At 37.9% G+C, this 144,179-nt stretch overlaps 9 protein-coding genes and 1 non-coding gene across 10 annotated transcripts in view; 6 read left to right on the plus strand and 4 right to left on the minus strand.

Annotated features, from left to right (window-relative positions):
* Positions 1–2,115: 2,115 nt before the first annotated feature.
* LOC139734972 (G2/mitotic-specific cyclin-B3-like) lies at positions 2,116–12,082 on the minus strand. The gene is made up of 10 exons (XM_071645748.1): positions 12,032–12,082; positions 11,260–11,373; positions 10,132–10,325; positions 9,180–9,261; positions 8,533–8,685; positions 7,537–7,767; positions 6,972–7,127; positions 5,975–6,124; positions 4,895–5,025; positions 2,116–2,275 (listed from the first exon to the last, which is right to left on the minus strand). The coding sequence occupies exons 1-10, from the start codon at positions 12,071–12,073 to the stop codon at positions 2,224–2,226; spliced, it is 1,305 nt and encodes a 434-aa protein (XP_071501849.1). The 5' UTR covers positions 12,074–12,082; the 3' UTR covers positions 2,116–2,223.
* Positions 12,083–17,758: 5,676 nt separating this feature from the next.
* On the plus strand, positions 17,759–22,393 carry LOC139734973 (transmembrane protein 254-like). The gene is made up of 4 exons (XM_071645749.1): positions 17,759–17,890; positions 19,894–19,997; positions 20,721–20,780; positions 21,828–22,393. The coding sequence occupies exons 1-4, from the start codon at positions 17,804–17,806 to the stop codon at positions 21,946–21,948; spliced, it is 372 nt and encodes a 123-aa protein (XP_071501850.1). The 5' UTR covers positions 17,759–17,803; the 3' UTR covers positions 21,949–22,393.
* A 163-nt stretch (positions 22,394–22,556) lies between these two features.
* LOC139734987 (tigger transposable element-derived protein 4-like) lies at positions 22,557–24,095 on the plus strand. Its single transcript, XM_071645763.1, has one exon. It carries the CDS (start codon positions 22,557–22,559, stop codon positions 24,093–24,095), a length of 1,539 nt encoding a protein of 512 aa, XP_071501864.1.
* An 8,990-nt stretch (positions 24,096–33,085) lies between these two features.
* Positions 33,086–38,673, minus strand: LOC139734974 (transmembrane protein 256 homolog). Its single transcript, XM_071645750.1, has 4 exons — positions 38,545–38,673; positions 36,895–36,926; positions 35,380–35,460; positions 33,086–33,530 (listed from the first exon to the last, which is right to left on the minus strand). The coding sequence occupies exons 1-4, from the start codon at positions 38,636–38,638 to the stop codon at positions 33,387–33,389; spliced, it is 351 nt and encodes a 116-aa protein (XP_071501851.1). The 5' UTR covers positions 38,639–38,673; the 3' UTR covers positions 33,086–33,386.
* Positions 38,674–39,819: 1,146 nt separating this feature from the next.
* Positions 39,820–45,517, plus strand: LOC139734975 (cilia- and flagella-associated protein 300-like). The gene is made up of 7 exons (XM_071645751.1): positions 39,820–39,932; positions 41,132–41,213; positions 41,935–42,007; positions 42,555–42,721; positions 43,883–44,055; positions 44,662–44,728; positions 45,386–45,517. Exons 1-7 carry the CDS (start codon positions 39,820–39,822, stop codon positions 45,515–45,517), a joined length of 807 nt encoding a protein of 268 aa, XP_071501852.1.
* Positions 45,518–49,704: 4,187 nt separating this feature from the next.
* On the minus strand, positions 49,705–68,686 carry LOC139734976 (integrator complex subunit 4-like). The gene is made up of 19 exons (XM_071645753.1): positions 68,541–68,686; positions 67,734–67,890; positions 67,121–67,276; positions 66,306–66,412; positions 65,143–65,340; positions 63,792–64,007; positions 62,973–63,092; positions 62,000–62,174; positions 60,602–60,807; positions 59,436–59,578; positions 58,249–58,364; positions 57,215–57,348; positions 55,914–56,077; positions 55,075–55,168; positions 54,758–54,841; positions 53,513–53,715; positions 51,992–52,289; positions 50,514–50,634; positions 49,705–49,853 (listed from the first exon to the last, which is right to left on the minus strand). Exons 1-19 carry the CDS (start codon positions 68,592–68,594, stop codon positions 49,705–49,707), a joined length of 2,895 nt encoding a protein of 964 aa, XP_071501854.1. The 5' UTR covers positions 68,595–68,686.
* Positions 68,687–73,279: 4,593 nt separating this feature from the next.
* Positions 73,280–103,019, plus strand: LOC139734977 (norrin-like). Its single transcript, XM_071645754.1, has 3 exons — positions 73,280–73,917; positions 101,715–101,952; positions 102,458–103,019. Exons 1-2 carry the CDS (start codon positions 73,681–73,683, stop codon positions 101,949–101,951), a joined length of 474 nt encoding a protein of 157 aa, XP_071501855.1. The 5' UTR covers positions 73,280–73,680; the 3' UTR covers position 101,952; positions 102,458–103,019.
* An 8,792-nt stretch (positions 103,020–111,811) lies between these two features.
* On the plus strand, positions 111,812–113,854 carry LOC139734978 (parkin coregulated gene protein-like). Its single transcript, XM_071645755.1, has 3 exons — positions 111,812–112,149; positions 112,889–113,086; positions 113,570–113,854. The coding sequence occupies exons 1-3, from the start codon at positions 111,934–111,936 to the stop codon at positions 113,852–113,854; spliced, it is 699 nt and encodes a 232-aa protein (XP_071501856.1). The 5' UTR covers positions 111,812–111,933.
* Positions 113,855–114,325: 471 nt separating this feature from the next.
* Positions 114,326–114,449, plus strand: LOC139735011 (U4 spliceosomal RNA). Its single transcript, XR_011711192.1, has one exon. It is a non-coding gene; the product is annotated as a U4 spliceosomal RNA (small nuclear RNA).
* Positions 114,450–141,703: 27,254 nt separating this feature from the next.
* The window catches only part of LOC139734988 (rhodanese domain-containing protein CG4456-like), a gene marked incomplete at its 5' end in the record, with an annotated part of 2,492 nt that continues 16 nt past the window's right edge, over positions 141,704–144,179 (minus strand). Inside the window, 3 exons of the mRNA XM_071645764.1 lie at positions 141,704–141,854; positions 142,983–143,145; positions 144,060–144,179. The exon at positions 144,060–144,179 is cut by the window's right edge and continues 16 nt beyond it. Coding sequence (XP_071501865.1) covers positions 141,800–141,854; positions 142,983–143,145; positions 144,060–144,179 — 338 coding nt within the window. The remainder of the gene's footprint in view (positions 141,855–142,982; positions 143,146–144,059) is intronic.

A 144,179-nucleotide genomic window follows, 5' to 3' on the forward strand; every position in this document is an offset into this window, starting at 1 on the left:
GGTTTGAGATTCCACAATGAATTTTCATTGAAAATGTGAATACCAATGTATCTGACACATAGCGTCGCTGCCACAGTTACATTTACACCCAACCTGTAGATACGTAGGTCTTTAATATCATACATATGTACATGTTTTACATTTGAGAAAGTCTCGAGTATTTTATGATGCTGTACATGAGGACCTATACCGGAGTAGGTTGCACCAAGGTGTAGCACACGGAGCACTGATAGAGTCAGGTGCACAGTGAAGAACATAGTGTGTTTGTAGCACCTGCATTGAAAATGTAGCATGCCATGCAAAGTAGGCCAAGGTGGAACTGTTCCCTGTGAAAAAGGGTCTATGCAACCTATATTTCCACATTTCAGTTGGATTTGTCTGTATGGAACACACTGTTAAGTGTGTTTGCAATAATCTGAGTTTTAATAGTTGTACGCAATCCTGTATAAAGTGAAAACCCTTTTGGACATTGTGCAGTTCAGTCCTTTTTCCAGGCAGACCATTCAATCATGACATAGTTGTACACAATCAAAGAATATACATTGTATATACAAAAACTTGTTGACACATGAGACTATCCCATAAAATACTATCTTGTGTTTGAGGATATACAGTGTTTTACGAAACTTCAGTATTTTTCCATGACATCTACAAGTGTATAGCCACTTAATTTCTAAAACAGCTTTGCACACCACAAAATTACATATATACACGTACACACAAGTTTTTGCCACACTAGGTGACAAGATAAAATAATTTCTCAACATTGGACGAATGCAATTGTTATTCGAGTATCTCCATGTTCTCCACCAGCACTGGGCCAGTGTTAGAAGTGAACATTCCGGTTCTAACACTGGTCCATCTCTGTTTCAACCAGGAAAGTTTTGTCAGGAGACATAATTAATTTGAAGAGGAAGGTGGACAATGGAACCAACACTAGTTACTATGATTAACAATTTTTCTTGTCTAATGTCACCAATTCATTCACAAGTGACAGGATGACATAATTCATTCAGAAGTGCACGTAGACCACAATGTTGGTCAGCGATTAAAAGGACAAAGTTTGATGAATGTGATGCACATGACCACTTTTTATTACAATCATCTGCACTGTGCTGAAACCTCAGTAACAGCTGGCTGACAAAATATGCCATTGCCGTAAAGAATGATTTTGTAGAGGCAATCTTGTAGTTTATTAATGAAAGTTACAAAGTATGTGGTATTTGGAATAGATGTGCCCATGAAACCATGATAGCAAAGGATTGATGTCTTCTTTGCACTGCATTAAAAAAACAAAACAAAAAAAAAACCTAACAATAATAATCCACCTGTAAATGCAAAACAGAATAAAACCCCCAAACTATTAGGCTATGATTGATTTCGCCGATAAAACAAATCACAGCACATGATAAATTACATCAATATCATTTGGACATGATGTCCTAACTCAATTTCTTATGGTCTTTAAAAAACAAATGGCATATGGCATAATACTTGGCTTAGAAGTTTTAAAGTTCATGATGAAGTAATTTTCCAATCTGCACACAGGATTTCTTCATATATAAAAAAATAATAATTACATTGAATAGAAAATATAACTAAAAGTGGTAAAATGGGGGAGGGGAGGGAAACATTCAACCATTCATTCCATAAAATCATTTTTTTTTTCACAGACTTGACTAAAAAAGAAAGATTTTTACAGAGACACATGCATAGTGTAATTGCAATCTCAATGGCAACAGTCCTTCAAAAGCTACCAAAGCTCTGAACTTTCTCAACATCCAAAAGGTCATGGGTCACATTTTGGTGAAGTAGAGTGGTGTATTCTTGGGGAGGGGAAGAAAAAGCAACTGCTTCCGAGTCTCTGATGATACAACACCAGACAAGAAAAGTTTATCCAGGCAATCATGCATTATGCAATTGACTGTGAACCACCCATGCCTTGGAAGATTCCTTTCCAGCATGAAAAAGACAATCGACCGCGAACTGCTTACATGGAGAATTGTGACTTAGCTGATCAACTTGTCAAACTTGCACAAGTTCTGAATGCCTCGGGGCCCTATCATGGTCTCTCCTTGTACAAGCACAATCGTCAAAATTTTTTTTTGGCTTTAGATCAATGCGGGCAGTCGCTGACCTAATCCCACGCGTTATCTGACAGAGACGGTGACCCTAGTGGTGTCAGGTTTGGGGAAGACCTCTTGCATCTCACAGCGGCTGGGATCATAGCTCCAGTGTGTCGACGGCAGGGATCTTTGCCACCTCGTAGAACAGCCTGCAATGGAGGAGAGAAAAGAGTACACCATTTGTCAATACTACAAAGCAAGAACTCTCACTGATTGGAGCTGATGGCTTTTCTTGCGGTGTGAAATTTTTGCAAATTGCCACTGGCATTCAATGCATATGGTGTGAACAAGAACTTTCATGTGCATTTTCATTTTGCGAATCTTGGCTCTTGAGAAATTAAGATGTAAGCAAACATTTCTGATTTTACAGTACGCTGTCAGAGACCATTGTAGTTAGGAGAATTCTGACATCAGCAGGGCTGCCAATATTCAAACATTAAAGGTCCTGTTTACCATTGGGAGCAGTGATTTAAAGAATGTTCAAGATACATTTTGATACATATGTTTAGGTCAGTTGTATCACAAAACATCCCACCATATATATATATATATATATATATATATATATATATATATATATATATATATATATACATATATACATATATATATATATATATACATATATATATATATATATATATATATATATACATTTTTTATTTATTTTTTTTTTTTTTGCAATAAAGCCTAAAATATAAGGAGATATCACTATTTTTCTCATTAAACCATGACTGTAGGCGGTTTAGTCTGGAAACATTTTTATACATCCTCGACTCGTCACTGACGTATGTTAACCCTATATAGACTGGGCTATTTTGGTAGCTCGAAAGACTGGGGGGGCCTAAAGGGCCCCCCTTAAGATCTCGGCTGTGGATCGCGTGATCGCCGCGGAAATTTGCACAATGGTAGTGTGCGATGTAATCTACAAGATTGTATATTTATATTTTCCAAAGTAGTCTTTTTTTATGTTATTTTGATTAATTATGCTAATTTATGCGAGAAATCAGACTCTTAAACCTAAATCAGTAAATAAAGCTCCAAAAGTGCTCATTTTTGGTCTAATTATTCTTTGTGGTATTCTTAGCAAATGTACTTGAAAAAAAATTTGGTATCAAAATTAATTTCTTATTTATTTTATTGTTTTATGAATTTCTTGTGTATTTCTCTGTTTTTTTGACCTTTTGTTTTTGTTAGTTTTTTTAACAAAATTTGTGGCAGACACTTTTTGAAGCATAATACTCCTAAAACAAATTAATTTTAGCCATTGAGAGTAAAAATAAGCATATTTATATGAACCATGTGAAAAAACTCAATTTGAATTGACTTTGTACACAAAATCACATTTTTTGAGCCATTTTCGGCCTCACGTGCATGTACATAAAGTTATGTAACTTCAGAACCGTACCCCCGGGGCGTCACAAATTTGGTGTCAAAATGTGCGGGAAACTCGAAAGAAAAAAGTCATAGAGCATCGCGGTGAGAGCATTGCATGTTGCAGAGTAATCGCACGAAATGTTGAGGGGGGGCCTTTTAGCCCCCCCCCCCCAGTCTTTTTAGGGTTAAGGGTAATATTATTCCTCCTGCCTGCCGAAAGAGGCAAGTCAAGTGTTTGTTCATTATGCGAGAAACAGGGAAAATTTGTTTGATTTTTCTTTATATGTTCTTAATATCATTGTACACATGACATCACAAGCTGTAGTAGTCTTCACTTCCAGTGATCATGGAACTGAAACTTCAAAAATTAATAACTTTTGAACGGATTGTCCAATTTTACTCAAGCTTTCACTGATGTGTTCTACAATATGCACTGCATTCACTCAATCCACATTTATATGAAGGTGGGTGGTCTTGTCCTTTAATGGCTCTCAATCTACTATGCCCAAGGTTGGTAGATAGCCACATACTTGAGACAAGTATAAAGAAAACAAATCTGGTGCTGAAGGAGGAAGAAGATAACAGGATGTGACAGATTAGGAGATAAAAGTAAAGAAGGAAAAAAAAAGAAGAGAAGACGGCTGACTGACAGACAAAGGAAAAGTCCATATCCTCATAGACAGGAAACATTTCACAGACATGGAACGAAAGAGACAGAAACTATGGTAGAAAACAAAACCTCTCATACATTATATCAAAGAACTGACCTCCTGTCACCTACTTTATATCATTCTTAAATCATATTCATACCAGACAGTTCTGTTGTCAAATTTTTTTTTTTCTTTTTCTTTTTGGATTTTCTTGTTCATATGATTCCTAGTACAGGTGATTGTCCTAAAAAATACCCCCCCCCAAAAAAAAAAGCAAAAAAAAAAAAAAAAAAACACAAAAACCACAAAAAACTAACAAACAAAAATGAATCAAACAAATAATTGGTGTTTGGTACTATATTCAGCATGACAGTGCTAGTATTTATTTTTTAGTCCATCTCTATTTTTGTATTCTTGATTTTAACAATATGGCAAATGAGCTTTTTACTTCATACGATTCCACTGCTCAAGTTTTGTTCAACTCAACTATGCATGTAACAGATCCAGCTTCATTCATTCATCGTGAACAGCAGGGTGCATAACCTAGTGAAGTGGTCTCGCCTCACATCCAACTGGCCCCCAGGGGAGACCAGTGAGTGCAGCTGAATATGGGCTATCCCGCCATCTTGTCAGATGGAAAATTAAAACAAACACATGAACAAACAAGCAAACAAAGAAACACAGAGGATTTTGCTTGTTAATCATGTGGGGCAAAGGAGAGAGGGACTGAGGAATACTTACGGGTGTGAGTATTTGTTGCGAATGGTGGCAAGTTGTTTGTTGGCTGGTCGGTGGAGCATCGAGTTGAGCTGGAAAATGGTCTGTTTGAGGTCTTCCTCCTGGTAGCCAGAGTAGTGGATCAGGGTGGAGTCCTGTCAGACGGGCAGATGGCAAGACATGAGATATGGTCTCAGGATATACCATAATCAAATTCTTAAAAGGATGGTATAGTTTTGGTTGAGATAGGGATTCAAGTTATTAAGTTCTTGTAAGATAATTACAAACCACATACTAGTATATGAAATACATGTATGAAAGAGTATAAAATTCTAAGAGGAATTAAAGGAAATGCAAATCCAAAAGAGCAATGTGGGTTGAGTGAAAGCAGCAACATTAGTAGAGCATATCAGTGAAAGTTTGAGGAAAATCGGCCAATCGATGCAAAAGTTATGAATTTTTAAAGTTTTGGTGTTGGAACCGCTGGATGAGGAGACTACTAGAGGTTATGATGTATGAGTGGACAACAATATAAAGAAAATATAAAGAAAATTCCACAAAAATTCATTTTTCATGAAAATTACAAATTCCATCAACTTGATACTGACATATGTTAAGGGTAGCAATTATTCCCATTGCTTTCTTAAAGTGGTTAGTCAAGTGCTCTTTCATAATGCTAGAAAAGTATACTTTTGTTAAATTTTCTTTATATTTTCTTTGTATTGTTGTCCACTCGAAAATTCTTGCTTGCTTTATGTATTCATAGTTCATATCTTGATTCCACATAATTAAAAACATGTGAAATTCACCTTAACCTGCCAAGTGCAAAAAGTTATTCACACAAAAATTTCCACCTTTAACAGTATTTTATCTTATCATGTAATTCTGTTTCTAGAGAAACTGAAGGAATATTTTCCTTAGAAGTTGATCATGCAAATTTCCATAACTCCATGATTGTATGTACTTTACAACAACAAAAATAATAACCAAATTACAAAAATTTAATTGTAGTGTACTGAAGCTGTTTCAAAACTAGCAAGGCAACCAAAAAACCTGAACACCTGCACACCTCTCTACAGCCAAAAGAGCATCTGCCATACATACCCACTCTCCACTGCCCTTCATGCGGAATGCGAGTCTCAGGGCCGAGGCGGCCAGAAGGGAGTCGGCTACCGTGATGAAGGTGCTGTCCATGAGGGAGGTCTCCAGGATGAAACGGGCCAGGGTCAGGGTCTCGAGGGTAGTGTGAGCACACTGGGGGAGAAGGGCGGGGCAGGGCGGAACCAAACAATGAAACACCAGTACTTCAGTCATTAAAGTCACTGCTGCAAACATTCATTTTTCAAAATGAGGGACATTCCAAAATGCGCATACATATGTATGAGCACTAAATTGTACAGTCACTGTGAATGTTCATCTCCAGTTGAGATTCTTATATGTGCACTACTTGTAAAGCTGTACATATCTGACTCCCAAATATCTCCCAAGTAAGGCCAACCTTTAAAACACATAGTCTACCTACGCTCCAGTCCCTCTACACCAATGGAGGCAGTGTCAAGAAACAATACCCTTTTGCGATCTTAACAAATTTTCATTTGTAGAGGGAGACAAACTGAAGAAACCCAAACCTGAGCCTTCACCCCTCTGAATAATATCTTTCTTTCATTTACCCTTTTTTTTTCTACATCTGTATTAAAGAGGAAACTGATAGAGGGTACAATCCTCAGGAGATAACTGTATGTTTGAATCAACATACAAACAGTCACTTCATTTACTTCTTTCACCCTGATTTGTCCATATTCTGGAAGAATATACAAAGACACAAAATATTCAACAGGGATGTCAATCCAACTTGTAAGTAAAGTTAAAACTGTTTTCATCTAGGGATTGCAAGATTCTTTGAAATGAAGCTATCATTAGATTTTTAGAAGGAATTACACCATCGTAGAAATTGAATCGTGATCTGAGAACACTGTACTCTGCTGATTTTTCATCAGGCCAAATTATGCATTCCATGAAAATGCTTTTTTTTTTTTTCACTGGTCAGACAAAATCTTAACAACATAAAAACGCATTGCTCAGTAGCCTCTCTGGTGGGTACCTTTGCGTATCTCCTGAGGAAGCGGTATGAGAGGGGTACGCCAAGGTTGAAGTTGACAGTCTTGAGGATTTTTCTCTCCATGCTGGTGAACTGGTCCCTGGAGTAGGCATCATCACAGATGTAGAGGAAGTCGTCGAGGGCTGGAGGAATTCGCTCCTGCAAGACAAATCAATGAAGAAAAAGTCCAAAAATATGGCAATAAGCATGTACAGGTACTGTAACAGGATACATTGTGTACATTTTCCATGCACTTTGATGCAGGATGGTCATTACATTATTAGCAGTGTCTTCTCTTTTTTTTTGGGGGGGGGATGGGGCAAATATGAGACATATATTGAAATTGCAGCTGAAGATACCTCATTCAAAATAAGTCTGACTTCTGTGGAAGGCTGAGTTTTGTCTAGAAAGGCTTCTTCCTTCTTCAGAGTTATTTGAAGTTGGCTTTGCTACACAAAGTGATAAAAAAGGCACAGCAAACTGCGATGCAACACCAGGAAATTTATTCCCTGGCAACACACAAAGAATCATTCAATCATCGAACGCAACAATCGCCCCGACGACTTACGTCGTATTTGCAGGCGATGAAGAGTGAGGTAGCACCAAGAAGCTGCAGAAGGTCCTTCGATATCGTGGCCCTGGCCAGGTACATGTCCGTCAGCTTGACCGCCAGGTACAGCGTCTCGTGATTCAGCTCAAAGTTCTCCTGCACCTCGACCAGCCAGTCCACGAGCACCGCCCTCATGTGGCGGGATATGTCTGTTTGCCGGTCAAAGTAGTCTTCGATCTTGTTTGATTCCTTGAGGTGAAAGAGACAAGAGGTGGTAAGGCTATTGAATACTTTTTTTTTGTGCATTTATTTCTGGAATAGTACTGTAAAAGTGGATATTTTTGTGTTCGAGTAATTTGTGAAGTTGGAAAATCATGGAGATAGGAGAGAGACGTGAAGATTCATGAAAGCAAGAGAGGAACAAAGTCGGCAAACAATGTGGACTATGGAATGCGGAATCAATGGAGAAAGGATGAATAATCCCGCGAAGGAAAGGTAAGTCGAGGAGAGATGAGACCATGTTGAGAGAAGGGAGGGGGGGGGGGGGGGGAGAAAAACAAAACAAAGAGACGAAAGAGAAGAAGAAAAAAAAAGGATGAAATTCAAGAGTAAAGGAGAGGGGGCTTGGGTGGATCCTAGAAATGAATGCTGCAGAGGCTCTTCTTCTGCCAAACAACGATCCGGTAAAGGACTACATACACATGGTGTCACCGCAAATCTTTCTCCCTCATTTACTTCACTATGCAACCTTCAAGCAACATATTGGGCATTTTGTTCATAGTTTCCTGGTCAATAAACAAAATGCAGTTATTTGGATACTGTTGATACAAACTCAACTGTTACAACATTTGATGCAAACAAATAACCATTTTGTTTTACCGATACTGCACTGGCATTTAAATGTCTCATTTGATCTTCAGGAAGTAAAATGGATAAAATATTTTTAACAATCGGGAAATGCTGCCGTGCCTGAACAAGCGTTGAGAGTCACTATGGTAGGTGATAGAGACCAACCTCTTTTTCTTTGAGGTACTTGAAGATGTGTGCTGCGTACGTCGGGGCGAGATGTGGGTCCCCTTCGTTTTCTGCATCGATGTCGACGTAGTCCTTCTCCTCGTCATCTTCGTCCGCATCGGTCTCGATGGAGTCCAGGGAGATGGCTGCCACCTGGAGAGTGAAGGATCAGCAGGAATAGACACTTTATTAGGTTATCTCATCTAGGTTGAAGGCACTGGTGTAGTTACCAAAGACAACAGTCCTTGTGAACTTTGTGACTCAGGAAAGAAGTACCTTGTTTCAGTTCTTTCTGTAGAAAAAATTATGTTTATGTCCAATAAACATTGAACTGTGCTTTGAAAAAGAAAGAGAAAATAATCTTTCTCAGTAGTATCCATTCATCATGTGGATTATATCCCTAAACTGGATCACTTGTACAGATACATTGTATGAAGTGTGGAGGTACTTAGTTCTGTTACAACTCAGTGGTAAAGACATGGCATGGAAACATTGATCATTATCAAATGGTCATGCGGTGAAGATATTGTGACCTTTATTTAATAAGAGCTCTGAAAAACATGTATAGTACTGCAATAGGAGATCAGCCTTTCAGCTGTCATCTATATCCAGCAGTCAAGAGTGACATGGCAGACCAGAATACTTACCGCATCTTTGATTTCTGTAGCTGGAGACTCCTGAGCTAGATTCTTCTTATTTAGTTCCTCCACGGAGAGAGAACTTCCGGAGCTGAAAGTCAGTTGGGAGAAGGAAACTGATGGAGGGTATGCCGAGGAGTTTATCCACTAAAGGCTAGTCTCAAAAGAAGCAAGAACATTGTAGACATAGGGTTTGCTCAAAGGGTGAAAAACCAGCCACACTTGTACACAGTCAATATTAGTACACAATGAACACTTCAACACACATGCAGCAAAAGTACAAGAAATGCTCCAATTATGCCACACATCTGTATGGTCTAATTCCCAATTTTGCACCCATGAAGTATAAAATCAACTTGTCACCTTGGACTGGAACAATCAAAAATGTGACTCTGAATTTCAGGGAAGACTCTTTCATCACGATGGTCCACAACTTAAATATTTAGCATATTGCAGGGTCTGAAAGTGAGAATATATAGCGGAAATTGTGTGCACGGGCATACATCACGAGTACATAGCTCGCAATATTCCAAGACATGTTTCCCGTTGTGCTGCTTACGTTTGATGTTCTGCCTCATGTTTTGGACACACATTTTCTAAGTAGCAATGGTAGCTTGATGTTTCTCAAGTTTGGCGCGTGTTATTTCCACATGTCTGATTGCATCTTATTTTGAGCATGTCCCCAATTCTCCCGGATGTTGCATGGCATGTTGCTGCCTCTTTGAGGATGTTGTTCAAGAATTTGAATATATGTTGCAGCAACATGCTCGAAACCCCTCGTGGACCACCCTGCTTTCACAGTTGTGCACTGACAGTTTCAAAGCAAAAGCACGCAAGCACGTTAATTCTTGTGATTTCACACAAGATCTTGAGTTGCTTCATGCAGGCTTTTGGTATTTGACCTGAGAGTTTTCTGCATGCTTCCTCCTCACAGATGCCCATACGGTCATCCCTATCTCACCTTGTTTCTGGCTTGTCACTTTCGGGCAGAATCTCCTTGACCGCTCGCTGTGTCTCTTCCTGGATGCGCTGCTCCCTCGAGGTAGCATTCTCCTTCAGCTTGGACGATGCCTTCACAGGGATCGAGGACTTGATCGGAGGTTTCTTGGTCAATGCCTTCTTGGCCGGCCCGAGCACATTCTTGCTTGTTAATGCCTGTGCACAGATAGATGGACAGACAGTCATACACATAAATGCATGCCATATTAACCCTAACTAGGCCAGGGGGGGCCTCCGAGGCCCCCCCTCGACGTTCCGCGCGATGTATCGCAATCGCAAAAAGCTATCGCCGCGACGTTTCATGACTTTTTTCTTTCGAGTCTCCCGCATCTTTTGACACCAAATTTGCGACGCCCGGGCGCGCGGTTCCGAAGTTACGCATAAATATGTACATGCATGTCAGACCAAAAATTGCTCAAAAACGTTAATTGGTGTACAATTTCAATGCAAACTGTGCTTACTGGCAAATTTCATAAAAGCATGATTATTTCGGTGTTTTATCGATCAAAATCAATGAATAACATATTTTCTTGTTCGGAGCGATGTCGCGGACAAATTTCATCGAAAAAACAATGAAAAACATAAAGTCGAAAAAACAAAGAAATACATAAGAAATTCAAAAAAACAATAAAATACTTAAGAATTTTTTCTGATATCACAATTTCTTTAAATTACATTTGCTAAGGACACTAAAAAGAATATTTACAAAAAAAATGTGCCTGTTTTGAGCTTTATTTTGTGATTTATACCAAATAGTCTGATTTTATGCATTGTCATGCATAAATTAGCATAATTTAGCATAAATGATGATTTTTTGAAAAATTAACTTCATAGTATATTAGATTACATCATAGGCAATGTGTGTGCCAAGGCCCCCCACTTCTGGTTCATTCATAATTTAGAATTCCCCAATACATACCAAATGTGAGCAGATGGTCTATGTCCCTCATACAAGCACAATTATAGTATAGATTATGGACATTTTTTCAAAATGTCACAGAATGCGGACAGGTTATCATAACTTTAACATCAACAGAAATCCCTTCTAACACTACACCACCATGCTGGATTCCCTGAAATCATAACTTACATTAGTGATGTCACCGAAGGCTGCTCTCTTCTTATTCGGTGCCTGGACGTTATGGCCCAATTCGCTTGATTTCCTCTTGGCTCGAGTGACAATCTGTGTCTTGTCTTCTCGGATCTGAAGGGTCAAATATACAGATTTCAATACTAGATGCAAGGACACCATGACAGAAATAATCACATACTTATAAGCAAATACCGGTGACACATTTGCTCCTCTGACAATTGCTCTGGTCTTATTTTAAATTCCAAGCACTTACGGTTAGGGTTGTGATAGGGCTTTAAGTTTAGTTTGATATGAGGATTAGGAAAAGGACTTGGAGTGTTGGTAGGATTTACTATGTATGTTTGGCTTAGCGTGCAGATATATCATGGAGCAACTGTCACAGAAGCAAATGTCATGGAAATAACATCAGGTTGAAACAATACATGTGAAAAATTGTTCATTTATCCAAACTATGGTTTGATTTCAGTGCATGATCTCATACAAGAGCAAAATATGTGTCCCCTGCACATGAGAGTGTCAATCATGAACTTCAGTATTGGGTGTTTGTGTGGCACAGCGATGTTACGCATTCTAAATTTAACTTATCCACAGGGACCAAGGCCTAGACTTAAAGTACACATGTCTATTCGTATTCCAGCCGTAAAGATCCATAACTTCCTTCAATTTATCAAATCTTAACGAAACTTTCTTGGTCATGTTCTAGTTTGTGCCTTAATTCATTAAAGCTACCTTGAACATGGAAAGAAGTCGCACTGGTCAGTAGGTTTACCTGTGCAGCCACTCCGACTCCATTTCTCCTCATGAGTGGCATGATGGTCTCCTTCTAGACACTGGGAGGGAAGATGTGGTTTCTACCACCAAGTTGTCACCTTTGAGGCTTTGTGTGAAGTGGTTACTGCCTCCAATACGTCAGGTCAAATGCTGTTAAAAAAACCCCAAAAAACAGGAAGGATTATGATTTGCAAACTCAAGGTTAGAACTACTGCTATAGTGCTATGAGTATGACTATGATGCTACAACATCATACTTTTTAAAAGTAAGTTGCTCGTTGCTCTTACTTGAAATTTTGAAAGGAATTTTGCTGTTTATGTGATAATGAAACAGCAATTCATGGGAAGAGTATCAAAATGAGGAAATATGCAAGTCTTGCTATGTGATAATTTACATGAAAGATTAGCTGGTCAGGCTAGGCCCATACTTTTCAGGCCCTACTTTTTACAGCATCACCTAACGTTAGGGACTCCCTTACTACATCGCTACCCGATCCCTGTCACCCAAGGCGTAAGACAAGGCGGGGTCTTGTCTCCATTACTCTACACTACATTCGTTGATGACTTGATGAAGGAGCTAAGAGAGAAGAATCTTGGATGCTCAATAGACGGCCGTTTCTCGGGTGTGGTAGTTCTTGCTGATGATGTAGCACTCATCGCTAACTCTCCAGATCAGCTGCAACAGATGTTAGAGGTCACCTTCAACTACGCGGAGTATTGGCATTACAAAATTAATCCCTCCAAAAGTGCAGTGATTGCTATCAACAATGCTAAGCAACCTACGAGATCATCTTCAGGGTTCGAAATTGGCGATGGTCCGCTGGCCATTGGCCACCCGAAATCACGTCGGACTAGCTAAAAATCATAAAATTCTGAAGTTACTAGTCCGTCTGGCTAGCCAAAATATTGCTTCAGTGTCAAAATTGATTCTAAGTAGTCTGCCTGGCTAGTTGAAAAAAAAAGCTGAGTGCGACCCCTGATCTTGGTGTGTCAATGGATTCATTGTTGAGGAGAAATCCAGTCATCCTCATCTTGGGGTCATTAAATCAAGCTCACGGTATGATCCCACAGACAACATCATCGGAACTGGTCTCCGTACTTTTTATGCCTTGACTGGCTCTGGAACTTATACGGGAGGGCTTATTCCTACACTTGTATCCCAGTTATGGAGGATTTTTTTGTATCCCGAGAATGTTGCATGGCTCATCGACCACTAAATTCACAAAATTGATGCGGCAGAAGTTGGATGGGGCACAGTCCCATCTCTTCAAGCAAGTACTTGGAGTGCCAAAATCAGCTGCTGACGAGATAGTCTATCTGCTCACCAACCTCTTGCCTCTCTCTGCCCAGATATATCTTGACAGATTGTTGCTCCTAGGCCAACTCGCCAGCCTTGACCATAGCCGTTATGAGTTCAGAACATTTTTAGCAGCTCTCAAAGCTCGTACACCTACGGTTCAAGTCCTACAAGAGACTGTGTTGAAATATAATCTTCCAGATCTACATAGCATTGTCTCTACACCACTACCGTACTCAACTTGGAAGAGGTTGACTAAATACAGAGTCTATCAGGCTGTAAAAGACATCTCACCATACAACTTACAAGGAATCCGCTCCAAGTCGTCTCTCAAGTTCTGGATAGATAACGTTCCACCCTCTGCTAATCTCCTATATCCGAAGAACCCCCGTCTCCTATCATCCGTCATGCTTTAATAATTAGAGCCCAATTTCTGTCATCCACATACTTGACACAACTTAGTCTCTACATAGAATCTACTTAGTCTTCCATGTACTTGCCCCCTATGTGAATCTGAGGATGAGACAGTGGAACACTTTGTTGGATCTTGTCCCAGTCTTGTTCATCTCCATCAAGAGTTCATATGCAGAGTCAAGGAATGTCTTGTTGATCACCTGAACTGTCTGGACAGGTATGACTAGAAACTACGTCTATGAGTATGACACTGATTACCCACTGCAATTTTCTCGTGCTTCCGCGTACGAGGACTGCCCCCCGGGCCTCATGAGGCGTGGGGGCGGGCCTCATGAGGCGTGGGGGCGGTCCTCATGAGGCAGGGCAGTCCTCGTACGCGGGAGCGGTCCTCATGAGCGGGTTTCCCGGACTGACCTTTAACCTTTCAACCTTGCCTGCCATCTGTAATCCAAAATAGCCTGCTTCTTCTATCCCTCTTCTTTCTTCATAAAATCCATACTTGTCGTTCTACTTATGTTTAATACCCGATCCCCATTATCTTATCTTGCTGGATTTGCATATCTGGATTCCAGGAATCTCCAAAATAGTGGAGGGATCAGCTAAGAGAGAGAGCTACACGCGTGTGATCAGCAGAGAGAGCGAGGGGCATTATGTAAACTGTACCACAGTCAGTGCAGTGAAATGTAAACGTACAAATATACAATTTACGTGTAGGAGTAGATTGACACGTAAATCAATGGGTTTCAACTCTGTGAATGTTTATAGTCACAACATACGACAAAAACTAGGTCAGAATGAGCTTTTAAGATGAAACATTCAAAACTTAAGCGTGTGGATACCTACCTCAGATGACGAAGTATCACGTTTCTGAGGATTAGAAGGTTAATTTCCGCAGGAAACATGGACTCCGCAGCATTTTTTTTGGATTGCGACTTCACACGAGCTTTCAAATTCGACGCGTTTGATGGGTAGCGTAACTTGTTTGTGAATGCACGTTCACGAAGCAACGTGATTGGACGGTTTTGTGCGGTCACTCAGCTCTAGCTGTGTAGTCTTTGTCGCATACTCCGTATGTGTACTCCACGTTCGTAGGCAGCAAGATTACTAGTACAATGTAGTATAGTAGTAGTATACAGTAGGCCTTATCGGAAGTTTGGTATTGTTTCAGACTTTATTATACCCCGCCTAGTGCGATTGCACGGAGAATAACAATTTATGTCACTTGATGGACTTCAAACATGAAAGGACTTTTATCTTTTTCTTTTTCACTTTTTAAAAAAATTGTACTCCAGTGATGGACATGATAAAATCAAACACACCTAAAAATAAAGGGAACATATATTTTACACAATATCATGCCTTTTTGTGTATACTTACTTAAAATGTAGTATACGTTTTGACATCCAAGCACTTTCTTTTGGAAAACCAATTCCCCCCCCCCCAAAAAAAAAAAAAAAAAACCACAAAACACAACAACAACAAACAAACAAGCACAAAACAACAACATTGACAAACAAACAGAAAATCAAACAAAGACTGTCTGATAGATTGAATGAATGAATAGATCAAGTGATTAATGGATCAAGTGCACATATAAAGATAATAAATACATAAATGAATATGCATTTGGCACATATAAGTAAAGATGAATCAACAAAACAATATCGAATTTCTAGGACTCAAGAAAAAATCAGTCAAGACTGCCATGGAAGTTTGGAGTCTAGTGTGAAACCTAATACAGTATGTCTTTGTAAGTTTGAGTGTCTTATGTAAATTGTAGGCACATGCCTATTTAGGGCTTTAATTTAGTATCAGATTGGTTAATGAAGGGCAATATTTCCCCTCAGCTTTGTTGCATATATTCAGGCTTTGACCGATGTATAACTTTTCTCCCCTTCCCCCTCCGCCCCCCCCCCCCCTCTCTCTCTCTCTCAGGTGGTTCTCAGGCCACATAAGACCTTATATAATGAATTCAATTGTGGCCCGAACAAGAAACGCAGTTATCTGAAATAATCAAAATCATGATCTGATCCATTTTGAATCTATAGTGTCCGATATCTGACCACTAAAGAAACCCTTTAAATTCTGGAAATTTCTTGCCCCATACAGCTCAGTAACTCCTGGTCACCGAGCACCAGTAGTGTCCAGATATTATCTTGAGCAATTTATATCAGTTGTTGCTATCCATGCAGGCGGGCACATGTTCTTAACTGACAAACTTTTTTTTTTTTTTTTTTTTTTAAACAGAAGTGCCACTATAAGTGAACTTGAAGGGGCTGTATAATACAGTACTGGTTGAGCTGGGGATTCATGTTTTTTACATTCCTAAGTGAGATAATGAGAAACCTCTTATGAAATAATAGTTATGAAAGAGCATGTAATTTTATGATGGATTCAATGTTTATTTGATGAAAATTGGTTTTCAAATGGCTGAGATATCCCATAAAGTGAAAATAATAAAAGACTACAGGCCACAACTTTATTAGGATCTCTTTGTTTCACCTTGTTTTTGGATATATCGGTCACTTCAAAACCGATTTTCGTCAAATAAACTTTCGATACCCCTGAGAATTACATGCTCTTTGACATCTTCTGAATATCTCGCAAAACGTTAAAAGCTATAAATCTTCACCTCGACCAGAACTGTACTCACCCTTTAAAGGTATAATTTGAGACGGGGCTTCAGATTTTTAACATTTTGGTATAAGCCTAAAGATAATGAGAAACCACTCGTATGAAAGACACATACAATTCTATGAGGAATTCAAAGTTTCAGTGAAAATCGCTTTTGAAATGGCTGAATATCCGAAAACAAACTGGTCCTGAAAGTTCTGGTCAACTCTCATTAGGACTTTGCACCTTTATAAAATCATTTCAGCCATTTCAAAACCGAATTCTTTTATTTAAAACAAACTTTGATTTCCTTACATGATTGTTTGCTCTGTCAAATGTTTATACTTGTAGTTTCACATTATTTCATAAAAGATAAAACCTCAGGAAGCCCCATCTCAACTAAAACTGAGCTTTACAATGTCCAAAAAGAATCAGCATCTTTTTTGCTTGCTTGAATATTGTAAAGGCTTATTGATATCGTAACACTTTATATTGAAATCAAACTTTTTTTCGCTTTTTTTTCACGGAATTGATTGTCGGTCGAGGAGAAGACGGTTTGTATTATAGATCCTCCTTGTTAATCATTTTCTCTTCTTTTCTTTTTTTTTTATGGCTCAGTAGTCACGACATCCGGTAGGGCCTATTCTTCAGATATTTCTTAATTTTGTGCCTATAGACAGAATGTCCTGCATAAAGTAGGCAATAATGATTGACAATGGATACTTTAAAGTATAATTATGGGAGTATTATCTTCTTTTTTCTTTTTCTTTTTCTTTTTCTTTTTTTTTTTTTTTTTTTTTTACAGGGAAGCGCCGGAGGGGTGGGAAAATGAAGGGTTAACGAAAAAAAAAATTTGAAAAAAATGAAAAAAAAATTGACATGAAAAAGGGCAATGGGATTTACAAGAAGAAGAAGAAGGAGGAGGAGGAGGAGGAGGAAGAGGAGGAGGAGAAGAAAGCACAACTTTGATATGATTAGACATAAAACAAAAACAAGTGTTGTTGTTGGTGTTGTTTTGTGTTTAGTGGCTTTTTCCATTCTCTTTAGAATATTTACGCCTAAAACACTGCACTTTAAATTTCTTTTCCTTTTCTTATTTATCATTTCTTAATCAAACGGACATAGAAAGATAGCCTTTTCGCGGGCACTTTAGATACAAAGCTTAGTGTGCGGTGGAGAACAGGCGTGCTCACTGCAATAAGAGCAGCTTTTGTGTACAAGCAACAAGTACAGTACGTACACGTAGGCTAGCATTTCATTGAAATTTCCGGCGTGGAGGACGGTGGTGCCCCGTGCTGTTCGGTCAGAAGCCACGGACGTAGATCGACCCACCTGTACGCTTCACGGTACCACGTCTCTCTCTCTCAGTCCGACGTATTTCATTTGCCGTGAGTTCTACTTGATAAGTTCTTACTCCGAAAAGTCCACCAACAAATTGATCGACAAAATGCCGTCAGTAAAGCAGACAAACTACTTTGTATATCCGAATGTAATTGGTATGATTGCAGTTACATTAGGTCTCCTTCTAACTGCGGTAAGCTAAGCGACGGTTGGGCAGATATGTTTGTAAATTTTTTGTTGAATTAATTTAAACTTAATTCAGCTCAGATCCTCAGATTACCATTCCCACCAGTTAGGGCCTAAATTTACTATTATAAGTTACTAGTCTAGACCCTTGCCTGAGTGTACTTATGTTGTATAATTTTGTAGTTGTACCTGTATGCACCTGTCTTGTCGAGCACCTAGACCATCGAACAAGCTAGGCATATTTATTGGTCTATCACCTGACCAGATGCCATTTTTTAAAAATAACCAGCGATATCAGTCCGGGAAACCCGCTCATGAGGACCGCCCCCGCGTACGAGGATGGTCCCTCCTCATGAGGACCTCCCCCCTCCTCATGAGGCCCCCCGGGGAACGCCTCATGAGGCCCCCCCTTCACTTCTTATTCATCTCACATCTGACGTATAAATTGTCGCAACTTTGCACGGTGATTTTTTGTTACACACACATGTCCACTATCCATGATGAAAAGAAGAAAAAATCCTGTCTGTTTTTTTTTTTTTAAATCGAGTTTTAATCACCCGATGCAGAGCGCCCATCAAAACACGGGCGCCAACGCGTTCGCACAATGCAAGACTGCCGCACCTAGCGGCCTGATCCGACTAAATATTTTCGATGCTTTTTTCTGCGGCTCTCACCTCTCCGCGCACGAATCAGCCTCGTGAAGCTGAAGTCTGACATCTTTTTACACAAATTCGTAACGAGAAAAATTAAATCAGTACTAACCTGATCTTGTCCATATATTCCAAATTACTATTCCACACTGATAGAGTAGGTGGGTAGATGACATACTCCAGTTTGTTAGCAAAATAATCACTTTGTAGGTATGACGAGTTCACTTTCTTCGTCAATTCCGCCCACGATTCCGCCGTTTGGGCGCTTTTTCTGGAATCATCCCGCGACGCGACGTACGTCGCATACATCACGCATCCAGCACATACTAAGTACCAGACTGGTATGTGCTGGATGCGTGATGTGATGCGACGTACGTCGCGTCGCGGGATGATTCCAGAGAAAGCGCCCAAACGGTAAGCGGGCGGCGGAATCGTGGGCGGAATTGACGAAGAAAGTGAACTCGTCATACCTACAAAGTGATTATTTTGCTAACAAACTGGAGTATGTCATCTACCCACCTACTCTATCAGTGTGGAATAGTAATTTGGAATATATGGACAAGATCAGGTTAGTACTGATTTAATTTTTCTCGTTACGAATTTGTGTAAAAAGATGTCAGACTTCAGCTTCACGAGGCTGATTCGTGCGCGGAGAGGTGAGAGCCGCAGAAAAAAGCATCGAAAATATTTAGTCGGATCAGGCCGCTAGGTGCGGCAGTCTTGCATTGTGCGAACGCGTTGGCGCCCGTGTTTTGATGGGCGCTCTGCATCGGGTGATTAAAACTCGATTAAAAAAAAAAAAAACAGACAGGATTTTTTCTTCTTTTCATCATGGATAGTGGACATGTGTGTGTAACAAAAAATCACCGTGCAAAGTTGCGACAATTTATACGTCAGATGTGAGATGAATAAGAAGTGAAGGGGGGGCCTCATGAGGCGTTCCCCGGGGGGCCTCATGAGGAGGGGGGAGGTCCTCATGAGGAGGGACCATCCTCGTACGCGGGGGCGGTCCTCATGAGCGGGTTTCCCGGACTGATATAGAATAATCTGATCACAAATACTCATACTAATACTACTACTACTACTTCTACTACTACTAAGTACGAGTGTTTTTATGTCCATGTTTTCTTCTCTAGCCAGAAAATATGTTTTTGTCTTTGTATGAAAGTCATCTTGTGCTTAGATTTACAGCACTGTAGGAATTTTGAGTTGAACATTGAAGCATCCTTACGACAAAAGAGTGAAGTGATGTAAATGATTCAAAGCAGGGTGCATGCGTACAGACAAGATCAGTGTAGAAACATGAAAAATGGCCATGTTGATCAGTTTCACTTTTAAACCCCCTATATTATTTCTGCAGCTGTGTACCTTCAAACGAGATATTGTGCCATATGACTACCTGGGTCCTATCAGTGAGTTGGCGTACTTCCTAGCCTACAAGCAACCGGTTGTGATGCGAGCAATGTGAGCAAAATCTCTTCCTGTGCTGTGGACTTCATATTATTTTTACAGAGCCTCAAGGATGCCCAGTGCTTTTTTACATACATTTATGAATTGATCATACTGTGTACACAGTTTCAGAATCTATAGTGATTGGGGTGATGCATAAGACTGTTTTCAAAATTCATACAAAATCACAATGAACAAAAATGATGAATACAGCAGCTTCACATAAGAATGTATGATTTGGTGCTCAAAGGAAGCAGATCAGAAGAAGAAAGCAGTCAGATTGTATAGAGGTGAAGTTGTTGAGCAAGTGGTAGTGTAAGGGAATTACATTGCTGCATAATTGGGATATCTGAGCCTGCTATGTCCTCATCCTTGTTCAGTGTACATGTACAAGTGTATTATGTTTTGTGTTTTTCAGAGTATTGGTTTTTCTGGTCATGTCATCCTTATCTTAAAGTGAAAGCAGTATGTTTCCATAAGTGACAAATTTTCAACAAGTATGATAATGAATTTTCTCTGAAGGCACAATGTAAGTGATAATTTATGAATATTCTTTGTTTTGTAATGCTCCTAAATACATAAAGGTATCATGTACAAATGTACTTTGATCATGTGGGACATGATTCAACTATCAACATTTCTTACAATTCAACCACTCATTTTGAATTTTGTGTGGTTTGTATTTGATAGTTTTATGCTTTTTAGTGCTCAAATCATTCTTTCTCCTTTTCTCTATAGATGCTATACAGCAATATTTATGCATGTCCTGGAAGGTTGCTATGCCTACTACTTGGCAGGGTGAGAAGCAATGTAATTATGATTTTATTGTGATGTGTACAGTGTGTATGTTTATTCACATACTTCCAAAGGGTGTGTACAGTTCTGGTCGAGGTGAAGATTTAGCTTTTAATGTTTTGTGAGATATTCAGAAACCACTCCATGAGATGTCAAAGAGCATGCAGTTCTAAGGGGAATAAAACGTTTATTAGATGAAAATCGGTTTTGAAATGGCTGAGATATCCAAAAACAAGGTGAAACAAAGAGATACTAATAAAGTTGGGGCATGTCGCCTTTTATTATGAGCACTTTTTTGGATATCTCAGCCACTTGAAAACCAATTTTCATCAAATAAACGTTGAATCCTTTTTAGAATTACATGCTCTTCCATATTTCATAAGAGGCTTTTCGTTATCTCACTTAGGAATGTTCAAAACATGAATCCCTACCTCAACCAGTACTGTACAGTCCCTTTAAGATGGCCCAGAAGTATGACTGAACAAGGTTGTATTTAATGAAATACTGTATATGCCGTATATTCATGGAGACGAATCCCCACATGGAGAAGGATATCACGGCCAAATTATTACACATTATGTACAGTGTGTTTGCATTTCTGTTTGTGTGTGTGTGTGTGTGTGCATGAGTGAGCTTTATCTCCACATGTGACGTATTCATGTATTCTTGAGAATTACCAGTAATGTGTTGCATAAAAGAAATTACAAAGGTTTAATTCATTTTCTGATCCTTTCCCCAAACTTCATGCTCCTACTGCTGTAATGGAGGGATTCATAAGTAGGATGGTTACACTACTGGTATAAAAGTTCTCATATTACATTCAGCGCATTTTTTTTAGACACTTTCAGTATATGTGAAATATGAAAACTATCTTCACTTGTCATACATCTGAAGTTTTGCCATCAGAATTGTTTCAAGTACTAGTAGTACATGTATCTCTATTTTATAGGTGACATAAAAACTTAACATCTTGTAGCCTCAGGGTTCTGCAGTCTATAGAATAACCTTATTCATGATGGCAGGTTATTTGTGTCGTTTTATTTTCCACAGGATGAAAGGAATCTCAGGATCAGCTCGGACTAAGTGGTTCATCTTCACTCTACTCTTCGGCATCGTGTCAATGTATCGCCTGTTGCAGTACAATCCCACCCGAGCTCAGAAGAGGGATTGACTCTCAGCCAGAGAACCGGTGGTAGATCATCCCAACGGGAAGAAGGGGGTTGAAAGTTGCCACAAATTGAACAGATCATCAGAGCACAAAGTATTCCACCGAGTTGCCGTCTACACAGAAAGAGAGTTTATCGTGATCATGTTTTAATTGAAGTGTGTTGAATATTCGTTTATCTGTATATTGTGCCTTTCCTTCTTTGATATTATATCTGAGTGTCTATTCGAGTTTGATTTGTTTTGCTCTGAAGCAGGATCTGGTCCCAAAGAGTGCAAGAGATGTGCAAAAGTTCTGTAATGTTCTTTCTGTACTGATGTTTGAGACATTGTGATAGTTTAGAGCTTCATTGTTCTAAAGGCTAAATAAAAGACTCTGAAATCAACCGTGAGACATAAGAGTACAAAATCAGGCCCAAGGCAAGGACATAAGGGGCCCCATAGTCAGTGGACTCTAGGAGATATCCCCCCCCCCCCCTCCCCCTTTGGGAATAGAAATTTTGCAAATTACTAACATAGGTGTGGTTTAGTGATAATACACAGAATTGACAAGAAAATCTGTTTCTTCAACCATACTGAATTTTACTTCCAAAGTATTAAACAGTGAGAGCAGAGATGGCTACCAGACGGATCACGTCAAGGTCTTATAAGGAGAAATATGACATCATAAAATTCATGGAGGCAAACCCCAATGCAAAGAGGAAGGATGTTGCAGCCAAATTTGATCTGAAACAAAGTTCCCTGGCAGATATTATCAAGAAGAGGGACAAAATAATCAAGACCTTTGAAAATACTGATGAGGCATGGAAAGGGACCCGAAAGAGGGTGAAAAGTGGGGTGTATGATGACGTGGCTGAAGTCCTCATAATGTGGGTCCGCCAGCAGGAGTTGTTCACAGGTGCGTCCCCACAAGGCGAAGCACTGCTGGCCCAGGCCAAGGTCTTCGCACAGGAGTTTGGACACAAGACTTGGCCTAGCCCTGCGTGGGTTAAACGCTTCATGAAAAGATATGATATCTCAACCCCAAGCAGTGCAAGCACAGAAGACGAAAACAAGGATGATGATGTAATTGCTTGGAATGAAGAAGTCCTCAAGGACTTATTCAAACGTTACAAACCACCTGATATCTACTGTTGTGAGGAGACATGTCTCTATTGGAAACTGCTACCAGGGAAGTACTGTAATCGCAAGAGGAGTCCCGATGGAAACAGGAAAGCCAGAAAGCACATCACTATTCTGATGTGTGCAAACATGGCTGGCACTGACAAGGTGCCACTGTATGTCATCGGGCAGACGCTTAGCCCCTCTTCATTCAGGAATGTACAATCTCTTCCCGTCGATTACAAGGCATACCAGAGAGGTGTCATGACTAAGACCTTCTTCCGAGAGTGGCTGTACAAAATAGACAGTGCTATGGGTATCCAGGACCGCAAAATTGCCATGGTGTTGGCCTCTTGTCCAGTGCATATGGAAGAAGAACTCCAGAACATTGAATTGGTCCTACTGCCAGACTGCCTGACGGCTGATTTTCTGCCAATGAACAAGGGAATAATTCACTTGCTGAAGCTGAATTACAGGCTCATTCTTTCTTCCAGACTCCTTGTGGCTGCAGAGAGCAAGACACATTTCCATTGGGACCTCCTTGATGCAGTCCTTGCCCTTAGGTCTTCTTGGGCCAAAATCAGCACCCAGGCAATCATTGAGGCCTTCGGAAATGCCGGATTTGCAGCCACAGCCCCTGCTGCACGAGATGCAGAAGCTCCCCCTGTGGACCCCAAATTTGATAAGAAGGAAGCACAGTTCAGGGACTTCAGAATTTTGTGGGACAAGTTGTCCAACTTGCATCCCTGTCTTCCACCCTTGGAGGAGTACGTCGTAGTGGACAATGATGGTGAGTGTCGCCAAAGGCAGAGCCACTGGAACACTCAGCCCTCTGTGAATGGAGATTCAGATGATGGCGAGCTTGAATGGAACACGACTCGGGATTCTCCAACCATTGAAGAAGCCTTCAAGGCGGTCAACGTCATTCGTCTCTTCAACGCTAAAACTCGCGGCCAGCCTCCAGACCTGCGCAAAGAGCTCGACAGCTACGAATCCTTTCTGGTGGGTGAGCTCGCAAAACGTTACCATCAACCGTTGCAAACAGACACCTGAGCAACCATACTTGTGAGAACAGTACCGTGTTTTCTGAGAGAAGATTTTAGGCTGTTGTGTGGCAATACTGTAGTCACTTGAAGAGAGATACATCAGGCTTCACAGTTGCTTTAGATTTTTTTCTCCGGTTATTTACGATTCAAGCCCAAGTGTTCTTCCAGCTAAGTACAGTAAAACCGCAATTTTTTTTTTTTTTTTTAATGCATGAAAGTATTGCAAATTTTGCACGGAGCCCAGATTCGCAGAGGTTAAATGCACATAAAAGGATTTTTCTACACAATGCATTGAGTGCTATCAAGGAGGTTTTATACATGGAGTTCCAACTGGCTGTAATTATTCAAACAGTTGTCAAATTTCTATTGATGTACAAAAGAATTCCACAGGTGCACTTGTGCCTTTGATGATCGATGTTCCAAGCCGCCGTCTTGCTGAGCAATCTGAAGATTCATTTTGAACATTATCATAATGTTGGCCATATTTTGCTTATTCATTTATTAAATGAAATGAAATTTCACTCAATAATAAAGCATGTAAAACAAAAGTCAATTCCATTCAGAAATTTGCGTAAAAGTGTAAATCAGAGCTGTATTATGTGAAAATGTTTAAAACTGTACCATCCTGGAAAGCTGGTTTTATCACTTTTCGACTTAATTTCCCCAAATGAAACTAACATGGAATAATCTTCAAGTATAATTCTTTATTGATAGATATATCAGATTAGTGCCCGCGTATGCCCAGTCGAGTAATTTTCATCTTCATTTCAGCATTTTTTCCTCAATTTCTGTTCGCGCATCCTCGTGTCTGTACCACCTAGCTTTCATAAGAAGGGATAGCGAAAAGTAATTACCATCACAAAGACATATCTTCCTTTGAAAGTGGCTGGTGATTATGCAATGAGACACGAGTCAATTGTCTTCGTATCGGCGCGGCAGATCCCATTTGGCACATGCTTCAAATATTTTTGAGCGGCGGCTTCGAACATAGATCAAAGGGAACAACTCTGTTGTTACTCCATCTCTTCAACCTCCTTGGTGCTATTGACAACTCATGAAAATTTTGTGCTGGGGATGAGGCCATAAGCTGTGATTCATCTAAGTTTCATGTCACAAATGGTTCTGGTTTTACAGTAAGTTCGTACTGCTTCAAAAACAGGACTTGCTTGTGTTGACACAACAGAATTGCTATTGTTACAACACTGTAGTCAAGACCTTGTTTTCTTGTGGGGTTGAATTTGATATTTTTCCATGCCGCAGGGGGAAAGAACTGTACACCTACATGTAAATCAAGCATTACCTGTGATAAAAATGAGTTTGAAAGGAAAATCAAAATGCCTTTTTTTTTCATATTCATTATGGGGTATCATAGAATATCATCTTGCAATGATCAGAATTTAGTCCCACCTATGCTGTTCTGTGAGTCCTTTCTCTATCTGCTTCAATCATAGTTGCAATGGAAATTGTGAACGTTAATGAGGAAAAGATATAGATTCTTCACATTTTGAGAGGAAAAGATTATGTATGCCCTTCTGTAATGCTTACCAAGGGCACTCATTCATTCTCCCATGATAAATCACTGGCACAAATTATACCAAAGTTTGGTAATTTTGTACATGTATTACAAATCTGAATTCCCAGTTGACTTGAAATTACCTCAGTGGTAAAGAGTCATATCTCCTCTATCAAATGATGCCCTCTTTGATGGGGAAAAAAGACAGATTAATTGCAAATTAAAAAGCAATTAAAAAATTTGCAACTCATTTTTTATTTCCTGGGATTGATTTAGAATAAATGGCAACCTTCGACATATTTGCAATTATTTGAGTCCTAACACTCAATAATTATATCATTTGCAATTAATTTTTGCTTTAAAGTCGGGATTAAAACCAGTCGCAAAGTTGCAATTGATTCGGAGAGTTATGATTGATAACAATGCTTTGTAATACGTGGCCCGGAAAGTGGGTGTTTGGTGTCATTAAAAGGCTTGTGTAGTGACAGGTAACATGTACTGTAAAAGTGGATATTTTCACGCAAGTAGTTTTTCGCACTCTGCCGAGTAAGATCTAATTTGCATGTTTTTATTTCAGCAGAATCGAGACATTACATAGTGGCAAATACAACAAGCGAAAATATTGGCGTGCTTTTATTTTTGCGCTCGTTATCTGGTCATGCGAAATGCGCTCAAATTTCCACACCACAAAAATTTCCACTTATACAGTAATATTCTGGCAGTTTCGTGTAGCCTGTGTGTTAAGTCCGTAATCCACTGCATGAAATTGATGCACTCATCTCTTGTGAATGTAAAGATGTGAACATCTCTGATTGTCAGCAATGTTATCTGAAAGCTATTTAAACATTCCAAAGTAAATATCAGCTTCTTGAAATGAAGAATTTGATTGCAAAATGGGTTATAACACCGTTTAAAAAATTTTAAAGTACATTGTAATTTCATCGTCAGATCAAGCAAAATAAAACCTTGTTACGCAAACAAGGATCATTTTTGAAGGTATGATTAAGAATATCCGATACAATTTTTCTTTCTTTGTTTTTAGCAATTTTAATAGCAAATATCTCAAATTAACAAGAATGGAGTTATTTCATTTTTGCAGTCAAACTCTTCAAATTGCCAACTTTATATTTTTGGTTCACATCAGAGAGCCAGGTAACTTCATCATTATTAATGAATATGTACATGGAAGAAGGCGCTTAAATATGACTTAAGTCAGTTTCGGACAGTAGGCATACTATTATCCTATGTGATCATACAATTTACAATATACAATGTAATGCACAATAAATTGTCAGTTTTATGAACATTTTTTGTTTTGTTAAACCTACTTGGACACATGCTGTAAGATATCTTCTTATGGCTGTAAAGAAAAAAAAAGAGAAGTCGTGAAAAGAAACTTGAATTACGATCAGCCTTGCTTAAGTCGACCTCGCAAAAGTCGAATAATCGCTCAAGTCGAATGTCTTTTTAAGTCATCTATTTATATTCTGATTTTAATCCCTCATTTAAGTCGAATTTTCTCTAAGTCGAAGCTATTTCTTCAGTCCAAATAGATTAGCTCAGGCATGGAGGCAAGGTTGACTGAACAAAGTCATTATGGTTTTTACATATTGATTTTAACATTATTAAGTTGTTAAAGATGGATTGGACAATAGAGAATGAGGGAGAAGCAAGAAGGATGATCAATGTGTTTCTGTTTTTTGATTTGTATGTCTCTTTAATAGAATTTGCAATGTGCACATGTCTTTACATTGTGACTGCACAGTGCCAAACAAATCAAGTGTTTTAGTTGAATACGTTGTTCATGTTTATGTGTTCACAGTAAGTGGGACTTCTATATTTTAAGATGCATCATGTAAGAGGGCGTTGAATCAATGATGGTATAATATATTTTTCTGTGTTGCTCGGAAATGAACAAGATGATTTCACAGAATTCAGAGAAAACAATATTCAAGACTTGCCTCAATGACATAACAATATTTTGATTGAAATATACAATGTATAAGATTTTAAAAAATCATTTAATGTGAATGAAATCAGACAAGTACTCAGTACATATCTACCAAAGTTGTGAAAGACATAAGATGATACAGTGCACACCCATTACAGTATACTGTATACGCCATATATTTCGCGAGTCTAAATTTTCGCGAATCGGGACTTCCCGACAATTTCGCGAGTGGTTAGATTCGCGATCATGGAGTTCTCTACTGAATGGAGAAATGTATACGCATGCCATACGTCACAGTCATGTCGGCATTAGAGTCAATATTTTCGTGTGTCTTTAATTTCGCGAATAGCAGCTGACTCGCGAGATTCGCGAAAATAAAAACCTCGTGAAATATTCAGCGTATACAGTAACAATATCCTCAGGGCTGGCAGTTTCCGTTATGCAGGTACACTATGCAGTATCAAAATTTCATTACAACCGAACAGTAAAGTACATGTACATCAAGATACACATAATTATGATAGATGATAACTTTGAGACCTGAATTATTACTTCATTGTTATGAGTTTTGATTTTTGGTGTTTTGTTTTGTTTTTTTAACCATGTTTGTTATAATGGAAGGTACATGTACACTGTAATACATTTGTATTTACAGTTTAAATGCCTTCAGAGGGGTCGTATAGATTTGGTTGAGACCCAACTTCAGGTTTCTAACATTTTTTTGGTGAGAATTCTGATTTACAAAAAACCTTCATGAAACATAAAAGAGCACGTACATTGTAATTCCAAGAGGGATTCAACATTTATGTGATGAAAATTAGTTTTGAAATGGCTGAGATATCCAAAACAGAGCAATCCTTAATAGAAAGATGGGACCCACCTTTTATAAGGATCTCTTTGTTACCTCTGCCAAGGGAGGAGGTTATGTTTTCGTTACCGTTGGTTTGTATGTTCGTTTGTTCGTTCGTTCGTGTGTCTGTGCGCAAAATAACTCAAAAAGTATTGAATGGTTTGGGATGAAACTTGCAGGAAAGGTTGAGAATGACACAAGTACCAAACGATTAACTTTTGGTAATGATCCAAGAATTTTTAGGGAATTTATGAAGGATTTTTGATATTTTGGCAGGTAGAGTCAATAAACTTGGGAGTTCAGGCTGGGCGTATTTGAGGTTTGCATGCGCGTATTTGAGGTTTGCATGCGCGTAGCATACTAAAGTGCGTGCCCTAGTTTCTGCTAGGGTGAGGCACGCCGCGCATCTGAGGGTTTATGACGTAACAAAGGCTTCTATATTGGGGATCTCGGGCAATTTTTCAGTGGGTGGAAATCACTGATCTCCATATGGAAGAGCAAGATCATCGATGGAAAGTAACTGCTTGGCGGAGGTCTGCGCTCTCGGAGTGCTTTTCTAGTTTTACTTTGTTTTTGGATGTCTCAGCCATTCCAAAACCGATTTTCATCATATAAACTCGAATTCCTCTTAAAATGCTATGCTCTGTATTACTAAGTGGTTTCTTGATCATCTCACACAAAGTTAAAAACCAATACATGTACTATATCATCACTTTAACAGTACAATACAGTAGTGTGATGAGAGAAAGTTTACTTAATTGAATCGATGTGTGTGTGTGTGTGTGTGTGTAATAAATTGATTCAGATGTTTGAACGTAAAACTACATACAGTGGACACTCGTTTATAACGAGGTCCTTGGGACTATAAAATTTTGTTTGTTGTACAGTATCAGATATTTTGTTTTATCAGTTGACAATAAACAATAAAAAATACAGTGCACTCCCGTTATAACGAACACACTATACAAATAGTGAATGGTCACGAGTGTAATGGTACAAGATTTCGCACGAGGTGAAAGATAGAGGCGCTCTATTCAACGAGGCGAAGCCGAGTTGAATAGTGCGCCTCATCTTTCACCGAGTGCGAAATCTCGTTCCATTGCATGAGTAAAGACCATACACTATTTGTTTTATACAACACCTCGAACGTCAACAGATTTGGTACTCACAGATTCTTGAATTTAGCACAGAAATGGCAACCATTTTCCGTGAAAGACGAATGAGTAGCCTCACGGTCGCAGTCACTGTATATATGTGTATGTACGTATGTACATGCGCTATGCGAAACAAAGTTGTTTACAAAAATGAGTGACAAAAGTATGCGCTTGTAAGCGCGCTTGTAATTGTTGAGAGCGCGTGGCACATGTTTGTTTATTGTGACATCAGAGCGCGTGCAATAGAACATTTTGGTCAAACCAAAATTGCACGGCAGAGACGTAGACAGCCAGAGCGTGCAGTAGAACGTTTCCCTAAATGTCACGTGATGGGCAATCGACCAATCGGATAGTTACATTCTAAATAGGTGTTGTATAAAACAAAATAAAAATCCAGGTCGTAAAAATTATTGGCTCAATGTTTTTGTATTGTTTGTTTGTTCGGTAATAATGAAATTTCGACGTAACAAAAGAAATTTAACGGGAGTCCACTGTAAAGCAACATTTTTCTTGGGGACTACATGTACAGAAGCTAGTTTGTTATACAGTACAGTATCAGGTGCTATGTTGTATCAGATCTCTTTCTATCAAGTTTTCACTGTGTGTACAGTACATACTGTATGCTGAGCCTGTGTGTTTATCTTGTAACTTTACCTTTCCCCCCCCAGTACTGTAACTTGTACATAAAGTGTACACTGTACAGTCTAGTATTTTCTTTCAAGTGAATGCTAGAGCATAAAACAAACAAACAAACAAGCAAGCAAACAAAAGAAAACAAGACAATGAAAAATTTAACATTTGATAAAACATTTTATTAGGAATAAATTGCAACGTCATTTCAAAACACATAATACTGTTCTTAACACGGTACACTAGTAAACATGGTACAATATTGGAAGTAAATCATAAAATTATACTTTTCCAACCAAGTGGTCCAGTGCCTAACATGGCAGGTACTACATGTAGTAAACAGTCAGTTTAACGGGACCGTATAATTTTGGTTGAAACCTAATTTCAGGTTTGTAACATTTTTTGGTGAGATTATGAGAAACCTCGTATGAAATATGAAAGAGCATGTAATTCCATGAGGATTTCAACGTTTATTTGATGAAAATTGGTTTTGAAATGGCTGACATATCCAAAACAGAGCGATTCTAACAAAGTGTGGGACCCACCTTTTATTACGATCGCTATGTTTTACTTTGTTTTTGGATGTTTCAGTTATTCCAAACCCGATTTTTATCAAATAGACTTTGAATTCCTCTTAAAATGGGACGCTCTGTACTATTTCATAAGTGTTTTCTTGGTATCTCGCAAAAAATTAAAAGCCCAATTCTCATCTCCACCAATACTGTACCATCCCTTTAATTGCCATACAATCAGTATGAGGAATTTGGGCCAGATGTTGCAGCATTCAAGTTGTGCAAGACGATCACTGAAGATAGCTATGACCAAAATTACAACAGGAGGGTGAGCTTAAATCCACCCAATCCAAACAGAACTTGCTTACAGTTGATTAAAATACTTGGAAAAACCAAAAGTGGGTTTGTTTTTTAAAAAACATCCTTGACTCCTTTAGAAGCCTGTAAATACTTGTACCGGTATAAGGAAATTAGCTTCATGGAGAAAAGGACGTACAACTTTAGCTACTCCGGATCATAGGGTAACTCATCATTACAGCTTCACATTGGTATTATGTGTTATCTTACAGCTTATAGACATGTAATTATGAGAAACGATAAAGTGAAAAAAAAATGATTGTTGCTCTCCTAAGAACAAAACAAAACTAAAAATTAAATGCAGTATAGATTACACAGCTTTCATATAGAAACATTTGACAGTTGTATTGCTAACACATATTGAGCTCTTCATTCAAAAGAATAACAAATCTTATTCTGCAACATTTACTTGTTTCCACAAAAGCAATCTGTCATATGAGTTTTCACCATCAGGATCTTTGGCAAGTCTTTGTGATGTGTGTGAGTCTGCAAAATGAACACATTTAAAAAAGTCTTAAAGGGACTGTACAGTACTGGTTGAGGTGGGGATTCATGTTTTGAACATTCCTAAGAGAGATAATGAGAAACCTCTCACGAAATATGAAAGAGCATGTAATTTTAAGAAGGATTCAATGTTTATTTGATGAAAATTGGTTTTCAAATGGCTGAGATATCCAAAAAGTGATAATAATAAAAGGCGACAGGCCATGCCTTTTATTAGGATATCTTTGTTTCACCTTGTTTTTGGATATCTCAGCCATTTCAAAACCGATTTTCATCAAATAAACTGTTGATACCCCATAGAATTGCATGCTCTTTGACATCTCATAGAGTGGTTTCTGAATATCTTGCAAAACGTTAAAAACTAAATCCTCACCTCGACCAGAACTGTAGACACCCTTTAAACAATTTCTTGCGAAAGGAAAAAAAAAAGATATTGTCACCACAGCTGTAACTAGACTAAAAGGGGATATCATCTGAATCAATTCAAAATAATTGGTTTTCCATTGTTGTAAATGGTGTAACATGATAAAGCTGTTAAACACTTCATGCTATCTAAAAAGTAATCTGACTTTGTAACAAAATGCAGTCAGCCATTTATCTTCAACATCAGCAGACATTGGCTCACAACAGATTTGATTTTCTTTTCTTTTCTTTAAAACAGCAGCAACAACAAAAATGCTGCAGATTTGCTTACAAACATACAGTACATGTATTTTGCAATTATCTTTGTAAAACATTCACACAGCACAAATATCGATTTTCTTAGATGGATGTCTTTTACATTAAAAAAACTGTTTTTTCTTCAATGGATGTATTCTATACAAGTAGCATATTTTCAATCATCAACCCCCCTCCCCCTCCTCACTAAGCAGATATTTAACATCATGTCAGTTCTGTGTAAAGAAAACATCAAAAGGACACAGGGACATTTCTGCTTGAATTGACAACTTGTTTCACACACAAAGTTTTGGATCTCGACCCATACCAAAGTGTTCTTATTTCAAAAGTCTTTGTGTACAACTTGTACATCTACATTTCAGGTCAACGAGAACACACTGATGATCAAATCTACAACATCTCAAGAGCTTGCTTTGAGCAGGCTGATGGTGTTCTACATAACAATGGTTTATGCACTCATCAAAGGTTACATATTCGTGAAGATGATCTAACATATGCATGGATTTAAACTTTCCATCACACTTGTTTTGAAAGGAGAATGACACCATTGCAGTTCATCTAAAATACAATTATGGGTTCAGCAGAAAACGTTTACTGAGTACAATATTACATGTACATGTACATGTACTTCAATTGATCACATGCCACCCACAGTGTACTTATGAACACTTGCTAGTGTAAGAGTGCTGCTGTGCAACAGGCCTGGGCCACTGAATTCCTTCAGTGACATTTATGTTGCAATACTTGATTCAAATACCATTGAACCTCATAAAGCGGCTATGGATACACTGTACTGAATCAGACTAAGCAAAATCTCCTGGTATGTTTTAGGGTTGCTGTTTTTTTTTTTTTTTTTTTTTTTTTTTTTTGGGGGGGGGGGTTCATTTTCCTACCTTTGCGCAAAATTAGTTGGTAAATAAGTTTTGAAATAAAGTGCATAAAATCTGCTCAAACACACAAATGGTTCTGAGTGACTGAACACACTGCTCCATGACTTGCTTCAAAGATACAACACCACCGCCCCCCTGAAACAGATGAAATTCACGGGCTAGGATGGTGCATCTACCCAGTGGCGATTAAAAGTGCAGTGATTTTCTGGCTTGAATGACCTTAAAAATGGAAATAAAATGGTCAACTTTGGTGGAGCATTCAGAGAGCCATGGAGGCCCACCCTGCAATCAGAGTTAGACCACCGATAGGAGCTAGTCTGTTCAGGGCTGTGCTTCCTGTCAACGCTGAAAAGTAGCAGGTACCGGAGAAGAGGAGCATTCCTACTGAGATGAGACTTCCAGTCTGATGCATTGGGAGGAAAGAATAAAAGAAGGAAATAGCAATGCTCAACAGTCCACTCTCATTGTACTGTACATTGTAAAAGAAAAATGGGCTATCCTGGGTTTTAGGGGTCTAAATTATTTTGGGCTTCTAACTTCAGCACAGGCATAGATACGGACTATGGAAAGCCAAATAGGGTTAGGGTTAGGGTTAGGCTTAGGGTTAGGGTTATAGGGTTAGGGTTAGGGTTATAGGGTTAGGGTTAGGGTAAGGGTGAAACCATTTTGGCTTTCCATAGTCCATATCTATGCCTGTGCTGAAGTTAGAAGCTCAAAATAATTTAGACCCCTAAAACCCAGATAGTCGAAAAATGATATGAGAATTACAGTGCACTGCCGTTATAACGAACACGGTTATAACGGAATTAAGGTTGCAGTGAAATAAAAAATCCAGGTTGCAAAATCATCGGCTCTATGTTTTTTTATTGTTGATTTGTTCGGTTATAACAAAATTTCAATATAACGAAAGAAAACTGCCAGTCCTGAGGACTTCGTTAACCTTACAATATTTTCTGTATTTTATCCCTCTACAAACCAATATATGACAAAATCTTTATAGGACAAAGTGATGTTTTGGTGAGAGCAAAACAAGAAAGTTGCATGACTTTACTGTGTAAAACTACTGAGTACATTGTACATGACAATGTTTATTACAAATTGTATATTTCTCACCCCAAGGTAAATGTTTGTGTGTATTTCATTGGTTTTCAAACCAAGGTAGAACAAAATTTTGACATAAATCAAGGCGATTTCTCCAGTTCCAAGGAGTTTGTTATCATAAGAGTCTAATTGTAATAATAATGATAATAAACATCATTTATAAAGCGCTTATTACAACGTTTCTAAGCGCTGAAGAAAAAATTGGAAAAATAGATTCAATTATGGAATATATACAAATTGTGATACGATGAAACGCAATACAAGATACAAAATACATAAAATGAACATTGTAAGTTATAACTTATAGAACGAACTTAACATATATACAGACTGCATTGTACAATGTTTAATTTACATGAGAGTGACAACTAACTAGTGATCCAGCAGTAAGATTTTTCTTTTTCAGGATACTCCACACCTTCCAACAGCGGTGCTGGAAACCTTAGTAATATACACATTCAGTGTACAGTAGACTCATTATAAGGAACAGTGATTGTACAATGTAAAAGAGCCTCGTACTAAGACACATTAAAGTTCTAATATAGCTGAGAAGTTCAAAATTGCTCTCTGTTTGTTGTTATCACCAAGATGTGACAAAATCTTGATGCAATCGAGAAAGTTTTTGAAGGGTCTTCCCCCTAGGGAGCTTCCTATGATGATACGAGTTGTCTACTGTAATAAATGGCAAATAGCTTGTGACACATCTCAATTCAAAATCAACAAAACATGTCTGTGTCTTCATCAATCAGACCACATTTTCACTCTTCCGCCCATCATCTTCCTGTCGATGTCTGCAAAGGGAAATGTGTTCAAATCTCCCTTTCCTTCTTCAAACAGTCTGTCTCTCTCTTCCTGTTTATATCAAATCCACCCATCTACAGTTTATTTTGATATCCATCCACCAATGTGTGGAAGTGTGTGTTCAGCTGAATATTTTCTCTGTTTCTCTCCAAACATATTCCATTATAATACCAGTTCGTAAATGCCTTCTTTCCTATATGCAAGTAAGACTTGGCATTAAAATAAATTATTGATGTAAACCCGTACACTTGTATGATAGCTGAAGCAGTCTCACTCACAAGGTCATTATTACAGACTTGGTATGAAATCACAACATATCAGGCTAATACAAGTACATGTATCTCACTCACAAGAGTTGGGTTCCTTGACATGGGAACGGCCAACAGTGCCAGTGTGTGCAAGAAATGGTAGCGGTTCCCCGTGTCAAAGGTCTGAGTTGTCCAGAGATTAAAATTGGGAAGAGATGAAACATCAAATCGGTAAATACAGTCCAATTTAATTGAAATACACATGAACTAGCAATACTGATCTCAGAATTCTTTCCCAGCCTTTTTGACTGTGCATCTTTTGTGTACTGGTCAATACAAGTTCTGTAAAACTAGAAATTTTCCTGTGCATTTTGATTTTGCGAGAGCTAAGATTCGTAAAAGTTCTTGTCATCGCTATATGCATGGAATGCCAGCAGTTGGCAATTCATGAAAATTTCATTCTGCCAAAAAGGCAGAACTTAGCCCCAGTTTGCAAAAATTTCATGCCATGAATATTTCTGATTTTACAGTATTGATGGTATACCTTCCATGGGTGTATGCAAGGGGGGGTCGGGAGGGTCGTACGACCCCCCCCCCCCAAAAAAAAAAAAAAAAATTTTCAAGAGGTCCACTTTTTGTAAAAGACATTTTTTTAGGGCTTTTTACTCTATATAGGCCTACAACAGGAAAAAAAAAAGTGACCAGGTGGTGTTCCAGCAAATTGTCAAAAACCTCGTAAATTTCGTAACTTAGTTTTAGTATGCCATAATTTACCTTATTTCTAAGCTGCACTGCCATGCCGAAAAAGTCACTTTTGTATGCACCAAATTGCCCCATTTTAAGATATAGAATTCAAAAACTCCCTACCGTGGAAGGGGGGACACCCCCCTCCCACACCCTCCCCCCGCTCGGTCGCTCCGCTCCCTCGCAAAGGTAAAGGTCCAAAAATTTTGGTTACGACCCCCCCCAGATAAAATCCTGGATACACCCCTGCCTTCTCATAGTCCATGGCAATTTTTTTTTCTATGGTCATTTGCCTACAGAGGCTATGCTTCTGTTTTTCTTGGATCGCATTCTATCCTTCTTACCTGTATTTATTCTTGATTCACTTTTGGAAAATACAGAACACTTCAATGTCGAAAAAAATCATTAGGGTCTATATGGCTTAATGAAAATCAAATGAACTATTCAGATTGGTCATTTGATATGCAATTGCAAATGAAATACTTGATTTAATTTTGAAAAAGACAGAATATGGCAATGTTTTTAACATAACAACTTAGTGGAAACTCAGTATATTAACAAGATCCTTGGGACCAACACAATTTTTTCTGTATATATTTTGTAATATCAGTAGTCAATAAATAATACAAAACAAGGAAATGAATTCATTGGGACCGGAGAAATTATATCAGATATTTTGTTACATCAGATCTCTTTATAACCTGTTTCAACTGTATTCGTAAAACACAGACACACAGTAAGACAGGAAACATCAATAATGTACCACAAAATCAATTCAACTCCTTCATTATGGTATCTGAATTTCCTACTGAAAATTGTGAGAGAATGATAAATTGAAACGAAATTCCTTGCTATGATGTCTCATAAACTTACATGCTTCACATCTGGAGATTGTCCTTTCATTCCTGGTGAGAAAATCAGATCAGGAAATATACAAACTATGAATAGAGCCAAAAACACTCCCATACTAGTAGTTTAAAGTACTGATTCAAAACATGTGTAATTACCTTCTGCGGCAACATATGAATCTGGATTAATGGTACATGTTGTTGGCAGATCACAATCAAAATTTGGCCCTTTAGTGCACAAATTACAGGCTAAAAGAGTGTCCTGTAATAATCAGCAAGAATGGAAGACAAAATTGTGAAACACTTTAGACCTCTTCATATTTCATAATATGTTGCTAGCACTAAAATGCAGTATCCAAGCAAACATTTAAAGTCAAGCTGGAGCATACGGCTTCAAAACTGCACAAGCTATATTCAAACCACTCAGATCAAATCACTCAAGTAAATTTGAATACCAAATCACTGAGTGTCGATTCTGGTTTGAACATTTTGAGCCAATGTGCAATAAGTGCAGAACCTTGCTGTTGGTATGACATATTAAAAAGTGGGTAGACTCTACTATGACAAATTCTCTTTCAACCCACATGTGCATGCTGTTACCTGTTCGTGTTATCATTACCACAGATCTACAATGTATACTTTACATAACTACAGTATAAACAGCAATGTTGGATTGTTGTCACATCAGTTCATTGAGTTGACCGACATGTCTAATTCCGCGAAAAACTTCTCATTTATAGTAATGACATTTGCTGGGTCAGTTTTTTGAAGCGAAAAACTGACCCAGCAAATGTCATTACTATAAATGAGAACTTTTTCGCGGAATTAGACATAAAATTTGACCAGAGGCCACCACATCCAACTCCGGCAACATCACTGCAGAATCCTCTCTTATCAACACAGTTTCTTCCCAAGCGTTGTTTGCATCTGGAACGGCCTTCCCACATCTGTGGTTTCAGCTCCGTCTCTCGAGACCTTTCGGAGCAGTTTGAAACCACTTACACTCCGATAACCCTCATACTAAGGAGTTTTTTTACTTGCACCATAAGTTTATCTTCTTGCACCAAATGTGATGTTTGTTCCTGTAGTGACACCTATAGCACCCAGTACGACAATACTCTTTGAGAGTGATGTACTTATCGGAAGAAGAAGAATTTACTTGTCGGTCAATTCATTAAGGTGCTGTAGTGTCCTGTGGCTTTACATTTACCATCTCATGTTATCTTTAACATAGAATAAATAGTCTTAGAACTTTAAAATATCTGTCATATTAATCTCCAATCCTAACATCAAAAGGTGTGCATCTACTAGTACTACCAGTACCATTCAATATTGTTGACATTAATCAGTCCATCTCGCTCACGTTCATTCATTAGTTTGCATAAGTTTTTATTGTCATCAGGCCATTCTTAAAACTTTAATATGTTGCTTGGTCTGGACTGGAGCACAAAAGGAAAGAGTAGACTTCCTTATACTGTACCCTCCCCCAATTTCGCCATACCACTCACTCTACCCTGCGCCTGTTACCGTTAATTAGCTTAGTTAGTAGGGATTTCTACGGATGCACACGCGCACACAATACATGTGAGAACAACCGTAATTGACATTACACAAAGAGCAAGGTGTGGGACCGAAGAAAGGAGGATTCGCAAATCGCACACCGTAGACTACTTACCATGCGCTCCATATGCTCCAAGAGCAACAGCTAGAGCTCCTGATATTCCAGCAACCCTCAGGAAAACACCACCTGTTTGGACAAGAGCTGGCATGTCGAAATTTCGTTTTCTCAATTTTTATAAAATTGATTTTTCCTATTTCGTTGTTACGTATACCACTATTTTACCACAAGATGGCGCTGTTGCAACTCGACGCGACACCGATGATTGTCCGAACTAACTCCGAATGGCGCCTCCGAATGTGTCTTGCATGCATGCAGCAGGAGGCGAGGATCGAGAATGCAACGGTGACAGCTCCGGCATTTACCGCGCGCGTACCGGCGGGCGGAGCGTTGATGTTTCCGTGGGATAGCGTCCCTAGTTTCACGGCAGCAGCAGTACGCCTAGACAGAAAGATCCGTCTGTCCGGAGGACTCTTTTGTATTTTGCCATTAACGCCGTCCTCCGTAGACAGACGGAAGGTTGTAGTACCCATTGCTGTGTGGATGTTCTTAACCACTGTCTCTATGGAAAATTGGGTGAGGTACCTCACCCTTCTCGATTGCGTCTAATTCACGGCCCTAGGTCGGCAAATTTAAACTTGAATAGTTAAATCAACTATTCAAGAACAGACTACACTCACCAGATTAATGAATAATCCAATATTTCGGTCGAATTTTCAACGCAAAACACACATCAACCAGCCCGTCGCGTCGTCACGTTCAAACTGCAGAAACATACAGTATGAATCTATTAGCCAATCACATGCGAGGTAGTTTCTACGTGTTTTTTTTACTTAATAAAGTACCTCGCATGTGATTGGTTTACAGATTCAAAATGGCGACTTACAGCTAGCGAACGGCGATGTTGCGATATGGATAAAATTTCTGCATTATAACCGCGTTACTGTGAGTATTTCGATTGCAAAATGTGAGAAATTAACCCCAAATATTGCTGCATAATGTGTCATATCATGTCAAACTTGTTTAAATGTAAAAAAGCTGTCTGTAATTTGGTTTATCGTAACGTTTTATCTGTGCGCTACTGCCACACAGTAGCTGGCATCATTGACTTCGGTCTGTATACGGAGGGGATCCGTGAAGCCAGACGCAGTCTCCGCGGAACATTCCCCGACGGACAGATACAGACCGATCTTTCGGTCAACAGTACGCCCAGCCAGCTACTACTTCACAGACAGCAGGGTTACATAATTACGTTGGCTAGCATTCGAGTGCAATTGCAAGTGTGTTCAGATTTTAAATCGCGAGATCTCCAAATCTAAAATCGCGAGCAATATGACTTCCAGCGACGTGAAGAAACGAGAGAAAAAGTTCAACTTTATGAACATCGATACGAAGGAGTGCCAGACACTAAAGAACACAGACGTGAAAGACCTGCTGATGAAGTGGTAATTATTTGACTCTGTAATTTTGGTGAATGTAAAGCCAAGGTTATGCCAATGCGCCATGGTGGCTGTTATTATTATTCAAAGTAACTTGTTGTTTGTAGATATCTACCTTAAATGGTAAGCCAACTCCCAAACAAACTTAATAAAGTAAAATTGGAGCCTAGCAACCACTCTAGCTAATAATGTCAATGATGTGGCCCTTTTTACTTGCACCTGTCCTTGTATTATAAGCACCGTCTGTCGAGTACTGAAGACTACGAATTAACAGAAGTAACGTTAGAAGTAGAAATACTATAGCATTTATTTGACCAATTTGACCATTGGTCTAAATCTTAATTGTCACGGGTGGTCAAATTTTGTCACGGGAGGTCCAAACTTGATGTAGGTTTTGTTTTGTTTTTTTATACCGAGTGTAGCCTCTAACATGTTATGGTCTAGAAGTCTACTAGTTAGTTTCTGTCCGTCTAACCAGTTGTGTCCTGGATATCATTGACAATGATAATTGGAGGCGGATAGAACCTCTATGTACATGTAGCCTACAAATAATGTACAAAGAGAAATCAGAATTTTATAAATCGTCAAGTAAGTCTCCTTTGTTTGATTAACAATTCATGATTTAAAATAGCAGCATTCAATATACAAAGATGCACAACCATGGCATGAGTACCAGTTGACCAGACAAGTATGTCTAATTCCGCGAAAAAATTTCTCATTTATGATGATGACATTTGCTTGGTCAAAGCGAAAAACTGACCCAGCAAATGTCATTATTAAATGAGAAGTTTTTCGCGGAATTAGACATACTTGTCCGGTCAAGAGTACCAGGTACATATAGTACCAGTTGTTAAACATGGAAAACAAAACACTATGATTTTAGGAAATCAAACATAACTGTTCATTGATGTCTCACATAATGTAAAGACCCTAAAATTGTTGGGTGGGGGGGGGGGTTCTTCTTGTCTTCTGTCTTTTGACTCACAGTTGTTAGAGCTTGTCTTGAAAGAGTCCTGTGAAGTGAGTAGTAGAATGTTTCTTGTGTGATTGTAAAAAGAGAATGATTCCTAATACTATATAGTCCTTTGCTTTACCTATAAATGTGGATAGAAGTTTGAACTGTGCACTTGTCCTGGAAAGATATTTAAGTGACCCTGCATCTTTGCTCTGCCCTCCAATGATCTTCTCTCAAATCTCCTCCACAGGGGAATGAAGGGGCGATTTTGCATGCAGTATTTCAGCTACGACCAGCTCTTCCAAGTCTATCAGAAGGATGATTTCATGCTGGTAAGGGAGCGCTCATCAGCACATCTTCTTCACAGAGACCAAACTTTGGGAAGATCAAGCGAAAAAATGAAACATGGAACCCTATTTCCCTGATGAATCCAAGGGCACCACCAGCATTTCACTCAATTATGCATGTCACAATATCAATTCCTATGAGCATTTGAATGTACTCTTAGAAATGAATAGGAATCAAGAGTCTATGATGCACATGAAACATTCATTTGCAAGATAGATATATGTGCAGCAGGTAAAGTGTCGACTCATGTAGGCCCTATGAACTTTCTGCCAACCACAGATGGCCATCATTTTAAACCTGTACAGAGTGTTGCTGCCAACCTTCCATCCATGTAAGGAGCTGGCAATTATATGAATATTTGGTACTCCTCTTACACTAAGACCCGAATTCACGAAGGTGGTTTAAACTTAAACCATGGTACAAATTTAGACCATGGTCTAAAATAAGCGTTAAATAGGCGTAGCAATACATGCGCGCATCAATGCACTTTTTTTTACTGGATGCCTGTTAGCGTACGCAATCTGTCAATCATATCTACGCAGAAGAAATATACATAAACCATGGTTTAAATTTAGACCACCTTCGTGAATTCGGGCTTATGGGTTTACCAATTATGGGGCAATGTTGTTATCATACGGGAATAGTTGTTACTTCTTGTTGCTGTTTTTGATTTTCAATTTTGATTTCTCTTTGCTCGTCTTGCAGGATTTCTTCCAAGACCCTGTTGTCATGACAACACTCCAAGTCTTGTCAGACAGTGGCACCTGGGGACCAGCAGGTGAATACAAATCTTAAATGTTATGTAATATTCTGTACATGCCATATATTTTGTGAGTTTAATGTTTTTGTGAATCGGGACTTTCCGACAATTTCACTAAGTGGTTAAATTCACAATTGTGGAGTACAGTATTGAACGGTGAAATATATGTGTGCACGTCACATTCATATCAGGATCAGAGTTTTCACATGTTTTTAAATTTGCAAATAGCACCTGTCTTGCGAAATTCGCGAAAATAAAAGCGTCGCGAAATACTCGGCATAAACAGTATTGTTGACTGCCTGTAATATGATGTCGTACTTGCTATCAATATTTATATCATGCATTACCCATTGCCACTCACACAAAGGATTGATTGTACAGAACACGTTATGTGCACCAGAATTCTTGGTGATGATGAATTTTCTTATAGAACTTTCTTGTAATTTTCAAAATGCATATTCATACAATCAAAATTGCTCTATCTTATTCCTGATATTGAGTTATTATTATCTCCATTTTCTGCTTCATGTATATCTCTTCTCTCCATTCTCCTTTCTGCCAACAGGTTTCACTGCGGAAAGAGTCGAAGCCACGCCCATTCCATGTTCTGTGACCTCTATGAACTTTTTTGACCGCCTTGAGGAGGAGGGGCTTGTGCGAGAGGGGGGCAGAATCGTCAAGTGCTTTGATGAGTTCTACGAAGACTTCACCATTTCAGATGAAGTTCGAAAAGTGAGGAAATATTTCCTGTTGACTGTTGCCGCATGAACCCCTATTAAACTGTCTTATACCTGTGTACATAAGAGAGACATGCACAACCTTGTCACTTTGGCACCTCCATTGGCACATGACACGATTTGCATCCCGGTATAGCTTCCTTGGAGCTGCGAATGGGATTACTGCAACAAGTAACAAGTAACAAGTAATTTTTATCTTTATTTATTTATATATCTACTTATTTTTTTTTTTTTTTTTTTGTCCAGCACCTTTGGGAGTATGTGATTTTGAGAGTAAGGAGCCTTTGATTGATTCATATAAATATGAATGCTGCTCCATCATTATCATTATCATCATCATCATTGTCATCATCATCATTGTCATCATCATCATTGTCATCATCATCATTTTCATCATCATCAGCTGGATCCAACCACCACTCATACCTCAAATTGGTTGCTTTGGTTGCTTTGGTCGGTCAGCCTTGTAGAGTTGGGACAAATCATAAATAACCTATTAATGAAGCTAGTACAGTGTATTAATAAAAAATCATGTAAAGACATTTCAACGATCCAACATCTGATGAGTTAACATTCTCTGAGTAAAATGAAGAAAAGACTATGTAACATGCTGATGTCATGTGTATGAAATTCTGTGCCAGAAGCATTTTTATCATGTTTGAGTATTTTTGTGCCTCCATCTGACTTGGGTGCCCCATCCCATTCCATGAAGGTATGTATTTGCGGTGTTATTATTACTGTAGACATCATCATTTGTTTTAAAATGAATTTTGATATTATCAGACACTGTGTTTTCAGAAATTTTGTGCTGACAGTCATGTATATTGCTTTCATCTTGTTTCACATTTTTGCATTCTTAAACAAGTCTCCTGAGTTTCCTTTCTCTTCTCTTGCACTAATCTTTCTAATACCCAACATTTACAATGTATTTCTTTTCGGTCTCTTTCTTACATTATCTCTCGTCTATATTTCAATGAATATTGTAGTTATGTTTTTTTTTTTCTTCTTTTTTTTTTGTCGCAATTATACTTCCTACTCGCATTGTTCTGCAATTTGTGCTATATTGTTGCATAAATTATTTTCATTATATAATTTTTTTGTTACGTAATCATTCAATGAGAGATGATTTCTCTTATTCCTCACCCTTGCCACTCAGATGATACTGCTGGAGGACTCGGATAACTATGAGATTTACTCGGACACGGAGCGAGAGCAGTTCCTCTTTCTTCTCTTCCAGCACCTGTGTCTTGGAGGAGCCGTGTGCCAGTATGAGGACAGCATCACGCCTTACCTGGACACCACCAAGTCGCTGTACAAAGAACTCGTCAGGTAGGTCAAGGGTCAAATCTCTTGTAGACTCATTCCCAGGCTCCTGTCGTATAAAGCTCATATACTATTCATAGCATAGATAACTAGCAGCATTTCTTGGAACAGAAAGGCAGCAGCCTATCAGTTGTGAGGGGTTTTGCATGGCAGTGTTGTAGAAAACTGGAAGAACTTTCTTAATGACCCAGTATTTGTCAATGGTCAAGTTTTAAAATTAATGTCATATGAAACTACAAAAGATCTTTAATGTCAACACACATTTGAGTTTTAAGAGTGAAATTCTGCACACTTTTATTTATGTACCTGCATTTATTTATCTTTTTTTTTTTTTTTTTTTGGGTGGATGAACTTCCACAATTAGAGTTCTGACCATTAAAATTTAAGGAAAATTATTTCATTCATGAGTAAATTTGCCTCCTAGCTGCTGAAAAAAAAAGTCTGAAAAAAAAACCTCCATGTGTTCTCCCTCTCTGTGTGGTTAGTATATACACTCATGTTCTTTGCTTTGAGGAAAATTACCTTTTACCACTCTGTTAATACATCAACTTAATAATTTCCCCTAGCAATAGCTTCTTAACCCTACAAAGTGTTATTTGTTCTACCCCACAGTGTGCAGAAGGATCCCTCTACAAAAGAGTTGAGAATAACGTCCAGTGTTTTCAAAGTGAAAGCTTGGGTAAGTCCACATTTGTTTTGTTCAGTTTTTCTTTCTGTTTGTGATTGCATTGTTTGACATCTTAAGCCTTGTATATGCAATGTTTAGAGTTTTCATTATGTTTTGTGTTGTTCCACTTTGTACATCCCCAGACAATATTAGCATGACACACTTTGTGTATTTCATTGTATATTGAACTTCATTTCAATTGAAAGTCACTGGATGAACTGAGGATAGATGCACCATCAAAGCGACATTTTGGGTATCTATCTAAAGAAAATGGTAATAATAATAATTTTCCCAGCAATTCAGGAATATTGTTCTTGACGTGATATTTTCAAACGTACTAATTTTTATCACCCTTATGCATTTTTAACATTGTGCCAAGGAATATGATCATACATAAATCCTAATAATTGCTTTGCAGTTGCATAAAGTTGTGTTCATTTATAGATTTCATATGTTCCAAGTCTGATATTAATGTTAATTGGGAATCTACAGCATTCAAATGATGGATTAAATTCTCAGACAATATAACATACTTATCTCATGCTTATGCCACATAGCCGATTATACTTTCCTCAGGTTCCAATTCCGAACCAACATGTTTATCTCATCATTTTGATCAATAAAAACAAAGAAAAAAAATGAGAAATGTGTGGTTTTTCTTCTCTTCAGGACAAAGACGATTACCAGTTCTACCCCAGCGACAAAGACCACCGCCAGACATTTGCGTACTTCGTCATCGATCCCCTGAAGCGCCATGTCACTGTCTTCTACCACCTCTTTGGCAGCGGCATCTTCACGTGATGATAGCCCCACCTCTGGTTCTCCACATGCACCTGCCGTGATGTTCAGATGGGAACTCTGTCGTGATTGGAACTCTTTTGAGATGTGTTTTGGGGTATTGCAATAGTGTACCCTGTGAGGTATTAAAGTAATGCCTTGTGTTGGAGGATACATTACGAGAATGTAACCAACAAGTAGTACGAGTGGCAAAGAGGATAGACTACAAGTCTGCACATGCAAAGCCTGCAAGAGAGAAGAAAGGACTCCCTTGAATAGATCAGTTCGTAATTCTACTTTGCGCATGAGCAGAGAAAGGTCATATGTACCAACAGGCATTTCGATTTGTTAAATTCACTGAGATAAGCATCTGTGATGTGATGATTGTTCAAGTAATTCTTATTTAAAATGGTGCTTGCCAGCACATCCACCTGACAGCAAGCCTGGCATTTGGCAATATAAAAAATGTTGTTATTATATTCAATACAAAACAATGAAATTGATGCCTGCTATAATGTCAAATGACGGACTATTCTGGTCACTCGGTCTAAAACGTTATTCTTTGTTTGAACGCAAATTCTACATATTGTTACTTCAGGCAAGCTTATGCATTATGCCGCTTTGAAAACGAGTGAAGTGCGTAACCAACTGAGAAAAAAAGAAAGGTCATTTGTACCAATGTGTACATGAGCTTTAATAAATACAAACTGTCTTATTTTCCTGACGTAGCCTCGCATTTCCTCCAGAATAGCATCTCACACCATGCAGGTCAGAGTTTATGTCATTTTACAGTCCACAAAGGAAGCACACGTGAAGTTATTGGGAGAAGACAAGTTGCAATGAAAAGTATTTATATTGGAACGTGAATTTGCATTCACACAAAATCCTTGATAGTTGGTAAATGAAATGTTTTAAACATATTTCTGCTTGGCTACTAAAATCAGCAGTTACATATGTGGTTTGTATTGTCCCTTCCATAGTACTCCTGAGCATTTTTTCCTGGAATAATGTATCACTACTTTCATTTTTTTGAAATCTATTTTTGCCCAGGACTCCACACAAGATATAGTCAGCACAAAGCCATTCATCTTGAAATTCAATAGGATTTTTAAGAAATTGGAGAAAAATAACATAAATTTTCTAGTAATTTCCCTGTGGCTTTTCTTGTGCAGTGTTGCTTCCATATTTTTTCAACTGTTACTTATTTTATTTGTGTGATTTCTTGCATTGACTGTAAATATCATGTTTTAAAAAGATATCAAGATTATTATTATTATTATTATTTTTTTTTTAGGGTACTACATAAGTCGATAATGTGGAAGTGTATGGATGGTTATCATATCACCTTGAAAACCTTTTTTGAATTAAAGAACATTCCAAGCATTTTTATTGTATAGGACTACCTGCCTCAAAAGTTACCTATGATGTTCGTTTGTAATATGAAACGAGTGTCGATGTCACAGTGTCAAGTATGGTGCAAAGGCATACCTCCTGCATTTAATCCAAATATATAAACGCAGAACTAAACTTTGAGGATAAATGTCAAAAACATGCTTTCAGCTATTTGAGATATACAGTATTTTCCAAATGAGCAGGGGGGAAAAAGAGCTGTCATGGCACAGTTGATTAGAAAAAGGACTGTCAATCCAAGATCCGAGGTTCAAGTCCCCTGACTGTAACAGTAGCGCCCTTAGGCAAGGCACTCTATCATTGCCTAGTCCTTTGGAGGAGACTTGAAGCTGTTGCTCCTGTGGGTGCTCGCTTCCAAATACACTGTAGTCACTATTCCCTTAGCAGCCAAATAAATATAGATCATGCAAATCATTATAATTTTACCAAAAAAAAAAAATGCACTCTATGTAGTACCTTTTTTTGTGTTCATTATCTGTTTAGCCTGGTCTTGTAAAATTTTTGTCAAAGATTCAGCCTGTACTTAATCAAAATTGTGGCACAGCATATTAACATTTGGCCTTGACCTTGTCACCTTGACCTCAGGAACACCATATTCCTTATTGTCATAAGTTTTTGTTATAATGTTTGTAATAATAAATGTATTATTGTCATTATCTGCACTTGAACCAAGTTGAAGTACTTTACTTGTGGTTTTATGAATGTGCCTGTGTGCTACATGGATGCTTATGCAAATAGGTTTATCCAAATATAACCTGGGTATTCAAAAAAAAAAAAACATTTTCTCTGGAAATCTACATACACCTGTATTGTCATTGTGGAGTTAAAATATGTACTGCCTGCTTATTACTAGGAAACACCTACAAAACTTTATTTTTTAAAGCAATGAAAATCAATTTTTACAAATGTCTTTGTGATGCATTTCATTGCAATGATGGGAGTGGGATTTAATTCTGTTTTCATGTAATCATTATTTTGCTGGAAACTTCATAGTAGCCACTACACCTTGAGAATCAGAACAAAGAAAAAAAAATGCAGAAAATACTTTTATATCAATTTTGCTCTGCCAAATAGCTTAGAGGCAGTCAACTTGCATTCAGCTTTTCTGACTTTACTCTCTTTCTCATCTTTAACCATGATGCCAGTCAATTTAAAGTGACAAATGACAAAATCAGGACACAAAAGGTGTTTTTGGTGTTACAGAATTTACTTCCAGACAACATTTACACTCTTCATGAAAGTGCCTACCATCAATACAATCTGCACATGACATTCCCACATTGTACAAGTGTAGATTAGCAATGAAAATTGAGAAATTGGAAAATCCCCCACCCTCCCTCCAACTCCACCATCAACATACAGTGCACTCCCTTTAAAACGAAATGCTCGGGACCGGCAGTTTTCTTTCGTTATAACGAAATTTCATTGTAATTGAACAAATACAATATGTAACGAAAACAAGGAAGCCACGCATATATGATATTCTGTTTGTTGAATACTCGTCGTACACTGGAAAGCTATGTGAACAATAAAACAATTGGTTAATCAATTTCAGATTATTGTATTACAATACATAACGCAAGTTCCCCTTGGAAACTGTGGATGACACACCAAGCGAACACACAGTGATGTGACACGTTCACCCATGCAGAGACGCTGTAAATGCCTTGTTCCGCTACATATTTTCGAAAGCGATCCGCATTTCGTTATAACGGAGCACATTTTTTGTGTTTTTCTTTATCAGTCGTGCTCAGAAAAGACTTTGTTATAACGAAAATTTCGCTCTAACCATGTTTGTTATAAGCGAATTTTGTACCATAGACCTTAATGGCGATAATTTTGGGACCAGAAGTTTTACTTCGTTATAACGAAATTTCGTTATAACCGTGTTCGTTGTAACGGGAGTGCACTGTATGCAGACACAACAGGGGTGAACATGGGAAGTACCGAGTACTACACATGTGTACAAACTCTGGTGTACATCGTAGTAAAACTCTTAGCTTTGCTTGATAACACAGCTGAAACTCATTTCAGTTTGTTTCATCAATTGATTTGTGCATGCATGAACTAGCACCAAAGACTCCTACAGTATACGCTGCTTCATAGGAAGAAGACCTAGTTTCACTTGATGATTTACAGGGGGAAAAAAATGAGAAATTGGAAAATCCCCCACCCTCCCTCCAACTCCACCATCAACATAATCTATACCGTAAAGCAAGATATTTTTGCGACATGAAATTCACTTGAATTGTCTCTGGCATTCAATGCATACAGTAGTAGACAAAAACTTCTACATGCACTTTAATTTCATGAATCTTGGCTCTTGCAAAATTTGCAGAATTAAAATGCATGCAAACATTCCTCGTTTTACAGTATTGCAGGCTCTGGGTCTCAATGGAGAATGTGACTACAAAATGTTCAACTGTTAATGCCATTCTCAGCTCACATACTCTGGTAGCAATGTCTACTGCAAGTAGGAAATACCAAGTAGTCATTCCTGCACTACTGTAGGAAATCCGGCTTGAACACAGCTGTTTTGAGCACAAATGGAGATGGTCATCCTTGTTCAAGTCACCGTGACAATTGGGTCTTCTTGCAATATGTCCACGCTGTGATTGGCTGATGCTGACCGGGGCATTAGGAGACGGTATGCAGGTGGCTAATATTGACAATCGCAGACCGGCACATTTTGGGGAAATGCACAGAAACGATCAAGCGACATTCTTCTGTACAATAGTCTCTCCAAATTACATCTGAGCATATCACTTGCAAACTGCCCAAAATATGAGCCCGTTGGTTCACTATCTTTTCGAAGGCTTGGGCATCAGGTAAACTTTGACGGGTTTACTCAGGGCCAGCGTCCCTCCGCTGCTGGAGGACGATGAGGTGGAAGGGCCCAGCACGTTGGGGTCATAGGTCATCACGATGCTGATCTCCACCTGACATGGCTCTGAAGGGAAAATGAAGAAAAACAAAAACAACACAAATGAAATTGAAATTGGTTCTCATGATCTATGAAGGGCCACTGCACATCCTGAATAAAGTTATAAAACAGATCTGTTCTGAAGTCAAACTTGTCATATTCTTGTACCCTTTCAATAAAAGTTAGAGTGTAAACAAAAACAAATTTTGCAACTGATTGACAAATTGCCCTATATCAATGTAAATAAGCACTGAATTGACCAGTCTAGTGGAGATGACGCCTGTCTGGAGATCAGGAGGTCGTAGGTTTGAATCCTGCTTGAGTGTGTACGCCCATGATTTTTATCATGGCTACTACTAAAACACTGATCAATTCACTGCTTATTTACATCGATGTAGGGCAATTTGTCAATAAGTTGCAATGGAAACATCTTGAAAGAATTTCATGAATTTGAAAAACAAATTTAACAGTAAAACGATGTTACGTCAAAACAATTGTTTTTTGGTGCTCTTTCATGCATAGTACACATGATTCACTATTTGAAATGAAAAAATGAACAAATAGATGAAAGCCATGCAAGAGTCATGGAGGCAATACCCTTCAATGTAGATAGAAGTGCTCTTCTAGTAAAATCTGAAAGAAATTTGGATAGCTCAGAAATTTGGATATCCTAGCTATCATTTTTACCTGACCAGAGACTGTGAGATAAATAGATTTCCGTCATCATACGATGTCGCAAATCATTCAGGACTCTGAAGTCACTGGCTCTCGGCATGAAGACCTGGGTCTGGAAGTCTGGAAATTTCACCTGTGTGTAAACAGAGAGAGTCAGTTCCACATGTTAATTTGGCATTTAATTGTTAAATACATGCATACATATGTTTGTGTGTGTGTGTTTGCATGAGTGTATCATGAATTGATAATATGGTTCCTCCAACACCCCTCTCCCAGCACACACACATATAAATACACACTCTTTCTTCCTGTAAATTTTTATTTGTTTTCATCCAATTTTCATACCAGTGATACAATTTAATACAAAAGTAGATGAACTATCTTTTTTTTTTTTAGATTTGAACGTGCACAACAAAAAATAAATCAGTCATTTAATGTCCATCTCTACTCAATAATTAAGTGAATAATTCAAAGAAATTGATCAATATGTAATACGTCAAGGCTAAACACTGGAAAAACATGCGAACAGAAACATACATGCACACATGCACACATACACACACTCCGAAAACAGAATGATATTAACTACTGTGCTTTGCCCCAGTTGAAGCAAATAGTATCAACAACACACAGTCTACAATATGAAGAAGAAGACCACTTGGATCTTTTTTTTTTTCACTTCTGGCAGAAGGATGATAACAACTGCACAAAATCAACTGCATTAATGACCTTCTGGCTTCTTAAAGGGGATGGCTAGTAGCTGATCAGTGGGAATCAGTGGGAATGCTGGAGGATGATTGTTCCAATCCTTGTGGGATTCATTTAAGAGTACACTATTATATCTATTCTTGTGTGAAAATTATTTGCTTCAGAATGGTCTCATATTCAAGTAATGTGCAGTTTAATGTTTCCAGGTAAGCGTCCCTGGTCAGTGACGGGGCATTAATCTGCACATTACTTGAATATGAGACCGTTCTGAAGCAAATAATTTTCACACAACAGTAGATATATAATATACTCTTAAATAAATCCCACAAGGATTGGAACAATCATCCCTCAGCATTCCCACTGATTCCCACTGATCAGTTACTAGCCATCCCCTTTAAGTGACATACTTTTTTTGGATTGATCAAAAAGACAAACTTATATTTGCCAGTCTCTTTGTCTTGGGTAGAGAAACAAAAGAATGTCTATAATTGCTACCTTCGTTGATATACTGTATACGCCATTATATTTCAAGGGGCTTTAATTTTCGTGAATTTCTTGCTATTTGAGAATTTTACATCACACAAAAATATTAACTCTGACCACAACATGAGAGTGACTGGGATGCATGTGTACATTTCTCCACAATAGCAAATTCAAAAACTCGCAAAATTGTTGGGAAGTAACAATTTGTGGGAAATTAGACTGGTTAAATATGGCGTATACACATGAACAGTAAAGTACAACTTGACCCTAAAACACTATTGCCATGGATATGCCCATACCTCAATGCGAATCCGCTCCAGATCCCTGACGTTGCGCAGGCTGGCGTCGAGGAAGACGCCGAGCGTCAGGCCGGCCGTGAAGCGCATGGGGTTGTCGCTGCCCCCCGTGGGTTCGTGGATGTCGGCCGCGACCAGGCTGAGGGTGTTGCCCAGGGAGAGGGGCGGGGCCCGGTTGTGGAGGAGGAGGGGCTGGAGAAACTTGGTGAGGATGGCATGGCGGGCCGCCGATAACTTTAGCACCTGGGAGAACACCGCCCTCGTGAAGGAGTCGGGGGAGATGCCGGCTGATATGAAATGCCTGCAGAAAATGCCATGACAACATAAAAACATTAATAATCATTTACTGTATACGCCGAATATTTCGCGAAGTTTTTATTTTCGCGCATTTCACAAGTCAGGTGCTATTCGCGAAATTTAAAGACACACGAAAATATTGACTTTGATCCCGATGTGAATGCCATGTATGCGTGTTCACTTCTCTATTCAGTTCAGGACTCCACGATCGCGAATTTAACCACTCACGAAATCGTCGGGAATTCCCGATTCGCGAAAACTTAGACTCGCGAAATATATGGTGTATACAGTACCTGGATGAGAGCTCACTTTTGCATATGACTTCTTAAATCATGCAGTTTTAATTTGATATCATAGCACTGAAAATTTGGTAAGGAGGATAAAATTGAAACAAAAGTATCAATATCAGAGCATAATATAATTATGATTAATAGCAACTAATTTTCCGTGCCTGAAGTCTTCATCATGCCACACAAGACTATGCCGCAATCGCAAAGTTGGCAACTCCATTTCAGTATGTCTATCCATGTCCACCATAGGCAATGTCTGCACCTCTCACATATTTATGCCATGGGCCAATTTTATGTTCTGAGAATGGATCGAGCAAATCGTTATATATATGCTGAGTCTCCACATATCCTTGCCCCAAAAAGGGCCAAACTTGTGCAATATCAAACTTTTTGGGATGTCTGCTCTTTTGCAAGCCATCCCACCTTTCATGAAATTTCATCTACTTACATGGCAAATGACATACTCAACCATTCTTTACGGCTCCCTTTTAAGGTAATAAACAAACTATTCTTTTACATGGATGAATGCCTGGTGTGTGTGTGTGTGTGTGTGTGTGTGTTAATTATATGTCTGCATACGGTAATTAAAAGTCTCGTTTGATTATCCCTTTGAAGACGTGAAATGAATGCTCCTGTAAACGTGGATATTTTTCGCGCTTGGCCGGGTAAGAAGAGTTTCACGTGTTTTCATTCCAATTCCACGGAATCAAGACATCCCACACAGGAACATATGGCATGCAAAAATATTCGTGTGCTTTTATTTTCGCGCTAGTTTCTGGTTGTGCGAAATGCGCAAAAATTTCAACATCGCAAAAATTTTCACTTTCACGGTACATGACAGCTATCCCTATTAGAGAGCCCGCATCATTCTACTGGGGAATAAAACATTGAAATGCATCAGTTAGACTCTGGTGAGGCAGTTGTCATGGAAACTCACTCCTGCATGGCTGAGGCCCTGTTGAGGAACCGCTGGGTCAGTTTGCTGGCCGAGGCTCCACTGCTGCCACTCCCCCCGCTGCCCCTTAGCTGTACTACAAGCTGCAGGGCCCAGGCCCTCAGCCTCAGCTGCTGCACTTGGGCCAGCTCCGACTCGCTGCAACCCAGGTACAGGTGCTGAAGCCGGTAGCTGAGTTCGATGACCTGCAGGGGGTGACATTTCAAAGGTCAAAGGTCAAAGACCAACATGCTTGCACATTTGTGTCACTGCATTTGAATATGTGTCAGTCATATTGTCCACACTGTATACGCCGAATATTTCGCGAGGGTTTTATTTTCGCGAGTCAGGTGCTATTCGCGAAATTAAATACACGCAAAAATAGTGACTCTGATCACGCTATGAATGTAACGTACGCGTATACATTTCTCCGTTTGGTACAGGACTCCACGATCGCAAATTTAACCACTCGCAAAATCATCGGCAAATTCCGATTCGCAAAAATTTAGACTCTCTAAATATATGGCGTATACAGTATTTGCTTTTTAATATACACACGTGTGAATACAATTGACATATAGACGAATTATCAAAGGATCTATATTTATGAACATTCCACTGTTTATTTGGTGTGAACTCATACCTATGAATTTAGTGCAAAAGCCTAGATAAGCACACAAATTTTATATCACTGAAATAAACAAAGCTGAACTAATAAAGGCTTCTGCATTAAGCATACAGAGTTATATGAGAATATATAAAAACGGGTTTGTTTTGGTTTTTATGTATTCTGTTCTCTCATGGTTCATCTCATGGTTTGGAAAGTTGGTGGGGGGATGAGTTCACATCTGTGATTTCCTGGAAACCTCCATCACACATTTCTTACAGGAGAGAAATGTATTGCAATATACCTTGTTCGAATGAGGCCATTCATACTTGCTGAGGTCTTGATTACTACAAAGCAATGTCATGGCATCGTTTACCAAAAGCTTAGTATCAGGAGGATTGATTTAAGAATTACACATACTAGCAAAGCATGGTTGAGACAAACAGAATGTCTAAGTCAATTCAATTGTCACAGATAGGTAATCAGTTTAAAAAAGAAAAGGAAGAAAAAAAAAACCGACCTGTATAACAAGATGTATATCTACTGCATAAAGCTTACTTTCCCTAAATCAAACCAGCTAAATGTTTCACTGAGAAGTTAGACAGAAGCATAACAGACTTCCTATCATCTTTGAAACTTACCCTCTCAGCGGCTGCGAGGGCGGTCTCCGCACTCTGCTGTGGGCAGAGCATGGCGGGAACATTCCAGTGGTCTCCACTCAAAGCCTACGGAGAAAAAAATCATGGGAGTCACAAGTTTTGCATTTTGAGTATGACGCATGTACCCTTAGAATTTAGAAAGGATTTGAGTGGTTCAATCTTGGAGAAATATGAAGAAGTAGGGTCTGTTCTCTATCAATCCATCATAGGTATTCCATGTCATCACTCTATTGGATATTCAAATCAAACAAAGGAAAATAATTTATAGGAAACATTAGAATGTATTGTGTGTTTCTTACTTTGGCAAGTGTAAGCTGGCACTCAATGTACATCGAGTAGAATTCTGCTGTGGCTGTTAGTCTTGGTTCAAGCTCACTTATCCTTTGTAGATCTCTGTGAATGGAGAACAAAACATTCCATTAAATATATTTAGAAATCACAGCACTGCCATTGCTTCATCCTTACATTAACCCTTCATAACATGACTAAGTAAGCTGCAGAAACTTTGGGATTTCCCTTTGCCTTCAACATATCCTTGAGTTCAATAAACTTAACACATACACTGACAGAATGTAGACATTTGTCAAGTCAGTGATCAGACTTCTTCAAGCTTTGGTATGGAGTAAATTGCTTGCTCCAAAACATACCACACAAGCTAGATGTGACAAACCTTCCAGATGCTTCCCACATATTCTTCCCAAAGTCAAACAATCTGCGTGGGTTCATATGTACATACCGTTGGGTGAGAATGAGAAGGGCATTACGTTGCCTCAAACGCTATGGCTGAGAGGCAACTTTACGCACTTATCATTCTCGACCGACGACATTCCCTCATCACACACACAAACAAAAAGTAATCATCAAACCCAAGACGCAGTATCGCCCCCAGGGCCCAAATGCATTAGATACAACTTTGCAGATATTTGAAGGAAGCAGCTAGTGTACCCCGTTTCCATGACAACTGAACTGATTGGTATTGATAAACTAATTTTCCTTTCTTTCTTGCTAAACAGGGCGATCATAACACCAGGATAGTCACTTCTGACTTCTGAAACACAGCAGATTCAAGTGCATTGTCACAATCATATTCAGGAGGGATTGAGTAGCAATGGCAAAGGGGTCAAAGGTCGCCCCCTACCTTATGGTGAGCTGCATGACATTGATGGCAGTGGCGTTGGGAAGGCTGTCGAGACCTTTCAGCTTCTCCAGAGTCTGACTGAGGAAGTCTTGGGGATTTGTCTCCTCCTCTGCTGGCGGGCTTCTGTTGCCATGGACACCCCTCCTCCCAGCTGCCATCAGATGCTAAATATTGAGTGATTGTGTAGGACAGTCTTTTATGACGCTTGTTGCAACTCACAAGGGTTTGGCAAATAATTACATCAGATAAAATAGTGTCCATATCTACTCCAGTCTTATCATATAACTCTTTGCATGGTTTACTCAAAGGCCCAAATTCACGAAGGCGGTACAAATTCAAACCATGGTTTATGCAAATTTCTTCTGCGTAAATACGATTGACAGATTGCGAATGCCAACAGACGTCCAATAACAAATGCGCATTGATACGCGCATGTCAAAGGTACGCCTATTTCACGCTTATTTTAGACCATGGTCTAAATCTGTACCATGGTCTACGAGGTTTAGAGCACTTTTATGAATTCGGGCCAAAAAGTACTATATGATATAAAGACCTGTTCAACTGAATTCTTTCATCACACCAGCATCATGATGGGGATGTAAAATGATCAATGTAATTTGACACAAAACCACTATCATCATTATCTTTAATGAGTACACACTATGAAGGGAACTGACAGTCAACAAAGCCAAAACAAAGCATGGTTTTAGCTTTTTTACATTCAAATTGTTATAACTATAAATTATACCTGTTGATCATGAACATTCTTCTCATTGCTTGCATCATCCTCATGTTTTCCATAATCGTCGTCATCATAATGATAGTCAAAGCTACCATAACCAAAAGCATTGTCATTATTATTGTAACCACCATCATCTTCATCACCATAATCATCATCATCACCACCATCATCATCGTCACCGTCATCATCATCACAATCACCACCATCATCATCATCATCATCACCATCACCACCACCATCATCGTCACCATCATCACCATCATCGTCACCCTCATCAACATCATCACCATCATCATTGTCATCCTCATCATCATCATTACAATCACCACCATCATCATCATCGTCATCATCACCATCATCACCATCATCGTCACCCTCATCAACATCATCACCATCATCACCATCATCATCGTCACCACCATCATCAATGCAAGTAACAAAAGAAGCCTGTAAATCAACTTCTCCGAGTTCTGATCATCTCCCAACTACGTCATCATCGACTCTCTCATCCAAGTTCCCCCCCCCAAAAAAAAAAAAAAAAGAAAAGAAAAATCCTCACCTCGACCTCTGGGACGAGATGAGGGAGGGAGTCCCTCAGGTAGCCATAGTGTCTGAAGGTGTACTCAGGAAAGAGAGCTGACATGGTTGGTGAGTTTACTGCAGAATTCAGGATCATGATCATCACGGCAATGTCTGGTGATACAAATGCAAGCTAAGGAAACATATAATACCAGTGCTGCTTTTGTTATTTTTATCAGATAAACCTTCAGATGTCAGACTCCCTTTGTGCTGTCTCTCTAAGGAGGGTTCATCACAAGTTTGGTCTGCATGGGGTTAATAATAGTAGGAGATGGGAGTTCTTTGCAAGGAAGTAGTAGCAGAGCAGTCACACATGCCATTTCACTGCCAGCATGCAAAAGTGGGCAGATCTTCTTTGATACTCTTGGTCCTGTAACTTCAATGCTCCGCACTGTACAAGAATGTTATGATACAACGTCCTCATTGCAGGATTGGATATTCCCAACCAAAAAGTATACAGTTCTAATTACTTCCAGTGACTACCCAGGTACTGTCAAACCTGTCTATAGTGGCCACCCAAGGGAGATGAAAAAAACAGCTGTTATAGACATGTGGCTGCTATAGACAAGTTCTTTAACATACTTTTTCTCTCGGAGGGAATTATTTTTAGTGGTTGTATATGGCAGGTGACCGCCATACACAGGCAGTTGCTAAGACAGGTTTGACTGTATCTATTTGCTCAAAGACAAAACAGGCCATTAAAACTACAAAGGAAGTGTGACATTATTCACACGCGGCAAGAGATAAACAGTAGGGAAGGGTGAAAACAAAAATGAGTAATATTCACAACTGTGAAGTTCATCACTACTGCCCTGAAGCATGCCTTGACATGGGCTGTGTAAGTCATGATCATAGGTTATATGGGATACATTTTTCCTCTACCTTGTAAATAAAAGGCACAACATTGCCATGTACAGTACATACAATGCATTGTAAAGGTTAAAAATGTACTACATGAAGGCAGGTATGCCACCTGTCAACCTTACGCACAAGAAACAGATTGATCAAGGATACAAGCTGGGTCGTCCATGTCTGGTTCTGGGGTGTCAAAGTAAGGGTGGGTGCCCAAGAGTTCTGGCACCAGGGCCAGTGTGATATCTGGATTAGCCTTTCCTAAATTCTTCAGGCAACTGAGACAGAAAATTGATGAAAATTTCAAAGGCTGACAGTCATACAAAGTAAGAACAAAATAAAAGCAAGAAACAACAACAAAACAAAAGTGAATAAAAACATCTCAACATTTAAGATAAAAAAATGGGAGAAGATTGTCTGAAGGATGGTCTAAATACCATTTCATCTAAACATATTCCAGGAGCACTGGAAAAGTTGTATGAGCAAAGTACAATTGAAAGTTAACGACATCTCTTAAGGTGACAAGATTATGCAATCGACAATTCGGATATGTTTTCACAAAAAAACAATCCTTTTCAGAACAAACATATGAATTGAAAAGAAATATTACATGAAAGCTGTGACATTGAGGAAAAAAAACAACAAAAACTCTACAACAGCATTTCAAGATTTACAGCCACTTGAATGTCAGGAAATAAATCAAAGGAACATATCTCTGGCTCCACAATGATCTGTCACAGTGTAGTGACTGCCAAAGGAGTTGCAAAGTCCTCTTCCTTGATTTCTATGTCAAATGTCACTAGTTTCCATAATTCTCTCTAAAACAATTCTTCTACGAGTCTGTTCTATATCAAATACTAGTTGTTCTTACTAACTCGATAAGGAAAGTGAAGCAACGCCTTCATTCAACTTCTGGGAAAATTATATCATGTTTATTTCATTTTGACACAAAATATAGAGAGTTATAAGTCATGATAGCTGTTTTTGTTGTTGTTCCACCTAGACTGATGAAAACAAACTTGTACACACACACTATCAATATATATGCACATTGCTCATCTGTGAAAAATGCAATGTTTTGCTCGTGACAGGCCAAAATAAAATGATAATATCAACACAGCAGCCCTCCACTTTCTCATCCCATATTGAGCCCCAACAAATTATGGAAAACCCAAATTGAGAACAGATAAAACAGAGAAAAAAAAAAATATGTTTACTTCATTGGCTTGCCACTAGTGGATAAGCAGTTTTTAGCAGCTTTTTTTTTTGCTATATCTAACCAATAAAATAAACAGAAACAGCTAAAAAATATGAGATCCGAAAGAAGTTAAGGCAGCTGATGGTCTTACTTCCAAATGGAGAGTCTGTCAGTTGGATACTTGTTAAGGTTTCTGATGAGGAACATCATGGCCTTGTGGAGACAGGACTTGGTTTCCATGGAAACGGAGGACAGCAGCTCATGGAGCGCCTCCCGAATTTCTTTGGATGAATCCTGCCACAGTGGATCGATGGAGAAAACGAGTCAGGGTGTCACATGAAGGAACAACTGCGCTAAGATTGGCTAGGCTACAGCTGGATATCTTCCTCCACATTGTTGAACTTCCTCTTCAAAATATGAAACATAAAGCCTCAGTGTTCATTGCCATGGCATAGACATGGTTATACAATCTGAAAAACATGTTCAGCGTCAGCAGTGGTAGTACTTTCTACCATGTGCAGAGTGCCTTGAAAATGAATACAGGTCATTACTATCAATGTAGCTTATGTTAATCATTCGATGAAATATGACAAAAAACAAAGAAAGAAATAAAAAAAGGAGAAAGAAGCAACAGGCACGTGTAGTGCTCTAGACCAATGGGGGGGGGGGGAGATGGAAGAAGAAGGAGAAGTGAAGGAGATGGAAAAGGAGTAGAAAAAGGAGGAGGAAGAGGAACAACTTCCTAATTATCAAAATTTACAGTTACTGATAAATCTCGTATCTGGATTTCTTAAAGATCTGTTAGCATGAGGATACCATGGAATGAGAATGCTGGCCCAGCTTGGATATATTCGAGAATCCCTGTAACAAATTGTGCAAAGCTTTATCACTGATCTCTATGTAAGTATACACACAGCTGAAAAATCTCAACTGGAGTCGACTGTTACAGATGAGTGTACGCTTCACTGACTGGTGCTATACATGGTTTTCAAATGTACCCCCGATGGCAGCGAATGAGTTAGGCCACCCATGAAACCTCACGCTACCAAGTTTTTAAATTTTTGAAATCTTCAAGTGGGCAACACGTATCAGGACTACTACCCCCCATGGACAACTACCCCCTGGCTAAATACCGGATAGTGATCGGACTAGCTTCTGGATTAGGATTAGGGTTAGGATTAGGGTTAGAATATGGGTTAAGACTAAGATTAGGTTCAGAATTATGTTTAGGATTAGGGTTGGGGGCAAGGGTCTGTGGTAATTGTCCTTCAACCGGGCAACAAGATCCCAGAGCCAGAGGCAACTTCCATGACTTACATCGAGCACATTGAGAATAATTTCCAGTTGGTCTTCCCTAAGTTTGATGTGGTGGTTGATCTTCCGCAGACTGTGGATGGCGTTCAGCCTTACGCTCTCGATCTCGTCGTTGAACATGTCGACGAGGAAGTCGAGGGAGAGGATGGCGAAGGACGGGGACTGGGCGGCCAGCTCGCACAGGGAATCGAGGGCTGCTGATCTCACCTCTAGTGAATCCAAAACATATTGGAAAGACTTACAGATCAGATCTTGCACAAGAATTTTTGTTCCTTGCCAAAGCATTGCATCATACAAGCTCATAGCTGTTTGGGTGACAAAACCCCGTACTGTATCTCAAAGCTGTTAACTGTTCAGAAGAGTGAAAAAACATGGCAGCCAAAGCACTATGATAAATGGGATCACCTTTTCTTTTACATGCCGTGATGGCTTCAGTTTTGGGGCAAGACAGACAAGATTTGGACAGGACATCACTGAGCTGATTGTCTGACAATTAATTTAAAAAAAAAGGATTTTCACCAAAATTTGAGATACGAGCTTCTGTCGCCCCAATGAAGATAAATATATGCCACTCAAAACAAAGCAGAGCAAAGAAATAAGTTATGACAACATTGCAACAGAAAAAAAAATCCTTAATGCTGCATGCTCTGCAAGGACAGTGATAAGATGCATACCTCCTTCCCACCCCCTTCCGCCCACTGCCTCTCTTGCATACAACTTGCTCATAATCAATAATAAATCATATTATAAAATGACTTTAAGAATGTAGCTGATCAGAAGCCTTGAAATGAGTCACATATGCTCTCTTCCTTTTTTTTTTTTTTTAATGCACGGGAGTGCAGAAACTGTGCAGCAAAAAAAAAGCATAACTGCACTGCATGTTATTCTTTGCCAGATTACTAAATGCTCTGCGCAGCTAGCTACAAGTTTGTAGTTGTGCACATGGCACAAACCTGAGCAATCACTTTGATTCACATTGCTGTTTGCATACAAAGTTTTATCAGCTGACATAGACCCATTTTATAAAACAAATAATGCACAGGTTCAAAATGTTACTGGAGATGCAGTGCGCTCTCAGGATTTCACAACGCCATGCACATTGCACAGTCGTAAATACCCTCAAGTGCATTGCATCTCTATTAACCCCACTCTCATCAGTGCAGTTTTTGTGTTTTGTGCACACTAGGTTAGCTATGGAAAAAACAAAACAAGACAAAAACAGAAACAAATTATATATCTGCCACACAAGTATTCATAAACATGACACTCCAGTCTATGCAAGCGTACATGGCCTTTGCACTTTGCACTTACATAACTGTGGCCTTGAAAGGCTTTAGAGCAAAATACAGCAAGGTCAAAGGTCAAGCAGAATTCCTACAATAGAGGGTGTTCTCTTCTCACCTAGATACTCATCTTCCAGGCCATGAACAAACGCCCCGCACGCTCCGGAGGTGATCAGACTGACGGTCTCCGGATTGACGTCCTCCTGGGGGGCATCGTCTGCCCACTTCTTCCCCGTCGACCACTCGCCGGAGACGTACTGCTCCTTCTGCCTCTCATGGGAGGATTTCTTTTTCTACATGAGAAAGTGAAGACACAGTATTTGCAGCTTTCACAGGAATATTTTGTTTCCACAAAGACACAGTTTAAAATGACAACTCTCAGAGTAAAGACAAAATGTTCACTTCACATTAAAACAAAAAGGATCATTTTGCAGACTTTCAGTTGGTCTTCTTTTTTTTTTTGTCTAAGGAAGACAGAAAATCAAACCAAAAACAAACTGATGTTTTTGTCTTTCTTCTTCATTCTTTCAATGTATATGCATTTAGCCATAGCTTGCTTGACTATTCTTTTGGCATTGTTTGAATTTCTGACCCAGGAGTGATCATAATATGATGCTTTTACAGCGCATATCACTGCCACTGTTTGTGTCACTATGCACTTAAATATTGCTCAGTGTGACATACCCAGGACAATAGGCATGATTACACTAGCCCACGCTGAAAATGTCTACTGGATAAATTGGATGCATTATTACTGTGTAGTACTCAAAGCTGCATTTCAAAATGACTTTAAAAATGCATGGAAATCTACACAAGACCTTTCAGAGCTGCCATTTATCTAGTTCTAACCTGAATAAAAATGATCAACTGGGTCTCATTGGGCTTGTACTGATAATCACTTGCAAGAAAGAGAACGAAGGCATGACTGATGACCGAAACCTGTCCTTTTAAAAGAAAAGATAAAAGCCCTAATTATTTTCATTCAGCTGTGGCTGCAATTGATGGTCCTAAAACAAATAATTGAACCAAAGCAAACAAAGCAAAGTCTCATCAAAACTTTTGCCAAATGTGGTTCTAGAGGTGGACATTACCCTCAAGCCCGACATCAGCTTCTTGTCCAGGGTCTGCTCCAGGAACTTGGTGCTGACTGAGTGAAGTGACCCGAGCAGCCCTGCAGCCTCAGCTCTCACCTTCAAGGACAGATCTGTGACCTGGAGAGTAACAGCAAAATGAATAGGTGGGACTATAATATCTTGTTTGTGTGTGTGTGTGTGTGTGTGTGTGTGTGTGTGTGTGTGCGTGTGTGTGTGTTTTTATACAAAATTCTTTTTTTTTTCATTCGTAACACTGACAATGTGGAATTTATGTTGTCATAATGAAATTTGTATTATTTTGGAATTAACTAATTTGTATATTATTATTCACATGAAAAAGAAAGAAAAATAAAAGATTGACAAAAACAAAAACAAAAACAAAACAAAAAGTGTGTGCTAATTTTGTGGAAGATCGGTTGACATGCAAAATTTCAAAAGTGGAAACAGCTCTAAATATATTGCATATACAAGATCTTACAGACAACAGAATTTCTCAGAATGTTTTATGCCTTACACATGGTTTCTGTTTAAGATGGTCACATTTTCTGTTTTCATTGAGTGTGTGCCAAAGACAAAGTCTTATTGAATGGGAATACTCTAAAACCATAAATTTTTGCGTGCATTAAACTTTCGCAAAATTCGTGAGGAGCCAAGATTTGTGAAAGTAAAGCGCACGAGAACGGTTTTATCTACACAACTGCACTGAATGCTAGTGGCAACTTGCTAAAGTTTCACATCGTGAGAAAGGCCGTCAGCCCCAAATTGCGAAAGTTTCATGCCGCGAATCTTTCGGGTTTTACAATATAACTCCCTTACCATCTCGCAAATCTTGGCAAAGCCATCGTCGACAAGCCGCAGCGTCTCCTCGTTGGATCCTGGCGCTGACACCGACTCGTCTGGGTAGACCTGCCCTAGGACCCAGACCAGCTTCAGGGCCACGAGACGGACACCCTCATGGTCATCGGCCAGGGATCTGACCGCCTGCTGATAGAGGTCAAGCTCTAGCCTTTGGCCACGCTGATGCAATGACAACTGCAGATAAAAAATTTTAAAAATGCCCATTGCAGATATTGCATTCTCATAGAGCAATTACTTCTTCCTTACAACACAGATTTTACAATTGTTGGTTCGAGATGTACTCTTTGACTGACTGCAGATCTTGTACCCTCCCAAAAAGAATCTAGAAATTATCACATCTACAGTGACCTGCTGTGCAAATGTAGTGACTTCTATGCATCTGTATAATTTAAGTTCCAAATTTGTGGAAACACAGTTTTGATTTGTGAGTGACTAAAAGGGCTATGATCATGTTATCACAATCTTTTTAGTTCCTGTTCTACATCCAACCCACAAATACTGGCTTTGGGAATGGGGTGTTTCAGACATGATCCTGATCTTGACTATGTATGGACAGTCTCACTGCCATGTTCACATTGCAGATCACATCAGTAAGGCAAAAACAAACATTTTATGTCTATACTGGTCCCTTTAAATATATAAATCACCCAGATTATTGTCACTCATCCCCTTGTATTCTAGTGTCTAAGTTAGTGATTTGATGTAAATCTACAAACACACGGCGTGTAATCCTAATGTCATACAGATTCCAGTAAGCATACGGTATCACCTTTTTTCGATCATTTTGATGTCACTGTTTATTTCTTAGGAATTTACCAACAATCAAGTCATCAATTCTGCAAACACCTAAGAATGACATACTACATTACGTGACACCAAAAAGGGCAATACTAACAGTATTGATAGGTACATCTGATGAATTTGATTACATAAATCTATGTACCAGTATTTCAGTGCTAGTGGGGGTACTGTGGCATAGTGGATATGACTCTCGACTTCCAATCAAAGGACCCAAGCTCAATTCCTGCCCAGTGCTTTTGTCCTTGGACAACATGTTTTTACCCACCATGTCCCTCTCAACCAAAGTGTATATATGGGTTGGTTCCTGGCAATGCTAGGGTAATACTAATGGCAGGGCCCTTTGGTAGAACAGTGGCAACACTGAAGAGGGTACCCTACATAAATAAGACCTTATTATCATCATCATCATCAGTCTTTGCTTTTGGTAATTAATGGGATTAAATCCTTGGGAAGAATAAGAGGTATTCCTACAAAAGTTTTCCATGGCAGTCCTTGGCTACATACATACCATCGCCTGAAGGGCAGCCTCTCTGACCCTCGCGTCTCGGTCACTTGTGAACTCTCCCAGCATCCTTTGCAGCTGCCCCTTCCGCCGCTCCTTGCTGCTCTTTCCTGAGGAGCCGGCCGACTTGCCGTCAAACATCCCAAGCTGACCGATCAGACTGAGGCTCGCGCAGCGAACAGCATGATTCTGGTCCGACAAGTGCTGACCACAGTGAGGGAAGGTGTGTCATTTTGTAAATGTATACAAAGAAGCCATGATACATGATATTTTGTTCAAACTACATAAAGTAATTTGCCCTGCATTAGAATGCAAGAGTTGCCACATGGTTCAACATATGTGGTGAATACATATCACTTTCAATTTGCCCAAAGTTAAATCTAATATCATACAGGATTGCGCAAAAAATAATAATAATAAACACAACTTTTCCCAAAAGTTTTGCTTTTTCACAAACAGATGATGACATGCGGTGCATTCCTCTGCCAAGGACAAATGCAGGGGATCACAAGCATTGAATGCAGGCACAATGCACACTATGGAAGCTGCAATTCTTTTGGTATTTATCAATCAAATTCTGACTAGTCAGTCATAATCTTTTCTAAATTCTACACACGAGAAATGAAAATATGTATCACCAAATGGAATATATTGACTACCAGTGGCACTGCTGAATGTCATTTGCAGCAAAGAATCATTGACATAATGAAAAGAACTTGTGTTATAGCCCTGTAAATGTGTACCCTGATTCTGATTTTTGCATGGACTTGTTAATCATTTGTAGGACATTAGATTCTTTCATATCATTAAAAGTACAGACATCAATTCCATGTAAACATTCAGGACTTGCCACATCTTTGTCCTTTTGTATGCAAAATTTTACAAACAAGCTTTACAAACATATGTGATCAAAATGGATAAATGTTGGTATCAATAAGATTGCATGGGAGAGGTAGATGACCATGATATACCCCATGGTTATGACAAATGTACTTGCAAATTCATTTACCAGCATCTGTTTTTCTAGAAAGGATTCATACAGTTTAACTTTTGTTTTACTGCTCCTATTTCAACAATTAAATCTAAATCCTCTTTCTGGCAGATCTTGCGTAGAATGAATCAGAAAGAAGACAAGAATTGAGAACAGTCTGAGTTAGGTTTTCCCTTACCTTCTGTGCAAGCTGCACCAATTGGCGATGTAACTCCGAGGTCAAGGGTAATGCTCGTCCAATCACAGTCAAGGTGGTGAATATTTGACCTTTCACCTTGTGGGATGCTAAAGGCAACACATATCAACAAAGAAAGAATAATATACATCACAATTCATTTCTGAAACTAGAATGAAAATAAAACTAAATGCTTTGTTTTGGAAGCAAGGTTTTTTCTGAATCATATATTTTGCATACATCTTCTTCTTTTTTCTTTTCTTTTTTTTTTTGGGGGGGGGGGGGACTTAGGTGTTTATTTGTGTGTTTTTCTGCTGTTACGAACATTTTACCATGCACAGAGCTGCATTTCATATATAACATGATACAATGAATGGAGCAGTCATGCCTCATATCACACTCAAGAATATATGAGTTGATGGGCAAGATGACATGTGTTATCTATGACATACCAAATCCAGGATTGCTAGCACAAGAGTAAGAAATTCACTATGAACATGTTTCATTGTAGGTATCTTGATTTAACACTTCATCATCATCATCATCCTCACAATAATCATTATCATCCTCATCAGCATTGTCATTGTTATCATAAGCATCCCCATCAATGTCATTCTTATCATATCATAATAATCATGAAAGTAACAATCAATACAAACTAACACAACTTAACATGATCATTTTTCATCACCATTGTGATGGCCATCATCAATAGCATCATCATCATCACCAGCAAGCTTGAATCTGTATCCATGGAAACAAGTTTCCTGCAGTCTTACACTGTAAGTTACACAAACTTCAAGAGAAAGCGTGCAAACCTTCCGAGGAGAGAAGCGTCATCAGGTCATTGGCTATGCGCAGGGCGTTGACCCCCGGTAGCCTGGCGATGTGACCCAGGAGGGCGACGACCTTTGACCTGACATGGGTTCCTTCCTCTTTGTTGTAGTGCTCAAATAGCGTGTTAATGACACTCTCTGCATGTTAGGAAAGAGATCAGTATTATCAGTCATGAAAATTGTTACAGAAATGCTAGCATCGAACTTCATATTAAGAGATGAGCGTCTGCTCTCCACTAATTTTAACCTTTACTTCGCTTTGCCACCGATAACCGCACATGCTCAAGTGCTATTTTCCCCCACTGGCACAGATATCTGGGAATCAACTGTCAATGAATAGAGATTACCTAATCCTCCTAATCCCTTTTGTGTCACCACGGCCTTCCTGTAGAACTCAGAAACATTGTAACTTCTCAGTGCACAGGCTCGCTAAATTCACTACTACGTCAAGTTTGGATGCAGTAACGGATGCTAATGAAAAAGCCTGGCAAGCTACATGTAAGCTGAATGTATGGGGATATAAAGGTTTAATCACCTCTCCAAATTGATTTTGATTCAACTGTATCTGTCCACCTAGCAACACAGTTTCTCCTACCTGCTTCTTCAGCAGAGACTGGTAACTGATTCTCAAATTCCAAAAGCTGATTGAGAGCCTCCCGGGAGCTGCCCGCCCTCTGCAGATCGAGGAGTACTGGACCAGTCTGGGGACGGGTTACCAGTCTCACTTTGATGGGTGGTGGTTTGGGTTCCTCCTATAAATATGAATAATTAGATTTTATGCATTCATGGAATTACATATCTATAATTAGGCAAACACAAGCAAGTTTCCATCTGTATTACATAGACATATCTCTAAAACTACTAACGGTTAGTCTACAAAGTAGATGATCCTACTCCTCCAAGGTTCTACCTAGTAAATTAGTAGTAAATTAAATAAATTTATGTGATTTGTAAATCACAAGACAAGTACTACTGGATGGCTACACATTGCCAATTTAAAATTAGGGTCTAACAATTTTGTTAGAGGGTTAGTACCATACCAATTAAATCTAACCTTTACCATATCAAAATTCAATGTTTGAAAATTTGTGCCAATTTCAATAGAACAGTAATCTAATTTTACAATATATTCATATTCGTCATGAAACAAGGGTAAATTGGCAGTGTCTGGGGTGTAACACTTTATCTAGAATTACTCACAGCCAACATGAAGAATTTACTGAATTGAAATTTAATCTCGATTCATAACTCACACGTTTTATCTACACGTCACAGTCATATTCATCTCATTGCGTACAAAAAGTAACTAACACCAATCGTAGTATATGGGACCGTTCAAAAGTATTGTAATAGCGCTGATGAATTTGTTATGGCTGCTCCTTGTAAAGTTCTGCTAATTTACCTGTATAATTTGGCTGAACTCTTCGTACGCACGTTTCTTGAGATGAGCCGCCATATTGACTTAAAGAGAATAAAACAGACTTTGTGATGGCACACAAAGTATGAAATATTGGTTTACAACGCAGCCCACCAGTCGGTCTCAATTCATTGAATTCGCAAGTAGGTATACAGGTGCTCAGAAAAATAAACCTAGCCTGTGGACCAGGCGTTTAGCGCATGAGGCCTTTCGACCCCATCATGTAAGGGGGAGGGGGAAGAGGTCAAGCGACCATAGCGACACTCTCATCACGAGTCAGGGGTCAGGTGACCATGAACAAAGCAATGAGGGGAGGGGATAAGGGGTTATGATCATGAACTAATTGATTCAATTACCCAAGAGAGTTTTCTCATCTTCAGTGTTTTACCTTTTGTTTGTATACCCTGTACTATGTTGGGCCTGTTGCCTTTTGTTTGATGGAAATAAAGAAATTGAATTGAATTGAATTGAAAAAAATGTGTGACAGGATCACCGTGACGGGCACAGTACGACTCAGAGTGATCATATTCATTTTCGTACTGCACGTATTAGAAGCTTTTCTCAGATTTCAAAGCTGGTAATTTGCTCCATGCAACAGCTCGTAAATTATGATTCAAAGATTTAGTAACCTTTGCATAAGTTGTATAATTGTAAATGATTGGTAAACTTTATACATTTATGAATTGAACCTTTTATTTGCGCCTGCAGGACCAAAATGCTTATGAATATTAAAAGTTAACAGTTCAAGATTCATAGAATTTAAGGAATTTTATACCTTTTCCTCTCATGAAGCAGTTGCCAAATATTGCCTATACATAATTCGGCTTTTATCTCAAAACAACATGTCATAGTTTTGATGACAGATCGACGCAACGCTCTTTCTTGGAGTACCCCCCCCCCCCCAAAAAAAAGAAATAGATAAAATTTCTCCCTGTCTCTGTTACACTTTTTAAAATTCTGTCTTGCGCATCACGGACTCCCTATAATTACAGCTGTCTGCGGGAATTTTGGCCAGACAATGAAACAGCAAGTTAGATTCATCCGCTCGAATTCGGATTGTTGCTTTTCGTTCAGTGTCATCTTAAAGGCATTGCTGCCTCTAACATTTGCAAAGCATTACATAGACATGAAAGAAAAAAAACAGCCTCCGCCTTAGATTTTGAGGTTGACGTGCAGTGACTTCTAGTAGTTTTGACAAACAAAATGACTACAAATTATACATGGGGGGTGTGTAGGGACGGTCTTTATCTGTTAGTTTTTTGATTAAAGATTTCGCAAAGTCATTTTTTCTCTTTGATTGGTTATACATCATCATTTGATGACGATAATTAAAGATCAGCATTATATAAAATGATTTAACTATTATGATGCGTACTTTCATTATTTCAGATACAAAATAAAGGCCCTAATAGGCCAATAGTGAAACCCTTCTCATTTTTCCAAGTTGCAACAATGATATTTCAATCATTAAGTCGACTGAAATGAAAGTGTAATAATCTTGACAAGCACTTGTCAGTTTTGGGGGTTTTTTTATCTTAGAGTATAACGGCAAGTGTAGTTTTACCAAGCAAAATTAATTTAATTCTCCATTTTGAGTTCGACAGATATTCTTCTTTTTAATGCAACCGCCCTCTACTGGTGAAAATGTGATAAAAGTAAAGTTTTGCTGCATCAAGCATTTAGCTGGCATCTCGGACTTAGAATATTCTGTGCATAGATAACACAAAGTTTCAATTTTGGTTCGAATCACATATGTTTCATTTCCATGTAATTTCTTTATCTACCTTCCAGCACTATATTGGCAGAGAGTGAATTTAAAATTACTATGATTCATTTCGGGAAAGTTATTACCAGACTCTCTCGAGTTCAATGCAATGAATGTCATTCTACTGTAAGAATATATATCCAAGTTCCGGGACACCCACCCATTTCCTTCTTCATTCCAGCTGGCACACACGTACACACATTTATTTTGTTGCCTTGCACCAAAAGGGTCGATATTTTTAAGTTTTTACTTCTTTTTCTGCCAACGTCGATTCCAATCGTCGAGCAGACGACCGTCATGCCATCAGCTGTCGGTCAACTTGATTTAATATCCTTTCCCACACGCCTTCCATTTCCTTCGTCACCATACTCAGTCACTCGTCTGTTCCCGAGAGAAAAAAAAAGAGGCGCGAATGTGACTTCGACGTCTTTCACATATGAAATATAATTAGTGGATCTAAGTATGAACGTTATTCAATTTTCACCGCATATAGCACTCAAGACATTGTCAATTTAGGAAGATTTGTAAAACATTTTTGGAACGGTTCTTTTCATTTGGAAACTGTTGATATTGTACATGTTGTAAAAATATTTATGAGTTGCGTGCATGCTATTCCTACTAACCGTGATCAGATCGCGAGGTTAAGTTGTGTTGCGCTTGCGCACAGTGAGGAAACGTCCGGTAAATATGGCCATACGATGAGCTCCAACTTATCTTACCAGTGTGAAAGGGGGTTCTGGTGTGCTTACAAGACATGCGTTGCAACGCGATTATGTTAGAATACTTCCAGATATGATTTATATATAGAGACCCAATAGATAAAGTAATCTTACAAGGATGACTTTTTTAAGGGTCACCACAGCCAATGGGATCCTGGACATTTCATCCGCATGGAATCAAGAGAAAACTTTATTTGGCAGACACCCAAGATGAAGAGATCTTAATGTGTACATATTCTGTATATTTTACTGGCGTAAACTGCTCTGAACAAAGGGAAAGAAATTTAGCTGATGTCTTAAAATTGACCAGGCAATTATCGATTATGAAAATTGATGGTGTGATTTGATGTCAAATTCATTGAAGATAACATAGCAAACTCTGAAAATATAGCATTATCAGTGGTCAAAGTTTATGATAAACATGATAAAGACGATAGACTTTTATCATTGGACTGTGGTTGACACTGGTTGAGGAATGGAGAAGGGAACATGACTTTTAAATCTTTGTCGAATTATGTCACAAACCAAACTTCGATTCAGCCAGACAGGTCATGCTCTCATGGGGAATTGCGATAAGTTCTTTTTTTTTAATAATAATGATGCAATATTAGAGAGGGAAAGAGGTAGAGAGGGATGGAGGGAGGGGAGTGCGAGTGAGAGTGGTGTTGATAGCAGATCTGGGAACAAAACGTGACAGATGCGTTGTGTTTACGGCAAAGAACACAAGCAATAGTCGTTTCCCCGATGAAGGAGAAAAAAAAATAACAACAGCAAACAAACTGGAAACGTTCACAAGACACTAGAGGTTTGATTGAACATTCCATGCATGTTTTGTTTGCGTGAGCATTCAGGGGCAAGGGATAAAATCACTTTCATTTTCAAGATAAACATTATTACTATGATAGTGTTCCCTTGATTTATGATGTTGTATGCAGTTTTGTAGGTTAACACTTGTCAATCAATGCATGATTATGTGTACGTTGCAGATCGAAAATCAATTCAAATCAAATCAAAATGTGCAGTCGTGTAGTAAGCGAAACTATGTGTCGTTTCTTTGAGGTATCTATGGCATCTTTGATGATGATGATGACGATGATGACGAAGAAAATGATGACGATGATGATGATCATGATGATGACGATAATAGTGATGTGGTGAGGATCATGAAGATAGTGATGGCGATGATGATGACGATGATTATCGTGATGCTGGTGATGCTGATGACAATGATTGATGGTGATGATGATGATAATGATTGATGGTGATGATGATGATGATGATGGTAGTGGTGGTGATTGCGTTGTGATAGAACTATTTCAAAGATAAATCGTTGTTTGAATAAACATTACCTACGATCGTACCAAATGAACTTGCGTATGCTTGAGTTGAGATGACATCCCTGTCTACGCATCTGTGTGTTTGTGTGTACGTGCGTAACTGTGCGTGCGAGCCAGGGATCCGGAAGCTTGAATTCCCCTCCTTCTTCAGTCATAGCAAACTGTCAGGAGAAATCGCTCGCATCATTTTCATCTCAGCTACACGTCGGATTGTGGTCCTCGTTCTCGTTTCTTCGTCCTCAGCTCTCTCGACAACAGCCAAAATTCTTTGGCTGCCCACGATAACTCTCGAAGAATGTGAACGTCTTTATCTCCCCCACTCAAATCCGACAATCAGCTGCCACGATTTGTCTTTTCTGTTCCCCACTCCCTATATACCGTAACTTGGGGAAGGTACTCCCCGGGAATACTCCCTATTCCACAGTCAGAAACACTTTTCTCGCTTTTTGTTGTTGTTGTTGTTTTTTTTTCTCTCTTTCCCTTCCCCTCTTCCTCTCAACACACTCACTCTTTACGCACACACTTTCTTCCTCTGTATCTCCCTGCGTATATAAAGAGACAAGTTCTCGTCATTCCACCAGAATGAGCACAGACGGTGGTCGAACCAGGCACCGTTTCGACCTTGCCCCGTCAACCGACTGAACCACTCCCGGTATAAGTCCAGGAACGCGAGAACATTGCAACGAAAATTTCGCTCCGCCATCCGGCGAGGGTACTCAGCGATTGCCAAATAGACAAGTCCTTTCGACGCTCCACATTTGACAACAGAGAGGAGGAGAGAGAAGAGGTTTGATGGGAACACAGTCATAATTATGTAAATGTCGCAGAAGTCTTAAAAAAATCACACCACACGTGTTTCCGACGTCGACTGAGACACCAGTCTGACTTTCCGCCGGCGCGGCGCTGCTTCGAGGTGCTAATCCTTGCTTTTGTTACGCGTCCGCCGAAATGTCTACGATAGTTTTCGCCACGGCATTCCGCAAGAGTGTGGTGTTTGCTACAATGATTAAGATGTGATTTTTCTGATACTGGTAAAGTTTGCGCCAAGTGACGTCATCAAATTACAAAGTCGCCGTACATGAAAATATTTCAACTTATAATTGGCGATTTTCGGGTCAATTATAGCAACGGGCGCCACGATAGTTCATGCAATCCTGGAGAAACGAGTTGGAGCCGTGCCCTTGATTATCTGATCGCCTGATTGACGAACTGCTTGACACCTCTTGCTGAGTCTTATGCAAATACATTCTCCATAAATCCAAATGTCTATCGAGGGATAACACACTAACTCATCGACCCATCACATGAACAGTGCCATGGAACACTGCAGAGGTTTCCTTTGTCCGAAAATTTTCCGCAACGTTACCATGGCAACGTGCTACTTCATTACCATCACCATCGTCATCCTCTCCCTCATCTCGGCAACGACGTCGCACACGCAGTCGTCAGCGGTGTCGTCGTCGACGGGAGATCGTCCCAAGTGCATGAGGTACTACCACACGGAGAGGATATCGCATCCGAGGAAGGCGTGCCAATCAAAGGTACGATTCGGGGTTTTTTTTCACGATTTTCACTTTCCACCATTACCTTGATGAAGTAATCTTACTGACACTAATAATGATACATTTTACATTCTCTGTTTATGTAGCGCATATTATTATCATTTAAACAGTCCACGTGCACTCAAACACCTCATTCAATCGACTGACAACCTTTTGTTTATGGAGAAACTTCGGACATCATTCCAATTTCTAATGAGGAAAAGTATTTCATCGACAAATTTATCCGGCTGATCATCAAGAGAAAAAAAAGAAGAAGTAACACTAAACTTAATAGAACGCATGTGAGGAGAAATCAAATTCTAAAAATATCAATTCACACGTACTTTGTGAGCATAATGTGAAACTAATCAGATTTGAATAAGTTATGACCTTATGCTAACTTTTACGGCTAAAGAGTTAAAAAATAGGGTCTATGACAATGCCTTGCATGATTTGTATCTTGTTTATAAAGTATTGATTACACTTTAGAATACCGTTCAGAGAAAGACAGACACATACAGGTGCACAATGTGTGAAGATTATATGGATATTTTAGTTAATTGACATTTTATTTGTGTTTATATCGGCTCATAATATTATCATGTATGTATTTAGAATATTCCATGCTATGAGTAATGATAACCCCTGTCTATACGCTATTAAACAGAAAGAAATAAACATGAGACTCTTTTGCAGAAATACAATAAAAAAATGGCAGTGTATGCAACCACACGCGTGTGTCTTTACCATCCAGCCACACTCTGTTAGCTTAGTGTCGAACTCATTGGCTGTATGACTCGTGAGCTGTATAACTCGTGGGCTGTATGACTTGTGGGTGTCGGTCTCGTGACGTGCACCCAAACATACCGGTATGACAAAATAGATATTTGCAGGTATAACATTGGCTTACTTTGACGTTAGCAATTATGGCCTAGATATTGCTTCGGGACATTTATCAGTGGCTTTAGAAATATGACTTTAGAATGAGAGATATTGTTTTGACGCGTTTACATCATGTCAGTGTTTTTCTGATATTTGGTTTGAATAAGACCGGTGTATATCTGAATATCTATGATTTGTGATGTGTTTACATCATATTAAGCCCTCTTTTTCGGACATCTTGTTTGTATTAGACTTGTATAGCTATAAATATTTCCTGAATATTCACGGCCTAAAAACAGATTGTAGTAGCTCCATTATGTTTTTGCGGTTTTCTAACAAAAAAATCAAGTCAAGTGATGTGAAGCAACTACAGAATACCTAATATCCTCATCTACTTTGAAGATATAATAAGATGGTTGCACCCGATACCTGGATGTGCCGTTTCGTGAAAATATGACTTCAAATTTTAAATGCCATTAGCTTCGGGGTTTTGTCCTAATATAAAGTTCGACTGAACTTCGTATGTTTTTGTTTTTGTTTTTGTTTTTGCTGATGTTTTGATTGGTTTTTTTTTTGGGGGGGGGGGCAAAAGAAAAAAAAAAGACAACGACGTGGATTTGTTTGTTTGTGTTTTATTCAGGAATTATCAATATCGTATCACGGGCGATCTTCTAAGTGACTGAACGCAAATCTTATTTTTATTGACACGTCCAATATACGATCGTTCGAATGATCACGCAGGATAAAGCAGATAGACAATATTCAATTATCAATCAATTTATACCTTTCATCTTTCCTTCTCTGTTGTTTATTTTTGTTTCTCTTTTTTTTTTTACTATGAGTTTTACAGTGCATGCTTATACTTTCGGGCTTTCGGACATGGCTTCCTATATACTACATCTCAAGCACGAACGATATACATCCCTCGAATTAATGATTGTTGCTTTATCCTACAGCAACAATAAAGGAGGGAACTTATTGTCAGAATCTTAGAACTGAAAGGGATAATACCTCTGTGAAGATCCCTTTCAAGAGGATTTCATACAACTTTCATGCAGTTATTCATTGATTTTATTTTTAAAAACAATATGATGTTTGTATAGGATATGCAGGGAGAAAATCATGCGTCCAAAAAGTTTTCAAGTTTAAGAGTTAAATAAGCTATATAATTCATCTTTGCGCTAGCTGACTTTGGTAAGATAATAAGGGATTAAAAGAAAAATTAAGCTCATTTGTTAACGAATCTCTTACCGACTTGACAAAGGGAAAAGGTGAAACCAAAGGAGAACTCAAAAGAAGAAAAGGTCACCGTAAATACTGATAAAATGCTTTAATCACTCGATCTGAGGCTTTGGTTACTCAGCAACACGTTTATCAGTCAACTTTTTAAAGTTGTTTGTAGGAAATGGTTCGACAAGAAATAGACCTGAAGAAGGCTATTCGAGTTTTTATACGACACCACTGTCGCAGATCGTTACATAGATACAGTGTACCAGCAAGCTTCGGGCCTATGATAGTCTTACGCCGTCTTTTATTACACTGTCACTATGCAACATACGATTCTATAATGTGTCAGTATCCCTTTGGGAACATCAGCCCGTCATGAATGATTTCAGTCACAAATTTTGTCGAACGAAGACAAAGATGTGAATGACTAAAAGTAGGAAGTATCTATCAGATAGGAAGAGAGTGGTGCAGGAGCTATCCTGGATTCACACTGTGTCACATCAATTTGTGTTTGAACATACCCAGGAAATGATATCTTGATATGATTTTTACTGTTTATGTTCACCGAAACGGGAGTCACGAATTGTTACTCAAACAGCAATTTTCGCCAAACTTCCGCTACATGGGAGGTTTTCACGCATGTTTTCACGCACAGAAACACTTGATAATACTCACTGCAGTCCAGAGGTTTTTGATTTATTTGATTCGTAATGTAACACAGGTTCGAGTCAAAGGAAGTGTCGTAATTTTGAATGCTCAAATAATGTGTGTGTGTGTGTAGTATGTGTCATGTTAATGAATGTCGGATTACGTGCAGAACTCGGGGGAGAAATAAACTGCCTCTTATAATGACAATAAAGTGTTAAAATGGTTCTGTTTTGCATGTTCTCCACGATAGATTTCGACATAAAATCATTATCATTAATACTTAATCAGAGTTACTCGTAAAATATAAACAAAAATGGCTTACCTTTGGGAGCAGTGATTTAAAAAATGTTCAAGATATCACAATTCATGTACATGTATAGGTCTGTTGTATCACAAAACATCCTACCAAATAAGATTTTCCCAATAAAGCCTAAAATATGAGGAGATGTCAGCATTTTTCTCAATAAACCATAACTGTAGACGGTTTAGTTTGGAAACATTTTTATGATGACTATTGTTCACATTTTGTGTATTTAACAATACTTGACATCGATTATACGGATTCAAATATTTACAGTGGTTGTTTCTATCCCTAACTCACATTTTAGAAGTATTTTAAAGCACTAATGCTGGGTCTTTGTTTCATCTGCAAATGGTAAATTGTGCCTTTAAAGTTGTATGGATGTAAAGTGCAATCAAATAAACAGGGAGAAAAGTTTCATTCAAAACAAAAAAGTTTGAAGGGATAGTACAGTATTTTTTGTGAGGTACTTAGAAACCGCTTTATGAAATGTTAAAGAGCATACAATTTTAAGAGGAATTTTAAGTCTATTTGATGAAAAAAAAAATCGGTTTTGAAATGGCTGAGATATCCAAAAAAACAAAGTAAAACAAAGCGATCCAAATAAAAGAAGGGTCCCACCTTTCAATTAGGATCTTTTTTGTCTTGGATATCTCAGCCATTGCAAAACCAATTTTTATCATATAACCTTTTAATTCCTCTTAGAATAATATATCGTCGGTCTCATAAATGCCAAAAGGGCCTTAAACCACTTCCACTGTTATGCCAAAAGGCCCTTAACGCTATAGACTTTGTACACTATTAGTGCCCTTTTGGCATAACAGGGGAAGTTCTTTAAGGCCCTTTTGGCATAAGGCCGACGATATGCTCTTTCAAATTTCCTAAAAGGTTTCTCATTATCTAAAAAGATCCTCATCAAAAAACGTTGAAAACCTGAAGTCCCAGGTCATCCGAAACTGTACCATCACTTTAAAGTTGCTAATGCAGGCAATATGCACGAAAGAATGATACTGAATAATCATCGCAACTAGCCTATAAATTTTCAAACTTGGGTATGAGGTGATGATGTAATCATCTGACAACTCACCCATTGGTTTATCAAACACAACACGATGATGTCATTGCACCTCACAACTCAATCTTTGGTTTATCAAGAAATCGATGTTTTAGTAAATAATTATCCTGCAATGACAACGCATCATTGCTGTATGACTCGTACACGCTGTATTGATGAGAAGAACATTTCATGCTGCATTCTTGTTTTTCTTTCAGTTCTGGACACAGAATCTAGTGAAGTTTCGTTTTGTTTTGAATTGGAAATCATTGGTAGAGTTGCGAGGTGATCTGTTTTCATGTTCAAAAGCTATTCATTTCAACTCTTAAAGGGGAATTCAAATCAAATCAAGTCAAATCAGCATTTGAGGCAACGCCAAGCGCCACGCTCTCAACTTGCGATGATAACACTCTTATGTCATAGATTGAAGGAACATCTTTGTTCCCACAGTTGTGTAGATGACGCCACGATTCAACAAACGTTCAACTCACGCTGCAATGAACACGCCCTTGATTGTTTGGGTGCAATCACTTACGCATATACAAGGAATCTTGATACAAACTATGAGGGGATTTGCGAGTATTTCATCTGCTCTCTGCATCTTAAATGTCTTGACAAATTCAATGTTTCTGTGAGGAATCGGTATAATCATTGTGCGTTATAACTTTACGGTATATATACGTAATTGTCGATCATTGCGAACTGGCCCTACTTGTGATATCGCAGTATCGAGTATCCGACATATCGCGATATCAGTAGGCATCAATCGTCGTCTGTCACTCTACTCGAGCGTGTGATAACAAAGTCATGTATCATCGATCGCCCGGGGTTTCAATTCGCTCATCTCCTCTGTGGTATTTCTTTTTTTCTGCGATGTTTCTCCTGCCAAAATAATGCCCCTGATATTAGCTCTAGACATCGAAGCCTTCGTCACGGATAACAATAACAATACACGAGGTTGATCCGCGTGTTTATTTTCGGACGTCCGTGAGCTGAGGCGGGTTGAGCGAGTGCGTCGCATGCTGACGGTTCGCCTATAACCGCGGCCGGCTCGACTGGCGAGGCGGTGATGACAACGTGCCGAAGATCTCGTCAGGAACATCTTCGCGACATTTTGAATGCAAGCTATATAGAGCCTCCTTGAAAAGGTTGATGTAAACAATTTTTCTCGTTTTGATATGTAGGGCGTCAGACGTTATGCTCAGAGAATGTGGCTGAGTATCTGGGAAATTTGCCCGGTACAAAATGGAATGCGGAGTGGTGAAGCTTTACTCGACTAATAGTTGATTCAAAATGCGTTAAAACCAATATCCATGAACTTGACAATCCACCAAAATAAAAGCACTGGTGATAATGAAAACAATTTATCGAATTATCTTCGGTATTCTATTCGGTATACATGCATCAAATATCGTCATTCCCATGTAAAGTTCACAGTTTTCGGGTGGTGGACGTGACAGGATTTTATTCCGACTTTCTATCACCACCGAGGCATCGGGAGAGTGCATGAGTTCAGTGGGTGAAACATGATTTATTTTTGTATGTTTTGGTGCGCTATGTGTGTGTTTTATCGCGTGTTTTGCTAAACGATTTCGGGCCACAATTTATAGTGTCATGGTCGATGTTTTGGCATTTCATTCTGGACTCTTTGTGACCAATCTATCAGGGTAAAACACGTGCGTTCATTGTGTTGAGAAATGTTGCACACTCCCCCCCTCCTCCCCCCATCATTTTCTTTTTTAATTTAAATCATATACATTGAAGAGTAAGCTGTGGAGTAAGTTGTGGATATAAAGTAACACATACAACCACACACATACACACGCACACACACAAAAAAAAACACTTAATGCAAACCACAGTTTTAAAATCTTCACAGACGGGACACCGTGACTCATGTGAAGGATTCATCGAAGCATAGCATAACATAATTCATTTGTCAACGATTTATAAACTAATAATAGGCTAGCTCTTTCAGGTTATGTTGTTCAGTTATTAGTATTACATTAAAATGTATTCTTATAAAAAGAACTTTTTTTCAGAATGTTCAGAATGTATGATAAGAAAGGATAATTATGATGTACGTATATGTAGGCATATATTATGTATATAGGCCTATATGTCATGCATCTTTGTTTTACATCTACAATATTGTGATAATATATATTTAGATTATATTTTGAATATGTAGGGCATTTTGTTGTTTTTGTTAGCATATCATGTTTGTACATTTATATTTTTGTTGTTGAAAATATTGTTTAAAGGACAAGTTCACCTTCATAAACATAAGGATTGAGAGAATGCAACAATAATAGTAGAACACATCAGTGAAAGTTTGAGGAAAATTGGACAATCGATGCAAAAGTTATGAATTTTTAAAATTTTTGTGTTGGAACCACTGGATGAGGAGACTACTACAGCTTGTGAGTCATATGCGTACAACAGTATAAAGAAAATGTAAAAGAAAATTTAACATATTTTCACTTTTTTCGCATAATAAAAGAGCACTTGACTTGCCTCTTTCTAAAGGCGGGGGGAAATATATTACCCATAACATTTGTCGGTAACGAGTCAGGGGAATGTGTACTTTTTTCAAAAGATGGAATTTTGTGAAATTCTCTTCATATTTTCTTTATATTGTTGTACGCATGTGACATCTAAGTTATACATACACTGCAGTAGTCTTCTCATCCAGCGGTTACTGCACAAAAACTTCAAAAATTCATAACTTATGAACAGATTGTCTGATTTTCCTCAAACTTTCACTGATGTGTTCTACTAATATTGCTACATTCTCTCAATCCTTATGTTTATGAAGGTGAACTTGTCCTTTAAATGTATGATACTTCGTGAAAATGTATTACACTGTAGGTGATGATAAATCATACGGTAGCAACAGACCTACATTCCTTGTTCAAGACCAAGCGTATTTTTATCTAACCAATTTGAGCGACTGTGTCTTTCAGCAAAAGATGTTTGAATTCTACCAATTTTTATGCCTCCGCCACGAAGTGGTGCCGGAGGCATTATTATTTACGTCAGTCTTCTTACTCTAACTTTGTCTTGAAAAGTCAACACAAATGTTGAAAAAAAAAAATCAAGGTAATTTTAGCAATGAAGTAAGTATAACATACATAAAAGTAGCAAAAAATCATTAAAAAGTCACGGCGTAATCTATAGACTGTAGATTGTGCTGTCATATTTCTTTTCATGACTATAAATAGACGTTTATAAACGTGAATTTCTGGATGATTGAGAAGTTGGTAGTACAGAGGGAAACAAAATGTGTCACCATGACGTCAGACCTTTATATTTTGAAACATTCAATGTCAGACTAAACCTCCAAAGCTTGGAACGATTCCTATTTCAGTGCATACTCTTAAATCTTCCCCGTCTCTATGTTCTTTCTTTTATATTTTTATATCATATATATGCTTAGTGAAACTTGCATATGGATATATGTATTATAAAAAGCGATGCGTTCATGGAAAGCTCACTAAGTAAAGATCGCAGCTGGATTATATCGTCATTTTGTCCCCCAGATCTTTCACTGCGATGTACTCTTGTAGTCCTTTTCTTTGTTGTTCCCCTTTTGAGAACTAACATCTTCTATATACGCCATGATTTTATTTAGGGAACTTTTGGTGACATTGAGAAAAAAAAAAGACAAACGGCAATGGTATAGGATGTTGGATAGTGCAGACACGGGCATGTACATTAACGAGGTCGTATAGAAGATGAATTTAGGAATTTAGTGTAGTTTTATCTGTGGCGTATTCTGGGCGAGGCTGCAGATTGTACCACGAGCGCCCCTGCACCATTTTCCCTGAGAGCCAGCCATCGATCCATCGAGCCACATTGGTACATTTACGGGTTTACGCAGTGCAGGGATTTCCACGTTCACATCGTTTTATCGTGGTTAGTCCCGTCCATTTGTTTCAATTTGACAGGGAGCGTGTGCGCGAGACATCATTTTGCGGATCAGCAAATGCTCAAAATGGGCGGAGTACGGGTAATATCACTCTAATACAGCCTTTTATTGATTTGGAGGTTTTATTGACACAAGTGAGGGGGCTGCTCTTATTGTCGATTTTAAATTTGTTGTCGTTACGCCTGTCGAATCGTTGCATTATTGCGAGCAATATCATACACGAGAGAGAGACATGGTTGGTATGATGTTAACTGTCGTCTCAAAAACTCAGCACGCAAGACAACTCCCTGAGATTAATTTTCCCCCAAGTGCCTCGGTATAGCTTCCGGAGACGCCAGTAAATCGCGGTGGAGGGGAGGGTGACGTGAACTATTTTCCTGAACTGTTGTCAAGTCTAACACAAAGAGGGAATGGGGGAGAGGTGGATCGTACATGGTTGGCTATGAACTTCTGGAATAATATGGTGCAGTCAGCAAATACAACTTTTATTAAACCAGAAGAACTCATTTTTTGCCATTTGCAGTGTTGTTTTTAGATTTACTTTTTCCATCTTTTATAGGTTTGCTTATAACACAATATTTTTCCTTTTTACAGTGATTCCATGGAACTGCAAATCTTAGGGACTGTTTAAATACTAAACTTGAGATGCCCTTTCTTATCTTCCAGAGTAATTCACAACATTTACAAGCTTCACTTCTGTTGTGGATATCTCTTTTCCATATACAGCTAAACAATATAACTTTATTTACTTACTTAGTTCATTTATCGAAATATAAAGACAAAATTACTATGATTGTCTTATGCATTATTGAAATTTGTGTGAAATTCTTTATTCATGTAAGCGTTGTATGTATTACCTTGTTTTATTGCTTTATATGAAAATAAAATCATTTGAGTTTGATTTGAATTGAAGTATCTTAACAACGTCTGGTCAAACGGGATGATATCGCCAGTATCTATCTATTTTTCATTCATTGTACTTTTCACCTAATGGGGAAAAAGGTTTTCTTAACATCACAAAACGACTCCCGCATCTCTTCAGTCACATTCTGTCCTGTTGCTTTCATGCGTAATGCTTTCATATTCAGGTTATCACCAAGTGTGAAATCACTTTTTGTATCAGTACAATGCATGTGTATTTCTAGCTCTTTAAGCGGGCTGAGTAGCGACATATGCAAGTTTGTGAATGTGATGTTGCATCACTCATGTTATAGGGCCTATAAAGGCAAAAAGATCTTATTTATCAGGCCAATGTTTCGGTTGTAACACTGCGAAGCTAAAATCTGTTGAGTGTTTGCTTCATTAACTGCTAACATGGCTTAAGTCAATACCAGGGACATTGTATAAGAAACACACACAAACAACATGAATAAACAAACACTAATACTTCTTTCAAGAATCCAGTTCGTCTTAAAGAGATTTCGATTCCCTTTTTGGCTGAATTATCACCTTTGAAAAACTCTGTGGTGACACTGCTGAAAGCGGACACATTTACAGGGCTTGTTTGTTCGCTTGTGCGTGGATGTGTGTGTGTATTAATATTATACACATATGTGTGCAATGGTAATTGTAATAATTATGCAAAGCCACCCTTCTTTCACATCTGCCGTGCAGCTCTGATTTCAACAACCCAGTTCACAGTTCGGCTTTGCACATGTAATGACCAGATGAAGAAAGGGGTCGTTTGTACGATCAGGCATGTTTTTATGCCTCCTCCACGAAGTGGTGCCGGAGGCATTATGTTTTCGGGTTGTCCGTCCGTCCGTTCGTCTGTCCTTCCGTCCGTCCGTCCTTCCGTCCGTCCGTCCTTCCGTCCGTCCTTCCGTCCGTAATGAATTTTGTGGACAAGGTAACTATCAAAACCTTTTGAGGTATCCTAATGAAACTTGGCATGTATGTGTATTAGGGGGTGAAGTTGTGCCTATCAACTTTTGGGCGTACATGCTCAAGGTCAAAGGTCAAAAGGTCAAGGTCAAATACATACAATTTCACTATTTCCATCATATCTCTATGCAATGCCTGAAGATATTTTCTTGAAACTTAGTGTATACATGTATCACCCAATTAAGAATCTCTGGTGAAAGTTTTGGTCGTGAGGTCAAAGGTCAAAGGTCAAAAGGTCAAGTAAAAATATTAAAACTTCACTTTTTTCTCTGTACCTTGGAAATTGTTCAAGGTCTCTTCATGGAACATAGTATATATACATGTACTGACTGGCAGTGATTATCTAGAGAATTTAGGGTTCATGGGGTCAAAGGTCAGGGGTCAAAGGTCAAGGGCAACACTTCAAAATTTTACTAAATATTTCCCTCATGTTTATGCAATGCCAGCAGGATTATTATTATATTTTTTTACACTAGGTGTATGCATGTTTAACCTAATAGAGATTCTCTAGAAAGGTTTTTTGTTATTTTGTTTATGCCTCAAAGGTCAAAAGGTCAAAGATCAAGTGAAAGTGCTGAACTAAGTTTTTCCTCCATATCTCGAAAGTGGCTCAAGTTATCTTGAAACGTACTACATATTCATGCATCTTCTGCCTGACAGTGATTATCTTATGAATTTTAGGGTCAAAGGCCAGATGAAAATGGTAACAATTTACTATTCAATACAGAAATTGCACTTTTTCCCCATACCTTGAAAATTACTCAATGCATAAATGTATGAATGCATGGGTCAAAGTCAAGTTAAAGTCCGTAAATCCCAAATACATGCTCTCCTATTCATCCAATTAAACCTAGGTCAAGGAAGGTGAGCATTCAACACATTTGTGACAAACTTGTCATTTTAACATTTAGCCAATTTTGTGAAAATGTAATCACACATTGTCCACATGTACTATTTAGACCTATTAGGAGAATCATGCATTATGGCGGAGGCATACCAGTCGCCATAGCGACATTTCTAGTTTCTTTTTGTTTTGTTTTGTTTTTTGTTTGTTTTTTTAATTCACTCTAAGCCCCGGTTTAACAGAGCCTTTCAAACCAGAGTTACCGTGACAACGTCCGGACCATCTTGTGTGTGTGTGACTGTGTGTGTGTGTGTGTGTGTGTGTGTTAAAACGATCCCCGCAAAATGTCGCTCTGACGCTGTCGCGGTATGACCTATAGCTTTGCCAAATTCGAGGTGCTCTTACCAGATATAGGGTAACTACCCCGACATTACCTCGACATTACCCCGTTAAATCTGGCCAATAAAGTTGAATGATTTTACTCATCTTACATGTCATTTGCATGTGAATGTTCTTTGCGACCACATCACTGCCAGTGTCATTTAAGAAAGTGTTTTGAAAGTTGACTTTAACCTGTAGGGAGGTATCAAGAAATGAGTCAAATCGGATGACTGACGGAAGTTTCACCAAAATTGGACAAGTGATTAGAACGCCATGGGATTTCACTGAAGTTGCACTTGTTTACATCGAATACGTAGACACGTAAATTGGAAGAGTCAATGTGTGATGGTGTCATCAGCACCGCGCCATTCCTTGCTGATTAGTGCCTATACCCAAAATATGATTATAATCATTTTTTTTTTTTGATCGATGATTTGGCAACTGCAATTTCCTTTCCCCAGACAGTCATCATCCCTTGATTATTGCAAGATTGCGATGATTTGATGCACACGATACATCTTGTTCGTTTTGATTTCATGACAAAAAGAGGAGATTTAGTGCAGCTTTGTGTACGGTTCAGTGGGAATCTTTATAAGTAATGACTATACTTATCTCATTCTCTAGTAGAAAATTACTGGTTTAGAAGTGATGATTTTCTTTGACCTTTAGAAGGGATATATAGTCGCTAGTCGCCCTGCTTTTCTGACCTCCGAAATGACTCTTTAGGAAGTCTTCATGTGCATTCCGGTTGAAAAGTTGTGATTCAGCTGTGAGATATATCATCATCATCTCATCTCGAGAGACTCTCTTCGCGATATCATTTTATAGCAAGCTTTAGATCTGCGACGCGAACGCTAAGACGACGCTATTAGGAAAAAAAATGTGTTCTGCACATGCGCTATCCATGACAGCTGTTTCCATTGTCAAACCCGCCGGAGGAGGCGTCGTCTCAGCGTTCGCGTCGCATGTCTAAAGCGCGCTATCGTTCCCGGGAAGGGGGGGGGGGGGGGGTCAATACTAATATTTCATTATTTGTCTGAATTAAGCTCTTGAATGACTCCTATATCATTCAAGTCAAATTCACATGACGCCAAGTTTCCCTTGTTTGAAGAAGGTAGAAGTGGGGTATGACAAGAAAATAATCTAGTCCTATACGTGGGTTTAGCGAACGCAGAAAGATCAGTGAAACCGTAAATAACGACTGAAATTTTTTTTAAACGTATAAACGTGGAATCGTTTAATCTATACGTATCATCTTTCAAGAAACTTAACCTAATCCCAGGTTACACAAGGGTGGGCATTCTTACCCCCTCCCCCCTCCCCCGGGGCAGGTGAACAGCCTGGAGTCAGAAGTCACTCGAACGTACGGAAAAGATATATTTTGATAAACAACAGCATCTACAGTCTCTCTTGACAAATAACCATATTTGTGTCTTCCCGTGATACATCATCTGCGATAGTTGTCCACTGCCAGAAATATCGGCGATTTATGCTTTTGCACTTTCCGGGGTTACATAGATAACTCAGCTCGTAAACTGGCACTCGGTAAGCGAGCAAGCCGTTAGTCTTGTTGCAGGTGTTTCGCAGTTTAGCACATGCAGTAAGACCTTAATTATCTATTCCGATTATGAAGAGATAAATTACTTCAGCAGAAAATCTGTCCTTTCATCAGTAGACAAACAAGAGTTTCATACTTAACAAAAACGAACGTACAGTGGTTGACAATTCAATGTTTTTTTTTAAGGTCTGCATAAATCAAGTCTCAATTAAGTCTTGACATAAGCTTCTGGGAATCCTTCAAACAAATACTTCTAGGTATAGATTCCTTACATTCTTTCTCATCTATTGATTTTGAACTTATTTGTTGTATTCAACAATTTGCCCATTCAATTCTTGATATTCATCAAATCACTTCAGATCACCTTGGTTGTATAGGGTTGAAAGGTCATCGTGTGCTCGCCAAACCTTAATAATAATAATAATAATAATATGAAATATTTATTTAGCGCTTAATACAACATGTTACTAAGTGCTTTACAATGCTAAACAACCAAACATACAAATCAGCTTAGAATAACAAATAATTTACTACAAATGCATACAGGGCCTACATAATCATTAATTCTGCTCTAAAAATAAATGAGTCTTAAGTTTCTTTTTGAAGATGTCAACGGAGGTGGAGGTCTGAATGTGAGTAGGGAGAGTGTTCCAAAGAGTGTTCCAAAGAAGGGGGTTAATGAAACCAAGATTTTACAGAAAATCAGTAATCATGCAGCAACAATAGTAGGCCTATAAATCGGCCATATGCAGTACAGACATCTGAGATTGATATAGGAACGGTGTTATTCAATTCAATTCATTTCAGTTCAATAGTTTATTCATTTCCATCAAAGAAGAAAAAGAAAACATGATTCAAAGCGGTACAAGTTGTCTATTTGACTTTCATTCATCTGATAAGGACAGTTCGTCGAATACAATATAAGGTATATGCACGAATGGTATTATAAAAAAGAGAAACAATGCACACTTTGTCATGGTAACAAAAAAGTAAATAATCGTAACGACGGAAAAGAGCTTTTCACTAAAAAGCCAAGCTTGCTTTACGTTGAACACAGGAATGAAAACAACGACAGCACCAATATACCAAATAAGATATATTCATAGTAAATTCATCTATATACCATTGTACATTTGCTAAATGATGATGCTGATAATACAAGCATACTATAAACAGTACTTACGATAAATGCATACATGTAAATGTATCATAACGTTTATATCGTATAGGTTTCATGAGAAACAGTCAGATTATATCTATCAACGAGCACACGATCTCGTCGTTCGAAATCAACGGAATCACAGCGTGGCGTTGCTCGCCACACGGAAGCTATACAAGTGTGATGTCATAGCCATTGATCGCCATGGAAACTGTTGACGTTCCAACCCAATCTATTGTGACATTGATATTGAAGGTTGTGAAAGCCTGTTTGTGGAAATCATTAATGATAAAATGAAAAATAAGATAATTGGTGTTATATACAGGCCACCAAATCATAAAACCGAAATGTTTTTAGAAAATTTTGATGAATGCCTCAACACGATTACACAAGAAAATAAGGAAATTTATATTATGGGCGACTATAATATTGACATGACGAAAATAGATACTTTAGCGGTAAAATTAAAAACTATTCTTTTTTCATATGCTTTCCATTCCCATATTGATAACCCAACAAGAATATCCCAAACATCTAAAACCTTGTTGGATGATATTTTTTCTAATAACTTTTCTGTAAATAAATTCATTAATGGTATTTTATATTATGATATATCTGATCATTTACCGATATTCATTATTCTTCGTTATTCTGAAAACGTCAAAAGTATTTCAAAACCCAGGCCGATAATGTACAGAAAAGAATCAGACGAGAATATTGAATTACTTAATCTTGATTTAGTGAAGGAAGAATGGCAAGAAGTGTATCTTCAAAATAACGCCGATAAAGCTTATGATATTTTCCTAGATAAACTTTTATATTATTATCGAAAAAACATTCCTTTAGTTAAGAAAAAACACGCAGAAAGAACAAACATCCCTGGATTACAAAGGGAATCATCAATTCAATAAAAACCCGTAATAAATTGTATAAACTGGCGATTACTACCCACAATACAAAACATTTTACAGATTACAAAAAGTATAGAAATATACTCAGTAATTTGATTCGTATTTCTCGTAAAATGTATTATTCTGATAAGTTTGATAATCAAAAGGATAACGTAAATGGTTTATGGGAAACTATATATGAAATAACAGGTAAAAATAATAAGGAAACATCGTCCGTTTTTTATAATGACAACAAAGAACTCATAAACCCTGATGAAATATCTGATGCTTTTAACTCATACTTCGTAAATATTGGCCCCCAATTAGCTTCAAAAATAAAAAACAAACATGTTCATTCAAACTTTACTGAATTTCTTCCACCAAACTGCGACAAATCCCTTTTCTTTACCCCAACAGATGAGGAAGAAATACTGGAGATTGTTAACAGATTAAAGCCAAGTAGATCTAGTGGCCATGATGAAATAAGTGTTCATATACTGAAGAAAATCATCAAACAAATAACCACACCTTTATCTTACATTTTCAATCTTTCACTGTCTTCTGGAATATGCCCAAACTCATTAAAAATTGCGAAAGTAGTTCCAATTTTCAAAAGAAAAGACGACCCTTCTCTTTTAACAAATTATGGACCAATATCGTTATTACCTAGTATTTCTAAAATTCTGGAAAAAATTATTCATAAACGCCTGTACATTTTTCTTCATGTAAATGACCTATTATACCTAATCAGTTTGGATTTAGAAAGGGCCATTCCACCGATTTAGCTATAATTCAATTGTTAGATAAGATTACTGAATCTTTTGCAAATAAAAAACATTTTATAGGAATTTTCATGGATTTATCAAAGGCTTTTGATACCATAGATCATGATACATTAATTTACAAATTAAAAAGATATGGTATTCGTGGTTTAGCACTTTCTTGGATTATTGATTATTTATCCAACAGAAAGCAATATGTACTATTTAAGTCATCTAAATCTCCGAATTCTAATATTGTATGTGGTGTTCCCCAGGGATCAATTCTTGGCCCCCTACTGTTCCTTGTATATATTAATGATATAATAAATACATCAAAAACTCTTAAATTTATACTTTTTGCGGATGATACTAATGTTTTTTTACTCCCATGAGAACCTTGAAACACTGTTTAATACTCTGAACACGGAAATAGACAAAGTCTCCCGATGGTTTATATGTAATAAATTATCCCTTAATGTCTCTAAAACAAATTTTATACGTTTCAAACCTACTGCTTCACAGAACATTAACAGCAGTTATAATATCAATATTGATGGATTATCTTTAACTGAAGTAAGATTTACTAAATTCTTAGGAATCACAATTGACTCGAGTTTAACTTGGAACGATCACATTCATAATATCCACACGTCTGTCTCAAGAACTGTAGGAATTTTATATCGACTGAAAAACTTCATTTCTCAAAATTCCCTGACTATTCTGTACAATGCATTGATCTTACCACATATCACATACTGCAATATCGCTTGGGGAAACTGTGGCTCAACTAAAATTAATCCAATTTTTACTCTCCAAAAACGTGCTGTACGTTTGATTACCAATTCCCGTTACTTATCCCCATCCAATCCCCTATTTCGTCAACTAAAAACATTGAAAATTGAGGATCTTCACACCTTTCAAACTGCTGTTTTTATGTATAAATATACATTTAATTGTCTTCCAAAAATTTTTGATGGCTTCTTCACTCCAAATTTCACCGTTCATTCATATCCAACACGTCAGTCGTCCGATTACCATCTCGAAAACCCCAGAATCATTTTAGCTCAAAAATCATTAAAGCACAATGGACCAGATATTTGGAATTCTTTACCCCCTAATTTAAAGCAACGTACGTCGTTGAACATTTTCAAACGAGAACTAAAAAACACCCTCATAATCCAGTATACTTCTGACACATAAATATTCATACCACCTGGTCAACAAACACCCTAAACAATGAGTTCACGGCCATAACTGAAGTAACATTCACCTCATCACACTGATACACAAAATAACACTCAACGTACAAACCAAGATTCATCCCAACACAATGCACACCGCACTGCACCGCACGCCCTTCGCACAATTACTTCCCACTCAGTGAGTGGCAAGATTTTCTTTATGTATCTCTTCGTTGAGCCCATTGCACAATTACCCCCCACTCAGTGAGTGGCAAGATTTTCTTTATGTATCTCTTTACCTGGGGCCATCATCCTCGTCAAGCTTAGCTTATGATGATGGTCCCCTGCATTTCATTTTTATCATTTCCTATTGCTTCCTTTCATATATGATATTCGTTCTTGAAAAAAAGAAAAGAAAATGTATGTAAGATCCAAACGTTACGAATATTAGCTGTGTAAATGACTATGTAAGTATTTTGTTGATTTGTTGATTTGTATTGATTTTGAAATGCAGAAATAAAAACTGAACTGAACTGAACTGAACATCATCACTCTGGTACTTAAAAGTTCAAATGAAAAAAAGAAGAAGAAAAACCCACAAACAAAATCATTGTTGAAATTGCCACATTCTCGTTAAATTTTAATTAAGCATTATGATTATGTTTGCATGTTTGTAAATGAAAAAAAGAGACAAATCCTTCTTTGTTCATAAAATTATGATTGTGTGTGTTTAAAGGGAAACTTTATCCGTAACTATCTTTGTGAATTTAGTCAGTACAGAAAATGTGGGAGAACGTGTAGATCAGTGAAGTTGGAGGTAAATCGGACAATCCAATACACAATTAAGTTCCACCTATTCTAAGACGTAGGCCCATGTCATCATAGAATTTGCTAGTCTCTCACCATATGCTTTGTCGAATTTTAAAAGATCTCCTGTTACTAAAAGATGCTTTTCTTAAACTCATAAGCGTATAGCTCTAGATAATAAATACTGTATGATGAATAAAAAAAAATAGCAGTATTTCTTTTGTTCAGAGAAAACGCAGCATTCTGTACTATGATGGATTGGTATTATCTTTGTTTCTCTTTATAATAAAGGATACAGACACTGAAAGGTCAAGAAAATTTCTGCGAGCTTCAAGCGAGACTAGGCACAGCACTCATTTCTGGAGAAGAATGAGCCTTGTTATAACTTGTAATTTTGAATCTTGTTTGTACTATCCATCACCGAGATTGATGTAACATGCTTGCCTAACTGAAATGTTGGTTTATCCCTGATCCGTGATCACTTGGTGATGTCAAACCGAAACAAAACGTTACCCGGGTTCACTCCATCAATAAAGTCTGAGAGACATTATCGGTGCGTCATAAATCAATACTCTGCAAGGACTTGAGATGACGCGGATTAGAATATATGGGACTGAGGACAAATGCGCCCTTCTCTTCTTTTTTGTTTCCCTAATCTTAGACCTTCGCGCTCAATCAGGATCCATCTGCACTTTGCAACATATCGTAAACTCACGTCAACATTTACGTCCATACCGAGGCAAAGTCATATTCATATTGTCTTTATACGTGTTCTTGGCTTCGAGATGTTTTTATAAATTAGGAGGAAATGTACTTAACTAGGCCTATATAGTAGAGTAATGCCTCAAATTCTGTCACTTGAACTTTTTAACAGTCAGCGCAAGTGTACCTGACAAATGCGGATCCCAACTGCCAAAATGCGTTATCCTACTTCACATGAATAATATTGCTCGTTTGTTCGTGCGTTTCATTTCTATTTCTCGTACACTACATGTGTACTTCTATCTGGAGTCATGGCTAACTTTACCTCTCTTAACCCTTTGTGCTTTTTTTTTTTTGCCCGTCAATTTAGTTACGACTTCTTAGTGAGAGTGAAGTGTACATGATGATCGTATGTTCATCCTCACATTTCTTATATCTTCGTGGAGTTTTGTACTGCGTCAAACTAACTTTCGAAAGGCAAACAAGACCTGCAAGGACACACTCGTCATTGTATCCCTTAGTTAGTAGTAATGACGAATATAGGGGGATAATAGTGAAGAATTCCCGCGGAAGCCACATTATACATTCTTCTTCTCCGTACAGCTGTTTCGGTTCGTTCATCCCCCCCCCCCCCCTTGTCTATCCGTCTGTCTCCTTACTCCCGCTGTTGGTCTCACTCATATTTTTCAGTCTTTAAGGAACTATAAAAGAAAAAGAATATGTGCCTTTTCATATTTCCCTTGACTTTATACTCCCCACTATTATGAGACTTCCCGGTCTCTTACCCTGGCCCGATATCCAGCCGGGCTAATGGTTACACGCCACGACAGGTGGACCGGACAAAACACGCATGATGGGAAGTGAGGTGGAGGGAATTGTGTGCATGGTGGTGGTGGTGATGTTGTTGAGGTGTGTGTGTGTGGGGGGGGGGGGGGGGGGAGGGGGTGATAGGGGTATGCGGGACTCTGCATGTTTTTGACAAGCCCATACCCCACTCCTCTTATATCAGAAGCGTAGGAAATCCTTTTCATCATTATATCATGGTAATTTAAGATTTCAGTGTATCCATAGTATACCTGAAAGAGGCAGAGCATATAATAGACCAGAAACAGGATATCGTTCACCTTTGAAATCCATTCAATATGATGACACGATTATACAAAGGTTAACTCAACTATAGTTTAGTATCATACCAAAGAAAATTGGTCATATAGGTGCAAGATCAAACAGTAAGTTATTACGAAGTTCAACGTTCTCCTTATCCCGGACTCTCATTATATACAGGTGAACCTCCCTCCCGGGGGGGGGGGGGGGGGGGGGGGGATTTTCGTTCAGTTCCCTTCTGTTCCCAGTTCACGTTGTCCTTTCAAATTGTTTAACAGTTGAATTTCGAATTGATCAAAGCATCACCTTGTATTATGTTACTGCTGACTTATCCGCACACCAGAGATACAATACTCACAACCGTTTTCACAAAACAGTAATATCGGTTGTAATTACAAGATTTATGCAAATTAAATAATTAACCCCGCAGATGATTCTGTCATCGCCTCAGAGGTTTCTCATTGACCTACAAACAGATCTTTACTGAATTGAGTCTGCAAATAACTATAAATGATGCAGAATTGAATTATATTCTTCACATTAGAATATTCTTAAATCATACCTACTTGCCAGCGATAATTTTGTTTCTGAAAGGGAGGGGTCGCAAGTTCTTTAAGTTATCGAAAAAAATGATTGTCATTTCATCACAAGAAGAGTTTGATCCGTGATCATCGCAAAACGGACTAAGCGCCCTTTTTAAACATTTCAAAATGATTCCGTCATCAGATAGAGCAATATAAAACCTCTCCAATGATACCTCACTTGTTACATAACACGGAATACTCTTCAAGTTATGATCTAGAATAGCCCATATATTAATTATTTTCTTGTCATATTGCTTTGTTGATATTTTTAACATTGCAGATTTAATCGCAAATATTATCTCAAGTTAACATGAATGGAGTTAAGTCGTTTTGCGGTCATAACCCTGCTTGGAGAGTTGTGTCGGCGATGACATCATCATATTATGCACGATATGTAATTTGCATATTGCGACATATGTCCCCGTTCAGTGAACCCACGCACAGATGTAAAGACGTTAAAATCCCATGACTTATTTCATGTCACACTTTTTAATCAAATGAAATTGTATTATTCTCTAGGCGTCATTAGCTGCTCTTGTATGCAGTGAAGTCGAAATTGCCATTGAGGAATCGATTGAGTTTGGTTTATTTATTTGGCTTACTTATTTTGGCTTGTTTATCTTATTCACAGAAGATAACACACTTGCTCTCAGCCTACAGTTGTTTTTCAGCAAGTCTGGATTTCAGTGTACGAAATGCATGCGTGTATGTTTGGATAGTCACAGCAAGTCGCAGGTCAGCACAAGAATGGCGCGTTCATTAGTATGAATTCAATTCAATTCAGTTGTTTATAAGTTCCCTCCAACAAAAGGCATATGCAAATACAAAATATTATACATCCAATATATCATATTCCCAGACATGTAATCACACATCGATGACCGCTTTCACACAGAGATTCGAGAGATGAAGATGATGATGATGATGATGATGATGATAATGATGGCGACAGCCATACGATGGAGACGACGATGATGATGATGTATTGATAATGGTAAGTCAGTCATCCTCACGTAAGTCGAATCCAAAGGAAACGGGAAATTGAATGTTTATATCTATATCGTGTAAATTTTGTCTTCGACTTGTTAGCCAGACTTTCGTCTTGCGATAGGTCGACTTAGGTGAGGATGACCGTATTTCGAAAGGGATGTATAAACTTTATCCCAAAGAAAGCAGAGTCGAAATAGGTATTTAGGCATGCAGAACGGAAAACGTGAAAAGCTTTTAAGTTACATGCTTACTCCGTCTCCTACAATAAGGGAAAGCGTGCAGCGTGTAATGCAAAAATATTGCGTCATGAACTCGTTAACCTCGTGGATGAAACTTCGTGAATTTACCCCCGAGGTTGTGTTGGCGTAGGAAATAACAACTAAAAACTGCATGGAAACAAAACCAGTCGTGGCTTCCTGCGGACCGAGTTAAGTGACAATGTTGACAACAGGGAATTACTGTATTCTCTTTTTCCACCTCCCAGATCGACAATGACAATTCTATGATTTATCACGAAAAATTATTGTCTTTCTCTTCCGTTCAAAGGCCGTACAGACAATAGTCTCGCCGCAAAACTATCCCGCTGCCCGAACTTGCGCTAGCACCCGCTGCGATCACGCTTTACGAATTCGCGTCTATACATTCCGATGATGGTAACCACTTTCTATTAGCCTCTGTCAACCAGTGGTTTCAATCATATCCTGAGAATAATGTACTAACGATGCTGGTGATGACAAGTTTATGGCACGCACATAATTTACATCAAGTCTCGAAGCCTCCATGAGACTGCGAGCCACTGATACGATCTTCTTCACTGTTTTGGCAGGCTGGAATTAGCGACAGAATTTCTTTCCTGTACATGCTTTATGTAGCCGTAACGAAATAGTAATCGACACACAACTTTTCTAGTCATTGTAATGACGGCCTTCCTGATTACCATAGTTTACTAGTGTGTGTATATAGATGTGTGGAGGTATGTGTAAGTGCGTGTATGATGTGTGTAGGTATGTGTAAGTATGTGTACCGGTTCCATGGTCTCTTTCTGTCTGTCTGTCTATGTTGGTGTGTTTACCTAAAATGAATAAAATTGTTGCGTGAAATGAGGGACATACAACGCACAAAAAGTGACAAGTTTGATGTGTGACAGTCATCGTGACACTCTATCATGTTGTTTACACTGCATAGACGTCTCTAAAAGTGAATTTGTAATTGGAGACGCTTCAAGGGGAGATGGGGAAGAATAAGCAAATTTGATTATAAACATTCAATGTGAGGAAAAAAAAAGAACGCCTATTTGTCAAAATGTCAGTTCGCTAAATTGAAGATGAATGATGGGAGGACGTGTTGTCTGGTGTCTTTGAATGTCATCAACAGGTGGCGCTCTGCCTTAAATTTGTTTCTTCAGATGGGTAAGCGTTGTTAGTCACCGCTTCTTTACAACGGTCGAAAGGAGAAAAAAGGGGATTTAGTCGAACTGTGATCGTTGTCAATTTAAAGAGTAAATCTTTGGAACGACATTACCGTGGTTTCGGTTTGATATAGTTCAAGCACACAAAGGTACTTAACTTGTTTGCTGTTGTTTGTGTTCCAGTCTTAGTATCTCCCTCTCCCTCTTTCACTCTCTCCCGACAAAATAATAACTGAGTGAACTTTGCGACCGGGCAGGATAGCTGCAATGCGTCAGTGTCGCCCGTCACTTTGAATCACGCCCCCTACTGTTTGATATCCTCCAGGCATTGTTGAGCCTTGGCGTTGCGAGTTGTTGAATATGTCGCTCCAATGGCTTTGACTGTGCTAATGATTTCATATTTTTCTCGTTCTCTTTCTGTTTTTCATTTCCCTCACGACGAGGGTAACCGAGCCTTAGTTTGATGAATCAGTGTTTGATTTGCAACCTTGTGTTTATCATCGTTTCCCTTCCGGATTAATTCCCAAAGACTAATCTACTGCCGAATTGCAATTTATTTTCGCATTCCATCACGAAAGTTTAACAACAAAGTGGCAAGCTAAGAGAAAGGGGAACTCGGAGCAGTTAGGAAAAAAAAATATAAAGCAAATCAAATATCATAGATGCTGGCTGAAAACACAATCGGAAATTACTTGGGTTTATGCCAAGGGGGAAACATCGTTGGAGTTGTATCGCCACCCCTGAGTAAACTGTTTTCAAACACTTTCAGTTCAGAGACGAAACGCCTGGACCAATGGTACGGATATCGATCGCCACCATAGTAGACAGTCCCGCGGGAATCAATATGCTAATGGCCAGAATAAAATTTAAAAAAACTCTTCACTTTCATTTCTTGTCATTCATACTAGGCCTATAACCCTTGTTTGTCGGTACACATTAAAGCTAAAGAGGAATTAAATGGATCATATTCCGAGAAGAGGCTTATAAGAAGGGTTCTGTTGATAGAAAAATAAAGTGATTAAAAAATAAACTGTAAACACCCCCACCCACACACAAACATATAACAAGAATAATTATGTTTAAGGCAATCAATGTAATGAAAGAGAAATATACATTAAACCGATCTTTACCGGAGAACATTATTGTTTTCAGAAGAATATAGTCAAACTAAAGAGACATTTTGTTTCGTGGCTGAACTGAATCACAGTTACATTTGTTTCAATGATTGTAGTTTGTAGATGAAGAGAAAGTGTATGCAAAAGAGGGCTGAGCTGTACCTTTAAATCATTTTAGTGCACGCATCACAAAATGGCGGAACACATGGGGCGTCTGTGTGCCCAAGGTAATGAGGTGACCGCCAGAAATCAATTTACAAGGAATGCCACCAATGTTCCGCCTTTTTGCCCTTTTTCCTCATTTTGTGTGTTTGCATTTTATTCATTTTCTTCTCTCTTTTTTTTTGCCATTGTTTCATTTCTTTTTATTTTCGTTCTTGGTGTATAGACGGAAGACATAAGAGGCGGATGAACTCCCAGCGCTTGAGATGTGTATGCACTTTCGACTCCAAACATTTTGTCCATCTCCGATGACGGAGAAAGCACGTACCCTCATTATGTGCTTATGTAGCTGGTGCGAAACTGTATACTCCCGCTTCCAAATTTGATCAAGTCATCAACTAAGCCGATGTATCCTCACACTGGGGTTCAATTAGCTGTGTAGAATCTAATCTCGCCCCGGACGACTGCAAGAAATCCAGACTATTCTAAGTTTGTCATCAAACGAAGATGAATACAGTGGTCTAGACAGTTTGAAGGAGGATGGGGGGGGGGGGGGACTGAACAAAATAGGCCTACAGGTCGTCGCCTATTGGAATAATTTGTTGTTGGATTTTGAGTCGAGTTTGACAGTGATGATTTACTAAGACGCAAACCACTGAAATCGTTTCATGGTGATCCAGTACTCGGATGGAAAACACGCGGTGTATTTTTTTCTTTCGCTGCTTCTTGTTAACTTCCACATTTTAACTGCGCCTGGGATTCGCGCCAAGTCAAATCCACTTGTTGGCCATTGTTCTTGACGAGCAACAGACGCATCGACGTCTGGACTGTTGTTAAAATGTCTGAGGTGACACTTTGCAGCCAATATTATTTTATTGCATAATTATGTCCACATCTATCTTTGGGATGGCTTTGGATATGTGTATCTGTTTATCCCGGTGAAAATAATTTTGATTGACTTTTCAATGCGTGTATGCAAACGTCACCAGTTAGTTTTCCTTCATTTATTTGAAATGTTTGGGGCTTTTTTCGCTTACTCGGCAAAAATTCCTTAGAATCTAATTCTCCTTCTACTGCCGAGTTCTGTGTTCAACCATACACCTCCCTGGTTCAACTTGGTAGTATCTCTCGAATATCTCTTGAATATTTCCATTCTGAATTTTATGTGTCACGTTTCCACCAGCTAACTCCATTCCGTCCTCTCTAAGGCCATTTTGTTTTTGTTTTTGCGTTCGTTTTCGTCAGGTTTTTCATAAGTTCTTCACGACGATCTAGGGAAAATTGAATGGGCACATGTTTCTCGATACGAAGATGTAAACACAGCTTATAAAGTTTTTCATGATATGTTTGAGAAAATATGTGATAAGCATGCACCTACAATAGAATATAATGTATTCCAGAAAAAGAACAGCCCTAAGAAACCTTGGATCTCATCAGCGATTCTTAAATCCATCAAGAAGAAGCACACTTTATACAAAAACTACAGGTCTTCAAATTTTAGTGACGAATACGGAAACAAGTATAAAAGGTATATCGAAACACTTTGGTAACATTTATAAGAAATGCAAAGAGATTGTATTATTGCAATTCTTTTAATCGTAACAAAAGTGACATGACAAAGACCTGGAAAATCATTAATGAGTTAATTGGTAGAAAGGGTAAGAATAAACATTTGGATATAGAGGAGTTAACTATCAATCAAGGTGGAATTGATAAAGTTGTATCTTCTGAAAATGAAATAGCCGAAGAACTCAATAACTACTTTGTCACTGTTGGGTCAAATTTGGCAGAACGAATACCAAATGGGCTTCCTAATAGTTGTTTTCAAGATTATTTGGGTGCCAGAAATACAAAGTCTTTGGCTTGGAAACCTATAAGAGAAGAAGAAATTATGGATATTGTATGTGCTCTTGATGCTACAAAGTCTCATGGTTATGATAATTTGTCAATAAGATTGATCAAAGACGCAGCACCATATATTGTTTAGCCATTGACTTATATCTTTAATTTGTCATTAGAAATGGGCCAATTCCCAGATGCACTTAAGATAGCAAAAGTGACGCCTTTGTACAAGAAAGGGTCGAAAGATGACCCAGGTAATTACAGACCTATTTCACTTCTGCCAGTAATTGCAAAAGTTTTTGAGAAATTAGTCAATGGTCGTCTAATGGACTTTTTAGAGTCTACTAAAATTTTGTACAGACACCAGTATGGATTTCGTCTGAAATACAGTACAAAATTATCATTAATTGATTTGGTTAATACATTATTACACTCAAATGATAAAGGTGAAATAACACTTGGTATATTCATAGATTTCAAAAAGGCGTTTGACACAATCAATCATCGCATCCTTTCAGAGAAATTAGAGTATTATGGCATAAGAGGCATTGTGTTGCAGTGGTTCCAAAATTACCTCTCATTACCGATCGCAGGTATTGTGCTACAAGGATGAAATATCCAGAAGTAGAACGATTACATGTGGAGTACCACAAGGATCAGTGTTGGGACCCACACTGTTTCTATTATACATCAATGATTTACCTAGCTCATCTAACTATTTTCAGTTCAGACTATTCGCTGACGATTCAAACATTTTTCATACGTTTCCCAAAGGTACAAAAGAAATTGATATGAATGACGTGAATGGAAAATTGAAGGAGGTACAAAAATGGTGTATTGTGAATAAATTAACTATTAACTTAAAGAAAACAAATTATATGATTATTAAAGGACCAAGACGACCAATTGCAATTTAAGGTGTGTTAACACTAACAGTCTCTGAAACGGTTATAGAAAGAGTACATGTAGCATCTTTTGTAAGAATTCAAATTGATAAGACCTTGATGTGGAAGGGTCAGATTCAATGTATCAAGAAATGCATTAGGCGCAAAATTGGCTTACTTTTTAAGATATTATGTTCCAAGACATGTTCTCATGCTTTTATATAAATTCTTTATACAATCACATATTCTTTATGGAATTGAAGTGTGGGGAAGTACCTACAGAAGCCACTTGAATTGTATAGTTTTAGCAAAAAAAAAAAAAAAAATGGCCGTGAGAGCAATTACATTTCCCCCCTTAAGAACAAGTTCTAGGCCATTATTCACCATTCTGACCTGCATAAGCTTGCAGTGTCAACCTTTGTATATGATCTACACAAAGGACATTTACCACATTCTTTAACGCAATACTATGAGCCAATGAATCATGCATACAGGACTAGAGGCAAAGATCATTCCATGCTTAGAATCCCGAAATGTAAAACGACACATGGTACATTTTCAATATCTTTTGTCGGGTCAAAGTTCTGGAATAGTTTGCCCCAAAATATTCAAGAGGAAAGAACAAGATCTTCATTTCGAAGAAATCTAAAAAAATCACTTGTTAGATAAAGTTTAGGAGTTTAGGAGTTTAGGATGAAAAGAATATTTAAATGTTTAGCTTAATGTACTTTTGTAACTTTACTTTTGTAACTTTACTTACTTTTTTTGTAACTTTAAAGTTACTTTAGAAGGGTAGACCTTGCAATAAGCATCTTAAATGTAGCTATAACGGGAGAACCCCTCTCGACTAACACTTGTGCTGACTTTTGGTTCCCCCTTTAACAACATTATCTTCTACTTTCTGTTCTGTTTTTGTGCAGAACCTTTGTCTATGCATATATGTCTATATATTAGCTGAAAGTACCTTGTATATTATTGTATTCTCATAAAAGATTTTCGTGTTATTGTATCTTATCCTATATAATTTCATGTTATCGTGTTATCATATTCACATGTATATGTGTACAAATATTATGTTGTTAATAAACTCAACTCAACTCAATAATCACTAGCAATGCCACTGATATCAAATAATTGTCATGCTGATGACAGTAGTACTGCTTAGTAAAGAGAATAACGAGAATACAAATTAGCTAATTGTAATGATGTCGATTATAAAGATGATATTAAAGATGATGATGATGATGATGCATGGGGATAATTAGAAAATTTCATTTCAAGTTACCTCAACTATCATTACCAATGCGTCTGTTTGCATCAATGTTATGGTTATCATTCTTATCATGACATAATTTATGAATAATGACTGAACTTAAGTTTTCTTTACATCACCTCTTCATATATTTCTTCCTTTCCCTTCCTTTCATGATACCCTCCCATCATCTCCCTCCCATCACCCCCTCCCCCTCTCTCTGCCCCCCCCCCCCCCCCATTTTAGATCGTACTGATGTCTCGCTGTTCCGGTCAGTGCGAGGCCTCTTCGTCGACCGACCCCGTGGTCAGCTTCAAGAGCCACCTCCGGAACCCCTTCAGGTACCGCTGCCAGAGCTGCCAGGACCACGTCTCCATCATGAAGGCCGTTCTCCTCCGTTGCCAGGGCAACGAGAGGCTGTACGCGACCTACCGCTACATCCTATCGTGTGAATGCTCAAAGTGCAAAGGAAGGAGCAGATAAGGTTAACTATCCGTTGTGAAATTAAAAATATGTGCGCCTCAAGTAGAAATTTTTGTTTGTTTTTCTTTGCACTCGAAGGAACTAATAATATTACGATTTTGTTGCGTTTATCAATGATTTTTGTTTGTTTGTTTGTTTGTTTGTTTGTTTGTCAGCACGGATCACTTAAAGTACAGTTATTGGCTGAAGCTGGTTCGCGCTGAAATGAAATAAACTGAAACTGATAATTCTAAGATCGTATATTATAGAGATTTCTCTCTATAAAATAATACTCTGTTTCGTTAATACGAGCTATATTATCAAAAGAAATGTGTCGAAATACCGCTGTTGATCTTGTCTCTTGTATATGATCGATATCTTGTTCTTATCTTTGAATAATCTCACGAAGTCGTTCGTCATGATAATTATGATGAACGAAAAAGCTCGACTCTGTAGGTAAATTATTATTCTAAAATGTGACAGTATACATTTAACATCATCCACTCTTCTTGTCCGTGTTCTTACAGGAACTTGAAATCTGCTTACAAGGACAATATTTGAAAGAAACATCCGCTAGCTTTTATTTTTCCGGCAAACCATGGCTGTGGGAAGTACATCAATACGTCCAGTTGCCAATGATAGTAAGCCGTGGTGTGGAGGACAAGGCTCTGGCCTCTTAAACAGGGAATTCACAGTTCAAATCCTTCTGCTCGACGCGCGCATGTACAATAGCAATAGATAAGTGAAAGCGACAGCACATGCGGGGTCTCTTGAAGAGCGGTGATAACACGGGGGAACGATGACTGGATCTGTTATACAGCTATGATGATTTATATCATAATTCTGATTATGTCAAGTGAAGCACGGCTCATTGATAGCTGCAACATACGACGAAAACAAGGTTTGGAGCTGAAAGGAGAAAGCAGGATCAGGGAATAAAGAGCACTTTCTGGATGTGAATGGATGGAGAGCATCTTCTTGAGCTGACAGATTATCGTTTGATCACCATGGCGACCACGTGACATCTGGACATTGGAGCCTTGGACTCAAACATAGTGCAACGATTGAAAGTCGCTCAAAATGGACCGATCCAATGATATACGGATAGCAGTGAGCGCTTCGCTGGAACTGACATACGTGCTGTCTGCTTTGTGTGTGTTTATTTAATTATTAATGTTTTAACTGCGATGATGTACTGTGATTTGAACTATGTTTTAAAATGTCTATCAATCGCTGTACATGTTAATGGTATGATCTATCTAACTTGCAATGGTGCGATCTCTGCTGTACAAGTGAGCGAGTAAGTTGAATTTCATAATCCTACATTAAATATCTTGCTGAGGAGGAATCATTTGTTCTCTCCCTTCTTCTTCTATCTTGCCTGTAAAGAGAAGAGTTTAAACTAAATCGATGTTGCATACTATGTTAGCTCATCAATACGTGTATACCAATGGAAATGTTTGCGTCATCCTTCAGTCATAATGCACTTGTCATCCGTCTTGCATGTACTCTTTTGAGCAGCAATGATGCAAGTTCATTGGTCCGCTTGTGGAATTTCCACCAAAGAATTCCTGCACTGGTTGTTGTTAGCCCTAATTTGCATGCTCACACGCAAAGGAATGCCGAGACAATGTATTTGCGTCAGTGCTGCAGTTAGGCCAGACGTGATGACTTTCCTTCCGCATCAAAAATCTAATGTCTAGTCGTTGCGTACATGGTAGTATTTCTGTTGTTATAGTTTGCCGTTTCTTTGTTTGTTTGTTTGTTTTTTAAATGAGTGACTGACACTTATTTTGTTGATGCGACGGTCAGCCACTTTTAAGGAAGCAACTACTGATTTCTAAAGAGATTACTGTAATGTATTTGAGACGATTTGAGAGTGTCGGAAAACATCTGTGCTCGACCAACGTAGATGGGGCTCGTCCATCAATGTCGCTGGATACAGAATGGCGGTTTTCGAGTCCGAGATGGGTGTCGTTTGAGTCATCATTTTCGCGCACGAACCCTGATTGAAAATGACCCTTTAAAAGGCTCTCACGCTTTAATGTTGGCATGGACTTACATTACATAACACTGTGTTACAATACAATATATGCTTCTACGGCATGGACAGACAGCGTCGTGAGAGAAGAGAGTTTGTGGATTGCCGCTTGGTCTAATATCAGATGGTCTACTTCCCAGTTCGTCTAACACCACTACGGCTACACCTACATTTGGTCTCCTATCAATTTTGTCTAATGCCCGTTTGGTCCAATCCTCACTTGGTATAATGCTCGGTTTGGCTAATTATCGTTTCGTGTAATGACCAGATAGTATAGCTGCAATTCGTCTACTTGTTTTTAATTCAATTCAATTCAATAGTTTATTTCTTTCCATCATCAAAAAAAAAAAAAGAAAAAAAGAAAAAGAAAACGAAAAAGGGAACATGATCCAAAGTGGTACAATTTTTCAGTTTGTCTTTCATTCGTCTGATAAAGGCATTTTTTCCAAATACAATCTAAAGTATATGCACGATATAAAGTATATGTTTCTCCCCCCCCCCCCATTTCGTCTACTATTTAGGCCTACGTACATAGGTATTAGACGGAATGGGCGTAGCCCATGTGAAAGTTGACCAACTGATGATGAGGCCAAGTGACAAATGGACTAAGTGGTCATTAGACGAACTGGTCGTAGACAAAACAGGATTAGACCTTGTGGGTTAAAAACTGAGACTGAACGGCTATTAGAAGAATTGGGAGTAGACCTAGACAAGTAATAGATCACACATTTTTATTCATACATAATTGCCATTTTACGCTTATCCGCAGTGGGAATACAGCTGAAAAGAGAACTCCAGTAGTGGTTTCATTGTTATCTGTATAGGGTATTCTGGCCTACCCAATCACGTGGAATAGGCAAGAAGAGAGTGTAGGAAATGGGCTGGTTAACTAATCTATTCAAACCTATGACTACTTTTCTCCGAGGACTTACAACAAGCTATTTCATCCCCTGCATATAATCGATGCATTTTAAGTACTGCACTCTTATTGGACTCCTACTGCACTTTTATCATTTTATATTTCATGTGCATTGATAGTCGGGCAAACCTCCAGCAAGGATTCTCATGGTTGTCTGGAAAAGACTTTGTCACAGGTATGCCTACAATATTAAATGGATGGTAGGTCTATTTACTCGCACCTTGTACTATAAGCACCGTCTGCCTGCACTGCACGGGACACTCACTGGTCCCCTCGACGCTATACATTCAGAGTGATGGATCCTGTCTAGTACCGAAGTAGAAGAAGTAGACTGATACGATTTCGCAAGTTCTTTGTAATTCTGTCCCACTGTACACCCTCCGCCTCTTAGCGTATCTACAGTGACCAGGATGTATAGTGTATGTAATAAAGGATCAGCCTTTTAATCCCTATAATGCAACAGAGAACCAAGTTGATCAATGATCCATTATAAAGGAGCAATCAAGGAGCAAAGGAGCAATCACTTATTACAGGGAAATCGCTGGAAAGTGCTAATTACGTCACTCTCGGTTGAAATGGGATGGTGAGAATAGAGCGCCCTGTCAGTCAATCACGTGCATGCTACCAACCGTTCTTGTCATGTCAAGCAATGTATAATAGAGGTTGATGCCTCAATTTCAAGGGACTGTACAGTACTGGTTGAGGTGGGGATTCATGTTTTGAACATTCCTAAGTGAGATAATGAAAAGCCTCTTATAAAATATGAAAGAGCATGTAATTTAAAGAAGGATTCAACGCTTATTTGATGAAAATTGGTTTTCAAATGGCTGAGATATCAAAAAAAGCGCTAATAATAAAAGGCGACATGCCACAACTTTATTAGGATATCTTTGTTTCACCTTGTTTTTGGATATCTCAGCCATTTCAAAACCGAATTTCTCTCTGACATCTCATAGAGTGGTTTCTGAATATCTCGCAAAACGTTAGAAGCTAAATCCTCACCTCGACCAGAACTGTACACACCCTTTAAGATCGGAAGCTTAAAAATTTAATGATCCCACTGTATCCTTTGTGTTAGCCTTACAGTTTGATCAGTATAAAATCAATGCCAAGGTTGCACGAGATTCTTATCTCACGATCTCTCGTGATACATGTACCAAGAGATAAGAGGTGTCCCGTAAAGAGGTGCAATGTTTGAGGACACCACCATTAACAACATCATCACGTCGCAGACGTAAAGTTCAAGTGAATGTTAAGTAGCAGTATATCATTGCTATCCTGGCTAACCATATTTAATTTTTGTTTTATTTACATATTTTACTGAAATAATATTTATTCAGGGTTGCTTGATCAGCATGAGCTGTTCTTACTCAAGGTCCTTATATGACAAACAAGTGATCAGTCTTAACAAAATCCATCATCGGCAAAAAAAAAAAAAAAAATCAGCTGCAGGACAACAACAACAACGAAACAAAAATCAAGCAGACAGAATTATCTGCAAAATAGTTATCATAATCTTACAATATTTTGCACTTCTTTCAATACCGTGAATGGTAGCCTACTAATGCGCTGAATGACGAGCATAATAGCTGCAGGTTCACAACAGAGATGGTACGACGAAGTTACAAAGTTGCATATACAAAATTTCTCCAACGATTATATCTCCGAAAAGTAGATAGAATATATCCGTCTGACTCAAATAGATCTTCTCGGCAAGAAAGAAAAACAAAACAAAGCAAACAAAAGGCGGTCAAAACGTGGTCTTGTCGTTAGATGTTGTATAATTGGGCACGAACGATATCATTTAATAAATGTCAATATGAAAATGTTTCAGTACTCATCCGAGTTTGTGTGTATGGCAGCATATCAAAATGTTTACATCAGCTCCAGACATTCTTCTGTTAACCGAATTCCGAAGCTGTTTTGATATGATTTTGTTTATAGAATGTGACCATGAGAAGGTGTGATATTTTGCAGGGGCGGATCCAGGGAGGACCGCAACGGGCGCACGCCCCCCCCCCCCTTCATTTTTTTGCTGAAACAAAAGAAATAAAAAGAAAAAAATGGGGGGAGGGGTGCGCGCGCCCCCTTTAATTTTGTAAATGCGCCCCCTCTTTACGGAATTCCTGGATCCGCCCCTGTTTTTGTAACTTTTTAAGGCCCGTGAATCACCCTAGTATATCGTGAATGATTATGTATGAATCTCTGTGCTCATTTGCCAATAAAGAAGATTGTGGCGGTATGTTGTACATGGTAATTTATGTGAAAGGTATATAGGGCATACTTCCATTTCACTGTCGTATATGTTCATACAATGGACTATTCACGAGGCGATGAAACATGTCTTTTTGCAAGTGTTTACAGTGTACTGAGTGTAGTTAACTTTTATTGCAGTGTAAAGCAACACTTCTATCGTTATTGATAGACAACACTTAGCAGTCTGCTTCTCGTGATGTTAACGATATTCATCACACGTAATTGTTCGCATGAATTTTCTGTAAAGGCGGAAATTTAATACGTGCCATTCTAACTCTTCTGTTCTAACCCAACAAGTCCTTTTGATAATCTACAATTGGACATTACCAACAAATCATCATCACTTTTTTTTAACTGGTAACTCTCAATTGACTGCATATACACTTGAATGAGATTTGGAACTGGTTTTATCTATAAAATCTGCATAAGGTCGAAGGAATGAAAAACATTAAAATTAGCCAATCGTCGGACGAGAAAGAAGCACGGACAGCGATCTTCTTCATTTTGTGTTGCCAATTTGATCTTTTATAAACTTAAACGGCAATGGAGCATTTGAAAACTGTGCAATCAGAACAGGTAAAACAACAACAATAAAGGAACAGCATTTTTATTGCTCCGTACCTTATGAAACTGTAAAGATCTGAATAAAAGAAACACTGATAATGATAAACGAGTTATAAAGTATATTTGTCTGCTACCTATTTTAATATACTGTATAACGTTATGCGACGTATCTGTTTTGATAAACAGTGGGTGTAAATGTATAGTATTAGACCTATTGTTAAAGAGGCATTCCCTCTGAAACTCGTTCTGGTAACTGCCTCTGACCCCCCCCCCCCGCCCCCCCCCCCCCCCCCCCCCCCCCGCTTTCGGTATAACCCTGTTCACTAATATTGAAGTATAAAGTTTGAGTTGGAGTTCAGACTGCATTAAATGTATACTGTACATAAGCATAATTACATGTATGTGAGATAGAGCTGTCATGGACAATAACAATAAGAAGTACAACTGATGATGTTTAATGTTCCGTTCTGATCAGTATCAACATTGTGAAGTTCAAATGCTGAATAAATCATGATTGTGACTGTCTATACTGATCGCGCGCGCGTGTGTGTGTGTGTGTGTGTGTGTGTGTGTGTGTGTGTGTGGTGAGGTAGAGTGGGTGTGTCTGTGTTTTGATGTAAAAGTTCAGGTGAGATATTTAAATCTTGGAAACACTGAGGCAACAATCAATAAAAGATCAACCCCCAAAAACAACAACAACAACAACGACGACCACAACAACAACAACGACAACAACAACCTCGGAATGACGAACTTTCGTAATACTAGTTGGGGCGCACCGGGCGCCCGTCGCCCCTTATTTAAAATAAAAGAAATAAAAAGAAACAAAATCAAAGGGGCGGGGGTAGGCCCCCCCTTTATTTCTTTTTATTTTGAGCCCCCTCCCCCCCCCCCTTCTGGAATTCCTGGGATCCGCCCCTGATATTTCAATTTTGGATTAACGAACATCTGTAAAATTATCGGCATGAGGAATTTTTGTGTTTTGGAATAACGATCATTCGGAATAATGAATCACATTGACGAACTTCGGAACGAACATCATCCGAGTAAGAGTACCCATGAGATGTCAGTAACAAGACGAAGCAGAGGGAAAGAAAGAAAGATAGACAAAGAGAGAGGAAGAGAGAAAGAGAGAGAGAGGGGAAGGGAGATTATGCAGGAAGAAGAGGTGATAACATCTTTTAGGTAAAACGGACGAAGCTATAAATTAGTGCATGTATAGGACTAAATAACTTTGAACGGATTATCCCATTTCCCTCAAGCTTCGCTGATGTGTTCTGTATGTATTCTGCATCCCCTCGATTCACATACAGCGTTGTGTTATGTTTTGGGGTTTCATTCTCCTTTAAAGGGGAAATTCAGTCCAAATACAAGTTAGTCTGGATGATAAAAGGAGTAAAATCTTACAAGTTCAGAAATTTGACTGAAATCGGATGAAAAATAAGGAAGTTATGGCATTTTGAAGTTTTGCTAATTTCTGCAAAACAGTTCTTGTACAGTGGATATAGATGTGCAAGTGAGTGAGCTAACCATGTCATATCCTCACAATTTTCCATTGATCGTGTCCAAAACACTGACGAAAATTCATTGTTTCTGTCACTGAAGTCTGAAACATGATGTTATTCCTGGTTGAATAACTTCAGAATAGTGCCGATATTATGTACAAGGATTTTAGCATCGGGCATAATTGCGTTTGAATGAAAAACTTCCAATTCAAAATTTTATGTACATTGAAACTATATGGCATGTTGTGAGGGGATGACATGTTCACTTTGCCATTTGCATATTCATATTGACTGTTCAAGAACTGTATCCTGAAAAATCAGCGAAACTTCAAAATGTCATAACTTCCTTATTTTTCACCCGATTTCAATCAAAATTTTACTGTTGAACTCGTATTGTACTCTTTCTTATCAGACTACAATTTATATTTGGACTGGATTTCCCCTTTAAGTAATATTGCCAGTATAAATACGCCTACTATTACGGTATTTCTTGAGAAGTCATTTACGTGAGGGCCACTATAAACAGTATAGACCCAGTCCAGTGTCATGGAGCACCTCCGATCCCGCGTAAACCCTGTTGCTGGACCACGTCTACCCCCCCCCCCCCCAAAAAAAAAAAAAACAACAACAACAACAACAGCAACGAAAAAAAAAACACCGTGTCCTATACACGCACGCATACGGTCAGCATTTTGTCGTACACAATACCGTGAAACAACAACAAAAACAACATTTCAGTGTCCTTTAAGAAACCATAACATGGTGTACACTACTGAAGTATACTCTGTATCGTATCAGTTTACATTGTTATTATACGCACTCAACCAAAGAGAGAGAGAGAGAGAGAGAGAGAAAAATCGATACTCGGTGCGAAGACTTACCAAGGAACTGCTCAGTCAAGGCTCGAAGCCAAATAGAAAGAAACGGATGAAGAAAGTTTTAATGACAACGTATATAAGTGTCATCTATTTTTTTTTGTTATGAAGAGCAATCTCATGTAAACTTTTACTTTCCAATACAAAATCTGCATACAATAATAATGATAATAACAATGATAATAATGATGATAATAATCACAATAATAATAGGTCTAATAATAATAGTAATGATAATAATAATAATAATAATAATTATTATTATTATTATTATAATGATAAAATAACAATAATAATAATGATAATAAAATAACAATAATAATTATAATTACATATATGTACACACATGTATATATTAGTTCAAATGCATTTCCCTTGTCATCAGAGATGTTATGAAGATAGGCCTACATGTCTGCATGCTTTTACACAAGGTTTTATCCTTGCGGTATTATGGAGGGTAATTAAAAATCTTTGTCCTAGATTTTATGGTTTCGTTGTGCTTGGTAAAAAATGGTTTGATACAAGGCATAATCATAAATTGAGCCAATATCTCGACCTATCCGTATCTATCTATCTACCTAGTACCTATCTATCTATATATCTATCAATCTGTCTATCTCTATCTATCTATCTATCTATCTATCTATCTATCTATCTATCTATCATATATCCAGATCTATCTACATATCTATCTACGCTGTATATGTACCAGATTGATACTGTAATTAGCTTTCGCTGTGGATTTTGATATGTGAACTCTAGCTGATGCCACTTTACCTAAATGTTTACATTATTTTGTCTTTCTCTCTTCTCTTCTTTGTTTTCCTTAGATGTTGTTTTACAATGAAGATAAAATATTACGGCCATCAAGACAAAATAGAAGCTCTATCTTTCGCCATGTGAAGAATTTATTTATTTATTTATTTCTAATCTTTTCTATTGTTTTTATTCCCTTGGCAAACTGAAGTTGAAATATTGCTCTACTTATAGCAAGGGCGTTTAGTGACAGGTTACCCCGCGGATATGGCAAAGACTAGTGACGTCTGGCTTCAAGGAATCCCCTCCTCCGGAGAACCGTAAAAATCAAAATAAAGACTGTATGTTATAAAATCATGCGGACAGACTGAATTTCTGTCTGTTGATAACATAGAGATGAATGCATTTTCAAAGTTCATATTTATAAATTAAAAATGGTAGGCCTTAAGGAGCTACCCAGCACGTATTATGGCACATGGACACTCCCTGCTACTAGTACTCATCTCCCTGCTCCGACTCCACGGACTAGTAACTCCGCACCACTGCTCCGCACAGTGATGAGCCACATACCGCCTTTCTGCTGTTGTTTATATGTTCGTAATTGTTGTTCTCATTCACAAGTTTTAATCAAAATACATATCATTTTGAATCATAATTTACATAAAATATATTATTTAATATTAAAACATATTTTATTATTATCATATTATATAATTTACCAAATATTATGCATAAAAGCTTTTTCAAAAAATACCATGCAACGAACGAGGCGTTGTTACTAGGCAACATCCTCACTGTTTGCCTTCAACAATAACGACACAGTCGGTGCGAAACCATGATACCAGCTCGGTCTCTGCTTTGGTTACATTACACGCACAACGCCAATCCACGTAGTACAGGAGGCGAAGCATCGTAAAGCCACGTTCATTTGCACAGTGTGTACGTACGTAACATACACACAGGATCCGAAGTGAATAGACACTGAATCTAATCGAGTCACGCCAGATTGCAATCGTGTATCGTGTCAAATAGAAACAAAGAATAAACCTAAGTTTGGTCTTTTGCCTTGAAGAGGAACTCCACAATCATGCCCAAGCATCAAACTCAACAGAAAAAGCTGGAATCCGAAGGATTTTCGACAAAATCGAGGATGAAAAACTCGGTGGTTGTTGGTCCTCCCGCAGCCGGCGCATTCGTTGAACGACCACTCGCAAAGGCTACTGATTTCAGGAAATTTTACGAAAGAGGAGACTTCCCAATTGCTTTAGAACACGACACGAAAGGAAATAAGATTGCGTGGAAGGTAAGTGGATATTTAGTGTCATTTTAACTTAAGAAAAAAAGAGAGATAAAGAGTCTAGGTAGGATGTAGGAACATTTAGGGTCTATGGATGGCTGGCCGATGGATGACGGCAATTTGTAATTTGTAAATGTCAATACAACAGTTACACCAAATGTCACCAGTTTCAGACTCGAGCTCGTGCAGTCTACTAGTACTGTCTGGTGGTAGTGTCTAGTCTGGCTTGCAAGACAGGTGAAGAGTAAAGCAGGCTAGTTTAGAAATCTATAACAATTCATCCCTGTACCAAAGCAAAGGTGCGTGGACCATGGGCCCATGTGTACAGCCAACACTACCGCAACGGGTGTAAACAAACACAGCCTCACAGCACAGGTGCAATTTTTTCATCACAATTTTCACGTCACATCCCACATATAACAATGAAGCTGTGTTGATAGATCTAGAATGCTTTTAATTTCTGATGTTGATTTGATAATTAGCCATCAGTCTCGTGATCATAATGACAGTGTGTGTAGATCAATTCAGAAATATATTGTAATCTAACGTTAGTCTCTCAATTTATCATTCTATGTATTTCTATTTCTATCATCAAGCTTTACTATCATGGATGCTATTACTGTTAGGTCCAGAAAATAGTGTTTTGTACACTGTACATCTTGAATCCAACAGTAGAATACTGGAGCTGGACGATGCCAACCCTAATAATGGTATTTAATGTTTTTTTGCTTCTTTGCATTTGCAGGTTGAAATCGAAAAGCTAGACTACCACCACTATCTGCCAATGTTTTTTGATGGTCTCTGTGAGACGACACATCCATACGAGTTCTTTGCGAGGCAGGGTGTACACGACATGCTTGAACACGGAGGTGGCAAGATCCTCCACGTCATCCCACAGCTCATCATCCCGATCAAGAAGGCTCTGGCAATGAGGAATGCTAAGGTGAGTGCCCTCGCTGTGAGCACTTACAGATAGATACAGTGGGTCTGTTCATAGATTTGATGTTCTGTATTTCAAATTTGATTCCTTGTTGTGCCAGTCACTGAGAAGACATGACTTCACGAGGTGTTATGCTGAGTACAGTTGCACATTTTCTGCATGTGCGATGTATACAGTACACTGTACAACTGAAGAGACTGTACATACGTACTGTACATAATGTGGTTGCCAGTTTCTAAAGAGGATTTTTCCTACTTGTATGTTGTAACTCTTGATATGCATGGTGCTATTCAGTTTTCAGCCCCACATGTTTGTACTGCAAGACATTCTGTCTTCAAATATATGTCGGTGTGATATGTAAGTCATCAAAACGTGCACCAGAATATCTATATCAGTTGTGTGAAGGAATAAGTCCTTTCATGTTTTATACATATCATGAGCATGCCTAAATTTAATCCTTTTGGTTCTGTTGTTTGCGCAATGCAGGTCCTGTGCACAACGCTGAAGGTCATGCAGCATCTGGTCGTGTCTGGGGACCGGGTAGGGGAGGCGCTGGTGCCGTACTACCGACAGATTCTCCCCATCCTCAACATTTTCAAGTCCAAGAACCTGAACTCCGGAGACTGCATCGACTACGGGCAGCAGAGGCGAGAGAACATCGGCGACCTGATCCAGGAGACGTTGGAAGCCTTTGAGAGGAGGGGCGGTGATGATGCTTTCATCAACATCAAGTACATGGTGCCCACATATGAATCAGTGGTTCTCAATTGATAGTCTTCATGGACAGCTGTTATAACTGAATCAAAGAACTGTTGGAAATGAGCAGCAACTTACAAACTCTCATGTAAAATTGTGAATATATATATATTTATATAATTTCATCTTCCCCATTCCCTCTTTTCCCGTGTCCCCACATGTAAAATGTAATTTGACATCATTTACAGTACTTGGTACTTGTCACAATTATTTACGGCATGTATGGAAAATGGCACTTAATGGCTTTTGCGTTAGCATTCACAAAATAGAATGAAATGCTGGTGTATTGCTGCTTATTATAGATGGTGGCTTTGTATATAAATGAAGAAGGAGTTATAATGCTAGAGTGCCACAAATTATCAAATTTCAATGACAAATAAAGGTTTGTGATTGAATAATTTGTATTTTCTCATTGAGTATGTCTGGTGATACGTACATCAAATGCTTTGTTGAAAAAAACATTCTCTACTTGTATTTCTGTCCCCTCTCTCAGCGAAGAGACAGTATCGTAGCCACTTAGGTTTATCCGAGGTGCGATTATTGCTAGTTGCCCCGCTCTAATGTGCATCCTGTACTTCTGTGGCAATTTCTCAGATGGTTGGTGTAAACTGCACTCGGTATAAACGCTTAGTAAGGGTCAGTTTGTGCTAGTAGTGAGCAGCTTACAGTGTACATGTACATCGCACCAGTTACTAACCAGAGTTCTGCCGCTATAGGCTTTCAGCACAAATGTGTTGTTCAACTGGGCAGCGCCATGGAGTGGATGTCATCATTACAGAACAAAGCACAAAAAATATCTGAAGCACAAACATCTGTCTAGCAGAGCACAGAAAACATCCCCCTTGCCATTGCAAGTAAGTAAATTGGCTGAGTTCCTGCTTTTATTATGAGGCAATCTTGTTCCAAGTATGTAGCTTACCGGTACGTCCTCATTTATTTCCAACCATTGAAAATGAAGAAAAACGTCTGTGGGTCTCTTGTATTTTCCCCTAAGCAGGGGTCTGTGACAACAACAAACATATATAAACTGCTGTCTATTTTGTATTCACCAGCATTGACAGAAATTGTATTCTCTTTGCTGTCTTTAAGCATGCACAAAGTTTGAATGCTTCAATAGTGCGCTATCATCTTGGGTGCTTTCTTATAAAACTATATTTTGACCATGCTTTTTAAGTTTATTCCCATGGCTGAATCGGGTCAATGCATTGGTATGTAATGTGTGCAAAGCAGCCTTATACCGTAGTCTGGAGACATTCATTTCGAGACTGTCTGCCATTTTTGTGGTCTGTAGCTTTTGTCGCAAGGCTACCAGTTCTTGAAAGGGAAATCTAGCATTCTTGGCCAAATGGAAATTTGGGTATAAAATTGCTTTTTGCTTCTTTTTTTTCCCTTTTTTTTGGGGGGGGGGGGGGAGATGACTGCTGTATGTTGTTACTGTAATCTCCTCTCTCTACTACTATTCTAATTTGGTTTCAAACTTGAATGTTTAGTATACTTCTCTCTTTTTTTTTCCTTTTTTTGAGGGGGGAGGGATGGAAGGAGAGGTCATGTAGTGCTAGTTGATCATCCTTGAACTGAGACGTGCTGCTAATGTCTACCTAAGATGTTAATCAGTAAATAATCTGATGAAACAAGATTTTAGACTTGGAAATATGTTGTGTACATAGTTCATACTGGTAGCCATTGACATTTACTTAGTTACTTTTATGCCTCTACGCGGTCATTTTCCCCCAAGCTTAGATGGAGGGCTCCAAACAGGTTATCATTTTAGAGCTACAAGCCAACTCATTTCAGTTATGATGGAAGTGAGAAAGTTATTACGTGGAGGTCACTTCCATGGATTCTGTGTTGGATGGGCAATATTTCTTCTTTTTCTTTTTTTTTTCTGCTGTGGACGCAAGAAAGTAATGGTATCACCTTATACTGTATGTTCGTCTGTATCACATCAGATATTTTGAGCAATTTCATAGAATTTCACATAGAGATATGTATTCACAGAGTTATTGAACTGCACATTATCATCTCACACTTATGTACCCCACCACTTTCTGTGGTATGTGGTATGATCTTGTGTGATAACAGCATTCTTTCCATTCTGAACTGTGAATGACGTTGCTATGAGCCATGTACTTTGTGGGGTATGAGTGTGAAGAGCTGAGTACTTTTGATATGGTAATTGAGATAATGATTTTCATATGTCTCAGGATACATGTATATTCTTGTTTTGCCCTTATGTGCTGTTAAGTTGGTACAGTAGTGATGTAATATTAATCAGGAACATTCATTTCTTTTTAGATATATGTCAATAAGTGTATTGTTAACACATGAAAACTTGTAGTGTATGTGAAATCTGTTGTGAGTACAGTTTAATCTTTGTTGATTGCAGAACAGCTGTGTTTTTCCATTCACAAAGTGCTAAGGACAAAGAACAATTTATCTTATGCATATCGTCGCCTATGCAATGTTAACTGCTCAAACCAAATTACAGTCCGTCCACCATATTTTTGAAAGAGACAAAGCGATTGATTACAGAACAAAATGTGTGATACAAATGTATTTTGAGTAAACAATGTTATTTTTTGTTTGTCAATGTGATGAGATTGTAAAATATGGAATAGTGTTACATTTTCATGACACTATACAGTATCAAAACATTTACTTCCTATGTGCCTGAGATGAAACTGCATACTCATTTTGGATGATCATTAGCTGGTAGAGGTTGTCAGGAATTAACCAAAAAGGTTTTAATGCTATACAGACTGGATGGCATTAATTCTTAATTTTTATTTTTTTTTTGTTCTCAACTGATAAAATGTGAAACTGAGCTTGTGATGAGTTGTTGAGGAACAAAAATTCTGATTGATGAACTAGCAAAAAAGAAAAAAAAATACTTCGTACATAATTGGATTTAATGATTTGTGTTCTGTGTCAAAAAAGTATGCATATCTATGCAAGCCACTGTACAATCTACATGTATTTAGGACTACAGTATTGCATCTTACATTGAACTTCATTCTACATAGATGTGAGTGGAATGCTGTCTTTGGGTTAGGGAAGTAGTGTAAATGGCTCATACTTGAGATATTTGGAAGAAAATGCTTATTTCTCATGTTCTGGCAATTTATGTGGTGGTACTGTAATTGTATATGGATTGGCTTATGTACATAAAATTGAATCAAAGTCATGTATTTGTGTAACATGGTTTTGTTTTGTTTATGAATACAATAAAGATGTTAAAAAGTTAGCAGGTGACAATTTCTTTTGTGTCGATGTATTGTGTATTTTGCATGTTTGTTGATATGAAATATGCTGGGAATATTTATATATTTATATATTTCTTGTGCTAGTATAAAATGTGTGTGTACGCGCGCGCGCGCGCGCGTGTGTGTGTGCGTGCGTGTGTGTGCGTTTATTTAGGCCTACATGTACGTAGGGGAAGGTAGATGGCTGGGGGTCTCGAAGAAAAGTTTGTGTACGCGTGATGACCATAACATGAAGTAGAACAAATAGAACAAGTACTGTAGTTAAAATGAAGCATTGGCCTATAGCACATGGCATACGATAATAGGAAGGCAATACATATTGTGAAATGTAAGGAAGAAATCACTCTCTCCACGGGTCTATATTCGTTCTGCCCATGCATCTAACATTTCTGGACCATCCTAAAATCTTATCGATATTTAAACATACAAGTACCATAGGGCCTATATAGCCCACAGAAAGAGATCTGATAACAGTATACCCCTTCTATAGAAGCCTTCGTTCAACGAACAGCAAATTAAATGTTCCACAAGCAGGGCCTACAGTGGGTGGGTTGACATCTTTCGTTATACATACTGGACTTTAATTTGCTGGACCATTTATATTTGCATGAGATGTACTGCACAACATACAAAAAAAGCCAATCTTTTGAGACTCAACACAGCTAAATTCACATTTCTTCAAAATTGTTTTCTGCTTCATTAGATTGTTAAACGTCACCTCCAACAAAGCCTAACACCCCTTAAATTTTCGTTAATCCCCGTCGTAAACATAACACAAAAGAATCAAGAATTGTGAAAATGTATGCTAACGTAAACTGGCTGTATTATTGTGCACTCCAATGTATTATTCATGAATTTACAACAATGGCGATTAAACAGACAAAATAACATTTTATAAATTGTCTATTGCGTCATTACCATAGTTACCACTGTTATCATTATCATTTTCATTTAGGGCCTATATTTACAAAGAAAATTACATTCAGAATCATAACATAGGACCTTTAAAGGTATGAATAAGCTTCTCAAATAACTCGAGTGCATCTATAATTACGGTTTGAAATGTAAATTAAGATTTGTTATAAAACGAGCAAATGCTAGAAAACACATAAGATGTAGCTTTTCTTTCTTCATGCTGCTCCTTAATACAGGCTTTTCAGTATGCTTTTTGGTACTAGATTTGTGCTTTCAAGGTGTAATGTACAAGATGTAACAATAAAAGATACCCAAATTTGAAATGTTGAAACGACAGAATATCATGGAATTTATATCGACGCTGAGTTGAAATGGAATATTCATGTAGATAAAGATGTGCCAGAGATCAGTAGATTAATTGGTTTTCTTGGAAGATTAAGACATGTTGTAAATTAATCAAACTTGTATTTGATTATAGAAATCCGTTATTCTTGGGAACCACATTTTGGTTGCAGAAACGTTTTCTGGTATTCCGCTCCACAAGGTTCTCTATCAGTCCTGCCAAAGCTCACAGAATAGAGCAGGCCGTCACTGAAATCCAGTAATCCAGTAAATCCAGTTTCTACTCAACATAATCATATGATATTTTGGGCTGGGAATCTATTGAATACCGCTATAGAAAATATATGAGTATGATGATTTATAAGATATTGCATATTTTTCCCCAAACTATATGTCTGATAATATTCAAGATTCAAGATTCAAGATTCAAGATAATTTATTGTCATGTATAAAATATACATAAAATTTGTTTTGGGACATACATAAAGATAGGAGGTGCATACAAATGAAGAATATAAATCATGAAATAACTTAACATGAGTTTTATACCATACATACATAAAATACATACATTTAATCCAAAAAAAATGAAATATTGCAGGAGAAAATAAGCTTATATAAAGCATAAAGTATTTCTAGAAGATTTCTGATTTACACTGTATTATACACTTCGTTCAAATCAGAATTTGAATCTCACTAAGCCAAATTCTATAATAACTGCAAAAGGCCTTTTTTTTTCTACACGGGAATATCAATGCATATATCAATTGTCCAATGAAATTCGTTAAGCATTAACTTTAAGATCTTTTCAAATGGTATTATCTGATTATTTAAATAGAGTATTGTATTATTCAGTCTTCTTTAAAAACAGGGTCTTTTCAGAGCCAAAAGGCCTGCTTTTAAAAAGAGCCCTGTTAACATGCAATAACATATCGGAACCTATATTTCCACTGTGTAAAAAAAGTTATTACGACAAAAACCAAAATATACCAAGTCAAAACACAATAACAACTAAACAGGAAAAGCAAACAAACAAACAAACAAGAACAATTAAACTAAGCTCATAACAGAACAAGATACTACATAACAAGACAGGCAAGGGTAACCAACGTGCCACATAACAGTCGTGGCTTCAGTTGGTGCGCAAAACTATAGAAGAATAAACCAGAATTTGCGTTAAATCTGCACTGAGAAGTTACTTATATTGTATTTGAGCGTAGCAAACAAACAAGCAAACAGATACGAATCATACTTCTTTTTTTTAAAGGTTTGTTCTCTTCCTCTTCTTTGCTTTTTCCCGCTCTGCTTTTTAAAGATTTTTCTCTGCTCATTATTGTTCAGTCTCACTGTACCAGTTCTGTAAATTATTTTCATTAAGGATTTTTTCTTTTCAGGTTTTGTGTATTGTATTATTCATGTATTGTAAATACGGGACCCTGTATGTGGAAGCAGTCATATTTAGCATTACAGATATTGGCTGAACGGGCAATCCCCCGTTTCTTCATACTACTGTACGTACTGATATGCAATACATACAAATTGTGTATACCTTTATCTGAAGACGGAAATAACAAAACAACAACAACAACAACAACAACAACAACAACAACAACAACAACAACAGGAGGAAAGTCTACATTCGCCTACTTCCTGAGCATAAATAAGACCATACTGATATACAATCTTGTTTTATATTTCTTCCGTGCCCCAAGCACCGATAGGTTTCGGGACCCATTGCCGTCGCCTTTAGAAAAGACAGAATTAGCAACCATCTTATTCTCTTTGATCTAAGATATTGATAAATGTTCTTTTCTTCTTGTGCACAGAAAGCAAAATGCAATGTGCGCGTGACATGCGTATTATCTGATTCTATAGACACTAGTATATTTATGGGATCGAGTCCGTAGCTTCTTTTAAAGATTTTACTCCGTTACACGAGGAAAAAAAAGATAAGAGTAATGAAATAAGGGTAAACATATGATTCATATTTTATCATGCTCAAAGTGCATCACTGTTTATACACTCAGCAAAAAAGAAAAGAAAAGAAAAGAAAACACTTTTTTTTAGTTCATAATTTTCATAGAAGATATTGATGAAAATCAATGTATATATACCATATTAAAGGCAATTTAATCAACCTACACTGCAAAAACAGTGGTGTTAGATTTAACACCACTGGTGTTGAATCTAACACCGGCCGAACTTCAATAAAGGACCACACCATCTGGTGTTAAAGTAACACCGTCTCTGGTGTTAAAATATCCAACACCCATGGGTGTTAAAGGGTGTAAAAATATACCAACACCAGCCTCGGTGTTTTTTCAACACTTAAGAGAGTGTTAAGAAGTTGACACCATAATGGTGTTCATTTGACATCCCAACACCAGTTATGGTGTAAGTTCAACACCCGTGGTGTTAAAATATACCAACACCAGCTTTGGTGTTGCTTAGATTATTGATAAGTTGACACCACTTTGGTGTTCTTTTGACACCCTTTAACACCAATGACGGTGTAACTTCAACACTATTTGTTGTTAGAATCTATACCCCAACACCTGTCATGGTGTTATTCTAACACTTCAAAGTGTTATAAGTTTGCATTATTTGGTGTTTATTTGACACCACAGAAGTGTTGATTCAACGCTTCAGAGTGAGAAATAAATTCCAAGTGATGCCAACTTATTAACAATTTGAAGTGTCGATACCTCGACATCATTTCACACTCTCCACATTCAATCGCACAAAATAACACAGTAATGTAAGTAGGTGAAAGACAGTCACGTGCTACTAGGTTGATCAAAATATTTAATAAATTCTGTCTGTCACAACAAAACACAATAATTCTATTACATGTAATGAAAGCATCATCTCTACAATATAAGTATCAAAATGGAATACCTTTGACCCTGTCAGTTGGTTCTTTGATTATCTATGCAAATGAGGTACATTATGGCTATTGTAAGCTAAAATATCAAATTTAAATACTCACTCTGAATACCTTTGGCCTTCTTGGCACTATCAAGTTGAATTTTCAAATGAAATTGATACTAGTATTATATCTTCTTGGGTCTATCATTCAAATGTTCAAATTGAATTGCCTACTCAGCTGTATAATTCAAATATTCAACATAGATCATCCAGTCTGGTTGTAAAATGTTAACATAAAAAAAAAATATACTCTTTCTTTTGATCAATGCTATTGCAAGTGATGATACAAGCATGTGAAATTCGGATCATTTAAATATTCAAATGACACACATAAGGCCTTCTTGGGCCAATATTTTCAACTCGAACTGGATGTAATTGATACCCCCACCTAAAACTTAGAGAGTTAGCTCAATTCATGATATTCTTGTATGCCTTTTGTTGAAAAAAAAGTACAATGTAACAAAAGTTGTTACCATAGCAAGATTACTCAACAGTGAGATCAGTGTGCGACTCATTTTAAGATTACACTGGTTACATGAGCGAAACCTCAAGTCAAATGCTAGAAAACTGAGGGAGCTCACCCAATTCACAGTATTTTTTGTTTGATTTTCATTTTAAAAGATGGTTGCCATTACATTAGCACTCTGTTCAATATTTCAGGCCAGATGCTCAGAAACTGAGGGAGATTGCATAATCAACTGTTGTGTAAGTTTTTAATTTGAAAATGTCACTGCCATGATAACTTTCTTTGACCGATACAAAAGATGACATTTGCACATTAGCGCACTACAGTGGTCACGTGCCAAATTTCAAGTCAAATGCCTAAAACATGAGGGAGTTATGAGTCAATCACAATATCTTCGATTGCTTTGTATTAAAAAAAAAAATAAGTTAGCATGGCAACGCATTGTTTAACATTGACGAGAAAAGTGTTTTGCACATCTAGAATTTATCTTGTCACAATATATGTGTCATATCTCAAGGTTATTGCTAAAAATTGAGAGAGTAAGCTCAATCCACTTGTAGTTTATACGATTCTCATTAAAAAATACCATTAACTTGACAACATACTATTTGACAATGACGAAAAATAAAATTTGCACAGGTACATAATACAGTGGTCACATGTACCAAATTTAAAGTCAAATGCTCAAAATCTGAGGAAGTTAGCTGAATCCACATCGTACTTGTGGATGATTTGTATGAAGATGCTGTTGCCATGGAAACGGATTTATGACCCCCACAAAAAGTGTTTTGCATGATAACATATTATCATAGTGACCATATGTATCAAATTCAAATCTAAATGCTACAAAAAAAAAGAAACTAAGAGAGCAGCGTGATCCACACAATTTTGTATGATTTGTTTAAAAACTGCAATTGCCATGGCAACAGATTTCTGGACAATCGAATTTCAACAGAATTGATTTAAATCTGAGTAGCTTGATCCACATTCTGTATTTGTAATCTTTATGAAAATTTGATGTTACCATGGTAATGCATTACTCCATACTGACACATGTAAACTAGGACATGTAAAAATTACAAGGTCGTTGTTCAATGTCCCCTGGACTAAAGGTAATCACCTCCTCATCAAAAACTGTCATCGACTAATGGAGAGTACTGCTTCATCAACTGTATACAACTTGTATCATCAGTCTCTATCTCGGTTCCTCCATAGAACTGGACTTGGAGTATCTTCACAGTTTCATTGTCACAATGATGATTCTTCAAGTGTCTTCTAAAACCATTGAACGAATCAAATTATGTCCATACACAGGCCCCCTGGGCGCAATTTATTGTTTGTCCATCACTCAGTCCATGTTCGTATGGCAAACGGTGAAAAAAAAGCAGTTTCAGTGGGAACTCCTAAAGAATGCATCACTTCATTATCTATTTGAAAGTTTAGATCTCGGTTCACGAACTCGGGGTAATTCCAAATGTCCAAAGGTTGATGAGAGGTTTTGCATACCGTAGACAAAACACATATTTAATGTGCTTTGAACAATGTGTCGAAGGCACTCTGAATGATATCACCAGGGCAGGGTAGTACCAAGTGGTCAACAATGAAGTAATATTGGTACACATGTATGTTATCCTTCTGACGTCCTCTGTCAAGCAAGCTGCATCTTCTGATCTTCAAGCAAGCAAGCTGCATCAAGAGCTGCATCTTCTTCTGCTTTCCCTCTTCAAGTGGTGATCAAAACTAGCATCAGGCTGAAAATGTAAGGAAACAATGAAAAACAAACAGACATTGTATGAATCTATTACAAATAAAATCTAGACAAATTTGACTGTGACCTTTATTTCGATTCCATAATGCAATTTGATAGACTCAGTCATACATAGGCTTAACACATTTTATTAGGTGATCCGAGTATCCTCTCGGATCACCTTCTGTATCTGTACGGATTCTTTGTTCTTCTTCTTCTTCTTCTTCTTCTTTATTTCTCCTCAAAAGTTGTGCAGAGGTTAGCTCAGAAAGTCCGCTGCCTGTCAATTTCAAAATTATATCATGTATGCATCATGTCCCAAAGACGGCAAATCTAATGTATCATTGTGATCAGTCGACCGTGACGTCACTATGACGTCATTATATGAAAACACATTCTCAATCATATCTCATTAATGAAATAGAATTTTTCAATGAAATTTACGTCACATATATTTAAAGTTATGCGCATTCTACTCATGTTCTCAAAATTCATATTTTCTCTTAAAACGTGCGCGTACGCGCGCGTTGAAATATTTGTATGCTCCAATCGAGCTCAAATTTTTTTTGCACACGTTTCAGACCATTTGGAGCATTTTTTGAAAAATTGAAAAAATCGGACGGACGCGTACGCGCGCGCGCATATACGCACGCACAGCTCATATGCAATTGAAATTTCCAGTTTTTTCACTTTGATCGCATGTCTGAAATGTCAAGGAATATTTATACCACGTTTCAAGTCAATCCGACTCAATATGACGTCATACGGGGCCGTCAAAGTTGAAATTCCGCGCGCGCGTCAATGGCGATATACAGTGCAACTATGCCAAAAAACTGCCAATTTTAAATCCGATTTTACTCGTCAGGATGGACGGTGACCCCCCATTTTCTTTACATATATTGAAAGCTGATGAGTTGTACATGTCATTTCATGGGTAGGCAATGCTGACAAAATGATTAAAAGATATCAAATTTCTTAATAAAGTAAAAAAAGTAAATTTTCAAAATGACGTCATCAAATTACAAGTTTACTCGAGCGTATCTCACTTATCCTCTGCCAATTTTCTCCCATATTTCAGTATGTTGTAGCTTATGAAATGTTCTTTCATTAATGTAAAAACAACATTTTGATTGGATGACGTCATCGCCTCGTAAAAATGGGTTGAATGTATCCTTGTAGAATTTGACCAGTTTACGTGTTATCTCTATGGGAGAGCAGTTTTTCTGGCAGTGAAAATTGACATGACTCTCTTTTTCGAGCACTAGCTCACTTTTGCTTCGGTGAATTTTTCCCAGATTTTAGTATGTTGTAGCTGAGACTTTGGGCTATCATAAGTGTGCCCTTCATTTTTTCATACGACGTCGGCATCACGTCGAAAAACTTGGTTAAAAATGGCACGTGGCTTCGATGCAGCGTCATTTTGCTTAATACACAGGGCCTATGGAGCATGAAATAGGTCATTGCATAGCGCATCCGACTCGTAATCCTAAGGTCCCTGGTTCGAGGCTCACCCCTGCCAATATTTTTTTTCATTTTTTTAAACACTTTTTTTCTTCTTTTTCTTTAGTTAGTCTTAATCTCCCTTCCTAACTTTATCTTTTTCTGATTTTTTTATGCTTCTCCTTCAAATTTCTATAAAATTACATATTTTTTTCTTTATTTTTCTTTCTTTCTACTACTTTCTGTGCAATAGATGAACAACAACAATGGCTATCAATCCCATATTTTGCACATGTTTAGTTCATGTCACGTACATTATTTCATAAAATAACAACTACTTGATCAGACACCATCTTGGGTATGTAAATTAGGGTCAAAGGTCATAAATGTTTCATCCTGTATCTTGGTGAATACATGTCCTATCTTTCCCATATTTTGCACACACAAAGACCATGTAACAAGGATCATTTCACAAAATAACCACTTTTTGCTCAGACGCCATCTTGGGTGTGCAAAGTGAGGTCAAAGGTCATATGTACTTCTTTCTGTATTTTCGTTATGACGTGTTATCTCTATGGGAGGGATTTTTTTTTAATGTGAAAATCGACATGCTTTTCTTTATCGAGCACTAGCTCTCACTTACCCTTCGGTGAATTTCTCCCAGATTTTATGTTGTACCTAAGACTTTGCATTTTGCATCTTGGTGAATACCTGTCCTATCTTTGCCATATTTTGCACACGAATATAGACGATGTCGCAAGAATCATTTCACAAATCACCACTTTTTCCTCAGATGCCATCTTGGGAGTGTAAAGGTGGGTCAAAGGTCATATGTATTCGTTGCTGTATCTTCGTTATTCAGTGTATACAGAATTAGTACCAAAGATGGCAGATATGACTCCCTTTTCTAAATGAGAATCCAAACCTCACACGGCCAATGTCTCTAAACACAGATGAAACTTGTATTGTCATGCCTATTACGATCAGGACTCGAATCATTGATTAAAAAAAAATCGGATCACCTTAATTTGTCAGTGATGACAAATTACAATCTCTAGTTCACATTTATGATTATTTTAACAGATTTCAAGCTATCACACACACGGAGGGGTGGACTACTCAAAACCATAACAATTCAGGCACCACTTCTTGGCAGAGGATAATAAATGGATCTTATTCCATTTTACTTAAAGATCACTATAATTTCACAATTAAAACTCACTTATACCTATTTTTTCTTGAAGAAGCTTTGAAATTTATCACTTTTCTCTTATTCGTGACTGATCAAAAAGCAACTTCAAAATTTCAGCCTACATATGGGGAAGACAATCTGTAAAGTTTAAGGATCGACTTTAAAGTATTCACGAGTAAAGTTCTCGTCGACATCAGGACATAACCCTGACAAAGGCAAGTGCGCAAAAATATTCACAACATCCAAAAAAAAAAAGTTACCCTGTGAAACATTGAAAAGCAAGTGATCTTAATAAATTACATAGTCCAACAACACAAAAAAACCCAGAAAATTTCCCTTGACCTCTAATTTCTTTTCTAATACAAAAACAGATCATAGAAAGTAGAAAATGCAAAATCAATTAAACTCGTAAAAATCAATTTCATTTTCAGAATACCAAAGTACTGTGAGTTCTAATTGCCTGTCCAAAATGACTCATAAAGGCTTGTTCAGATATGATGAGTCAAACTCCGGCAACATTTTAGTGCACAAATCAATGCGATATGAGATGGTAAAAAACAAACAAACAGATCAAAATGCAACAAAACAAAACAAAAACACTGAGGCAAGAGGAATATATTTTGCCACACAGTGGCAAGAAGTTATGGTGCAATCAAGCTCAAAAGTAAGTGAAGATACAATGTCATGAGTTTATCTTTATCTTATTTTTTTTTTTAAGTCATGTGCATTCATTAACATAATGAAAGTGACGAGGTTCGGCGCACCGTATCTGAACACTAAAAACGTCAGGGGGTTTGTCGCATCATATATGAACAAACCTTATAATCATGTAGACTTACCTTTTGAAATCGGATAAGGTAGTCTATAGCCAAAGCCACAGCAATCTTGCACAATCCTTGCGCCCTGGTTCACAGGTGGAAGCAGATAGAGTACAAGAAGGATTTGCAGGTTACTTACATTCTATGCTGTGTTGTAAGAAATGCATGTTATATACAATATATTCTACGACTCATTAACAAAGTATCCAGGTATCAACAGAAATTATCAGTGAATTGCACTGCATAATCAGGGAGCATTAAGTAAAAAATATGATCCTTCATGTAGGATGAACCCATGGGTTGTTGTGTGACTTCTTTAAAAAAAAACAAGAAAAAAAACCTCTTCTTTATTTCATCAGCATCTCCAAAATAACAAAATTACATTACATATTGATTTGTGACTGTGAACTTTTATATTACAATTGAGTTTGGTGAAATCCATTCATCTGCCTTTGAAAAATCAAAGTCACAAGATATTTCCTGCATTTTTTTTTTTCATAATGAAGGGCTCCTGACCCTTGATTATTGACCTCATGACCCTTATCGACTCCAGGGAAACGTTTGATAAAATGTATTGTCAGATGCAAAGATTTCAGCTACTTATAACAGTTGTCACCAATGACAAGTTTTGTGGAACGCCCCCCTGGATTTACATAGCCTTACCAAGTTTCATTCACAGATGATTGTTTTCAACTTGCGGCATGATACACAAGAAACGATATTGGATGGATAGACATCTAGAACACAAAAAAAGGGGCTTTCAAAGCCTATAGTATTGGGCATACCCTGACTGCTACCAGGTCTGGTGGTACACTATTTGATGATTGCTCCAAGTCTCATGAATCCACATCAGTTTTCCGCATGTGTTCTCCCAGCAATCTCAACAGCTTGACTGTGAAGGCTTTCCTCTTGCTAGCTTGACAAGACCTTCCACCAAAAACTGGCCACTGCTCAAAAAAGCTTGGCATCGTTGCCTGGGAGAAGGAGTGAGAAGTACTGTTCAACCTGCAAGTGTAAGGACCATGAACATACATAATTATCAAGTGGCTACAAGTCCACAAACTGTCAAACTGGTGCGCAAGGTGTGATGCACTGGCTTAGGATTCAAAGTACTGAACATCCACATAACTGCACTAGTGTATTTACTGTATACAAGTGCATGAAACAGATTTATCTTGTGTGCATGAAAGATTTGATCAGAACTGCAGAAAACAAAGGGTTTTGTTCAGGTGGCTTCAGATTAATTCAGTCGGTGATTCTATCATATATACCTACTTGAGATATGCTCATAATTTCAAGTTCGTTTTAATTAGCCACCGGGGGGGGGGGGGGGGGGGGGGGGGGGGCAATAATATCCTGCTTCCAGGTATTCATCATCTTTATGCAGTGTACATTTATGCAAATATTATTTGAGGAGAAATGGAAAAATCAAATGCCATTTTGCAATTGATCTACTCTCATTTTCAAGGTTTTTTAGATAGATAATAAAAGTTCTTTTTGCAATTCTGTCATTTTCAAGATTCTCAAGTGCACTATTGCCAATATCATTAAGTGTGGCAATTTATATGGGGAAGAGGCATATTCCAGAAGGGATTTTTTTTTTGTCAAGAGATTATTTCAACAAATACTACCATCAAAGTAGACGTATATTCCCTCACCTGAATCATGAAAAAAGCGATGATACATGTAAGTATTCCATTTTGACTCATTTGTGAAATTTAGGATCAGTTCTCAGACAGAGAACAACTGCCAGTTATTAATATGGGCTGTGATTCTGTTTCTCGCTGCCCTTGAACTCGCACCTTACAATTAGATCTAGAGTCTAGAGTCTTAACATGGACTCGGTGGAAATACCGGTTTTACATGCATGTGACGTCATCAATTTTATAAGAGCATATTCTTATATAATGTAAATTTGTAAGCGGTTAGCAAACTCATAAATAGTAGTACTCATATTAAAAACTAGTTAGTAGATTCTAACGTAAGATCCACGCGCAAACACTAGCGTCCTATATAGGCCCCTACGTTCCTACGTGTACACTGTAGTGTACTGAAAACATCACGTAACCTGTTGTGATAAACAAAAATCGGGTCGGGAGAACCCCCCACCCAGCCCCTTTAATCGGGTATTTACGCTCTTTTTAGAGCGATATTTGCTACTAGTACCTAGTACTAATTGAAACCTAACAGTTTGGACCTAGAACAGTTACAGTAGGCCCTACAAAAAATATAGTAGGCCTAGGGGCCTACCAGTATACCTACGAACATACCGTACAAACCTACGAACATGTACACACAAACATTGTTCGAACTTCGTCTTCGTGCACGTCAGTAGCGGGTAATGATTTGCGCGCTAACAAAGATTCGCACCAGAGCCTCAGATAGAGGTAAGAAAACTACATCAATAACAATACAAAATGCCACGGAACCTTTTATATTTAAAATTTGATGATATTTTTAAAATGCAATTATTGGACAAAGGAACCCTCAGCGAAATTCGGACTCAATGCACCGCATGCAGCGCGTTGGTGTTATGGCCCATTATGTATGGCAAACACTATAGGCTACATGTACTTAGTATGCTGCGCTACATAGTATACTATAGTACATTGTATTACGTGCGTGCAAAGACAAAGTTGTCTATAATATGCGATGAAATCCGTGAAAATCATGCACATCGTTTATGATAGAAAATAACTGGTACAGGAAATAATTACCTTAAAAGATACTTATCCCCGCTGACAGACTTAGCAAAGTCACCATCATAGATTCAATGTCATTTTTAGCCCCAGACGACATCGAAAACCTGACTATCGCGATGACAGACGTTGACGACTCCGCGCCACAGCAACAAATTTCAGGCATTGGCATGTGTAACCAATGAGATCATCGGACTGCGAACACGTGACTTCTCTGGTGGACAACTAACACCGATACGGTGTTATTAGTGAAAACCCCCTTTTCATGACAAAACTATAACACCACTTGGGTGTCATTTTAACACCGAGAATCTAACACCCAATGAATGAGAGAATGTTGGTGTTAAATTAACACCGAAGGGTGTCAAATTGTGTCAATTTAACACCAAATTTAACACCCACAGTTTGACACCCGGTTGGTGTTACACTTTTAACACCGCATTTTTTGCAGTGTAGTAGGTCAATATAAAGGAAAACTTTACGCATGAGTGAACACATTTGTATTTGCCCTCCAAGGCACAAAAGTAAAAATGGCAAAAATTGACATATTGTCTTTCATTTGCAAATGCCCTTAAAGATAACAATGATAACAAAAGACCAGTTTAACGCAATGAGAGAAATTAATGAAATAGTAAAAATAAGTTTTCGTTCTCTCTATCTCGTTTTAACCTCAAACGAAATAAAAGTGCGCATCATGGGAAACTTGGGGGGGGGGGGGAAGGGGAATATGTATTTCTGTCAACTCAAACTTCAAATGACATAGGAAGTAAGGGCACAAATATGATTAAATGAGCAGAATATCTCGATGTCATTGATTCACTTAATCAATTTAAGAATTCATGGGACAAATTCAAGAACCAAATATAATTTACAATTTTCCTAATTTGAGCAATATATTCAAAATCCTACACCATTTTTGTTAATATTGCTTGTTCTCTTATTTCATTTGAATTTGGATTTTACAGAAAAGTCTTCACTTTCCTCCATAATTTCTAGGCTTTATTGATCTTTTGAGCTTCAAAGATAATTATTACAGAGATCATAAGGTATATTTTTGCCACTGAATTCATGTTTTTTATTGTGTTAAATTTGTCTTTCGTTTCTATTGTTACATGGAAGAGCATATAGGGCTCACACCCGTAAATACAATGGAATGTCCCAGACCCCTTCACAAATTCGTACCAAAGATACCAAAATAAATGAAGAAAAAAGTTAATTAAAAATCAATGATGTAGTTTGGCAAAAAACTGAATAGCTGTAGATATTGAGTATGAATTCCTCTACAAATTGCATTTTGGTTGGAAGATGAAAGCTTTTCTGGTGGAATTTGAGGGGACTATATTTCATTGGGTACGTGTACGGAAAATGGGTGATTTTTTGAGTGACAAGAACTCGTAGTCTGGCTTTGCGGACCCCTGGACAGAATTTGAACTGAAGAATCCACCCTGAAAATTTGATGGATGAAAGGGTATATCTAACTTATCCAGGTTAGTGAAGCTGAAGCACCTCATTTCTCCCAGCTATTTTACAGAATTTTTTGAAATTTGATTTTTAACACACATCCCTATATGGGGAAATATTTATGGGTGTGAGCCCTTTACGTATGAATGACAACTTGTTCATATTTGAAATTTTTACTTTTGTGCCTTAGAAAATCAAATGTTCACTCATGCGTAAAAGTTTCCCTTTTCATTGACTTACCAAGTTGATAGCCAATTAGATCACCTATCATATAGTATATAATACATTAATATTTCAAAATTTCTATGAGAAATATACACTTGAAAAAGTGTTTACTTTCTTTTTTTGCTGAGTGTAAAATGTCAGGGTTAATGACCAAGCATGGAGCTATTATTATTCAAATATACACCTGTATGTAATAATCATTAAAAATTTGTCTGGAGTGGTGGCCGTTTACCTATAAATACAAACAGTTATCATCCAACCCCAAGGTCTACATAAATCTATTTCTCACGAGGCTCACATGAACTTTATCCGCTACACTGGACCAGCAAACACGACAGAGGTGTTATGACAGATGTTTTATTATATAGCAGGAGAGTACATCAGTATCAGTGCAGAACATTCGTACAAGGCACTTCCATGTTATGTGCAAGTTTGTTTGTGTTTGAGTGTGTGTGTGTGTGTGTGTGTGTGTGTGTGTGTGTTCGTGTGTGTGTGTGTGCAGGGGCGGATCCAGGCATTTCGTAAAGAGGGGGCGCCTTTACAAAATTAAAGGGGAGGGACGCACTCCCTATTTTTTCTTTTAATTTCTTCTGTTTTAACCAAAATAAAAAAATAAAAAAAAAATAAAGGGGGCGCACACCCGGTGGGCCCCCGCCTGGATCCGCCACGTGTGTGGTGAAATGTTTTTTAGTCACGGCTCAAGTCACAGCAGAGGTGTTCTAATTTTAATAGCTTCTGGTGGTAATATCAAAGTTGATCAAATAAAAGTTGATGATATAGGTCGTTATATTTTTTTAAAAGGAAACATTTTTGACTCTCAGTTGTTAGTAGGTAATGTTTACTTTCCAACAAGAGATAAAACATGGGAACAAACGGAATTTCTAGGAAAAATAGATGCACTTATATCAGATTTCTGTCCTTGTGAATGTTCTCTTATTCTAGGAGGAGATTTTAATGCAATTTTGAATGAAACTTTGGATTATATAGGGCCTAAAACACCTTCAAAGAGTAAATTTATAGAGAATTTGAATTTTTTTCTTAAGAAATATAGTTTATTAGATATATGGAGGAAAAGAAACCCGGACAGTAAGCAATTTACTTTCAAACAGTTAAACCCTTTAGTACAAACTCGTTTAGACTATTGGTTCATATCAGACCACATGGTGCGATTAGTAAGAAATTGTGAAATTATGACATCTGTTACTCCTGATCATTCCGGTATTAGATTAGAATTACAACTTGTTCCGGAAAGTTATAACTGTAGGGGCAAATCGTATTGGAAATTTAATAACAGTTTGTGTAATGATAAAGAATTTGTAGAAGGAATGATAACGGAAATAGAAAGTATTATGAAAACGTTGGGAAGATGCATTTAATGATAAATTAGTTTTTTGGGATTTTTTAAAAATGAAGATGAGTGAATATGCAAGAAAATATTCGAAAGGAAAAGCAAAGGAAAGGCGAATGAATATTGAAATGTTAGAAAAGGAATTAAAAATTTTAGAGCAAGATTTATTAACTGCTGCTGCTTCTTTAGAAATAAACACACAATATGTTGAAAAGAAAAATGTTGAGTGAATTATATGATAGATCATTGGAAGGACTTAAAGTTAGATCACGAGCAGCCTGGTATGAGAACGGGGAAAGAAATAAAGAATATTTTGAACAATTATTAAAATCAAATAAAAAGAAAACTATAATATATGAATTATATAGTGAAGATAATTCTGTTATAAAAGATAGAAATGAAATTTTGAAGTTAATTCGAAATTTTTATGAAACATTATATTCAAAGAAGAGGGGTGCAGTAAAAGAGGTTTTAAATGAAAGTTTTTTTTTTTTCAAAAGTATTCCAAAGTTAAGTGAGGAAAGTCAACAATTTTGTGAAGGAAAGATTACTATAGATGAATGTTATGAAGTTTTAAAAGAAATGAAAAATAATAAAGCTCCAGGTAATGATGGGCTTTCGGTGGAATTTTATATCATTTTTTGGCCATATTTAGGCAGGCATTTAGTTGAAGTATTGAATGAAGCGCATGATAGGGGTAATTTATCAATATCACAGAAGCAAGGGACCATTACATTAATAGAAAAAGATGGTAAAGATCCTCTTTATATTAAGAATTATAGACCGATTACACTTTTGAATGTGGATTATAAAATTCTTTCAAAGGTTTTGGCGAAGAGAATGAAACAAGTTTTGAGTGAGATAATACACATGGATCAAGTGGGATACATGGAAAACAGAAATATTGGGGAAGCAATTCGATTAATAGATGATATGATTTTTCACTGTCTGTCATATAATATAGGTTGTTATTTAATAGCTGTTGATTTTGAGAAGGCCTTTGACTCGGTATCTCATTCGTTTTTATTAACCGTTTTGAAAAGTTTTGGATTTGGCCCTTCTTTTTGTTCTTGGATAAAGACATGAATGAGGGGTTTTCAACCGGTTATTTTAGAATAGAACGGGGTGTGCGTCAGGGTGACCCATTATCACCTTATTTATTTTTAGTAGTTATTGAAATTTTGGCACATGCTTTGAGGAATGAGACTACTTTGAGAGGGATTGATCTTGGTGATTTTGAAGTAAAGCAGATACTGTATGCCGATGATATGACAATTTTTATAAGAGATAAAGAGTCAGTTAGGTTACTACAAAACTTATTTCAGATTTTTTCGGAAGTCAGTGGTTTAAGGGTTAATATGGATAAAACGAAGGTTTTGATTATTGGTAAGGATGAAGAGAATGTAGCACAATTTCAGTTTGGAAGTATAGTTACAGAAATTAAGATTTTAGGGATTACATTTGCTTTAGAAAGGAAGAGAATGGAGGAAGTTAATTATAAAGAAATATTAAGTAAAATTAAAAGACTTTTAGGTTGGTGGAAGCAAAGAGATCTCACCATCATGGGGAAAATTCACTTACTTAAAACTTATGCTTTATCTAAATTGATTTATGTGGCGTCATCCTCTGTTGTTCCAAAATGGTTATTTGATGAAATTCAAAAAAGTTGCTTTGATTTTGTGTGGAAGGGCAAGGATCGCGTCAAACGAGCCATTATGTATCAGGATTACAAGGATGGTGGATTGAGAATGATGAATTTTGAATTGTTTGTGAAAACTCAGAGAGTGATGTGGGTAAAAAGACTTTTGTATGGAGAACGAAATATGAGTTGGAAAGTATACTTTGATCACAGTTTTAAAGCTGTAGGAGGTAGAATTTTATTTCTTTGCAATTATGAGACTAAAAAACTTTCACTTAAGGCACCATCGTTTTATTTAGAAATGTTAGCTGCCTGGGAAGACTTATATAACTGCAGAAGTTTTGAAGAAGGGAAAATTAATCCAATTATATTTAATAATAAAGATTTTTTATTGAGAGGGAAAATGATATTTAATGCAGATTTATATGAGCGGAAGGTTTATCACTTAGAACAATTATTTGATAAACAATCCATAAGATCAATTAGTTATTTTCAAAGTTTAGGTTTACAAAGTGAAAATATTGCTTATGTATGGAGTTTTTGTGAGTCCATTTTGAAAAGTGGGAAATATGATGGAATTTTATGCAATTGGTATGAAGTAGATGTCAGTGATTTTAATATACCTTTAAAGTTTTTTGGCCAAATTACAGATTTAAAAAAGATACAATCCAGGAAGATTTATTCACATTTCGTGTCTCTTTTAAAGCAGTCTTACTGTTTAGAAATTAGAGATGGACACCAAAAATTTGTTTTCGCTGATAAAAGTATGAGAGATATTTTTATAAGGCCCAGAAGTTCAACTCTAATTGGAGACTTAAGAGAATTTCAATATAAGTTATTACACGGGGCGATTTTATACTAAGGAACAGCTCCTAAAATTTGGTTTTGTGGCTGATAATTTATGTTCCTTTCGTGGAAAAAGCTCTGAAACTTACTCGCATTTATTTTGGAACTGTGAAAAAGTTAAATCTTTATGGCATGATTTCATTGAGTACTTTCAGTTAGAAGAGTTACGTAATTTAGCTTGGAGGGATATACATATTGGTTTAGAAGGAACTTCTCACAGAATCAAACTGTACAACACTCTTATTCTTATAGTTAAACATATGTTATATAAAGCGAGGTCACAGTTAATAACACCGACATTGGTAGAATTAAAAAAGGCATTAATGACATGTCGAAAGGAAGAGAATGATATTGCCATAAGAAGAAATAAACCGGGTTTGCATTTGCTGAAATGGGAATGTTTAAAAAATTTGTAAAGGATTAGTTTATTTATGCACCCGTACTTCTCCCCTTTTGTGTGTGTTTGATTACTGACTTCTTTTCTTTAGATATTTTTGAGTTCAGAGATAAGTATTGTGTATATAAAATATATATGCAGGTATGTGGATATGTATATTGTGTGTATGATTATGTGTATGTGCATGCATGTATTGTGTGTATGCAGCATATATCCTAAGCATAATTAGCATAATTATTATGTTCTGAATGCGAGCAGAAATAACTGTGTGTTGTGGTGAGTGAATGTGTGTGCAGGGGGTGTGGAAGTGTGTTTAAGTGGATGTGTGTGTGTGTGTGTGTGTGTGTGTGTGTGTGTGTGTGTGTTAAGCGGATGTGTGTGCAGGGTGGGTGTGTAAATGGGTGGGTGGATGAAAGGTGGATGAGATGAGAGGTGGATGAGAGGGAGTGTGTCTGTCTCGGGTAAGGAGGTGGATGTGGTGTAGAGGGTGGGGAGGTGGTTTAGAGATGAGAAGGACGTTTTTTTGTTTTTTTTTTTTATGGGGGGGGGGGTTTAAAGTTTTAAAGTTTTAAAGTTATGAGTAGTTGAGGGTTGGGTATGGTGGAAAGGTGGAATGAGGGTGGTTTATGTTGTTGTTGTTGTCATCGTTCTTTTGATATAATAGAAATTTCATTTCCTGTTTTTTTAGTGTTTGGCTAAATTGCTCACAATTGCATATATGAATTCTGCTTGTTTGTTTTGTAGTTAAAAAGGAATGATCGGATAATTCATTCAATTTCCTCTCTTCTGTTTGATATCTGCCTTAAAATGAATTGAATGATTATTCTTGTTTTATGGATTATGGATTATGTCTCATAACTGTAGGAATATCTACATGATTTATGACAGATGTTATGTAGAATGTGTGTAATTTTTTTTTTGAATTGTTATATTCTCAAAGGAAATGGAATTAATAAAAAGATCACTGAAAACAAAAAAAGTGTGTGTGTGTGTGTGTGTGTGTGTGCGTGCGTATGCTAACGGGGTGCTTACATAAACTACAGGTATTTTTTGTGGACACGCCAGCTCCCCCCCCCAAAAAAAAAAAAAAACAAAACAAAACAAAAAAAACAAAAAAAGGAAAAAGGAAAAGAACGAAGAAGGAAAAACAGGACCCAGAACCAGAACTTAGCGTGTTCCGCTCTGTACGCCCCTCCAAAAATAACAGAATGAACAATAACAATGAGAGGGGGGAAAAGAAAATGTATGGGAAAACCTTCAGAATTCTCCTGTCCTGAAAAGGTATGTCAAAGCTGACCTATTCCCCCCCCCCCCCCCGAGAATAAGGCTGAATTGTATACAAACGGAACACGCAAACGGAAAAGAGAAGAAGCTTGGAATTCCCAATAGTTAACTGCACGTAACATATTTAGACGTATGTGCTCAATAATGTACGAACATGAGTTTGAGTTGTTAGACAAGATACTGGTGGGAAAAAAAAATCGATTGAAACCAGTGTTGTCCCCGATAATCATAAAATTGCATGCATGGATGCATGCAGTTGTGTATCTGAGATTCGAGAAAATCATTTGGCGGTACATAGTCAATGTATGAGAGTAGAGAGAATAAGAAATGATTGTTATTCTGGACTTAAAAAAAAAAAGAAATACGACGAATTTTTATGCACGAAGTAGACTTTTATATATCATTGTGTTCCGTTTATGATGTTCTGAGGAAGATTTGTTTGATCCTTTTTTTTTCTTTCTTCAGAAATATCAGTCATTATCATGGGTAATTAGTGGGGGCACTGTGGCATAGTGGATAAGACTCCCGACTTCCGATCGGAGGACCCGAGTTCGAATCCCGCCCAGTGCTTACGTCCTTGGACAAGATGTTTTTACCCACTGTGTCCCTCTCGACCCAGGTGTATAAATGGGTACCTGGCAACGCTAGGGTAATGATAATAGCAGGGCCCTCTGGTAGAGCAGTGGCAACACTGAAGAGGCTACCCTGTGTAACTAAGACCTTATTATAATCTGTGTTTGTACACATAAGCATCGTGATTGTTTGAAAGTTACGATCCTCATGATGTTCAGTGGAAACTCAGTATAACGAGATCCCTGGGACCAAAACAATTGTTCGTTATATCAGATATTTTGTTATATCAGTATAGTCAATAAACAATACAAAACAAAGGAAATAAATCAATTGGGACTGGAGAAATTAGTTTGTTATAGCAGGTATTTTTGTTATATAAGATCTCTTTATATCGAGTTTTCCCCTATAGTGACTTTTACAGGTTTCATTATTTAGCAAATTTCGGCTGTATTCCAATCGTGGTTTTGTTTGCCAGAAATCCCGCTTTGGTGGTGTAAGCAAATATCACATATTAATCAGTCAGTTTGATGTTTCTTCCTTCACTCAAAAACTCCATTAAAACTGAATGAAGGTTAAACAGAAAAAGAAAAGGGGCAAAGTTTACTAATACATTATACATGTATGTGTGTGTGTGTGTGTGTGTGTGTGTGTGTGTGTGTGTGTGTGTGTGTGTGTGTGTGCGTGCGTGTGCATGTGACAATAAAGTGAATTTGGTTGTGTGGGAGAGAGGCTTGATGGTTTCACAGGATGTAATTCTCATTTTGTTTAATGTATATGTGATATTCGAAAATAATGGATTCTCTTTTGTACTGTATACATGTACTGGTATTGATTTGAAAGAAAGCTTCCCTTTCCTTTAAACAGAAGAAAAAGAAAAGAAAAGAAAAATGTATGGGAGAAATTGCAGTTATACATCTCATAACTGCAACACTCAAATGCGTACATGTGTAATTGATATTGGCTAGTTGCCAGGACTGTATGTACAAACAGTTTGCAGGTGTAATGCAAATACATAATTATGTACTGCTGGGAAAAATAGGGGTGGGGTAGGGTGGGATTTGTTAATTTAGTTTAGCATGTATTATTCTCCAGTTAGTATATTTTCCCTCGTCGTCATGATGCCCTACTCCCATTTATTACTTTTAGGTTGAGATAATAACCTTTGCACCCACCTCCCATGATGTACTTGTATCATGGCAGTCATTAATAATGATAGCATTGTGCACACATGTCATTTCCCAGTGAATCAGCTCTTTCTTTGAGCAAATGCTGGTACAGTCGTGTAGAGCAGCTAGCGTATCATCATTTTTTTAAAATTCTTTTATCTCTTTTTCATGATATGATTTTGTGACAATGTGGGACCTGCAACATATGGAAAGATACTGCAAGTACAGATAGCTAGTGCTTAAAAAAGAAAAGAAAAGATGATGGCTGAATATTCGAGGCAGGGTGGGTAATATTAGATTACGTGTAATACATGTATATCTGTGTACATGAATCCAGTGACGTTTTTGAGTGATACAGTGCATTCCTGTTATAACGAACATGATTATAACAAAATTCCAGGTACAACGAAGTGAAAGTTCAGGCCGCAATAATACTAGTTCTATGTTTTTTGTTGTTAATTTGTTGGGTTGTAACGAAATTTCGATATACCGAAAGAAAACTGCCGGTCCTGCGATGAGGACTTCGTTATAATGGGAGTCCACTGTATCTCAGGATTATCACACAACATACTGCAAGAGACATAATAAACATACATTGGAACTGCATTTGAAGAAATGACATTAGAATGCAATTCAATGTTCTGATATATATAATTTGATGGTAAATGTAATCTGTTACACAACTCAATATAATTCACATACTGAATTCATCGCTCTCTATTCAGTAGACATGAGTACGTCATGTACGCATATATCTTGATAAACATATAATTTTTTATTTGGGGGGGGGGGGAGACAAGGGACAATCTCAAAGTTAAAAGTCACTTTTTTTTGTAAACCATCAAATATGCTGTTCTCTTTACTTCTCTTAGATATTTTGTTTTGTAAACATTACAGAATGTAAAATGAGAAGGCAGGACTTAGACAAACTGGCAAACAAAAATTAAGTTCTGAAAGAAATTAGTAGATGACATGTACACATGTTAAAAAATACATATAAAATCTCTTACTGAAAATTTACGCTGTCCCACAAACTCATATTGGTGTTAGCAGCTCGGAGAGCACAATACAGGGTCTCTATGAAGGTTTTGTACATTAATCAATTACTGCTTGTTGAGAAAATTCAAAGCTACACTGGCATTGTTTCCATAGCTTACAATTACCGATCCAAGGCAATTTTTTACACAATTTCAACTAAGACATATAAACCAAATTATCATTAAAACAGAAAAAGTGTCATCCAGTGAGAACATCCCATGTATGTCTCTGAATTAGGAAACTATAATATCTGAAATACCCAAAATAGAAGACATTAGCATTCATTCTTTATACGGAAACACTTTGAGCACAAAGAAAACAAATATAGGATAGGAATTAGTAAGAGTACCGGTACTTTTATTTGACAGCCTGACTGAGCATGTGTTTAAACTGAAACATTTGGGAGTTCTTACTGTTTGGCAAAGACAAGACGTTAAGGTCCTATATCAATGCACATCATTTGTTACTTCAGTTGGAGGTTCTTCATAATCCCTCTAGATATTTCCACAATTCCTTTCAATTGGGATGTGTCACACCAAAGAAGGACGGCTGTTAAAATCTATCATGAATAAACTAAATTCTTCAGCTGACAAAGGCACTTCTTATTTAGAGTCCAACATTCAGACATTACTCAAATTACATACAATATATGAAGATTTATATTCCACATGAAAACACACACACAAACACAATATGATCAGTTTTCACAGTACTTGATTTGGTTAATTATGTCCCCACTTTAGCACCTGCGCCATACTTGTTACACTATGACCATACAACCAGTGGAGTGATTTGTGCAGAGAAATAGTACTTCTTTGGCATGTAACTCATAAAATTCATCAGCTGACGTCATAATAACACACATAAATGATACAGAGTGGCTAGGAAAAAAAGAGAAGCATGGCTTACATTTCATGATCATGTTTACAAGGTCATTGACCCTCACTGTGCCATGTTTATGTTTACCCACCTCCTATGAAGTCCCATGATCTAGTCTAGAGTTAATGGCACATAGACCCGGTGGTATAGTTGAATGTGTGCGTGGGCGCACGGCGCAAGTTTCCTACAGAGACCTACGCTATTGACTCCCTGTAGTGCTTACGCTGTGACCCATTTCCACGAGTCCGAAGAAGTCCGATCCACTGTAGTCAGTGGTCTGATCACAGTTTGGTTCATGATTCGGCTGATGATGACATTTTAGCAAACTTCTTCTGTGACATCATACTACGAAGCGCACACCCTGGCATCACTACAGACTGTGTGACGTGCAGAAGACAACGAAGGCAACGCTACCTAGCAACACCTACGCGCTTTACTCCTGATGACAGCTCAAATTCGGCAATCTTCGTATCATGCCAATGGTGATTGGCAGTATCATCCAACAGCGCCCCCGCAGCCACCGGGTCTATGTGCCTTCAACTCCAGAGTGCTACAGTATGCATGCATTTTCTTGCAATCTAAACATAGTCACTGTCTACGGATACAGATCTTGGTGGAATGTGTTGTAAGCGGTATTAATTCCACACTATATGAAAGTTAAGTACACTGCATTCCTCTTATAAGAACATGGTTATGACAAAATTCTGGATACAATGAAGTAGAATTCATGGCCCAAAAATGATCAGTTAGATATCTCTATAGCGTACCTGTTATTTGTTCAGATATAAGAAAATTTCAATATAATGATAGAAAACTGCTGGTCCCGAAGACTTCGTTACAACAGGATTTGCCTGTATTCGCCAGCAAAAAATCCTTTGTTGGAACCGAGTACTGTACTCTAATACAACTCAAGTCTTCGAGTATATATATCTAACATTGTGGGATTTACATCTTGGCAGTGGCTGAAGAATTGCTGGGCACACTTAGGGCTAACTGCCAATACCTCCACCAACTTGATGATTTGAAGGGTTGTAGATAAGATCATAGTCACGAAAAGCGTATGCAGAGGAAGAAATTATTGTTAATCAAAAATGCTTTTTTTTCCTGATTTGGCACATGCTGCTCTGCTATGAATTCTAATTTTTAGACATAATTGCACTGCAATGCAGAGACAAAAATAAAAAAGCTATGACCTTTATGACCTGTTTATGTGTAAAGATTCTTTTTTGATGTCATGATCCATGGAGTAAAATGATATTGATGCCAGGAATGGTTTGGTGGTTAAAAGGCTCAATTACAACTTGCTCTTCGCATGCCAGCCGATCCAACCTCCAGGATAATGCCTGGCCCTGTATCCATGGAAACGACAAAACAGACACAGAAAAAGATATATGAAATTCATCAACAGAGGGCAGCATAAACAGCAAGACAAGAAAGAAGGAAAAGAGGAGTGTGGGGGGGGGGGGGGGGGGGTATACAGATAGACATACAGACACATAGACAGAAAGGGAAAGGCTGTGTGGAATGTTAGTCTCTACATCAGGGTTATTTGGGAATGGCCAAAGAGAGATGGGGCGGAGAAGACAAGATGAAAGATGTGCGTCGGTTTATATCACAGATGAGGACAGAGAAATGTTGAGAGAAGTGCCCAAGGCTTCTGCCACATTCTATGATTGAACCTTTCTGCCTGGCAGTGAAATATTGAATGGTGTATCTAACGCCTTTGCTGTGCAATTGACCGTATTGCTTGGAAGTGAAACAAAGAGTGGCAAAGGGGAATGGAGAGATGAGGAGTCACCTCATATCGTATATGTCACAGCATATAAATCTATCATAAGTCAACAACTATACCTCTCTTGATGATCTGATTTTGCCAATAATTTTTGCAGATCAATCTATTGTTTTCATTTCATTAGTCTGTAATACAAAACAAAAGAACAGCATGGCAACAAGAATTATATTCCAGCATGCAGGCACTAGAATGCTGTGATATTGTTAAATGCTAGTCTTGAAATTGAGACTCAATCCTCTCATACCAATCACAAAGTCTGATAACATCAGAGATGGAAGACAGGAGTTCTAGATATCAGACTTTGTATGACAATTAAATAGCCAAAGAAATAATTTTGAAACTGGTTAAAGAGATGGTATAGTTTTGGTTGAGATAGAAACCACATACAAATTTTTAAAGAGCATACAATTCTAAGAGGAATTCATGTGTGATGAAAATTGGTTTTAAGATGGCTAAGATATCCAAAAACAAAGTAAAACAAAGTAGTTCTGAAAAAAAGGTGGGTCCCACCTAATATAAGGACCTCTTTGTTTTTGGATATCTCACCTATTTCTAAACCCATTTTCATCAAATGAACTTTGAATTACTCTTAGAATTGTACGCCTGTTTATATTTCCTAAGACGTGTCTCATTATCTCACACACACACAAAAAAATGTTGCTATCGAAGAGCTGACAAGACTTACTTGGAAAAGCCTTTCTCCCTGGCAATCTCTATGGCTGTCAGGCTTCGTCTCCCACTACGACAGCTGAAGACGATGCTGGCACCATCATCCTTGGGTCTCGGTTTCCCGTAGCGCTGCTCAAATTTGTCCTCCGGCAGCTCAAATGCCTGTTTTAGCTCATCCACTGTGAGTGTAAGTCAGAGAACACTGTAAAGTGGAAACTCAGTATAATGGGATCCATAGCACCAAGACAATTTGTTCTTTATATGTCTGATATTTTGTTACATCAGTAGTCAATAAACAATAAAAAACAAAGGAAATGAATTCATTAGGACCTGAGAAATTAGTTTGTTTTATCAGGAATTTTGATATATCAGATCTCTTCATATTGAGTTCCACTGAAACACCTGATTACACTGTGTTTCTTATGAATTCTAAGTAACAACCAGTATTCTTTTCCTCTTGGTTCATATGGGGAGGAGCTAGTTTGAAAGACAAATCATATCTGATATCACATAATTCATCTCAATGTTAATATGTTGAAAGATGGCAAGACAGAATATCATGCCATCAGCTTGCTGAGATCCTTCAAATTCCAGGCATACTTGTGCACACACAGGAATGTAATCTACTCAATGGAAGAAATTTTTAAAACCATTTTTGCTATATAACTCACTAAAACAGAGTTACTGCAGTTGAAATTTGGTATGTTATTATATTGTATTATTATTTTTTTGTGAGTAGGCCTTGTGTTTCTCACTATATTTTCAATTTAATAAAGACACCTACAGTGTAGATCATCCTCCATTTATTTGTCTATAGTTTTATATTCAGTTGATTACTATTTTCTATCATTAGTTTTACTTCTTCATGTAATTCTTGCAAAGTACGCATCGCTTCTCTCATACTATACATTGATTCACACATATATTTTGTATTATACAATTTATAACTTGTGCTTCTTTACTTTAAATTCAAGTTTATATATTTCGTGATATGTATAGCCTTTTGTTTGATGAAAATAAAGTAATTGAACTAAAGTGACATATCACTTCCAAGGTATACCAGGATGTCTGGTTGCCATGGCAATTTACTCACAGGGGATGTTCAAGGCACCATGCATCATTCCCGTCTCTTGCAGCTCCTCCTCCCGCCTGACGTCGATGAGGGTGATGTTCTTGCTCTTGATGAGGCTGAGGAGCTCCTCGTGGTGACAGT

Source organism: Diadema antillarum, unplaced genomic scaffold (assembly GCF_040938485.1).
Source record: "Diadema antillarum isolate AM-2024a unplaced genomic scaffold, OU_Dant_1.0 seq00000561_RagTag, whole genome shotgun sequence".
NCBI classification, from domain to species: domain Eukaryota; kingdom Metazoa; phylum Echinodermata; class Echinoidea; order Diadematoida; family Diadematidae; genus Diadema; species Diadema antillarum.

Coding starts and splice junctions, on each gene's coding strand:
- LOC139734972 (XM_071645748.1), bottom strand. CDS start 12,073: ATGCCACTCATGAGGAGAAATGGAGTCGGAGTGGCTGCACAG. Junction 11,374..12,031: donor GAGTCGGAGTGGCTGCACAG/GTAAACCTACTG, acceptor TTGACCCTTCAG/ATCCGAGAAGACAAGACACA. Junction 6,125..6,971: donor TCCTCAGGAGATACGCAAAG/GTACCCACCAGA, acceptor CTTCTCCCCCAG/TGTGCTCACACTACCCTCGA.
- LOC139734973 (XM_071645749.1), top strand. CDS start 17,804: ATGCCGTCAGTAAAGCAGACAAACTACTTTGTATATCCGAATGTAATT. Junction 17,891..19,893: donor TAGGTCTCCTTCTAACTGCG/GTAAGCTAAGCG, acceptor TTATTTCTGCAG/CTGTGTACCTTCAAACGAGA. Junction 19,998..20,720: donor CCGGTTGTGATGCGAGCAAT/GTGAGCAAAATC, acceptor TTTTCTCTATAG/ATGCTATACAGCAATATTTA.
- LOC139734987 (XM_071645763.1), top strand. CDS start 22,557: ATGGCTACCAGACGGATCACGTCAAGGTCTTATAAGGAGAAATATGAC.
- LOC139734974 (XM_071645750.1), bottom strand. CDS start 38,638: ATGCCAGCTCTTGTCCAAACAGGTGGTGTTTTCCTGAGGGTTGCTGGA. Junction 35,461..36,894: donor AATCTCCAGATGTGAAGCAT/GTAAGTTTATGA, acceptor TGGACAACTCAG/ACCTTTGACACGGGGAACCG. Junction 33,531..35,379: donor TGTCAAGGAACCCAACTCTT/GTGAGTGAGATA, acceptor CCAATGCATCAG/ACTGGAAGTCTCATCTCAGT.
- LOC139734975 (XM_071645751.1), top strand. CDS start 39,820: ATGACTTCCAGCGACGTGAAGAAACGAGAGAAAAAGTTCAACTTTATG. Junction 42,008..42,554: donor TGGCACCTGGGGACCAGCAG/GTGAATACAAAT, acceptor TTCTGCCAACAG/GTTTCACTGCGGAAAGAGTC. Junction 44,056..44,661: donor CTGTACAAAGAACTCGTCAG/GTAGGTCAAGGG, acceptor TCTACCCCACAG/TGTGCAGAAGGATCCCTCTA.
- LOC139734976 (XM_071645753.1), bottom strand. CDS start 68,594: ATGGCGGCTCATCTCAAGAAACGTGCGTACGAAGAGTTCAGCCAAATT. Junction 64,008..65,142: donor AGGCTGCCCTTCAGGCGATG/GTATGTATGTAG, acceptor TTTTATCTGCAG/TTGTCATTGCATCAGCGTGG. Junction 56,078..57,214: donor ATCTCGTCCCAGAGGTCGAG/GTGAGGATTTTT, acceptor CTCAATATTTAG/CATCTGATGGCAGCTGGGAG.
- LOC139734977 (XM_071645754.1), top strand. CDS start 73,681: ATGAACAGTGCCATGGAACACTGCAGAGGTTTCCTTTGTCCGAAAATT. Junction 73,918..101,714: donor GGAAGGCGTGCCAATCAAAG/GTACGATTCGGG, acceptor CCCCCATTTTAG/ATCGTACTGATGTCTCGCTG.
- LOC139734978 (XM_071645755.1), top strand. CDS start 111,934: ATGCCCAAGCATCAAACTCAACAGAAAAAGCTGGAATCCGAAGGATTT. Junction 112,150..112,888: donor GAAATAAGATTGCGTGGAAG/GTAAGTGGATAT, acceptor TTGCATTTGCAG/GTTGAAATCGAAAAGCTAGA. Junction 113,087..113,569: donor TGGCAATGAGGAATGCTAAG/GTGAGTGCCCTC, acceptor TGCGCAATGCAG/GTCCTGTGCACAACGCTGAA.